Raw genomic sequence first — 144,179 nt, 5'->3', positions numbered from 1 at the left:
TTGTTGTAACACAGTACATTGAACCAAGTAAAACCTGTGTATTGCATATAAGTAAACAATCTCTTACTCAGGACTATGCACTGTAACCTGTGATGGCAAGAAGGCCTGAGGTTTGTTATGGGTCCATTGTGTGGGTTAGCATTACACTTGCTGAGCTTGGATTAATGTCCAGATCATGAGGAAATGTAACAGGAGAGACACTCATGCTGCCACGCCTGCTAGAGGGACAATGGGGATCTGGTCGCAGGAGCGGCTGAATAAGGCGCCGGCTCTTGGCTCTGGAGTCCTACACTGTTCAACCTAGTGCATTCCAGAGTCACGTGCAAGCATCTATTCTCAGCCTGACCATGTACCTGCCCTGGTGCTGGCAAAGAGAGATTGTAAATCATCAACCCAATAATCCTCTCCTAGGAACAAAGTAGCTCCAGGCAGAAGCCAGCATATAGTTCCCTCGTATATCCATTTTGCAACCAGTGCTACAGCTAAGATTTTCCCTCCTTCATCCAACCAAAGGGAACTGCTCCGATCAACATATTCTGATTCCGGGGATCAGATCACTGTTGCACTTTCATGGTTGCCTCACTAGCATATTTTCCTACTTTCCCCTTCCTGACTTCCACTTGGAAGTCCAAGTTATTCTAAAGAAGCTAACTTCATCCCTGCTTCGAGGAGTGAAACATAGCACTTTGCAATCAGCATCTTCCGCCACCCTGCCTACAGTGATTGGTTAGGGTTGGACACATGCCTCAAGCCATTTAAACCAATCTTTGAATGGAACATTTTCTGGAAATGCCAAATGCAAAACACTCTCTCTTTCCTCCTGAATCTCGAGAGTCACTAGAGGCCATCTTGCAACCATAACAGAGGAACTGGGTCTTTATTGACATCACTGAGCCACAGGGTCAAGCTTTACCTGAAAACTGTATCTGTATTTTCCAGTCATATGAGCAAATAACCTTTCTTTATTTCTCATGCCACCTAGAATTGGGGTTTCTGTTATTTACAATGAGAAGCATAACAACTTACAGAGTTGCTACCAGTTACTTGCCTGGCTTGCCACAGAAAGTCCTCATAGGTTTTCTTAGCAATCTTCTGCCCCAATGCCTGGATATGAGCAGTCTTCATGTTCTGATATGTCATTTTTTCCCCAGTTTTATTGAGATATGATTGACATATAACATTGTTTAGTTCTAGGCTACAACATGATGATTTGATATACATGTATATTGATAAATGACTTCCACAGTGTTTAGTTAACATCTGTCTCCTCGTGTGGTTATAAATTTGTCTTATGGTAAGAATTTTTAAGATCGTAGAGACTTTCAAATATGTGTTACAGTATTATTAACTACAATCATCATGCTGTATATTATACCCCCAAAATTTATTTGTCTTATAACTGAAAGTTTCTACATTTTGACCCTCTTCACCCATTTTACCCATAACCTTAGTTCTGGCCTCAGAAACTACCAATCTGTTCTCTGTATCTATGAGTTCAGTTTTTGTAGATTCCACATATAATTGAGATCATACAGTGTTTATCTTTCTCTGATTTATTTCAGTTTGCAGAATGCCTTCAAGGTCTGTCTATGTTGTCACAAGTGTCAAGGTTTCCTTCTTTTCTTAGGGCTAAGTAATATTCCACTGTGTGTATGTGTGTGTGTGCCACATCTTCTTTATCCATTCATCTGTTGATGAACACTTAGGTTGTTTCCATGTCTTGGCCATTGTAAATAATGTTATAATGAACATGGGGGTTCTGGTAACTTTTGGAGATAGTGATTTCATTTCCTTCTGATATATAAAACAAAAATGGGATTGCTAGATCATATGGTGGTTCTGTTTTTAATTTTTTGAAGAATCTCCATATTGTTTTCCACAGTGGCTGCACCAACTTACATTCCCACCAAAAGTGTATATGAATTCCTTTTTCTCCACATCCTCATCAATATTTATTATTGCTTGTCTTTTTACTGATGGTCATTGGAACAGATGCGAGATGGTATCTCATTATGGTTTTGATTTTCATTTCCTGATTAGTAATGTTGAATACCTTTCCATGTTCCTGTCATCTATTTGTGTATCTTCTTCAGGAAAATGTCTATTCAGTTCCTCTGTCCAGTTTTTAATTGTATTGTTTGTTTGTTTGTTTTTGTTATTGAATTGTATGAGTTCTTTATATATTTTGGATATTAACCTCTTATTAGATATATGATTTGCAAATATTTTCTTCATCCCATAAGTTGCCTGGTACATCATTTCTAAAGCTTACACATTGATTGTTCCTCCTGCTGATTTGAAGATAGTATCCCAGGGTCTAACTATAAGAAAGGCAGCCCCATCCCTGGGAAAAAGAAACCAAGAAAGTTTTCTTCATCCATGGGTTAGGGAGGGGAGAGTACACTCACCAAGTTCTGCTCTGCTCCTGTGGAGAAATCTGGTAGAAGGACCCAGAGGCAAGCCAGGAGGAATGTTACTCGAGGTTACTCAAGGTTACAGGCCAGGATGGAGAGGGCAGACACTTCCAGATACTACCAGGAAGACAACTGACTTATAAACCCAGACCACAAGAAAAAGACATACTGGAAAAGGCGTGCAGAAGAGCCGTGGGGCAGAGGCAGAATGAGATGGGGTGGGGGGATGTGTCCCCAATCAGAGCAAAGAGCATGCCCTGGGTCACTCCTGAACAAGGGGCCTATAATCTGCCTCAAAGTCAAGGCTTGAAGTAGCCATATTAGGCTGGACATTCATTCACCCTTCACTGTTCATTGCATGTTGAGATATAGAAGGCCAGAGCTGTCTCAGACACCAAGTTAAAGATACATACTCCCCCATATGGCCCTTGCCCTAATCCCTCTTGTTCTTGCAAGGCAAACCATTAAATAAGCAATTGCAATAAAACATGAAACTTGCCAGGCTAGAAGTATGACATGTGGTGGTGGGATACAAGGAGAGAAACCAACAAGTTCAGGCTCAGGGACAACTTCCTGCCGGAAATGACATTAGTGCTGAATCCTGAGGGATGAGGGGCCAATTTAGGGGCAAGCAGGAGGGGAAGGCTTCAAGCAGAAGCAAAAAGTATTGGTCAGGAAACCAGAGTGGGCAGACAGGTCTCTAGGAACTGGAAAGGGCTTGGTGGAGTTGGGAGCTGGGGTTGGGGGAGGGCGACCATGAGGGCGAGCCCAGCTGCAGAGGCAAGCAGGGGCCACCTTCCTGGGGCATCTCAGCTGCACAGGGAGCTTGTGTTTTATCCCAGGGCGAGTTTGTAGCAGGCAGAATGACCTAATTACATTTGCCTTTTAGCGGGCCATTGCCACATTTTGTTTTGAACACATCTCCAAACCTGTTTTCCAAGCTCATCTTTGGTGGCATGAAGGGCAGGGGGACCCTATCGATACAACCCCAACCATATTTTCCTATAAAACCCATGTGCCGCAGAAGTGACGATCAGCCTGCCAGGGTTCACATGCACTTGCGCTTCAACCATCAGGCCCCTCTTCACAGTTGTTTGATGTTCAGAAAGCTCTTGGAATACTTTCAATAAATCTTTTCAACTCTGTTTTTCCTCAAAGTAGGAAGTCTTGTCCCCAGCATGTGATTATGTTGCAAACCTGGCATGTTCCAGACATTATTCATCAGGCATGGATGGAGCTCCCAACCCCACCGAGTGCCCTGCTGCTCACATGAACGCATCAATACCCCCTTTTCCCTGGTACTATAGAGCTTAACAGGGACCCTAACCCAGGGTGATATCAGATTCAAAAAAGAAAGTTGTACCTTGAGTCTGATAACCAAAATTGTGCACTCAGCTGAGCTCCTATGGACCAAGACAGGTGACAAAGAAAGGTGAAAAATGGGTTTTTGTTTCCATGAGTTGGCCTCCTTGATATTTAATTTTTTTTAATGTGACTAATCACCACCTTCATTATCAGAGGAGGAGATTATTAATAAAAATAACGATCAGTAGCAGCATTGACAATAATGGCATCACTCACTGAGTTTACAGTGTACCAGGTCCAGAACTAAGCATCTTTAACAAATTATCTCATTTAATCCTCACAATGACCTTGTGAGACAGATAATATTATCATTCCTGTTTCATAGTTCAGAAAACTGAGGCCCAGAGAGGTGAACATCAGCTAGTTCTGTTGGGAGGGTTTGAACTCGGGCCGTCTGTCTCCAGGGCCCACACATACTTGCCAGAGGAGAAATTCATTCCTTATGAATTAGTAGGAAGTTGGTCCCAGGTCCCTGTAGCCCAATAGATTCTGTGCTGCCCAGTGTAGGGTAGAGCTCCGTCTGCTTCCCCAAGCATTTCTCCCTGCTGAACTTCCCAGTTAGAGCCACAGTACTGAGCCAAGAAAGGTCCAATCACCTGGGCCAAGTTTTCATTAAAATGTGTGCATGTTTAGGGGTGGGGGAGCTTAATGATTATTTTCAGTCCTGGTTCCTGCTTATTTGGTTTGGGTTTTGCACGATTAATTAGGAGACTAAATTAATGAGAAAGGAAACACGTGTCCAGCTGGTCCTCCCAGATGTTTCTGGAAACAAACTCTCCAATTTGCACAGCATGACAGTGTAAACATGACTTGGGGAAGTCACTCGGAGCTGGTTCAGTCCCCAGCACTCCTGGCTGTGGGAAATGGGCCCTGCCTGGAGTCTGTGCTTTCCCAGGTCTGAAATAACGTCTCCCATGTGATTGCCAAGTTGGTTCTCTTAGGTTCTACAAAAGTGTAGCCACAGTTACACTCCCTCACCTGAATCCTGAGAAGGGAGTCTAAACACAGAGCAAGAGATAGAAAAAGAAGGAAATGAGGAATGAAAAGAGGCATTCAAAGTTCTCCGATTATCAGTGGTGATGTAAATTTTACAGGCACCCATTGATAGTGCAGAGTCTAGTTTTCTTTCTCATCTTATCTGTGTGTCTTTTGCCTTTATAATGAGAACAGACTGATGCATTTGTCTCAGTTACATCTAGTTTGAGGTGGTGACTGAATGAAAATATATCAGGGTCCATCAGGGTCATGCGGTATATCCCTCCATGATGGAGTGAATTGCCCCCAGGGGACCCACCACATCTGTAGCCTCGACTTACATGGAACATGGGAGCATGTACCGATATCGAGGTGGACAATGTAGAAAGTCCACAAAAGGTCAGGGAGATTTACAGTGTCTCTCTTTCAATGTTTTCGGCCACAGCTCTATGCTGGTGCTGGACACTAGGGTTGTGCAATGACCAAGGTCAGCCTGATCTCCCTCCTCAAGGAGTTTGTGGTCTAGTTGCTCTTGCTTCACCAATCACAAACCTGACCAAGAATATTGACACAATCAAGACACTCCCTTGGAAATCCACATTGAATATCATTCAGCCTTAAAAAGTCATTTGGGAAATATAAATTAAAATCACAATGAAATACCACTATATACGTCTTAGAACAAATTGCCTAAAAAAAAAAAACCAGTAAATTTCTCTCACCTAAAAGGAATGAAACGAAAGAAGTCAAACACAAAAAGACAAATATTGTATGATTCCACTTGAATGAGTACCTGGAGAGGTCAAATTCATAGAGACAGAAAACAGAAGAGTAGCTACGAGGTCCTGGAGGGTGAGGGGAAGGAGGTTAGGGTTTAGTGGGTTCAGAGTTTCAGTTTGGGATGATGAAAAAGGTCTGGAGATAAACAGTGGCAATAGTTGCACAAAATGGTGAATGTTCTTAATGCCACTGAACTGTACACTTAAAAATAAAGAAAAAAAATGAAATAGAAGAATAAAAGAAACACTACAAAAAAAGAAAAAAAGAAAAAAAGGAAGCCGATCTCTTGGGTCTCACTGGATCCAAGATCCTGGATGAGGAACAAGTTGAGCTCACCCACTGTAAGCAATCACCCCACCCTACACCTATGCTGCAAGCACCTTATTCAGGCTGGATCGTCACTGGTCTACAGAACAGTCATTCAACAAATACTGATGATGTGCTCCCAACAGCACTTCAGGCACTGGGGTTATGGAGGTAGTCAAGGCAGAGGAGGTTCCTGGCCTCATGGGCTTAGATTCTAGCAGAGGTCAGGCAATGAGCAAGCAAATGGCAACTTCCCTTCCAACATGGTCTGTCATCACCCTGCTTTATTCTTATCCTTAGCACTTATCACAGTCTAACATAGTACTTATGTTACTAATATATTCTTTGTGCCTGTATCTCTCCACTAGATTATAAACTCTATTTTAGTGATTTTATTAATGTAACCTTGCCTAGGTGGAAATACTACCTGATACATAGTAATCATCAAGATACAGGTAACACAAATAAAGTAAATTAAAATCTTAAAAGGATGATTTTTGATTGTGAAAAAATATTTTTAGAAAGAAACAGGTTTCTGTGATGAAATGTAACTTATGGAGGAAAATATAATAAAATAAATTGGGGTACAAATTTTATTAATTAGATGATCAGGGAAGTGTTTTCTTTTTTAATAAGATAGCATTTGAACTGGCTCTGAAGGACAAGAAGATCTCCACGGACTCGTCTGAAGGTAGGTCATTACAGAAAGGTAAAACAGTAAATGCAAAGGTTTGGTGGCAGGAAACCTTTACGGTATTGAGGGTACAGAAAGAAAAATAATGTGGCTGAAGTGTAGTGAATAAAGTTCAGACTGATCACTGGATCCTAGACAACCTTGAAGGCCATGGAAGGAAATTGGATTTTATCCTCAATGTGATGGGAAGCCACTGAAGCATTTTTTTCTTTGTAAGATAGCTGTTTTTAAATTGTAGTAAAATGTATGTACCATAAAAATCACCATTTTACTCATTTTTAAGTGTGCAATTCAGTGGCTTTAGGCACTTTTACATTCTTGTGTAACCATCACCTCCATCCATCTCCAGAACTTTTTCATTATCCCAAATTGAAACTCTATCCATTAAGTGCTAATGCCCTATTTCCCTCTTCCTGCAGACCCTGATGACCACCATTCTACCTGTCTCTATGAATTTGAGTATTCTGGGATCCTTGGATAAACAGCATCATACAACATTTGTCCTATTGTGACTGGCTTATTTCACTTAACCTACTGTCTTCAAGATTCATCCATGTTATAGTATGTGTCAAAATTTCATTCCTTTTTAAGTCTGAATAATATTTTGCTATATGGATATACCACATTTTCTTTATCCATTCATCTGCTGATGGATATTTGGGTTGTTTCCACCTTTTAGCTATTGTGAATAATGCTGCTATGAATATGACTGTATAAATATCTCAGAACTTACTTTCAGTTCTTTCAGGTATATACCCAGAAGTAGAACTGCTGGATTATATGGTTAATCCTAAGCTTAATATTTTAAGGAACTGCTCTATTATTTTCCACAGTGGTTGTGCTATTTTACATTCCCAGTAGAAAGTTATGAAGATTCCAGTTTCTTTACATCCTCACCAATACTTGTTACTTTCTGTTTTTTTTTTTAATAGCCATCTTATTGGCTGTCAAGTAGGATCTCATTGTGATTCTGATTTGTATCTCCTAATGATTAATTATGTTGGTCATCTTTACTTGAGCTTGTTGGCCATTTGTATATCTTCTTTGAGAAGTTTCTATTCAAGTCATTCACTTATTTTTTAACTGGGTTTTGGTCTTTTGTTGTTGAGTTGTAGTTCTTTATATAGTCTAGATATTACTCCCTTATCAGATACATGATTTACAAACATTTTCTCTGATTCTGTGAATTACTTTTTCACTCAGAGATAGTGTCCTTTGATGAATTTAAATTTTGATGTTTTAAATTTTGATGAAGTCAAATTTATCTATCTTTTCTTTGCTTCCTGTGCTTTTGGAATCACTTGGAAAAAAACACTGCCAAATCCAGTGTCCTTAAGCTTTCCCCTATGCTTTCTTCTAAGAGTTTGAGACTTTAAGCTCTTATATGGAGGTCTTTGATTCACTTTTAATTAATTTTTGTATATAGTGCATTATGGGAATCCCAAGAAAAGATAGAAGGAAAGGGGAAGAGAGTTTATTGAATAAATAATGCTTGCAAACTCCCCAAATTTGAGGCTATAAGTAGACATACAAATTCAAAACCTCAATGACTCCAAAGAGGATAAACCCAAAGAGACCCAGATCTAGACACATAAACTGCTAAAAGAAAAAGACAGAGTGAATCTTGTAAGCAACAAGAGAGAAGTGATTCAGAGTCCCTTAGGCTCTGTTTACTCTCTTTATCCTTTTTTCTTTCTGCTCCTCATATTCAATAATTTCAAATGTCTTATCTGCAAGCTTGCTTATTCTTTCTGTTGCCTCCTCAAGTCTGCTGTTGAACCTGTTAGTGAATTTTTCAATTCAGTTATTATATTTTTCAGTTCCAGAATTTCTGTTTAGTTCCTTTCTATAATTTCTTCTCTTTGTTGGTATTCTCATTTTGTCCATATATCATTTTTCTATTTTCTTTAATATCTGCCCGTTTCCTTTAGCTATTTCAGAACATTTATGATGGTTCTTTTAAAGTCTTTGTCTAGTAAATCTGATGACTTTAGGAGTGACTTCTGACACTTTATTTTCTGTTTTTTAAATAGACCATGTTTTCCTTTTTCTTTGTACATCTTGTGATTTTATTGTTGTTGTTGAAAATTGACCATTTGGAAAAGTAGTTATTTCTCCCAGTCTTTGAAGTCCTTCACTAATTAGCTGGGCATTTTCTGAGCCTTGGGATAAGCCTGAGGAGAAAGGCTAAGAACTTAATAGATGTTTTCTGAGCATGAGTTTTGCCTGTGCCTGGGTGCCATTTTTGATACCTCATATTCAGAGCTGCCTTTAAATGTTTTAATTTCCTATAATGTCTCACCCAACTTCTTTTGGGGAGTCTTAGATGGTCTATTGCATGTCTCTATGCATAATCTCCTGTTCCATGTGTCTGGGATCTTATTTTCCCTGTAACTTTCCTAAATAGCACCCACTGTTTCTCCTCACCTGAGATTCTTGTTAGATAAACAAAGGTCAGTCCTTAAAGCAGTCCCCAAACAGGTTAGAATGTTGACAATAAGGACTTCTGTGCTCTCTCAAGTCTGAGGAAGGGAACTGAGAGGTGGGCTGTTGCCTCCTCCAGGCCATAACTACACTGCACTGGGGAATGGAGAGGGCAAGGGCAAGCAAAAATGCTGAAAATTTTCCTAACATTTTGTATTTGTTTTCTTTTCTTAACTGAGCATTTCTTTGATTGCTGTAGATCTTTGACTGTTAGGTCCTATAAGGTAACTTTAGCAAGTGTGTGGTTGTTTTTTGTTGTCTCCAATAGGGACAAGGGTTTGGAGCACTCTAGTCTTGCTTTTGCCTATGTCACCCTCACTGGAAAGTCCTTGTGAACCAGTTTTTGCTAGAAAAAAATAATTAACAGATGTCTCAGGAAAACACAGCACAGAAAGGCTGCTAGAGGTTATCTGACTTGGGCCTCAATAAAACATCTATTAAGATGAATGGTTAGCACCAATTAGAAATCAAAGAAGAGGGGTGGGGATAAGGCTCAGGAGGGATTGGTTTATCCCAGGGAACTGTTTTATGGAGGTATAATTGACCTACAATAAACTACACATTTAAAGTATATAATCTGATACCTTTTGACACCTATGAAAGCATCACCATAATCAAGATAATGAACATATCCTTTACATACAAAAATTTCCTACTGGTCCTTTGAAATTCCTTCTACCCTTTTTCCCACTCCCCACCCCCACCATCCTCAGACAATCATTGACCTGCTTTCTGTCATAATAGATTAACTTATATTTTCTAGAACATCAAAAAGTGGAATCATACACTATGCATTCCTTTTCTGTCCTCTTATGCTCAGCACAATTATTTTGAGATTCATGTAAATTGTAACATGGATCAATAAACCATTCCTTTTTCCTGCTGAGTAGTATTCCATTGCATAGAGATGCCACATTTTTTATCTATTCATCTATTCACAGACATTTGGGATGCATCTTCTGTTGACAAACTGCAATGAAATGAACATTTTGGTACATGTGTTTTTATGGACATAAGCTTTCATTTCTCTTGGATTAATAGGTAGGAGTTGGATTAGCTAAGTCATAATAGCAGGAATACATTTAACTTTCTCAGAAACTGACAAATTGCTTTCCAAAGTACTAATATCATTTTATATTCCCACCAACAATGAGAGTTCTAATTCCTCCACATTCTTACTAACATTTCAAATGTTCAATATTTTTAATTTTAGCCAGTCTAATTGGTGTGTAGTGATACCTCATTGTGATTTTCATTTTTATTTCCCAAATGACTAATGATGTTGAACATCTTTGCATGTGTTCATTTGCCTTCCACTTAATCTTCTTCATTTAAGTGTCTGTTCAAATCTTTGGCCCATTTTTTCATTGTATTGTTTGTTTTTATTTTCTCATATTGAGTTTTAAGGGTGTTTGTGTATGTATGTGTGTGCACATGTGTGAATGTGTGTTTCTGGGCATAAGTTCTTTATCAGACACGATTTCCAAATATTTTCTCCCACTGTGTGGCTTATTTTTCCATTGTCTTAGCAATGTCTTTCAAAGAGCAGAAGTCTTAAATTTTGATGAAATTCAATTTGTTATCTCATGGGTTATGTTTTTGGTGTCACATCTAAGGAATCTTTGACTATCCTAAGGTCAGAATATTTTTATCCTATTTATTTCTAAATGTTTTATAGTTTTACATTTTACATGTATGTCTAGAATTCATTTTTAGTTAAATTTTAATATGTTGTGGAATATTAATCAGAGGATTTGGGATCTTTTTGTTTTGTTTACTTGGGGGTTTTTTTGGCATATGGCTGTCCAATTGTTCCACTACCAGTTTAAAAAGACTGTACTTTCTCAACTGTCTTGCCTTTGCGTCTTTGTTAAAAATCAGTTGTACATGTATACGTGAGTCTATTTCTGAGCGCTGTAACTATTCCATTCACCTGTTTGTCTATCTTTACACAAAACTGCACTATCTTCATTACTGCAGCTTTGTAAGAAGCCTAAAATCAAGTAGTTAGTTCTCCACTTTATCTTTTTGCAAAGCTCTTTTGACTATTTGTGGTCTTTTGCATTTCCATAAGAATTTCAAAATCAGCTCATCAATTTCTACAAAACAAAAACTTGCTGGAGTTTTTATTGCAATTGCATTAAATCCACATCTATAGATACATAAATCAACTTGAAAAGAACAATATTGAGACTTCTGACCCATGATATGATCTATTCTCTCCATTTATTTAGATCTTTTTAATTTCTTTCAGCAAAGTTTTGTGGTTTTCCGTGTACAGCTCTTTTATCAGATTAAACACTGATGTACCTTAAGCAGAGGGTTGATGGTCTACTTTAATTTCTAATGTAAGAGTAAAAGACTGGAAGAAGATAAGAGTGGGAACATGGAGACCAAGTGGAGACGACAGCATAGTCCAGGTGAGCACTGATGGTGACTTGAATCAGGATGGTAGCAGTGGTAATGGAAAAAAGACCTGATTTGAAATTTAAGTTTTATCATATGCAAGTGTCATTTTGTGTAGCTCGAAGAAGCTATATTATTGCAACTTCATGCAGTTCAACCTAATATTCTGGAGATAAATCAGGACTCAGGACTCATTACTTGACTAGATGCAGGGAACCAATGAAAGGAGAGAATCAAGGATGACTCTTAGGAGCAAGCAAATGAATGGAGAATGATGCCATTTCCTCAAACAGCAGAGACTAGGGGAGGAACGAGGTAGCCCCATTCTCTCTGGCTATCTCTTTATTCCCAATTCTTTTCTCTTTCTCTCCATCATCTTTAGTTTTTCAGGGAACACAATTATCACAGGGCTACATGTTTACCTTTAAACATGCATTTTTCCCACCCAGCTCCCTGTCTGACATTTTAATGACTTTTGCTGGCTAAGCTTTTCATAGGCAGGGCATACAGAAAGAACATATTTTCTGGGCACAGTTTGAAGTTCATGCATACTCCCTTGATTTTAATGCCATAGCAACATGCCCTTAACTTTTTATTTCTCTGAGCCCAGCCCTCATCTGGAAGGGTTCTGGGCCACATTTTCAAGCAATTTGGTGCCGAACATCGTGAGGCTTCTGAGTTTATGGAGGGAAGGCTAGGAACGCATGCTTGAGTTTATACTCAAATTACTATCCTAAATGACTCCATGGGGGGTTTCTTTTAGGGGTCACTGAGAACCAGAGTGGAATGTTTTTCCTTCTTCACTTTATCCCAGGCCTTGGGGCATGAGGACCATAAATGCAGGTAATGTGTTTTATAGCCAGATTCTCTAGGTTCATTTTTCCACCTCTCCCCACCCCCAATGATAACCATGAAACTCAACAGAGCTGGCTGGAGACTTACTTCATAAAGCCTTGTTTCTACAAAGCCTAATAGATTTGGGTGGCTGAGCAACATAGCAGGGTGTCTTTGAGGAGCATTCACTCCCTGTCTGTGGCTTGGCCAGACATGTGTGATTACCCTCAAACCCAGTGGAGAAGTCTAAACTGAAGAAAGCCTGCCTGTAAGACAAGTGAGTTCTCCAACACCGGAGGTGTACAAGCAGTACACAGACAATTGCTTGACAAAGGTGTTGTAATGGGAGATTTATGCATCTGACAAGGAGTTGAACTATAAACTTTTAAGTGTCCTTATGGAACAGACTTTTTCTGAGATTAAGATATCCCTTCATTGTTTCAACAGATATTTATTGAACACCTTCTATGGGGCTGGCAATTGTACTCTGAGGACACAGCAGAGAACAAGAGGGATATGGCCCTGCCCTTGAGGAACTTTTAATCTAGTGAGGGTGACAAATAATAAATAAGTCATTTACAATGAGGCGCTGACAATAACTGTGGCTCTCAGGTACTGGGCCAGGGTCCCTGTTGTCATTTTGCATGGGTTATCACAAAGATGCTTCCCTACCCTAAGAGGCCAAACTCCACTTTACACATTATGAAATGCGGGTTCAAAAAGCTTCATGGGTTGTCTGCTTCCACAGCTGTTACCTGCTGATGCTGGAGCAGCAGCCAAGACCTCTCCATCTCCAGAGTCTCTCTACTCAACTAACCCTCTAGTAGCGATTCTTACAAGACCCAGTTAGCACTTGCGTCCTGAAGGCCCAGGTCTCCACATGCCCTTCCTCCACTCTCACCTCGAGAAAGGTAAACAGTACAGGTCCACTTACTCCCTCTCCCCTCGCTGAACATACTAGTCCTCAGAGGTTTTCAAATACAAACCATCTCTATGCCTGACGCAATTAACCTTGCCAGCTCCAAAAAAGTTTTTACAATAACACTTTTTACTTAAAACTCGAGACCTGATACTTGCCAGAACTCCCACTGTCATGGTGAAAGTTAATAGTAGAAGAAGCAAGGCAAGGTTTGTGAAGGTTTGTGGCCCTACTATGTGGCCAGCTGTAGGAGGGAATGAAAGTTGGGTGGCTGGAGTGTGGTACATAAATAAAATAAAAGATAGGCTAGTTGGCCTTGAAAAATCTTACATCTCATTCATTGCAGAGACAAAAAAAGAGATGAGCAGGGGGTGAGAAACAGGACCAAGGAGGGGATCATAACAGGCATTTTTCAAATCCTGGGTCTCTCTGTGTGTGTCTTCAAACAAATCCTTCTGCCTCTCTGAGTCCCAGACTGTCCGAAAGAACCTTATGTGATGATGGCAATGCTCTTTATCTCACTGTCCAAGAGGGTGGGTGTTAGCCACATGGGACTTTGAGCTCAGAAATATGGTGGGTATGACTGAAGACTAAATGTTTTATTTTATGTAAGTTTTCATTATTTTAAATATCAATAGCTATATGAGGTTAGTGGCTACCATATTGAGCAGCACAGATCTAAAAACTTAGGAATTAGGAGGCTTCATCTATTCCAAATAGTATATTGAGAACCTCAGAAATGGGCATTTTTGTCTCTGGAACTATCTTAAGAAAATAGTGGTGAAATGCTTGGCCTCTGGAGACAAGGTTCACATGTCAGCTTTAATATACCTTGCACTGACGTCTTGGACAGGTCCCTTAGCCTCTCCCAGTGCCTCAGTTTCATCATCTATAAAATGGGGATAACAGTAAAGCCTAATTCACAAGGTTGCTGTGGGAACAAATGAGATGATAAGTGGGACTCTCTCAGAACAGAGCCTGATATTTGGTAAATGTTCAAAAAAATGCAGCTGTTTTTAAAAAAATGTTGTATCATTTTAATTATTATGAATGGATCTCAGCGTTACTCAGCCTCCTAGAATCATACCATGTTCCCCTAGCGCTCACCCCTCTCGGGGACATCAGGAATGCCTAATGGTCATCTTCTCAGCTGCCAAAGTAGAAGGATGAGAAATGAGAGTCTGAAGTCCAGAGGCACCTCTGTATAAAAAGAATGTTTCACATTTTAATAAGCATTGAGAGTCTCTCCTTTCCAGCACCTTAGAAGACATGAAGAAAGTTTAATATCTTTATTACTACAGCACCCTGGACACTTTTTCCAAAACGATTAAGATTGTCCTCAGGTTTCTAGATTACATGGTAAGTATAGATCAACAAGATGAGATATTCTGATATTTTTATCTGGAAGAATTTTTCTGAGGTTGTTAACAAAATTCAGATGGGCCTAACAAAGAATACACAGTTTTCTTCTTTTCCTGTCTTTACTTATTTCCAATGCGCTTGAGAAGGGAAAAAATCCTTGTGTGGAAATCTCATCTTAAATTGCTTTAGAGTCAATTCAGTTTAATGTTTGCAATGGGAATTCTGTGTATGGGCAACTCCCTGTGGTGTCCCACTGCTGGCACCAATGCTGTGGGTGACCATGGGCAAGAATTCTCTTCTGTGGGTTTTGATTACCCCATGAATTCAACAGGGAGTGGGACTGGAGTGGAGAATGGTTCCTTAAAGACTTTTTTAGCTATGAGAGTCTAAGATTCAATGATACTCTTCCTTTTCAAATTAACAATATGACACATTCAAACAATATTTCCTCTCTCTATGGTCAGAAATGCACAGATCAGGAATCAAAAACTCAAATGTTCCTAGGTGCCACACATCACAGAAATGAGTGACCTGGGCTAAATGGGGACTAACGTGAACTAGAAAGTCCAAATCCTGTCCAAGAGAGGTGGCTGTTGTATGTCTCCAGCTGATGTCACCATGTGGAAATATGGGCATTTCTTGACAGACCTTCAACTTTTCCAAAAATTCCAGAAATCTGGTTTTTAAGTAAAGCAGCCTAATTTTAAATGTTGGCTCAAAAACAAAAAAGGAAGGAAGGAAGGAAGGGAGGAAGGGAGGAAGGGAGGAAGGGAAGAAGGGAGGGAGGGAGGGAGGGAGGGAGGGAGGGAGGGAGGGAGGGAGGGAAGGAGGACAATGAAGAAAAAAAAAACCTCTGTGAGCCAAACTAAGAATCCAGGTAGGATGAAATGGCCTTATCCTGGCCCCTCCAACATCAGGGATAGATGGCTGGAACCAAAAGGGCCTGAGTCCAGGACAGACCTTGGAAGATTATTTTTAAAAGAAATCTAGATAACAAGCCAGTTCTTTTCATCTGACTCCTTCTGCTAAAAATCAACACAATGACCTTTGGCCAAATCAGTAAAGTCCAATCTGGACTAAAAACCAACAGCAAACAAGATTCCTGCTGATTACAGGAAGTTGGCTCTCCTGTGTCAAGAGTGAACTTTCAGAGCCCTGTATTGCATTCCATCATATTTCCAGGTAACTGGACCCGAAATGTCCTGGACTATCTTCAATTCCTGGGCAGCAAAGCAATCACAAAGTTCCCATTGCTGAGTCATAGAATGACTTCCCCAGAACTGTGAGAAAACAGACATCCAAGGTGATGTCGAATGCAGATTTACACCAACCCGGAAATGGTGGTGGTGGGCTGCCTTTCATTCCCTACCATAGCAGGAATCATAATCTATGATTTTAAAACTATTTTGGTTTCCTTATTAATACTCTGCGTCCTTCACGCCACTAAAATGGAAGCACTGTGAGAGCAGGCCCCCTGCCCATCTTGTTCACAGCTGTTTCCCAGCTCCTATAACAGAGCCTGGAACAATATGGTTCCAAATAGATACTACAGAACACTAAATTAATGAATGATCATCAAGGTTGTAGTTTAGTGTCTCCAGGAGCAGAGAACTTATTACTTCCCAAAGCAGGCCATGATTCGTTGGACACTCTTGTCAAATAGAAAGCTTTTCTAAAACAGACTTGAATCCACATGACCTCCATTAGCTCCCATTTTTTGGGTCGCACAAGCTAAGCCTACATTCTCTTCCAACTCATAGGCTAAAGACTAACTCACATGTCCAAAGACAGGTGTCATATCTCTTCTAGTCTTGTTTTTAATCCAGGCAAAACTTACTCATTTCCTCACTCTGACCTCTTGAAAGGGGAGAACAATAGTGGGGGGTAGGAGAGAGGTGGGAAGAGGATAAGAGGAGGTCAGTAACCACAAGTCTTGAACAAAGTACATAGTTGATGATCTCACTGGCACTTGACTTCTTTTTTAATATTTCTTTATTTAAGTATAGTTAATATACAATATTGCATTGGTTTCAAGTATACAACATAGTGATTCAACAGTTATGTACATTATTAAATCCTTACTTTAACTAGGTAGTTACTATCTGCCAACGCAGAAAAATGTTACAGAGCTATCGACCACATTCTTTATGCTGTACTTTCTTCCTGTCACCAATCTATATTGTGATTGAGATTTTGTGCCTATTTATCCCCTTCATCTATTTCACCCACCTACCCCAACCCCCCCCCATAGTAACCAACAGTCATTTCTCAGCATCTGTGAGTCTATTGCTGTTTTGTTTATTTTGTTTTGTTTTGTTTTTAGATTCCACATATAAGTGAAGTCATATGGTATTTGTCTTTCTCTGTGTGGCTTACCTCACTTAGCATAATACCCTCTAAGCCCATTTATGTTATCATCAATGGCAGGATTTCTTTCTTTTGTGTGGCTGAATAATATTTCATTGTATATATTTACCAGTTTCTTTATCCATTCATCTGTTGATGGACACCTTGTTTGTTTCTATATCTTGGCTATTGTAAATAATGCAGTAATAAATATAGGGGTGCATTCATCTTTTCAGATCAAGGATTTTGTTTCCTTCAGGTAAATTCCAAGAAGTGGAATTCCTGGGTTGAATGGTATTTCTATTTTTAGTTTTTTGAGGAAACTCCCTACAGCTTTCCACAGTGACGGTACCAATTGACATTCCCACAAACAGTGTAGAACATTTCCCTTTCTCCACATCCTCACCAACACTTACTATTTCTTGTCTTTTGGGTAGTGGTCATTCAGACTGGTATGAGGTGATATCTCATGGTTTTGATTTGTATTTGCCTGATGATTAGTGATGTGGGGCATATTTTCAGTTTTTGCTGGCCCTCTGTATGTCTTCTTGGGAAAAATGTTATTCAGGTTCTCTGCCCATTTTTTAATTGTTTTTTCTTTTGATGTTGAGTCATAGGAGTCCTTTAGACATTTTGGCTGTTAATCCCTTATCAGATATATCATTTACAAATATATTCCCCACACTGTTGGTTGCCTTTTTGTTTTGCTGATGGTGTCCTTTGCTTTTTAGTTTAATGTATTACCACTTGTTTATTTTTGCTTTTGTTTCCTTCACCTGGGGAGATGGGTCAGAAAAAAAATTACTCAAGCTTATGTTCATAAGATTTTTACCTATGTTTTCCTCTAAGAGGTTTATGGTTTCAGGTCTTATTTTTAGGTCTTTAATCCATTTCAAGTTTACTTTTGTGTATGGAGTTAGGCAGTAATTCATTTCATTCTCTTGTATGTAGCTGTCCAGTTTTCCCAATACCATTTATTTAAGAGGCTGTATTTTCCCCTATCATAGATTCATGGATCCTTGCCATATATTAATTGACCAAATATTCACAGGTTTATAACTGGGTTCTGTATTTTGTTCCATTGATCCAGGAGTCTGTTCTTGTGCCAGTACAGTATTCTTTTGATTATTGTAACTTTGTACTATAGCTTAAGTCAGAGAGCATGATATCCTCAGCTTTGCTTTTCTTTCTCAAGATTGCTTTGGCTATTCAGGGTCTTTTGTGGCTCCAAATAAATGTTAGGATTATTTGCTCTAGTTCATTGAAAGATGCTGTTGGTATTTTTATAGGGATTGCTTTGAATATGTAAGTTGCTTTGGGCAAGATGGCCACTTTGACAATATTAATACTTCCTATCCATGAAAATGGGATCAATTTTCATTTATTTGTGTCTCCATCAGTTTCTTTCCTCCACATAATTTTCAGAGTACAGATCTTTAACCTCCTTGGTTAGGTTTATTCCTAGGTATTTTATTCTTTTTGGTGCAATTGTAAATGGCATTGTTTTCCTGACTTGTTTCTGCTATTGTGTTGTTAGTTTATAGAAATGCAACAGATTTCTGTATTGATTCTGTATCCTGCAACTTTGCTGAATCCAATTATTAGTTCTAATAGTTTTTTCAGTAGAGTCTTAAGGGTTTTCTCTATATGATATCATGTCATCTGCAGATAGTGACAGTTTTACTTCTTCCTTACCAACTTGGATGCCTCTTATCTCTTTGTGTTGTCTGATTGCTGTGGCTAGGACCTCCAGTACTATGCTGAATAAAAGTGGTGAGAATAGTCATCCTTGTCTTGTTCTCAATCTCAAAGGAAAAGCTTTCAGCTTTTCATTATTAAGTACAATGTTGGCCGTGGGTTTGTCATACATGGCTTTTATTATGTTGAGGTACATACCCTCCATACCCATTTTGTTGAGAGTTTTTGTCATGCATGGATATTGAATTCTATCAAATGCTTTTTCAGTATCTATTGAGATGATCATGTGTTTTTTTATCCTTCTTTTTGTAAATGTGGCATATGACATTAGTTGATTTACGAATATTGTGCCATCTTTGCATCTCTGGAATAAATCTCACTTGGTCATGAAGGATGATCTTTTTCATGTATTTTTGGATTTAGTTTGCTAATGTTTTGTTGAGGATTTTTGCATCTATATTCATCAAGGATATTGGCCTGTAGTTTTCTTTTTTTGTGCTGTCTTTGACTGGTTTTGTTATTAGAATGATGATGGCCTCATAGAATGAGTTTGGAAGTATTCCCTCCCCCTCTACCTTTTGGAATACTTTAAGGAGGATGGGTACTAGCTGTTCTTTAAGTGTTTGGTAGAATTCACATGTGAAGCCATCTGGTCCTGGATTGTTGTTTGTTGGGAGTTGTTTATTAAAAATTTAATTTCATTACCAGTAATTGGTCTGTTCAGATTTTCTGTTTCTGTTTCTGTTCATTGATCCATTGATTATTCAGAAGCGTGTTGTTTAGCTTCAATGTGTTTGTGGTTTTTTGGGTTTTTTTTCATGTATTGCTTTTTAGTTTCCTACAATGTTTTCTGAAAGTGATACAGTTTCAACTTTTTAAATATATTGAGGCTCTTTTTGTGTCCTAATATGTGATTTATTCTGGAGAATGTTCCATGTGCACTTGAGAAAAGTGTATATTCTGCTGCTTTTGGGTGGTTCAATACATATCTGTTAAGTCCATCTGGTCTAATGGACTTTTTGAATGCTGTGTTCTCAATGCACATGGAACATTCTCCTAGATAGACCATATATTACACTCTGATTTTTTATATGAATTTTAAAGCCATATGATCTTATTTTTCAAAATGTGTGTTTCTTAGTCACATTTGGATACACACATGGAAAAATATGCCTATATCTTTGGTCCCAATCATATTCTATGTGAATGCAATAGAAAGATCCTTTAGCAATGTTATGAAAGAATATTTTGGGTCCTGCCAGCCTTAAGATTCTAGGACTCTATGAAGAACACCAAACACTGGGTCCAGGAACGGTGCTGGCCTTCAACAGCCCATACCCCTTTGGTGTCCTGAAATAAATCAATTTTTATGGAAAACAGGGCTATGCTTCTCTTATATTCCAAGTCTCCTGATTAACTGACCAAGCCTTTTAGTTACCTGACAGACTCTGGATGGGAAGCAGATCAGGAGGCCCAGTCAAGGCCCTCTGGAGGGCAGGGCATCAAGCTGTGTGCCCAGCTGGAACCCACATTGCTACTCGCCAAGACTTTGCACTGATAAGGTCCAATGGCCTAGGAGGGGCAACTTTCAAAGCAGAAAGCCAGAGGAGAAAGAGTGGATATAGCATGAGTGTGAGCCTTTTTATGAAATAGAATGAAAACAATACTATATACAGCTGAAGACTATGTGTGCATGAATATTAGGCAAGCTTATTTTTCCCTAAAATTATTTATTGAATAAGAGGAAGTTGTATTATACTTAAATCTGCTTGAAGTCTCTCACATTGTAAAAGGCTCTCTCAAATACTTTATTTTGAACAAACAGTACTATTTCAGGAAAACAAGTTAGCCTGAAATAGCCTCAACCAGCTGGTTTGGGATGCTAAGAGAGGTCACCTGACAGAACCAAGAAAGAAAGAGGGCAAAGACATTTAAAACAGCTTTACTCACTCTCCCTGGGGGTACAACTTTACAAAAGCAAGTTGTGAATGTTTTTATACATAAGCTTTGGAATGATTGGTTCAAAAAGCAATGTAGTAAGTTATTAGTACTTGAAATCATGAATAATATTTGTGCATTGGCATAAAATTTCCAATGAAAGCATCATCCAAAGATTCAAAAAGTGCAGTATCCAGACACAAATAAAGACAGTTTGTAATGGTAAAGGGGTCATTCCAATAAGAAGATTTAATAACTATAAGCATATATATACCTAATAGCACAGTCCCAAAAGTTGTGAAGCAAAAACTGACAGAAATGAAATAAAAATAGACAACTCAACAATAATAGCTGAGGACTTAAATATTCTGCTCTACATAATGGATTAAACAGTTAGACAGACTATCAAGGAACTAGAAAACTTGAACAGCACTATAAACTACTAGACTTCACAGACATCTATAGAATACCCCATCCAAAATCAACAATGTGCATTCCTCTCAAATGCACATGGAACATTCTCCTAGGTATAGGCCATAAAACAAGTCTCAATAAACTTAAAAGTATTGAGATCATTCAAAGTATATTCTCCAACAGTGATCAAATGAAATAGAAATCACTAACCAAAATAAGTTTGAGTAAAACATAAATATGTGGAAATTAAACACTCATCTAACTAAACAATGGGTCAACAAATCACAAGGAGAACTGAAAATACTTAAGATGAATGAGAATGAAAACACAACATACCAAAATTTATAGGATGCAGCTAAAGCAGTGCTTAGAAGAAAACTTATAGCTATAAATGTCTACATTTAAATAGAAGAAAGATCTCAACTCAACAACCTAAACTTCCACTTTGAGAAACTAGAAAAAGAGAGCAGACTAAGAGCAAATCCAAAGCAAGCAGAAGAGAAAGAAAATAAAAATTACAGTGGAACTAAATTAAACAGAGAATAAAAAACAATAGAAAAAAATACAAAAAAAGGAAAGACTGATTCTTTGAAAAGGTCCATAAAATTGACAAATCTTTTGCTAGAATGACCAAGAAAAAAAGGAGAGAAGACTTGAGTTAATAAAACCAGTAATTAAAAAGGGGACATTACCACTTACTTCACAAAAGTATCCATACTTTTGTAGGTACTGACAAGCTGACTCAAAAATGTATATGAGAAGGCAAAGGAACTCAAATAGCCAAAATAATTTTGAAAAAGAACAAAGTTGGAGGACTTCTATTCCCTGTCCTCCAAGACTCAGCACAGATGTCAGATTTCCCGTGTAGCCATCTTGACCCCCTTCAGTCTGATTCCTCTGGGCTCCCATAGAAACTGCACAAACCTTCAGCAGGGTGCTCATTGCACTGTATTGTATGACCCACTTCTTTAGAACACAGATAGTATCTTTCCTTCTTGTAACCACAGGTCCCAGCACAATGCCCAAAACAGAAAATATGGTTAATAAATGTTACTTTAAAAGACTGGTTGATGCATGCATAGTTGTATGGATGATGATTTCAAAATCCTTACCTGGGTACAATGGATGATGCAGTGTAGCCCCTAGATCATTACTACAGAAAGAACACTAAAATGAGAAACCAAGAGACCTCCAATTCTGCCATGAAACCCCTATACAACTTTAATCAAGTCATGTCCTCTTTCTGATCTTCAGTCCCATCTGGAAAAATGTGTGAGTTTTACTAGCTAATCCCTAAAATATCATCCAGATTTAGGTTCTGCTATCCCAGGATTGAGCAGATTCTTCTAGCCATGTCTAGTACATTTACCATTTGATGGAATTGGTCTTTCAAAGGCCAAATTTAGTGAGCTTATTCATTATATCTTCCAAAGTGGTCAAACCAGCTAAGTACCTAGACACAAACTCTATCACTCTCAAAACCTTTTGCACAACCTGAACTCAGTAGCACCCTTTGAGCTCCTTTCATAGAAAATGTACATGGCACTCTATCAGCACTCACAACACGTTTTTGGCATAGGTTATTTGTCAACCACAACAATTTCACCCTATAAACTAGCTCTAAATTCTACTTTCTGTTACTGATAGGAAAGGCCATGTGATAGGAGTTTATGGGATGCCTCAGGTTTGATAGACAGTCATGTGTGTTAACAAAAAATAAAAGGGCAAAGAAGGCCTTCTTTAGTATTTAAAAGTATGGGTCCTTCCTAAGACCTGGGAGTTGTTTTGAAAGTGAAATAGCAAAGACATAGCACCATCCTTATCTTGCCTCTCAATTCAAATACATTTTAGTTAAACTGTATTATTTCTCAGAGATTTTCTTAACACAGAAAAAAATGGCTTGACAAAAAATCCTGACTAAGACACCTACTCAATTTCTCATTCTGACTCGAGCCACAAGAGACTTGACTGGACTTAATTTTCAACATCCTTGTATGGGCCAACATGGTGGTTTAAATCCAGCATTAGGACACAGACTCTTGAAAGTATTTAATCTTCCCATCTATGCAGCAATATCAGTTGATTTTGCATTAGCACATTTTCCAAGGGTGCTTAGGACCACAAAATTCCTTGTTTTGCTCCTAAAAAAGCATAGCCCTTGTAAGCAAAAGAAAAAAGCCATCCTTTAGAGTAAGAGAGTTGGCCAGTTTTCCATTGGTTCCCTAGAACTCATTGTTCTTATTCTAGAACTGTTATACTTAGAAACACCAAGAGCTAGAATCTGCTTTATATAAAGCACCATTTTATAGTAACTATGCAAAGTATTTCCTCTCACCCACTGTCAGAATTCTTAAACAGCACTAAATGAAACCTAAAATTTTTATGCAAAAATATGATTTTGGCTTACCATTTCCCTAATTTGGCTTCTTACAGAGAAAGATTGGACACTAAGCTAAAAAGGAAAAAAGAAAAAAAGATTTCTCTGCTTTTTAAGGCAAATCACCAAGAGGCTATTAGAAACTAATGGAAATGCATCTGGTGAAGGATACAGACCTATTAAAAAATGTCTCTGTATGTATTTGGTTAACGACCTTGGACATATTTTCAGAATTTCAACAGCAGCATACATCCAGGGCCAGAGGACTGAGATTTTAACTAGTGAGAACGCAGAGGTTCTCCAGTGCACTCACATACGAGCGCTCTCCCTGACCCACTGCATGCCTGTGTACAAATTAAACAAGGGGAATTTGAATGTCTGGCTTCCTGTGAAATAAAAGGTCAGAGGGTTTATTAGTGCCATCAAGCCCCTGATTGCCTAGATCCATGGAAAGGAGCAGCAGCTTTTACTCTAACCAGCACTGGCATTGCCATCCCAGCACCTCGAGGGATTTTCCTTGCCTCATTTTCGGTTCCATTACCATCCTACTTTGCCAGTCTCATCCCCTGGGAGAAAGTAGTTTGTGGACCTTAAGAACTGATCCAAGGAAGAATCTTTTTTGTTTTGAGGAATTATCTAAAAGCCATCTGTGGATGCATCTTAGTGTGTTATAGGCCCGGTCGAATGGTGAGATGAATGTATTTTTAAAAATAAAACAAGATGATTCTGGTCTCAGTGGAGGTTTGGGGAGCAGAGGGGAGAGGGGATGGGGCCTGGCCATAGGCCTGGTACGTCAGTCCTCAGCTGTCCTTACAGTTCCCCCCAGCAAGGCATCCTCAACACTTCTCAAGAAGACAAGGGAAATGGTAATGACATCCCTCACATTGAAGCTGTTGCTTCCCATACAAGAGTCAGTAATTCCTCACCATCAGGACCCAAGCACCATCCCACCCTGTGATATAAAAAGTAATCCCTGCACAGGTAGGCAGATTTTATACAAAAAAAATACTTAATAATATTAATATGCAGATGGATAGATAGTTGACAGACAATAGATGATTGATAGGTAATAGATGATAGATAGATAGATACATAGATAATAGGTGATAGATGGATAGATAGATGATTGATAGATAGATAGATAGATAGATAGATAGATAGATAGATAGATAGATAGATAGATGATAGATAGATAGATAGATAGATAGATAGATAGATAGATAGATAGATAGATAATGAAAAGAAGGAAGGAATACAGAAATACAAGGAGTTGAAGATGATGGTTTCCCGGCAAAGCCAGTCAGGATCACAAAACATAAACCTTCTCCTATCATGAAATCTGAAATCCTGTATTTCATCCATGGCCAATTGCAAAACATATCCCTTCAACAGACATTTAGGAGACACAGCTACTTGTAGCGTGAAATACCCTGTAGGCTGTAAGGCACAGATTCCCATGCCTGGCTTAATCATAGGGAGAGCTCTTCAAAAACACTCATTCCTAGGACCCATCCCAGACATCCTGAGTCTACAGATCCAGGGTGAGACTAAAGCATCTTCTCTTTCTTTCTCTCTCCCTCTCTCTTCCCTGTGGATTTTAGTGATCTTGGTCACTGAGACCTCTGCTCTAGGGTATACAAAAGAAAACCAAGAATAGGGACTTGTGTCCTAGAGAAATGTAAACGTGCTCAGATTCCCATTCTAATCCAAGCGCATCTGAGAAAATGCTGGGAGAAGGATGTTGGTACAAGCTAGAGCCAGAGCTACATTTGCTGCCTACTCACATGGTCTTCTTGGCTAAGCCATTTAAATTGAGTTTTCTCAAGTTTCAATTGAGGATACTAACAGCCTCAATCCCATGGGGTCATTGAATAGATGGAATAAAACACCACATATAAAGAAAGCACTTAGCACAAGGCCCAGGACAAATAAGGAGAGCTTTAAAAAGCTGGGATATGTTAATCTTTGCACAGCCAAATTAGACAAGTCAGGCCCTATTCAAGTGCTGTGAAAGACCACAGAGGAGAGATAGGTTTAGAAACTGATATAGTCAAAGAAAATACAATAGTAATAATAATAACAGTTGGGGCTACTTACTCTATACCAGGCTCTGAGCTCCTACGCTGAATTTTGCCTCCAGAAGCAGAACTAATCCTGCAGATTCCTGCCACAGATTCATTGTTCATCAGATTTCAAACTCTGCAGGGCCTTCGCCTTTGACAACACAGATTGGACTAGTTTCCTGTAACAGGGGCTTTCTGAAATTAACCTCTATTTAGCAATTAGAAATATGTTAAGGTCAATGACATATACAGCGGAAGTAAATTTAGTACATTGCAAGGGAAGTTGGGGTTGGGGAAGCAGGTAGTTTAAATGGAAAAGAGGAAAAATTTTAAAACAACATAGTCAACATTGGACAGCTGGAGCACATATTCTCCACAGAGCTGTTAGCATGTTCATCTACCTGGGTTGGGCACCTGGAGTATAGTACAGTTCTCATATTAGGGAGTAAACTTTGTAAACACACATACAACTGTTGCATCATACAAGAATTTGCTCAGAGCCAGCGTATCAAGCTTAGGAGAGATTTGAGAAGGAGAAAGAGAAAGATATATCCAAATAGGACAGGATGCCCCAGAAGTAGTGTGAGGTGGGGTTCATGAACCAGCTGGTCCCCCTGTCAGCCTCAGCTTCTCCATGCCTCTCATGTATGACTGTCTTGCTCTAGTGAGTATGACTTTCTATTTTCACACATGGTTCTAAACTACCTCATCTAAACCTCAGCTGACAGGGAGTCCCCAGAGGAAATTCTAATAGGTGAGTCTTACTGAGAAGATAGTATAAAGGAATTGAAATGTTTTGGTTTAAAGCCATTTGTGATTTTTTTTTTTGCATTTTACAGCCAGAATCAAAGCTAATTCTTATTCATTTGTTCTGGTGGAACAGCACAGTCAGTGTGTGCCCATGTCTTGTCACCGTTCAACTCTGCAAGCCGAGGTCTGCTTGAAAGGCATAATTCTCTGCCTAGGGCCTCTTTTGCTGGCCTTGGGAGTCGGGAGAGGTGGGCTGTGAGGCCCCCTGCAAGCAGTCCTCAACTAAGAGCAGACAGGCAGTTGGTGGGTAAATAAAGCTTCCTCCACTTCCAGAAAGTTTAGCTCTAAAATGAGTGTTCTGCTCTGCCTTTCGAGTTCTCAGTGGGACTGAGTCCCGTCTACCCACAATGACAACGCTCCCTTCCCTTGGTTGCTTTTCCTCCCCTGTCTCATTTATAATCCACTTCTTTCAAATTCTTACCTGGAGATCTACTTCTGGGGGAGCCCAGACCAAGACTCCTGGCACTTCTGACATCTACTGTCCTCACGTCGTTGTTCTGCTCCAAAACGGAAGCTTAGTGGTGTTTGTGGATCAAAATCTAGTATCGCCTACCAAGGCATCTTCTCAAATAGAAACCACAGATACATTTATAGCCTGTGTGTTTTTCAAGGACCTGTAAAATGTTTGAACCCCAAAACAAAGGGCCCTAGCTACAAAATAGCAAAAGAAATCTGCTAAACCAAATGTAATAACTGTTGATTAGATGTCTACAGAATGTCATGTGAGGGCGACTAGTCAGCCACAGCTGAAATACATTGGTGTGCAGGCACACGTGAATTATAATTAATGTGGGGCATGGGTATCTTCAGTTGCTTGACAGGAGGTAAGGCAGATTGTGGAAAGCATCCTGATAGACTACAAATGTTATAAAATAGTCCTGGGGGGTGAGAACTGGGAACTGTATGTCCAAAATTACACTTGGACTCTTCAAAACAGAGGAAAAAATGTCTTTCCTGCTCACCCTGCCTCCCCCAGCACTATAGATCACTATTTGCAGACAGAAATCTTTTCTGGGGAGATGTCACCCGCGTTTCGAATCCAATCTCTGCCCTGGCTTTGTTCTGCCTTCACAGGAATCCATACTCCACAGCAGTTCCGAGGAAGTCACAATCTTCCCAGCCCCGATTCTGACACCTCTGAGCCCCTCCCCCACATTAGCTTTCTATGTGACTCAGAGGCCGGCGAGGCTCAAGGTGATCAATGACAGCTCCAATCAAAGCCATCCAGATAGGCAAGTGCACTCACCACTCCTTGATATAAAAGGTGTTTTATTTGTCATCCCTTTATTTTTGTCACTGAAAGAATGCTTCCCATGTGTGGATTAATTAAAGTGTAAACATTAAATATTGATTGATGCATTATCAGCACGGAGCAGTGGCCTCCCGTCTGATTGATTTCTGCCGTGATTTATTGTCATATTTGGGGAGTCATTTCACTTGATAACCAAGAAGAATGGCCCTTCTCCTCCCGCCACACCGGCTCCACTCCCCTCTTTTTTCCTGGTACCTCCTCTTATTCTTCTAGGTGACATCTAAGTTCCAATAACTAAAACATCTTCATCTTAGTGTCGAGAGAAAACCATGTGGCCCGACATTTGGTTTGTGTATGTGTATGTGTGTGTGCCTCCCAGGCAATTATCAAATCAATTAACAACTTAACACAGAGAATAACAAATCTACTTCCTTCTATGGGATATTTCTGATTAACAGAGCAGAGATTAACCCCTACAGTAGAGCTCTGTGAAATATGATTATGGGCAAGGTTGGGGGAGAAGGGAGAAGACTATAAAATGAAACAAATAGAGAACAACCACCCATAAGTCCAGTGTTGTCATTTCTTTGAGGTGTGCTTTCCCCTGTGGAACTAGGACATGGAGAGAAAATAAAGTAACAATTTATATTTATAATCAGTTATAAGTCGCTATAGATATGAAATGATATACCATATACCATCAGATTGACACACATGAAATTACTGTTTGTATAGGTCAAAAATGACCGAATATTGACAATTTCATGTGGCTCAATATTGTATATTTAAACTCCCTTCCGAAGTAAGATATGATGGTTATTATTTGTTCTGTTTTTCAAATGAGAAAATTGGCACAAAATTGGGTAAGTCACATATCGTCACCATTTAGTTTGAGTTTTGGCATAAACCAGGCATTGATCTAAATCCTTTATATAATTTCCTCATGGAAAATTTAGCCCAGCCTTTGAGGTAGGACTATGGTCTGAACATTTGTGTCCTTCAAAATTCTTCTGTTGAAATCCTATCCCTAAGGTGATGGTGTTAGGAGGTGGAGATTTGGGGAGGTGATTAGGTCACAAGGGTGGAGCCCTGGTGAATGAGATTAGTGCCTTATAAAACAGGATGTAGAGAAATTCCTTCCACTGTCTCCCTTCTACCATGCGAGGACACAAGGAGAAGTCTGCAACACAAAAGGGGCCCCTCATCCTACTGTCTGGCACTCTAGTCTCAGACTTCAGCGTCCAGAACTAGGAAAAATAAATGTCTATTGTTTGTAAGCTACCCCATCTGTGATATTTTGTTATAGCAGCCTAAACAGACTAACACAGGAAGGCACCAACATTTTACCCATTTTACAGATCGAAAACACAAACAACAAAACAAGACAAGGCTTCAAGAGGCTTCGTGTAACAGTGAACACCTAGACACAGCAATCTAAAGATGCTCACACCCCAGCAGGGTGTGTAGTTCAAGGCATTCACCAGTCAGGGGGAGACCCCCAACACCCCAGGGACCCTAACTCCAGTCAGTGGTGTGCAGGGTCCAGCGACCCCATGAATGGGTTGAGGACTTTGGCTCAGAAAGCTTCCCGTCTCCTGGTTCTGCTTGGCAGGAGAGAAAGTGCAGGCACCGCCACTGCACCACAAGACCAATGTAGAGAAAACATGGAAAGGAGGGTGTTTGAGCCCATTCTCTAAGTTGCTGCTCCCTCCTCAAGGACCCTGCACATCACACTCAGGTCTCCAGGTCCTTGGTAATGCCACTACCATATTGTACCAATTGCATCGCCCAGCAAGATGATCTTCACGTGGCCAGGGGTCTGAATGAGCTCCCTGCTCTTTCCAGGACCATCCTCTCCATCTTCTTGTGTTGACACTTTTTCAAAGATGACCTAGATAAAATAAAACATGATAGACTATTATAGAATAGCGATATCCTATATTTAGGATAGCTAGATCTGCACAGGTGAGTATAGAATTACCAATTATTGAGTAGAGAAAAATGTATCAATTGGTACCACCTTAAGAAAGTCTCCCAGTACAAGCGTAGCCCACTATTGTGAGACTTTTCCATGAAAATATTCAGTTGAAAAATTTTCTTCCTTTGTGTGTGTGTGCATCTGTGTTGGTATTGGTGGTGGTGTGTTTTCTAGCCTCTTGAGTTGAAAGTTTAGTTTGTATGTTTTCAATCTTACATTTTGATAAATTTATTTAAGGCTATAAATTGTTCTCTCAATTCTACTTGAGTTCTATCTCATAGGTTCTGGTTCATGGTGCCATTAATTTCTAAATAGTTCAGTTACTTCAGCTGTGACTTCTTAACCCAAGAGTTTATTTGGAAAAGTGTTTTTAAATTTCTAAGAGAGAATATATGCAGCCTATCTTCTAGAAATACTATTTACTCTAAATTCTGGGGCTAGCTAAATTTCTTTAAGTTGCTGTTGACAAATCAACTTCACAGCTCTTGAAATTCAAAGGTCCAGTAAGATTTGATTGGCATCATCCCAACCCTGTAGATAAAGCTAGTATCATTGACATACTAAACGGATTAAGTCCATAGGGGTCAGGTGGTTTTTCCAAAGCTACAAAGCAGAGGAAGGACACACTTTAAGGCCTCGTGGCACCTAGCGAAGTGCTTGTTCTTGCCACCCTCAGAACTAGCTCTTGATAAGGTCTGTCTCAACAATATTTGTTGAATGCCTAGTGTATACTAGGTACCAGTCTAGGCACTGGGAATGCAACAATGAGTAATACTAAAATAGAGTACGACTAAAATATCTGCCCTCTCATGCACTTGCTGGGAAGCTTACTTTAAGGAAAATAAGGTCAAATGTGTGAAAATAGGACCTGAAAATAGCAGAGGAACCTGGGGTGCAGAGGGACTGCTACCGCAAAGTGAGAGACACAGCCTGTCCCTGTCTGTGGGGTTCCCAGCAATCCTTGCCACTTATCTTCACCCACCCCGTGGGGGCACTTACGTTAGTGGTGGAGCTGCCATGCACTGCTTCTCTCCAGAGTCACTCAAAGTCCTCCCCCAAGACATGGCCCTCTAATCACAGACATCTGCTGGGCACCCACCATGCCAGGTACAGTGCCAAGTACTTGTACCCAGGATCTCTTTTCATTTCATCTTGACATTTCTGCTGCTTACACAGATGAGCACACCAAGGCCTCCACAAGTGAATTCACCCTAAGTCAATATCTGACTCTGAGGTGGAAGCCTGACTCTAAGACCAGAGTTTTATTCCAGGACCCCAAGATTTTGGCTTTGGGTTTTTTGTTTGTTTTTCTTTAATCAGGAAAAGACTGGGGAAGAATTTGTGGAACTTCAGCTGGTCTCTTGCCCTGTTGTCAGTAAGTGTGAATCTTGTCCTCCCGACCTTTTGCCATCATCATCATCACCACCATCTCTTCAGCAGGATAATCGTCCCCCACCGTTTCATGTGCAGCCAGGGACTGTGCTCAGCACAGGATGGTGGCTGAAAGCAGGGACCCTGGCATGAAGCTCCTGGGTTCCAACACTGGCTCTGCATCTGACCAGCTGTGGGAGGGGCCACTGGGCTCAGTGTCCCACCTGGTACTGCAAGGAAGTAAATGGCAGTCTGGACTAAACCCAGGTCTGTCAGTCCACAAAACTCATGTTATCCTGCCTCCCAGAGGCTGGTCGTGGCCTTCAACAGAGTCCTTGAGGAAAGAATTCTAACACCCTCAGGGGAGCACAGGTCTCTGTGACTCCACAGACCCACAGATGACTTTGAATGTACCTGAAGATTCCAATTTAGTTTTGGGAACACATCTTCTATCTATAGGTAAAGAGGAAGAAATTAGACATATGGACACTTTGGGAACATAGGTGGACCTGAGGAAATAGAGGCCAAGTTTTCTCACCATGCACAGCATTCCTGCCTGAAAGTCTAATGGCTCAGGAGGGTTCCTTAGAAGTACAGCCTGAGACAGGAATGTGAGGGCATGGGGTTTGTTGAGAGAGTGCTCGGAGGAGGGAAGAAAGTGGAGGGAGAGAGGAAAGGGACTGAGTAAGACTGCGGTCTGGAGCAAGGTCTAACATAGCCCACGGAAGTGAGGGCTCTGAATGGTGAACTGTCCCTTAGGGCTATCTCCTGACAGGACTGGCCATCCACTGGCTGTGGGAGGCTCACAAAAGAATGGGTATAACTCTCTAGGGAAGGTGGCAGCTCTGAGCCATTGACAGCCAACACACCCAGTAGTTGGGGAGTGGGTGTCCTGACCCAGAAATTGGCATCAGGACCAGGCCCCAGCATTTAGCCACACACAGACTGATGTATGTGTGCATTCCTAAAGTACCCTCTGCCACAGCACACTGACACTTTATCACTGGTGTTGGAATTGCTGGCTTAGGGTGATAATAAAAACAAGACCACTTTTAGTTGGTGTTGTTTTTAAATCCTCTGCAGTCAGTTGCACTCCTGATTGCATGCACACCAGCAGTGGTACACCGTGCACATGGCTCCTGAGTGAAGGGGAAGCCAGGGGCCCTTCACAGAAATGACCAGGAAATGTCCCCTGGTACCTCATGCTGCTCAGGACTGTTTCTCCTACCATCCAAAATCAGCTACCTGGGAACCCAGCAGGATGGTCTGAGGTCTTGTCCTCAAAGATTTCCACCATCCTCACCTCCACCCTCTCTTCCAATAAGAGAACAGATTTTCTATCCACAGGAAGAATAATTCAAGTCCCACCCGGCCTGACCGTGCTTCACTCTTACTTATAAAAGCCATAAAACCAAATACCCCTGTTCTGACCTCTGAGGAAAGGGGTTCATTTCTGATCTCAACAGTCAACAAGTTCAAAAATACTTTCCAAATGCCTCAAGGATGATCTTCATCAGAAGACACAGAAATGTGAAAGGTACATTCTTACAGACATCACCCTACAGTGGGAGACCCTTTCATCTCAGGAAAGAAATCTCTGATGTCCCAGGAGTGTCGCTTCCCCCATGGACACATTTCAGACTAACTTACTCCAAGTCAAACTGTGGCAGCACTTACTGAAGAGGGTTCCTAAGAGGCCAGAAGACTGAGGGCGCCTCCTCTCTCCGCACCTAGCAGCCCTCCACAGACATTAATACAAAGGGATGTCCGGAAGTCCCTCCTGCGGGCCTGAGGGAGCCCAGAGTTGTGACAGAGCAGCAGTCAGGTAAAGGAATGTAGAAACAGTGTTTGAAAGGCAAGAGGAGATTTATGGAAACATACTTTATAAAAAGGCATGAGAATTTCCTTTTATACAGAAGCAGTATCTGTATATAAACTGCTGGTCCCTTTTTCACTGTCCAGGAGAAATCATTATCTGAAAGGAAAAGCATTCAATATTTTACTTTATCTGCACCCCACTGCTCTGTGCCGCCCCAACATGATACAAAAGACATTCTCATCACACAAGCTCCATGATTCTACTTGGACTTGGACCTTCTCATACAAGTTTACCTAGTGTTTCAAAAATGAGGATCTGGAAAAGAAAATGGCATCATTTCTTCTTATAAAACTGACTTTCCCATTTATTAGTCAACAAGCACAAGTCATCATCTATTGTTAGTATGTTACTTCCTGAAACTGTATACAAAAGGTTTAGGTGAGTGTGAAAAAAAAGTTCTGAAGTTTGCTAAATGCCCACCATCTCCATAACCACTCAAATCAGGCTTTTTTTTTTTTTTGTAATTCCTTTAAATTAAATATCTTTGATAATAAATGCAAATCTGGGAACAATAAATTCTAACTTCTAGGCTGACCAGTGACTAATTCTATATATTATAATTAACTCCAGTTTCCAACACAAGGTATTTATCTTAATAATCGGCCCATATACATTAGCACATCTTACAGGGATTCGTAAAACAGGCTTTCCCATTTGAAGGGACAGCTGAGCTTCCTCCCATGGACTACGAAAGGGCACAGAATCAGGAGACATGGAATTACTTTAAAAAGATGTTTGGGCTAAATATAAGCTGAGAAACTCAGATTATAGGCATAAAACCCTGACTTTAAAATATTTATCTTAAATATACCCTGTGACTATCACTAAAGAGCCTGCAGGTCTAAAAATCTACAATTTCCATTAATCTGTTCAAAATATCTTCAACTCTGCTGGGCTCTTGTGAATGCATGTGTTGAAATTTAGGGGTAAGATCTGAACTTTACCAAAGGAGACAGATATTTCAGGAAGCCTCTAACCATTTTCTATGAAAATCAACAAGGAAGGAGAACCTACTTTTGGCGGTGGCGGGACCAAGACCACTGATCTCGTTCCTATCCCTGCCCTTCCTTTCCCTTCATTTTCAGAAACTTACATCTCTGACGCACAGTCAGCTGAACTCTTATCATTATAAATAAGGCAAAGAGAGCCTGCATGGGCTTTCTGAGGCCCTATTATCCACTGACTTTTTGTAAGATGTGAAGTTGCTTTCTAGATTTGCTGCAGAGTTGCTACCAGGGTGCAGTCCAAGAGCACAGGACAATAGTCCCAAGGCACCCCCTGCTCTCTGCTTGCAGCCTGTGGTTCTTTGAGACCATGCTAGCCTCCTCCCAGGGCTTTTTCTCTGGCGCTTGGGAGTCTCTGGGGTAAGCGGTTAAGCCTTTTGATACAGCTGGTAATCCCAGCTCCAGCCATTATCGCTGCATTTTCCAACTGTCCCTGGGTAATTGTCCAAAGGTCTTAGACAAGTCAGACCGGCCAAAGACACCACGAAGGTCAAACCACAATAGAGCATGCCCTGATTTTATCCAGGAGATTGATGCGCAAATCACCTTGATTTCGATTTGGCACCAGGGTTATAAAATGCACTTGCAATCACTGATAACATGTGAGATCAGACCCAAGCACGGGACACTGTATTTTACACCCTCTGTGGAGTTTTCCCTAATGCATCCATAAATCAGCCTGCAAAGCAGGGCATCTGGCCCATGCTCACAGAGAAGACAGAGATGGAGACAGGGCATGTGGAGATGGAGATGAGGCAAACTTAGGGAGAGCCTGAAATCTTTAGCTTGTATCAGGGCCACTGGATGGAAACTTAAAGGGGGACAGAGCACAGCAGAGTCTTTAGGAGGAGCCACAGAAGAAATCAGGGTCACCCAGGGAGAAGAGAACTGCACGCACATGTCCATGTGCGCATAAGGTATGTTTCTGAGCGCTTGAGTAGTGATTTGAAATTTTGAGGTAGGAGAAAAAAATACAAAATAGCAAGCAATGTTTCTCTAATACAAACATTTAAGTGTGAAAAAGAGGGTAAATGTAGCAAGAAGAGAGGGAAACATTGACAGGGAAAAATCAGAAAAACCATTCAGTTTTCAACAACTTTGAACAGTAGCTACAATACCCTTCCTAGAGCTTCTTTCCTGCATGAAAGGCAGTCTGCATGAAAGGCTGAGGTCAAATTAATATTTCTGAAAAGAAAACATAGACTTTAAGTACTTTTTAAAGACTCACTAGCGCCAGTCATCATAGTTTATATAATTATTTCATACAGTATCCTGAGTAGGCGATTTCACTGGTCTTGGGATGTTGAACTCAGTATCAAAGAAAGAAAGCAGCAGTGCTACCTCTAGGCCCATCTTCACCTTGGCATGATGGTCTCTGGCTTAAATTCAGCTCCCAGTTCTGCTTACGGACACCACTCTGCTCCCCTGATCTTCCTTCCCTCCCTAATCCACTCCCATTCACCTGTGGGAGTCCAGCCAGCAGGCATCCGGCCTTGCTCCATGGGGTGCACAAGGAGTGTGGGGACAAGGTCCAGCACACCTGGTGGGTAGTCACAGAGGAAGAATGAAACATCAAGGTTGGAAAAAATACAGAAGTAATTACTTGCATTGTTTTCTCCTACATTTTTATTCTTCTAGAGCTTCAAGATTTCTGCCTTCATCTAAAGAAAGTAAAGAAACCTATAATGAAAATGATTCCTCTGCTTGGGAGGTACACAGATAGCCCTCTCTCCCCAGTGGGCTGAATTGACAGGAAAAAATTTACTCCACTTAACACAACTAAAATTTCCTTCGATTTAAGGAAACACTGCTTCAAATCCTAGGCATGTTTAAGTCTTTCGCAAAGTCTCATGTTTGTATTTCTGAGTGCCATTTAAAAGCAAGCATGATTTGGATTGAAATTGCAGACCTTAGAGAAACCCAGCCATGGTACTTGCCAATAACCCCTAGGGTAATAATTTGCCAAGCAGGAAGCCTGCTTCTTAGCAGACTATATTCCCCGTTCTACTTTTTCTTTCAACTAAACTGGAACGCACAAATGCACCCCTTCTTTTTCTAACCACCCTTTTTCTAGTGATAGCCTATCAAGGTAGGAAAAGAAGTAACTAAATGAAGAATCTGCATGGAGTTTGGAAAGGGGAAGAATCCTACAAATTCTGAAGCTCAGAGTCTTGAAGGTAATTTATGTTTCTGATCTCTGGCTTCACTGTATCCAAATTAAACTCTCCAACAGTTTTACACAGCTTAAACCTACACAAAACTAAACAAAACAAAACAAAAAAAATAAGAGTAAAAGGAAGCGCCCTACTGCACTTTGCCTGAGGTCATGATGTCAAGTTGAAATAACAACAACAACAAAAAGAAACCAAGTAGAAATCACATTCCTCTTCTGAAAGGCAGAGGCTGTGCTTAGAAAGAGAAAAAACGAAACCTTTGCTGCACACAGTCCTTCCCTGTCACAGCCCACACAAGGCCTCTGCCCACCTGTGTACAGAGTGCATCACCCCAAACCCAGGGGCAACCTTCTCGCCAAGGGCCCCTTGCTGACCCCTCCAAGTGTGTGTGCAAAGTTTTTCCTTCTGCTCCAGGGGAGAGGGATTTTTTTCCAGATTGTGCTGCCCGGAGAGAAGAGATAGATATTGGAGGAGCAAGCACAGATGGAGAAGGTTGGGCTGGCCCCACACCAGCACCAGCCCTGTGCTTCTGCTTTCGGCCCCCTGGGAACCTCGGCAGCCACGTGATTCCCCAGCCAAACGGCAGGAGGCTGACCTGCTTGTAACATGTATCCCACCTACAGCTGGAGAAGGGAGGTGAACATTCTTCAAGGTAGTGGGTGTGTGCGAGAGGCAGGGGGAATATGTGGCATTGATGCAGGATGGGTTTTACTGTACATCCTTCATCTTCTTCTTGTCAGCTGCTCCTCAGCAGGCCAGGGGGCCTGTTCTAACCTGGTCTGCTCAGTGCCCTGGTGAGCTGCCAGGCCTTGGGAGTGACCTTCTCAGGGCCTCGGTTTCCTCACTGGGAAAAGGGGTGATGATCTTGTGTCTCACAGTGCAATACTGGTGGCTTGCCTCGGCCTCCCCGAGGACCGGCCGCATCTGAGCTCCGTGGCAGGGCAACAGGGCCCCATGCAGCCCCTCTACCCACAAATGAGGGATGAAACAGTGTCTGTTGGTACCACTGGCTAAGTGACATAATGCATATAGAATACTTAGCCCAGTGCCCGGCACACAGTAAAGCCCAAAGTAAAATAAGTTTATCTGCATGTGTGTTTCTTTCAAAAACTAGTATCCTTACAAAGGATCTCAACCTATTTGTGTCACAAAAACATTCCTCCTATGAGAGTCTTTCTAATATATGCAGGACACATGTCAATCCCAAATGACCTCAACGGATGGGAGATGTGTGCTTGTAAAGGTTACAAGATCAAAATGGGGGCCGTAGAGGGAGGATGGAGAGATCCGAGAAAATACACACAGATTTAGTCATCCTTCTTGGTCGTTAGACCTCAAAATGTAATTGTTGGGGATCAGGGAAAAGAAAACTTTTAAAGTGGACTTCAGAAAGTATCAGGTAAGTGGCAACGTGGCAGAGCTCACAAATAGCCCAAATTGAGGCTTGCCTTTAAGTAGGAAAATCATCTAAGTATAATAACATAAACATCTATGCATGATAAACATTATATACATATTCCAGAAGAGCCAAATCAAAATCCTCATTGCATGGTGGGCTCATGAAGTAGTAATAAATTCAGGGACGATGAAGACCCTGGTGGTGTCAAAGTAGTATTTCTAACCTAACATATTACAATCTATATTATTTTAATACCTCAGCCTAACTAAATAAGTAAATCAGATATTGTAAGTGGACATTAGAAAGCTTCATTTTTGCATCAGAGAGTTAATACAGTATTTTTCATAGATTTTATATTTAGGCTTTTCTATTCTATTAGTAATTCAAAGGACAGATGTGGGCGAGGACCTGGGGAATATAAAGAACTGCCTCGCATGGATGGCACATGGGTGTCAGCGCTGTATAAAATAGGGGAGACGCTCCCACTCGTGCTCCTTCTGTCCTGCCCACAGAGGCAGGCCTGCCCACAAGGACAGGAGGGCCCCGGCATGTCCCACACTCCCAGTTCTGTCTTCTAGCATCTGCCTCTGCCAGTGCACACTTCCTCTGCATTTATCAGAACGTGCACGTGCCTTGCTCTCACTGTCCCTTCTCTCGGGCATCTTCCCACCCCTCCTCTGTCTCTCTCTCTCTCTCTCTCTCTCTGCAGGACTCCACACCTCCCACAAATACCATCCTTGATAATTATAGTTTATTGATTCTCCTGGTGTTTGCTGCCCCAGGCGCCGTGTTCTTCATCTTAGACGGGCACCTTCTCGTCCATCACAGCCTGCATTTCTTAGGAGGCAAAGTGCTGGGGGTTTCAATCCCGAGAGAGGCCCTCTGGTCCAAGCCCAGGGAATCCCTCAGAGGTGGACCTGACCCCCTCCCGCACACCCCTGCTAAGGCCCTGGGGGCTCAGGCAAGGGGGCAGTTGAAATAAGAATCCTAGCAGGGAACATGTATTGACACTTACACATGCCAAACAAGCTGCAAGTGCTGTTCACAGACACAGTCTTCACATCCTCCCAAATCCCCCTTATTCATCACTGCAAATGAGGCTCAGAAAGGTGCAGGGCTCCCCAAAGTCACACAGCTGCTAACTGTCACAGCTGGGGTCTGCACCCCAAGCCTGAGTGCATAGATCCCCAGCTGTCCCCCAGAAAGGAGTTAGGACCAATGATGTGGGTAGCGCAGATGGTGTGAGGTGAGGGAAACACGCCCCAAGATGCTGGTTAAAAAATATTAAAAAATGCCCCCTGAGACTAGCGTGACTGGCAGATTCCCCGCCCATTGCCACCCAGAAAGAGAGGGTCCCCAGCCAGCTTGAGCCAGTGCCCCAGCTGCTGTTGGAGACAACCTGGCTCCCAAGCTGTTTACTTCTCAGCCATAAACAGGAAGGCCATAAAAGGGGCCCCTTTTGGTCAACCACTCAGGGGCTTCTGTCTCCTCCTCCTCTTCCTTTTCCCTCCCAGCCTCCTCCCCGCCCCAACCAGTCCATGTCCCCAGGCAGAGGGACTGTTTCTTTTAGAATGCTGCAACCTCCCAAGCGCCTTTGTCCCTTTGCCTTACAGAGCCTCTCCTGGGCTTGAAAGCCACTCCTGAGTGGAGAACAGGGTTCCACCAGGCCAGTGTCCTCCCAGAGAGCCCAAGGGCATGCCACACCATGACACATATGCAGTGATCTCCCCCAGTCTCCACTGGAGCACCTAGTTTTTTTAACTAACAGATGAGTAGAAATGACCCATTCCCTGAAAAGAGAAAACTGCAACTCTAAAAGAAATCTGGAAAGAAAGAGGCTAGGAAACTGAGAGGTGAGGAGAGAAGACACAAATAAAAAATTTGACAGCATGTCTTGAAGGATGTTCTTTATCACATTCACTCCTAAGAGATTCTGGGGGGAAAAAAAAGGACAGAGAAAAAGAAGAAGAGTTTCCTCAGTCAAGCAGGGTGCCTTGCTGTCCTCTTAGAGGTGCACAATGCTGGTGGCCTATTAAAGGCTCTGAGAAGTCCTGCAGTACTTCTGGGGCTTGTTCCATTGTACGACTCAATTTTCCAAATGTCTTTGCCTGCAAGAGCCCATTTCCGCAGATGGCCCATTTATTCTTACAGCATTTTATGTTCCCTTCTATGCTTTGGGAAACTGGGTTAATGCACATGGTCAGATGTTCTGGATGAGCACTAGTCTCATCTGACCGTAACTTCTCTTGTCAGAGCCTTAGTATTAAGAGTCACATGGACAGACCTTCTTGACTGCTCATTGTCCTACTCCCCAGGAATGAGCAGAGCCCCACAGACAAAAGGCTGAAGAAGAACCAAGGAAGATGGGAATGCCTTGGCCTCATCAGGGATTCATCAAGGACTGGCCTCCTTGGGATCCAAGAAAATCTCCAGTTTTCAGAAGACTTGCTCCATGACAGCCCCTCTCTCTGGCTACGTGACGTTCAGCTACATGCTGCTCAATCCCATGTGCTCATGGTGATCACCAAGCTTCCAAATCTGCAGCCTGTGGAACAATTAGTATTTCTTCAAGGAGAGTTTGTATGTGAGGATGGTAGCCTCATGTAAAAATTTGAATAAGCCTAACAAGTCATTTTCTGTTGACTGAGTCCTTGAAAATGTATGTGACTCTCTCTACCTCCAGGCGCCTCCCTCCCCACCCCACCCGCAATCCTGGTCCTCTTCACGCATGAGACCTCTCCTCTCTGGGCACAGGACATCTGACACCCTCCCCTGACTGTGTGTGTCTTGGTTACGGTTATACCCTGACCACGTCACTTAGCCCATACCTGTTACTGGCCTGAATTTTCAGGGTTTTGTGTTTTGTTTTTTTAACGAGAAGTTGGATATGGCACAGACTCAAGCTCACTAATATCTTGGCCTCACAGTGTTCGGAAAAAAGAAAATGGCTTCAATCAGTTGCCTATGTATTATAATCAGGATTTCACATTGAAACTCTGGATTTATAGTTGTCTTTTAAAAAGTCAGAAGATCTGGCAACAATCGGACCACATTCCTCTTTTACAACCATCAGCTGGAGCTGAGAAGATGGGATGAGTATCTTCAGTCTACTAACACCCACACCATTTCCTGATGTCACTGGGAAACTAGGACACTGAGCCATTTATCCCAGGCCCACCACTAACTAGTTGTGTGACCTTGAGCAAGTTACTAAACCTCTCTGTGCCTCAACTTATCATCTGGGACATTGAAACAATAATAGTACCCTACCTAGATGAGTTAAGTTTGCCGTGGTTGAAAAACATAATCACCAAAATCATAGTGAATTAGTATAATAAAAGCTTATTTCTCACTTATGCTCTACGTTTACTGCAAGTTGACATGAGAGGGTGAGGAGAGGGGATGCTCTGACCATTGTCATGACTCACAGTCCAGGGCAAAGGAAAGTCCATCTTAATACATGCTCCTTTCATCAGTCTAGTCATCTCAAATGTCAGGGTTGTGGAGAGAAACAGGGAATCATACACTGACTCTTAAAATTCCTCTTGGAAGGGACACACCGTAAAGTTTTTTCACATCCCAGTGGCCAATGCATGTCACATGACCTTGCTGACATCACAGGGGGCAGGAGCATGCAACCCTAACATGTGCCGAGGAGAGAGAGGAAAACCAAGACAGATTTACTATAATGCTTCAGAGCGCTTCTCTTCCTTGGGTGCCTTCCAGGGCCCTGTACCTAATTTTACATTTGTAACTTTCTGTTCCTTTCCTTTGAGAAATCCCCCAAAATCTTACAAATTTTAGACCCTATAAAAACCTGGCCCCATCTCTGGCCAGGAACATTTGTTCAGGGTCCCAATGACTCCTCCATGACCTCATGATACTACAATCAAGTGAGTTAGCTCGTGGCACTTTCAGGACAGTGTCCCGCACCAGGTCTGCAGTCCGTCAGCACTGGATTCTATTCTTATTAGGACAATAGTAAACACTTACACAATTCTGACTCATGCCAGACATAAAACAAATGCACACACACTAAATTTGCTTGGTGGGGAACTCTGATCCATCGGGAAGTGATCATTAACCAACATGGAGAATTGCCATAATACAGCTCAATAGCATGTGTGTGTGTGTGTGTGTTGTGTCGTTGGGGGATCCTTGAACAGAAAGTCAGGGCACTTATGACCTTGAAGACATCTTGTCCCTTTTGCAGACCTGAGTCTCCACCTGTGTCCACAGGCGGTGGTCCTAGATGACTTGTATGCTCCTTGATGCTAAGTCAAGGGGTGCAGACAGCCCTGGTAGGAATGCTAGCTGTGGCAAAGAAAGCAGAATAATTAGGCAGGCAGTCCCACCTCTGCAAAGCACCCATCTGGGAGGTCAGCCTGCAGACAGGGTTCTTCTTAATATTATAGGACTGTGTATCATTGCCCTTAGTCATCCAAATAAAGCATCCCAGCAGTCCACTTCCGGTGGCCTCCCCACACCCTGCCCCCACACATTGTCACAGGCTCACAGCTGTGAATCCTTTTTCTAACAAGCTGTTCTGGTCAAAGACCAGAGATGAAAGAAAGGGCCTCTCAGATGAAATAGTCAGACCCTTTGCCTGATGTGTCCTCTGCATTTTGTCATCTCCCTTTGCAAGCTCCCAATTGCAATGTCTCCAAATGCTCATGCTTTTCTTATTTGAAAGCAAAAGAGAGTGAAGGACCTCTTCAAACCCTATGTCACAAAAGACCCCCATTCAAGTCTCCTTGCCTCCATTTCCTGGCTGAGCGTCTTGAGCAAAGTGCTGAATCTCCCCACCCGTATTTCCTCACTGTCAAGATGGAAACACCTGCCCTGCCGTGCCTGAGCATTGCTCATAGGACCAATTGGAGGGACGTGTTTTGTTACATGTAAAACACCTTATAAATACAATGGGGTAAGGAAGAGTGTACCACAGTTAACTGTTTGGATTTCTCTGAATCAGCATATATCTGTCTTTTATCCCTATATAATGAATTACCACAAACTCAGTGGCTTCACACAACACCTATGTATCATCTCACAGTTCTGTGGGTCAGATATTGGGGTGGGCTCACCTGGGTTCTCTATGCAGAATCTCACAAGTCCAAAATCAAGGTGTCAACCAAACTGGGCTCTTATGTGGGGGTTCTGGAAGATTCTGCTTCTAGGTTCATTTCAGTTATTAGCACAACCCCATTCTTTGTGGTTGCAGGTCTAATATCCCCAGTTTTTCGCTGGCTGTCAGCCGGGTGTTGCTCTCTGCTCCCCTAGGCCATCCACATTCCTGCCCATATGCTTCCCTCACCGCCAAAGCCAGCCAAGGGACTTCAAATCCTTCTCACTCTTTCCATCAAGGGCTCAACTGGTTGGCTTAGACCCACCCAGACTCTCTCCCATAAGGTCAATGTCTTGGGGACTTTACTTCCATCTTCAAGATCCCAGCAGAGCAGTACCTGTGTTCAGGTTTGATCGGAGAATCAGAAGAATCTTGGAAAGGCGGGAGCATTTTTAGAACCCTGCCTACCATGTGACGATTCTTAAATTGCCTTTCACAATGGTAAGATGATGACAGATATTCTTGGAAGACAGGAATTCATAGCCAAATAAGTGTGGGAAACACTGGGTTAAACTGGGTGAAACCATTTTTATTTGCTAGCTTTTCACTCCAGGAAATTTCAAAGCTATTGATAAGCCACTGGGACTCTTTAAGATGTACATTGCCCAAATATATTGAGCTAAACCTGCCAAAATACCTGCTACTCCTTATAACCCAGTTTGGGATACAATTATTAAATTTTTCAAAGGAATTTTAGCTACTTGTATAGCCAAGGAGCCAGGATGAAATGTACTGTGCCAAGCAGGGTATGCCAAATGAGGTACAATTTCCAGACTCTCAGGGTGCTCACCGCCTCAGAGGCAGGCCCCCACCCCAGAGCTCACTTTGCCTTTGGTTAAGTCTGTGAGATGGCAGTAAAGTCCACACCCACAAAGGCTCGAGGGAAGGGACATTGAGTATAGCAGTCCGCTGAAACTGAGCCTCTGTTCATTGCCCTTATAGGCTAGCCTCCTCTCACCATGCTCTGAAGCAGACATGAATGCCCCTTCTTGGAAGGTATTATGTCCCTAGCTGCTCTGTCCTCTACTGCCCCCTCTCTCCTCCCTGGTACAGGCCTGGCACCACTTTCAGCAACAGTCCCATAGGCTGGACCAATGGCCACTCGATGACTTAATCTTGTGCATCCAGGATAAGAAACTGGTGAAATTTTACTTTATTTCCCCTGACATCAGCTTCAAGAAATAATTTTTATTTTAAATCCATTCATCTGTGACTCAATACCTGCTTTTAAATTGTGGTTGGTTTTCACTGTAACTTTAGATGGAAGGTTGCCCTGGATGGGGGCAGATGATTAAATATTTCAATGGCATAGCAAACTTATCAAAAAAAAAAAAAGGCAGGTAGGGGAAGCGATTTTATTCTCCCAGCCTGTGTTTCAGAGGATTCTACCATGGAGGTCAAATGTCTGTCAAAGAATTTTGAAGCCCAAATTTGACTTCAAACAACCTCAGAAGGTCTCTGTAATGCACACTGCTTCATGCCCTATAAGCAGCCAAGGATTTTGCCAGCACATGTCTAACTATCCAGTTCAATATCTCCATGGCACCTAAAAGGTATTTAATATAGATATTACATATATCCATATCATCGCTTCGGTGAGAGCATGAGCAGGGCTTTTTCCTCTGGGGTCTTCCAAGCTATTTGCTGCTGACAGACACTATTAAAAATAAACCTACCCTGAGGAACTAGTCATTTTACATGGTATTAGGACTAATGTTATCATTTAAGTAGCGGCAGAGATTTGCCAAATACAGAGGTCCAGATAACGATGGAAACACGATCATGTGAGATAATCTTCCGTGCAGAAATGACTTTCATCATTTGTAATATGTCATTTAGATGCTTATTTAAGACTTATACTATTGAACAAATATTGATGCCCTTCAACAGAATAAAAACTATCAATGGCATGGTTCAACAAAGGATAGGATTCACTTCTGAGGCTGGGGACCAGACTGAGCATGAAATATTCCAGAACCTGCGTAGTGAGTAGGAGAAATCAGGTGGAGGAGAAGGAAGAAGGGGATCCATTTGAAATCCATTACCTTCCTTGTAGAAACATGCCAGGTACATGTACAAGTTTAAGGAATCTGCACAGTAATCCTATAAAGGTGTGAATATTCTTAGCTCCATTTTGAGGACGAGGCAAACTGAAATTAGGCACGTTTCCTTAAAGTTCAAACAAGATCACTGAGATCTGAAGGTGGGTCTGCCTCTAAAAGTCCATCTGCTCTATACAAATAGTGTCCTCTTCATTTTTAGAGGAACCAGGACTCTGACAGCTTTCTCTAATCTGTCCATAGGGCAGAGAAATACATTTATGATGCAATTCAGCATCTATTCACCCATTGATTCAGGCAACCAATAAATATTTCTTGAGCGTCTACAATGCACTAGGCACTGTGTTAGGCACAGAACATACAGAAAGGGCACAAGCCTAGGCTCCAACCCCAACACAAAAGTCAGATGTCCACACACAGACCTTCATAGTTTGGTAGAAGTTGTACACACCCACACTGAATAGCTGCACATCCTGGTAAAAGTCAGTGCCCACGTTGTATGCCTGCACAGCTTTGTAGCACTTTTCATAGACTGGATGGGGGCAACCCATGTCAAGCCCAGGGCTTCACAAATGAGACACCCCATCCCATTAGACTGGGAGCTCCCCAAAGATACAGATACAATATTCCATATACATCACTGTCATTTACTGTTGTATCACACCATGACATCCATCCACTGTCTATTTGAGCCTCCTAACAACCCAGGAAAGCAGGCCATATTATCCCATTTTACATATGTGGAAATTGAGGCTCAGAGGAGTAAAAAGATTTATCCAAGGGAACGCAGATGGAGTGATATAGCAGAGTGAGGGCACTAGGCCTGATCCTTGACTCTACCCTCCCATGAAAACATCACAAAGAATAACATTACCTGAGAGCTTATGAGAGCCTACAACTTTCAGGCCCTCTGAGGTAGGTGCTGTTAAGATGCCCACTTAGGTAACCAGAGGCCCCAAGAGTAAGTCCCTTGCCCAAGCTCACACCCCCAGGAAGAGGCAGACATGCAACTTACACCTGCGCCTTCTGACGCCTGACACCAAACTTGCAGGTGCTCCAGTTTGGTCCTCATAATGCTCCTCTCTAGTCATGATGTTACCACCTGGAGTGGAACCCTTATTAAAGGCAAAACATGGAAGAGAATTTCTCTTCCTGTCCCTCTTTCCCTCCCTTGCCTCTAAAATGTAGGGATCCCTGCAGCCTCCTAAGATCTGGGACTATAGAAAGAGCCTTTTCAGAAAATTATGGGGCTCTATTTTTTATATTAAAAAGAAAAATAATTTGCATGAGGGATCCAGGGTAGGGGGGAAAAGGGAATGAAGAGAGGGCTCCAGAGAGGGTTCTGGGGAAAGTGTGTAGGGATGGTGTCAGCCTCTGGTAAAGCTGCACAGCTGGTCTGATGGGATTTGGCAAAGCCAAGCCCTGTCTCGCTGCTAGTCATTTTTACCTGCTGCATTTGCATATACATATGATATCTGTTATCCTAATTATATCTATTTTCCCAGGTACAGACAGACATACCCCAGAGTTGGGGTGCCCATTAGCAGATCACACGGGCCTCTGCAGCTGTGTTTTGATTAGCAGAAAGGTTCTTTGGCATCAGAGAACTGAAATCACCTTTTAGGGTATGACAAGCGCAACCAAGCGTCTCACAAGTGAAAATCAGAGGTTTCTCTAAGGAAGAAGTGAGAAGGACCACAAAGAATTAATAGGAGAATAACCTTTAATGGTTTCAACTGTGAAAGCTCAGTCACGCTTAAGGCCTGCCATCCATCAGACAGCATGGCACTGGAGCTCTCCTCATGCCTGGATTTGCCCCCATACATGCTTCTGGAAGGAGGGGATGGCAATGGGAACCCCCCTCCCACCCCCTGCAGGGAGCCAACCCACCATTTTTCCAGGATGGGTTCCAGCAGGGAGGATGTGAAGGTAAAGAGGCCAGGGATGGTTGTAGAAGGGAAAGCAAGAGCTTTATGCATTATGATGCATTCCCACCTGCCTCAAATAACTTGCAAAGAATATACAAATCATTATGCAAATCACCAAAGCCCCGCTTTAGACCCTGAGGCTTAGGGACTCCTTTTAGAAGACATTGTGGGTTTTTTCACATTTGCACCCTCCCCCCATGGACTTGTATGCCCATGCTCTGGCAGCTTTGGTGGAAGAGCTATGCTTCTATGTCACAAATGTGGCTTACTGGTCAATACTTTAGAGGTTAAGTTTGTGAATCCTTTGCAATACATAGCATGTTCATGAGTTCTATCCTACTTGACACTTGACAGCTCTATAAAGTCTTGAGCAGGTTTTACGACCTTGATTGCACTGAGCCAGAAAGCATTCAATGACCTACCTAAAGTCAAACAGCCAGGCCATGGTTGGACTCTGCCTTGAACCCAGGTGCCCTCACTTTGAGTCTGGCACTATTTCCTCTACATTTTCTGATTAAAATATTACACACAAAAAACAGTTGGGGATTGGAGAAGCAAAGGACATCAGGAGAGAGGATGCTCAATCTTTATCACCCCTCCTTCCAAAATAGTGACAGTTTCTCACTGTGAAAGGCCATTTCTGAGAGGGTGCCAGGCTTTGTGGATTGAAAATCCTCCTTAGGGTGATTACGATATGTGCTGCGCCCAGGTACATCTGGTTGGGAGTGGTCATTAATTTATTCTTTCCTTCAGCAAATACACTGAGGACCTACTATATGCTAGGCATCATCCTGTGCAGCTTACATTCACAGACAAGTATCAATCGTGCTAAGGGCTATGATGAAAAGGAAATAGACTAGCTGTGAACAATTTGCACAGGGCAGTCTCTCTGAGGAGGGCCATCTGAGCCAACATCCCTATGGAGTATGAGCGAGTCTTACAAGAGCTGGCGGAGAGCCTTCAGGCAGGGGCACAACATACTTGGGAAGCAGAAAAGGCTGAGTTTGAGAACCAGACAGGAGGTGGGCCTGGCTGAAGCTGACTTGAGCAAGGTGGCCACGGGCAGATGGTACAAGATGAGTTTAGAAAGGGAAGCAGACGGAGCCAACACAGGGCTTCGGAGGTTTCTTTAGGCAGCCTTTAAGCTACCCCAAACTTGTGGCTTACTATCAGAATTACTTGGAAAGCTCAGACAGCTCCAGAGACTTCCAATACCATGTATCTGGGGTGGGGCCTGAGAATTTGCATCTCCAACATGTTCCCAAGGGATACTGATGCTATAGTTCAGGTAAGAACCACTATGTTTAAGAAAGCACCAATATATTATGGGAAAGTTCTGTTTTTTGAAACTCTTGTTTCAGCAATACATGTTCCTGTTTACTAGATCCTGGTGTAAAATGTATTTTCAAGACTGGGTCGGGTTCAGAAAAGTTGGGAAGTCCCTGAATTAAAGATTTATGACCTTTCTCTGAAGAAAAATCATCCCCTTCAATGCTCTAATCAACACTGCTGGAAATCTTGTGACTTTCCTAAAAATAAAGAAGCCAACAAACATGCAAATAAAAAATAAAGATAATCTAGCTGGAAGAAGAAATAAGATTCTCCTGTTTATAGCCTCACCTTGACCTTAATTTGCCCCCTGATCCTTCTAAAATATTGTGTCCCACTTGAGCATAGAGCCCAGGGTTATCCTGTCCCTGATCTCCCTGGCTCCTGGCCTCAGTGCTCCAAGGCCCTCTGGCTGTTGTGACCATGCAGCCCTGCTCTGGTGCATCTCTGCAGTGCTGTCATTCTCTAGAAGGCCCACAGCACTCAGTGCTGAAGGCAGAGAACCACTCACCTTGCTCAGCCTTGGCCCAGATGGTTTTCCACACACACCCGTTGAAGTGTGCAGTTTAGCCCTGCTTCTCCTGTCAATATACACTGGTTCCAGATCCCTTAGGAAACTGGGGGGAGGTCCCAACTTTTGGCTTTTGGCCTGTTCTGACATCAGTTATAAAAGGGTTGTCTAATCCCCATTCAGGAACAGACAGACCATCCTGGAGGGAAGTTGAAGACTTCTCTCTGAAAGCCCAATAGAAAGGCAGAAGCCTCTGGAATCTACTCTCTCTTAAACTGGTTCAGCCTGCTGTAACAAAGTGTCATCGACAGGGTTGTTTATAAACTACAGAAACGTATTTCTCTGAGCTCTGGAGGCTGCAAGTCCAAGATCAGAGTGCAAGCACGGTCAGGTCCTGGCGGCAGCCCTACTCAGACTTGGAAATGCTGTCTGCTTGTTGTATCCTCACATGGTGGAAATAGGACCAAAGAGCTCTCTGAGGTCCTTTTTACAAGGGTGCTAATCCCATTTATGGGCACTCCCACATACATATGACCTAATTGCCTCCCAAAGGTCCCATCTCTAATACCATCACATGAGGAGTTAGAATTTCAACATCAGAATTTTAAGGGGACACATTCAGTTCATTGCATACGTTAACTCAGGAGTCCAGAAACTGCACTGAGTCCTTCAACAAGGCTTTACTGAGCACCTATCGTGCCCTCGGCGCTATGGCTGTCTCAGTGGTCCCTGGCAATGCCGGCCTCGTCCTCCTGCTGCTCACAGTAGGTTCACTTGCTGGCAACTTCCTCACCTTGCTGGGTGATTTAGGCCAACTGCTGCCCTTCTTGGAAACTTGGCACTTCCCACAGCGCACAAGAGGGAGTAGGAAATGTTAGAGCTGGAAGGACCACAAGGGTAACTGAACCCGGTTCCTCTTCTTATGCACAGGAACTTGGATCACAGTGAAGGAAGGGGATGTGCCTGGGGCCACATGGTGCGCTATTGGCAGAACTGGCTGGGAGGCTGGCTGAAGCCTCAGGGGCCCCATGGCTTCCTTATACTCCTGCACTTGGCCCCTTGCAGCCCCACCCTTCCCACCTGACCCCACCGGGCTATGGTGAAGATGAATAAGGCTACCTAACCAGCAGTCACTGAACACCTGCGAGGCCTGGTGGACACCAGGCAGTTGCACTTCTCAGGACAACTCAGGTTTAATCACTAAATCTGTTCTAGGTAGTACATTGTGTGGTCAGAGTCCAGGCCAGGGACAGAAGCACCAAGGAACCTGCACAGCTGTCAATGGGGTGCTGACCCCCTTCTTTCCCCTTCTATCTGCATTTCTTCCCACTTACTGGTGGGTAACTGTACTGTAATGGGTTCAGTGGGTACCGCATATGTAATGCCTTCCCCACTCCTCCAGTGTCAAAGAGCCAAGCTCTCCCTCTTGGGGAGCCAGCATGCCCCTCTCATTAGCATGTCTCTCATTCAGCCTGGGATGAGGGAGAATTTACTCTTTCCATGACTTGCCTTCCACACCTATGCAGTGCCAGGAGAAGAATTAGAGGCTAGAGCACAGCAGAGACTTAGACACAGCCTACGTGATTTAAGAAGCCCACCCAAAAAACTGATATGGGGGACAGTGAGTGTTACAGCCAAGGCCCCAGCAGCACCCCAGCGAAGCCTCCTGCACTTGTTCATGTCTGTCTCCCCACCCAGCCTGTAGTCTTCTTGAGGACAGAGACCGTGCTGTACCCATTTGACCAGTTCTATAAACCACCATCTCCTGCTTAACCCAGAAGCTTCCAGAGAACCCTCAGGAGGAACAGGTGAAATCAGAGACCTCCAGGCAGAAATCCCCTAGCAGAGCTAAGTTCATGGAATCACAAGGGAAGCTCCCTTCCCTCTCTGCTGCCACCCCGCCCCTCAGTGGCCCTAGGTGACTGTGATGGAGTCTATGGGACTGTCCTCCCAGAACTCCCTTTCCAGGAACTGCCTCACTCCCCCTCCACCACCTTTTATAGGGTCATCAAGGGCATTACTCTGTAAATCCAGTAGGACCCCTGAGCACAGGAGATGGGCCCGGGGTATGGCACTGAAGCCATCTGAAGCAATGGAAGGCCTTGCCGGGATCCTTGAAATGAAAACTGAAAAAGAAGACCCCGTATCTTGGAGTTGGTGTGGACTATGCTAGGCAGCAGCTGGATTAATGAACTTATGAGAGTGGGAGCTGATAAATGTCCTTACTATTACTCAGTCTGAGTAGAGTATCATGTCAGCTGAGCTCATTCTAACAGATACATCCCTAATGACAGGAAGAGCCACTTAGTGGATCTCAGGGTCTGGAGTGCAAGGATTCTGTGTGCAAATCTCAGCTCTGCCATTCGATGCCTGTGTGAAACTGGGCAATTTACCCAACCCTCTTTGCATCACTTTATTAATCTGTACAGTGGAGTTGTTAACATTACAGTGGTAGTTATTTCCCAATTTGGACTATCTGGAATCCAAGCCCCCCCAAACATTCCAACCTCCTGCTGGGGATCCCTTGGGGATATATCATGGTGGAAGATAGACCCTACCTGGCATTTTTGCTGCTTAACAGATAAGATCTTTCTTTTTCTGCCCTGGTCCACCCAAATGGCAGATCTTGATGTAAACTCAGCAAATCCAGATTAAGTGACTCAAGGGCTTGGAGGGGATCAGAAGTTACACTGATAGGAGCAGCAGAGCTGGTACGCGGAGCCATCCTCCCCTGCACCCAGCCCCGGTTCACTGAGTCCCTGCCTTTCTTTACAACCTTGTGTTCCAGCCGTCTGACGACTCTGAAAGCCCTGTGGATCCTTCCCATAAACTCCTTCCTTCTGGAATAGCAAGTCAGCTTTGGTTGCTTCCAGCCAAGAACACTGCCACATAAAAGGGCCTTCTTTGTAAGGCTGTTGTGAAGCTTAACTGAAATCACACTTGTAAAGCATTTCGCTGAATGCCTGGCTCAGTACATGTCAGCTATTGAGATTATTACGGACTCAGATGGCTCCATAAAGGGATGAGCTGAGTCAAACACAAGGTTTTAATTGACCAAAAAGGGTACACAGACTCCAAGTTGCCGAACTGGCAAGTTTCCTGCCACGTTCAGCCTCTGGCTGCCTGGGGTCTTCCGTTTGCCATATTCACCATGAATTGGCAACACTCGATGAACACAGTGGAGAGAAGGCACAGACCATCCACACGCCAACACCAAACAAGAAAGTTGAATGACGATTCTGGCAACAAATTTTCCTTCTTAACCAGGGTTGGGTAGCTGTAATGTGTAGATCACTTTCCGGTCTCGGGACACACTGCCAGTGGATGGCACGAGGAAATCAGGTGGTAAAAGGACAAGAGCTCAAGGGACAAGGGCTCAAGGGCAGAGGTCAAGACTAGCCCTGGAGTTCAAACAACTATCCAGCAACATGCTCTGTAACGACTTTGACTTGTACCACCAAGCACACTTCAAAGTGGTTGAACCTATACCTTGCCTGACAGTGGTCCAAGTAGGATGAGGAAGCCACATGGCTGTACTTTGTAATTTGGTACAATCCAGACACCAAGTGATAGTGACCATCAACAGCATCACCATCTGCAGCATCTTTTTCTTCTCCCTAACATTTATTGAGCTGTTATTAAATCCTGGGGACAGGCTGCACATTTTATACATGTAAGTCCCTTTAATCCTCATAACAACCACATAAGGCCAGGTACTGCTATTGTCATTAATAAACTGGAGTTTAGAGGACTTGAGTGACTTGCCCAAGGTCATTTGCTAGTAAGTGATAGAGGCACAATTCACCACCAGGTTTGGCTAAGCCCTCAACCACTCAGCTCCACCATGGCCACATGGCCCCAGGAATGTCCTTCGTCCCACACACACTCACACATTCTGGCTCCAATTTCAGCTTGCCTTATTCTCAACAGATCTTTCTCTGCAGCCTTAACAGGCTCAGAAAGAACTTTTGCTAAAGTGCCTTAGTGTTTTTATTTGGAAGATGGATTTTATGCCCTGGTTGGGGGCTGATGGTGGATCCTGTCTCTTCTACATTATAAACTCTAATGTACATGCCATAAAAATGTCCCCTCAGTGCTTATGGCAATATATTGATCATGGCCATTTAATCTCATGTGCAAAGAGGGTTGGGACACACTCTTTTCTGCAAGTTTGGTCTGCAAGTCTTGGGCTTGTAAATCTCCCCTCACACACTGGTGCAGTAGTGGTGAGGGGGGGCTGTGCTAAAAAAAAAGGATTATTTATGAATGGAATTCTCAGGCATTCCACCTCAGATTAATTGCTTTCAGTCCTATTTAACAGAGTGTCAGTGGTGAAAAAATGAATCAGTCACACTACTTCCATGAGGGAAAACAATCAGAGGAGGCATGCATCTTTCTGAGAGGTCATTGTGCAAGCAGGCCTGGGTCATCTCTGCGGAGGCACAATATGCAGGTCTGGTGGGAGCAGCCATGAGGACTATCATGTAGCCATGTGGCCATGACAGGGGTGGTTGCAGCCCCCCAGTCCCACACTGCTGCTTTACCCTAACTTTTTTACTCCTCCTGCATCACTCCAGGGAGGTGAGACCACAGCCGATCAATGAGATGCATTGATGGAAATGCCTGCAGCCCAACCATTTCTCAGGCCAGACACTGATGACACCTATCACTAGCAATAAAAGGCTGCTGGAGACAGAATCAAGGCTCATCCCATTGCGGGCCTGTCTACCCATCTCTTATAAACATCCCTTGCCCAAGCTCACAGCAAAGAAACCATTTCTAGGATGCACTTTCCCAACTGACATGCCCTTGTGTCATTCAGCAGCTTTCTTCAGGCTCGCTAGTGCTGGCCAGACTGTTGCCAAAGATCCCCCATTTCATTCCTGCATGCTGTGTTGAGAGAGCAGATCTCACAGGGAATGCTGCTGGAGGGTTTGGGGTGGCTCCTCACCCCAGAGGAGGTGTTGCAGAGACCCAAGTGCTGTCAAGAGGCATTCCAAATTAAATTGCACTAGGGAGGCCACACCTCGCCAGGCCTTCCTCATTTTTTGGAGAGATAAAAGGATTATTCTGCCAAACGAGTTACCTAACATGTTTCCTCTACCTCCTGTCTTTTTCTGTCTTTGAAAAAACAAAAACACAAACAGAAAATGAGTCTGGATACTGCAGCCAAGGTGGATCTAAGCATTCTGCCTCCATACCCCAGGCAGCAGTCAGCATCCCTTGCAGACCTGTCAGAGCAGGGAGGGCAGCAAAGAGCTCTATGGTCTGGTTCTGAAATAGATCACACACACACACACACACACACACACACACACTGAGCCCCTTTCCCCCTTCCTCCCTATGCATATTAAATGGGAAGACAAAATCACCACACCCACAAAACTTTTACTGTAAAAGGCAGAAGGGTAGAGTGTGGGGATGGCAGGGAAGCTCCTGCTCGCCTCAGTTTAAATACATAGAACTGAGAGGCTACCAGCCTTAGAAGTGAGAAAAATAATGCAATGAGATTTTTCCACTTCCAAGCCAGCTTAGAGACTTGCAGAATAGTCACAGGTGGATCTTGGGAAAGCGCTTTCTAGAGAAGGAACCATCAAAGCCAGGGGTTCTTAACTTGAGCACTCTGACCCCTTGGGCCCCGCAGCTGTTTATCATGGGGGCCGTCCTACACATTACAAGGTGTTTCACAGCATCTGTGTCTTCACCTACTGGCGCACCCACCAGTCATGATGACCAAAAATGTCCCCAGACATTGTCAAGTATCCCTGCAGGTGGAAATTGTCCCCAAGAGGAAATCACTTCTCCAAGCAAAGGTTCAGAGGTGGGAATAAACCCAGTATGTCCAGGATCTGGCGATAAGCATTCCAGAGCCTGAGCAATTAATACCCAAGAGAATGAGAAGAGATGTGAATGGACTTCCTAAAACAATCAGCAGCAGCAGCAGCAGCTATCTTTTCTGGAGTACCTGTCACATGCTGAGCTTGTACCAGCTGCTCAACACCCTCTATGTCTAACAAGTATTGGTAGTTATTAATGCCAGTGCCATGCTCTGATGGCTCAGAGTAACAGGCACCCAGAGCCATTATCTTCACCAGATATGGCAAGCATGAGATACCATGGCCAAGCCACAGTCACTGCTGCATGAGGAGAAAGAATATGTGCTTTTTGCTCCTTCACAGATGTGATGTTGTTAGGACATATTTCTGGATACAGGATGAGCCAGAAAACAAAGCCATGTGTCTTTTGGAAGATCACTAGCCTAGGTGACACCTTTGCCCCACCACACTCCCACACTGCATGACTTGTACACTTGCTGGCCACTTATTTACACCATTTGTCCACAGAGTGGTCTTGACCAGCAGCAGCATCTCCATCACCAGGGAGCTTGTTAGAAAGTATTTGGAATGTCAGGCCGCATCCCTGACCTTCTAATTCAGAATCCGCATTCAAACAAGATCCCCAGGTTATTTCAGGGCATTAAAGTTTGAGACACTGCTCTATCATGACAGTACGTGGCTGTTAGCCTCTGACAGCATTTTAGACTGTGCACACATGCACGCAACAGCCCTTTTCTTCATAGATTCATTTATTCAACAAATACTTAATGAATGCCCGAGTGTGTCCTGCCCTGTGGAGCCCAAAGGCTTGTGGCCCCTCTCCGCCCCCCAGACATGTGATTACAGGGATGAGGTCACTCGGTTTACACATAGAAGGAAAGTGAAGCTCCATCAGCTTCAGAGACCTGGGAAAATCCTGCTAATTATCAGAACAACAGTTTTAACTCAGACATCCTTTGCCCAAGTCCCAACTCTTTTTACTGCACCCATGCTATTTTTCAGTTACAATCATCAGGCCAAAAAAAAGAAACAGAAGTTTCTGTCTGTCTGCACTACATCATTGTGCCGAAGGCAGGGTTGGGGTCTGGGGCTGGCTCTGGGCACGAGCTCATCTGGAATTAGAGACAGCTTAATTCATGGGGTGGTGGGTTAGCTGTGCTCAAAGCTCTCCATCACTTTCATCAGTTCCAAATCAAAGGCATTTGAAGACCCCCCCATATATAATCTACAAAGCAACCACAACTCCCCAGATTTTAACGAATCTGCATCCTCAAACTATATCTTCCTATCACTTTAAATCAAAATGGAGGTTCAGGTTTTGTCCGTGCTGGGAATTCCAAAGCTTCACCCTGAGTCTCTTCTTCACCTGGGCTCCCTAAAACTTGAAACATTTCTGTTGTCATTTAGTTCCATTTCTTCATAAAGATGTCATGAGACCTGGTTTTAGGCATCCAGCAGCTCCAAAGTTTTGTGATTCCAGGGAAAGTACTCAAGAGCCTCAGTTTTCTCATCTGTAAAATGGGGAAAACAGAAACTGTGTCACAGAGCTCTGGGGGGATTTGTTGAGCAGGGTATGTACTGTGCTCAGCCCCAAACGTGAATCCTGGCAAGTATGCAACACATGGCAGCTACCTTCTCCTCTCTTCCTTCTGAGAATATTCCAGGGGACTGCTGAGGGCTGATGGTGCCTGATGAGTCTTCAGAATGCTCCAACAGCTGGAGTTAAACTGCTCGGAGTAAGAAAGTGGCAGAGTCCCTTTCAAAGGCAGAGGAAGGAGCTCAACAGGGTTGGTCTGCCCCGAATGCCTGAGAGCGAGCTGGCTGCCATCTTTGACATGTGTTCTGTGGGTCTTCTGTGATTCCCAGGAAATTAAGAAGACAGCCGTGAGCATCTCAGATGAGGGATACGGCCATGAGAGTCTGTACGGACACCTGACATTCTTCTGGTTCACCAGCTCGAGGAGCTCTCCACTATGTGAGCCTTAGATCACCCCTGAGACAGAAGCTGAAAACACCAGACATCTCTTTTCCCAGCTTGTCTTGAAGCTATGAAGCAAATGCCCCTGCCAAGACTCTAACCCAGGAGCCAGGGCCTGTAAAGAATCCAGTCAGCAGAGAATGTCACAGGAGCACGACAAGAGGCAATGCCCAGACGCTGGGGTGTCCAGCCTCTGTGAGGTCAGCAGTGGGCCTGTCGCCAACAGCAATAATAATGCCTCCTCAGAAGCTCTTCTGGAGGCCAATTCTAGACAGGCTAAGCCTGCTTCTCCTGCCTTCCTAAAGACTCTGAGAGTGCCCCAGGTCCCTTCATAGGGGATTTCTCTGTTGAAACTCAAGTGTCTCCTGCTGAAGCTAAGAACCCTGATGGAAAGCATCTCTTGGTTTCATTTCTGATCTTAGATTTACCTTGTAGAGAGAAGAGAGTACAAACTGACTTGACAGAGAAATTCCCACTGCTGGCCTACTTCCACTGTGTCTGCATGAGTGCTTCTCAGAATGAGGTCCTTGGAACACACGCCTGGGAGTCAACTCTGATGTATTGGCAAAATGCAGGTTCCTGGCCCTCATGCCACAGATACTGAAATAAATTCTTCGGAGCTGTGGTTCAGAAATGTGCACTTTTAGCAAGCCCTTCCCCAACTCCCCAGGTTGTTTTGCTCACTAAACTGTGAGAACCACTGGTCTATGGTGCTTCCTCACCTTTTTCATATAAACAATTGTCACGTCTGGGTGGCTCAGTGTAATAAAAGAAAGAGGCTGCTTGTGACCAGAGGCAACGGGTCCTGAGGGACCTTGCAGCCATTTTCCATCCAGCTTCCCTAAACCAGTCTCTCACTACCCACCTTGTGACCCCACTGGCTGCCGGTTTCGAAACTACTCCACGGCTACTCAAACTGGTCTGCAGACCAGAGCTCGGTCCAACCTTTTGTTAGCCTGCAACATCCCAACTAGAGAAACTGAGAACAAGCACTTAGAAGCTATGCTGGCAGTCTCCCAGAATAATTTTATGCTTTCTGAATCTGTCATACAATGTTGGGTTTGTATTTTCAGTGACTCTAGTAATATATTTTCTAGAAAATAATTTTCTAGTAATATATTTTTATTGTATTCTACAAAAGTATTGGTCTATGACATTTTGGGGGAAAAAAAACTGGTCTTCCAACAAAGATGACAACTGGCCTATGGCATTCCAAAATAATCATCCCTCCAGTAACCCACAGGTCAGTATGAATAGTGTCAGTTCAGCCTTAGACCTGCCACTGGATGGGCCTGCCCCTGGGGGCTGTGCTCTTCTGTCTTGCTACCCACAGGCCTCTAACTCCAAGATTAGTTGAGTATCTGGCACTCAAATGACTTTTTATTTCTGAATAAAATAATAGAAAGGGTCACTACTACTCAAAATCACAAGGAAAACTACTTTTTCCAGGGTCACTATAGGTGGGCCAGCCCCAGTCCCATCCCCACCCAAGCCAATAATTGTCCCCAGACCATGTGTGACCAAGCCCCAAAGAACTTTAAGGAGTCAATATGTTTAAATACGACAATGGAAATTTTCATTTTCTCTTAAAATTTCTTATCTATAACATCCATTTCCAACATTTTTCAAAATGAAAAGCCTAATTTTTCAACTTTATTGAGATATGATTAAATACTGAACCACACATATGTAAAGTATACAAATTGATCAACTTTGAAATATGTATATCAATGTGGAACCACTGCTACAATCAAGATAACAAACATTTCTGTTAGCCCCCAAAGTTTCTCTGTGCCCCATAACAATCTCTTCTTGCCTCCACTTCTGTCCCCAGGTAGTCATTAGACTACTAATTTGCTTTCTGTCACTATAAGTTGGTTTGCATTTTATAGAACTTTACATAAACAGGATGATACTTATGTACCCTTTTGGTTCTGGCTTTTCATTCAGCAGAATACTTTTGAGATTCATCCTCATCACTGCAAGTATCAGTAGTTAATTCCTTTTTTCTGGCTGAGTAGTATTTCACTGCATAGCTATTCCACCATCTGTTTATCCATTCAACTGGAAAAAACAATTAAAAAACAGTATTTAATTTCTCAAATCCTCCTGAAAGTACAATAACAAGGAGGAGGAGAAGGAAAAGGTAGAAGAAGAAAGCAAACTTCTCCAAACCCATTCCCTCCTCAGGACCTTTGCAACTGCTCTTTCCTTGACTCAGAATGCTCATGTCACCAAATCTTGGTATAGCTGCCACTTTCTTACCTTTCACATCTCAATGCTAAGTTCACTTCCTCAGAGGCATCCCTGGTCCCCCTCCTTTTCCTCCCTGTGCCTCTACCCAGGTCCCTGTTCATCATGTCATGTAGTGTTACATTCTCTAAAGTACTTAAAATTCTCTAAATTTATTGTATCTTTTTTTTTTAAATGTGGGCTCTAGAAGACCTCAAACCTTATCTGCTTTCACCATTATATCCTTCATGCCTAAAATACTGACTAGCATATAATAGATGCTCAATAATGAATGAATGAAAAGATAATGGATCATTACAGACTGAACTATAATTTTTAAAGTTATAAAGTCTTTTGACAGATCTCAGAACTCCCTGATATAGTAAAGACATTTGGGAGGCCACCCACCGAAACCGGGGGCTACTCATAGATCAACTCAGAGGCCAGAAGGAGAATGGACAGAGCAGCTGAGACATGGAAACCTATTTAATTCACTGGTGAGAAAACCAGCCTGGGCTATGGCCACCGTACTAGCTGGCTCCAAAGCTTCTACAAATCATCTGAAATGCTAAATCATGTTCAAATCCCTCTGATTGTGACCACCGGGAACTATGAAGGACACTCACGCATAATTTACATACTGCCAAGCTCCTAAGAGCCTGTAAATAAAGCCCCTGAGGGCCCCTAGGCACTATTTTTGAGGAGAAGGACATCAAGTGACAGATTAAATCAAGTCTGAGCCCTCAACACTCGGGAAAAGAGAAACCTCACCTTCCACTCGCTGACATCTGCGAATGTCTTAAACTACGTTTGCTGTCAGATGCTTCCCAAGGAAGCCGTTATTACACTGAAAACGGCGCACATGTGCTATTGTATCTCCCATTTTACACAACTCACGGCTAACAGGTATTTTTTGTTCAGACTTTCATTCTTTTTCCAGATTCTAACCATAAAAAGTGTTTTAATCTCAAAGCAAGACTAGGGGAGGTTCACAAGGGCACTTTGCATTCTGCCAGTAATTGTTAAATTACATTTTGTCACAACATGGTTATAATACCAATAATGAGTTGAGTTAGGTGCAGCAGCCATTAAGGGGCTGCATCCAGACCCAGTTGACACACACCCGCGAGGGCAGGACAGGTTGATAGGAGAATTCACATCCCCAACCATTAGATCAGGCTGCATTGCAATGACCATGATTAACTTTTATAATCTGACAAAAATGGAAAGCAAAAAGGCAGAAACATGAGGTCTAGGGGCCCAGAGAAAAACAGCACCTGTTCTATTGTTTTGTTTTGTTTTCTGTACAACTCAGAGGAGTCTACACAATCAAAAAACAAAACAAATACATAAGCCAAACAAAACAACAGGGTGAATACAGACAGGCTAGCACCTAAGCACAGGCCACTTGTATATCCACCAGTGCTCAGGAACCTTCCAGAAGCATGAAGATGATCTGTCCCTAGCACAAATGACCACATGCACACTTGGGCTTAGATTCTTGAACAACCTGCCCTAACTTCAATTTTCTGTATTAGTTGGGATTTCTTATTAGAATGTTAGAAATTCCCTGAGATCAAGCACTGTTTTTACTCTGGCGCCTATACTGTTCCACTCTTAACCCAACACAGAGCCAAGCAATAACACACTCCCAGGATATAATCTAATTAATTGCCTGTATGCAAGGAAAGGACTAACAGCATTTGTTTTGCAGTTGTATCCCCTATGCCTAGCATGTTACTCCGTAAAGAGAATGGATGGATGGATGGATGAATGGAAGATGATATTTTAAACATATTATATCATCTGATCCTTATAACAACCCTGTGAGATAATAATAGTTAACACTTATGTTGTGCTAATTATATGCCAGCCACTATGCTAAATTCTTCATATATATTAACTCTTTCAACCCTCAAGAGCTCTATGACATAAGGATCATTATTATCTCTATTTAACAGAAGAAGAAAGTATTGGTGGTATATGGAGGTCACACTGGTGGGAGGAGGCAGAGCTGACTCCTTGCTGGATTTTCTCCATTAGCTACATTTTATGAAGCAGGAAACAGAGGGTAGCAATATTAATTTGATGTAGCTATCCCCTAATGCTCATTGCAATGACCATGATTAACTTTTATAATCTGGCAAAAATGGAAAGCAAAAAGGGTGTACACCTAGGACTGTGTTCCCAGAACACTGTTAAATGAACCCCAACAGCCTCTGACAGCCAAGTAGGACATGTGAATAAGGCTGACCCATAGTAAATATCTGCAATCAATAGAAGACAGATTGTTGAGGGGGGGCTGAGATAAGAGGTCAGTTTTCTCAGCATTATTCTCTCAAAGGTGAGGTGCTACAGGGTCCAGGAAAGAAAGAGAAAATCAAAACAAACCTGGAAAATGGGGACTCCACCCCAATCCTCTTGGAGTTATTTTGTTTGGGTTGGAAAAAAGAGAAATTCACTGACACCTTCCTATTTTCAGCCTCCAGGAAAAGGCCACAGCAAGTCCTGAGCCAAGTTCTAAGCAAGGGAATACCCATTTCTGCATGAGCAAGGCTTCTCAGGCATTGGGTTTTACAACAAAATATGTCAAAGAGACTGGACAGGTGGGGACAGGGGACCCAGGATGAAAGAGTGGAGGGCAAAACAGAATGAGAATCATAAATGGGAAGAGGAAGAAAAAGTTGGAGATAGTTCCTGACATTAGTGTGTAAGTGTTGACAGTTTCAGGATTATGACTTAAGAGATAATTGATTCTACTTGGAGAAGGCACCAGAAAGCACAGAGATACAGGTATGGAACTGGGAATGTTAGTATCTTAAGTTTAAAACTTCACATTAAACTGGATATTAAGTTACAACCAAGTTGTTACTATGGCTGGAGAGATGAGGTTGAAAATTGAGAATAAGAAATTATAATGGGAAAATCAAGAACATTTTGTTGGGCTGGAATAGGGGAAAGGAGAAAAGATAGATGGGTTACCCACGACTCCCCCATCTTTTTTTTTCTTTTTATTAACTCATCACACATATGGAGCTGCGAAGGGCACTGGTTCAAACTGCACAGGATTAATGAACTCAAGTTTGCTGTGGGGACAGGAGAAAGCTACAGCTCTAACTCAAACTGCAGCCCTGTGAAGAAATGCCTCTCTCCCTCAGAGAAAGATTTCTCAGTAGAGAAACCCAGAGAAATATTCCCTATGAAAGTCATAGTTCAGCTGAGACTTGTGTGATTTGTAAATTACTGATTGTGCGAATGACAGGTGGGCCTTGCTCACAGGCAAACAAGAGCCAGGCCCCGAGGATGGTTCTGAAACCAGACTGGGCCATTTGATTTCTACCAAACAGAAACGAAAAAGGTGCTTTCCTCCATGAACACTGACCAGAGAGAAGCCATTGCTGGGCAAGTTCTCACTGCACACAAGCTTTTCATAAAACCAAGATGTACATCTCTGAAAAATGTTGCAAGGTTATTTAAAAAGGGATGTTTTGCTGGAGAGAATAGCAGAGTATAATTTTTTAAGTATGTTAGAAGAGATTTGCTAAATTAGTTTATCTAGGAGTACTATCGGGAGGTCATTTGAGAGGATCTCCTATATGAATGAAAAGTAGTTTTCACCCATCACACCCTGAAATGCACACATAGTCCAAGGTTCCACGGATCACATACCTTTTCCCAAGATGACATATAAGAACTAATCGCTACTCATTGGATTCAAAAGTCCTACTTCCTGAGCTTGAAGACAGGAATCTAGGAGCTCTTCTGGGCTTTCTGAACATCCTTCTCCTAGTTTCCAGAAATTAGCCACCCCCCATGGAGTGGTGATAATTTTTTTTCTCGCTCAGAAAACCGCAAAGGTATTTAACGGAAAGGAAGCAAAGGTTTTCTTTTTATAAATTCGATTAGTCTTTTCTACTTTCTCTACCTCGATACATTTCCTTTAGGAGGAATTTTATACCCAGAGACCCCTTAGCAAGGCACTGTTGTATGTGAGGCACAATGAATTTAAGTACAAGACGCTTAGTGTGGAGGGCAAGTAAATATCGCAGGCACTTGCAGTCGCTAGCGAAGTCAATTTCTAAATGCTGGCGCGGGATGGCCCTGCAAGAGAAGAAAGACGAAGTTCGCCACAGGCTGCCGGTGGGGAACCTTTGGCTGGGAGGCGTGCGGGTGGTTACCAAGCCCGCCCTCCGTTAGCCACGGCAGAATTTCCCGCCGGAGCCGGCGCCGGGGAGCCTGGTCCCAGCACTGCACCCGGCGCCGGTCTGGAGATAGCCTTGGCTGTGAGCGGCGGGAGTCCCCTAAAAAGTGCACCTTTTCGCCGCCGGGACTTAGCTAATGGGAGCGAGCGGCTGAGAGATCATAGCGTCAACTCCTCCGGGACTGGGGGTACTACCACAGCCTGATGCCCCGGGTCTCAGGTTCGAAGCCTCTGCAGTGACCGAGGAGAGGTTAGGACTTCCGCGACAGCAGTTCGGTTAAGAAAGGAGTTTCTGTAACTCCCGGGAAGCAAAGTCCCGGGGCTTGGAAAGTAACCGAGCCTACAGTGGGGCTTTCCAAATTTGGTCTTTGCTTTCTGTCATTTTTGCTGCCCCCTCTCCCATCACTCTAGCGTCAAGTCTAGAAAAGAGTACTAAGGGCTAGGGTACTAGCCATGTCAATCCTTCCTCCCCATCCCGCCCCCCAAACTTTCAGGCAAGAAAAATACCAATAAACCTCAGGAGTGGTTTCAGGCGCCCCCATCCCAACACCTACACCACCACCACCACCACTACCACCATACCGTCCCTCCCACCTCCGGGTAGGGGAGGGACTGGGAACCTGATCTCCGGGATCCTGCCCGAACGTTTACCCATCAATAATTTTGATACCATCTATGTGCCTCCACCCCCGCCCCCCGGGCGCCGCTGCAGCCTTTTCGCAGCTTTTTACTTGGCATAAGAAAACGAAACCTCCTCTACTGCCCTTCTAGCCTCGGCCAGGGGCCAGCGCGGCCGGGGGTCGCGGGCTGTGGAAGCAAGGGCGTGGGCAGGGCGCGTGGGCTGTCCTTCACTTCCAGTGTGCCCAAGCGCCGGCGGTAAGAGGAGGGTCCCGGGCCCAGGCCAGGCCTCATTTCAGGCTCCATCCGAAACCCGGGCTCAGGCTGGGCCAGAGTAAGATATTTGTGTGAATAGAAGAACCAGGCCTCGCAAAAAGGAAGTTTAACATCTCTCCCCATTCCCAGGATCGGGGATGCAGCGAAGAAGCTCGGACACACCCCCTCCCGCCCCCTTCGCTGGGAACTCTGTTGTGGCCCGCGGCCTTGGGGCACAGCCTTTTGGCCACGCCAACCCATCGAGGACGCTCTAGGTCTTGAGAAAAGTAGGAAACATGTTGGTAGAAACACAGGCATCAAGCTTCCAAAATGTGAGTTTGCCCAACTCGATAGAAGTCTTCCCCGGGTGCTTTTGTCTGCCCACGAGGTCACGACCCTGGCGCAGCCGCTGCCTCACTTCAGGCCACCCCCATTTTCTAGCGTGGATCATCCCCTAAGTGTCAGGCCCGTTGGTGGGAACCGCAAGTCCGAGTCCGGTCAGCCCCATTCCCCCGGCAGCTGCCCCACCAAAGGCTGGGTCGGCGCGACCCCCTGTAGAGCACGCAGGTCTCTTCGAGCGAAGCGTGGGGATATACTCGCTTTTGCGCGAGTGAGGACTCGCGCTCGCTGCCTTCTCTCAACCCGCTCAAAAGTAAAAATCAATCTCCACTGTGTCTTGAGTTTTATTAATTTATTTCTTTGCCTCGCGGCACGCGAAGCCTCACCCGCGCCCTGACATTGCTACGCCCGCGCCAGCGAACCACGGAACTTGGGCCCTAGACAATGGCCCGTAATTGATGTATTACCATCAACAATAAAAACCAATTCTCCCCTCCCCGCCATTCCGATCATCCCCCTCCTCCCCTCCCCCTCCCCAACCTCCCCTCTCCTCTCTCCCGGCCAAAGAGGGAAAGAAAACAAACAAGAAATTAGCGGGGGACGCTGCGCACAGAGCGAGACGCCCACCTCTACTCCGTCGAGGAAGCAAAGGAACGGAAAAAGTTATTAAAGTTTGGATCCCCCCAATTAATTCGTCTCTGCTCGCCCATTTTTAATTAAACATCGCGAAGCTGTTTTTGCGTGTGCTTTTCGTTTGGTTGTTTTGGTGTTTCGAGGGGAGGGAAAGCTATTTTTTTTCCTCCCTTAATTTTAATAACACATAGAACAAGTAACGAACACGTGTAAAGCTATTCCCGGGAGCTTCCCGCGGCGCGATCGGCGCGTCCGGGATAAGGTTTGCGGGGTAACTAGCTCGGCTCGGTTACTGGCAGCATGCCGCGCCCCGGAGGCCCGGACTTGCAAGAAGCCAGGATTGTTAGAGACGGATGCTGGCAGCTCCAAACGCGGGCATATTCGGAAAAACCAGTGTGCAAGTGCATACGGACGCGTTCGTGTACCCGGGAGAGTGCGGGGTGGTGTTTGCGAGGACCACAGTTGGCGGGGCCGGGGTCGAGTGCGGAATTCACACGTGTTCCCGGTACACTTTCCCGGGGGTCTGAGGGAAGTGAGCAGCTCACACCCCAGGAGCACGCAGATCCATCTTTGCCCAGGAATCTCTTTAAATATTCAGTGAGAAATAATGGCATTTGAAGCACTACCTATAGAAACATTATTATCTTCATTCTTCAACATCAGCCCCACTGAAAGCTTCGTTTGTCTTTTTATCAAAATCTACAGTAACCAACGGGACCTGGGGAAAAAGAGGCGGAGAAGAGGGTATGCGTGCGTGCGTGCGTGCGTGCGTGTGTGTGTTTTAGGGACCTAGCGAGGGCAGAGGAGAGACGGTGAGAAGAAAAGGTGAAAAAAGGGCGAACAAGGAGAAAGAAGTTATACCAAGAAAGAAAGAAAAAAAGACGGCAGGAGAAAAACATTTACCGCATACAAAAGATTTAGATTAAAAAATAAAAATAAAAAAGACCAAAGAAGCTAAAAGAAAAAGATTCATTTGGGGAGCGCAGTGTACCCGAAACTCTACTCGGAATATTGGTGCCCACTTCGCGCGAATCGATGGTGGTGCGATCCAGACCCAGGGCGCTCCCGAATTGGGGCGTCCTTACGAGACCTCTCCTTTCCCGATGGCGAGATAAGGCAGGGATTGTGTATCTACCCTCCCCACCCCCATTATTCAACCGAAGTTCAGTTTGTTCTTCGGGCGTAGGACTTCGGGAACCTTGGAGAGAAGAGACCCCGAGGCTCGAGTGGGAAGACCTAGGCTGGGCCGAGGACTGAGCCTCAGGTTCGCGGGCGCCCTAGCTCAGTGGAGGGAGTGCGAGACCCGGGTTCACGATTCCGGGTTCTTGGGCGCGGGTAGGGAAGCTGTATCCCAGCCTGGGGGGATGGAGCTACTGTTCAAAGTTTGGGTGCCGCGCTCGCCAAGTGCCCGAGAGGTGACGGCGAGCTTCTGCCGGGTCAGACAGCTGTGCACAGAGACACCCCCGCCCAACCCACCACCCAACCCCGCCTCACTCACTCCCGGCTCTGCGCGGCCACCTTGTTGCCAGGAGCCTGGGGTGCGACCCCCTCCCCCAGGGCGGGGAGCCCAAGGGTCCTGGGCATTGGCCTTGCGCTGGGCCCGGCCAGGCTGGGCCGCGCTTCCCGAGGCCAGAGGCGGGTTGCAGCGCGCAGGGTAAGCAGCGGCCCCTCCCCTCCCCCCGGCTGGAGCTGAACTCGGAACCCAGGCCGGTCCTCGCTCTCCGCCCGCCCTGGGCTCTGCGGCGCCACCGCCGCCGCCGCCTCCCCGCGGAGTGACGCTCCCTGCAGCCAACCCGGGCAGCCGGGGGGGAGGTCCGGGAGGGGTCCTGGGCGGAGCCGGGCCGCCCCTTATCCCACGGGCTCGGGGCTGCTTCTCCCGAAAACTTCAGCCCTAATTGTCCTGGGAATGTCCAAGGTAGAGAAAGGGAGCAGGGAGCAAGCGAGAGGCTGGAGGAACTGGGCCCTCTGAGGAGGAACCGGGTGGCGGAAGAGTTGCTCCTCCCCCCTCCAAAGCCCCAAACTTATCATGTTCCCAAACCTTTCCTCGATCCTCTTCTCCGCGCCCCCGCGAGCCCGGGATCCAGGGGATGGAGAACTCGGGGCGAAGGACAGCCGAGCCAGGCGGCGAGCGGGAGGGAGGCAGGGCCGCAGGCGGGAGGCGGACCGGCGTGGGGCTGGCTCTTCCCCACTCGCTTACTTTTTTTTTATGGGGGTGGGGGTGGGCTGCTTTCTGGTAGCTTTTAAAGAAACGAAGAAACACTCACGAATCGGGACTTCCTCCCCCTAGATTCCGCCACGGGACTCCCTCCCCCCGCGGGCCGGCGCGCCTAGTGCCGGAGTTGGGAAGTTCGCCGCGCGCCGGCGGCCCGGGTCTCCAGCCCCCGGCGGCCGGCCCCACCCCCCCACCCGGGGAGGCTTCATTCCGGGGAGGGCATGCTAATTTGGGTCAGCCCAGCCCGAAATGGGGGGGCGGCGGCGAACAGGGGTGCGCAGACCGGGCCGAAGAGGCAGGCCCCCGGCAGCCGGGCCGCGGAGTCCCGGGCGGTCGCGAAGAGGGTTAACCCAGTGTCGGGCGGCGCGGCGCGCAGAGCCAGCCCCGCGGCCGGCTTATTGGGCCAGCGCGCGGAGAGACAGGGGTCTGCAGCAAATCACGAACTAATTGATTAAGGCGAGCGGGTTTGAATAGCGCTGGCCCGGTGCCAATCGCCTTTCAAAGAGCCCCTCTATGATTAATCGCAATGCATTATTGATAATCATAATTATAGCAGGACACATGCGCGCTGCGCCCGGGGCCGGGGAGCCGGGGAGGGGGCGGGCGGGCCGGCGGGCGGGGGGAGCCGCCGCCGCCGCCGCTCGATTTCCGTAATTTTGAGAAGATTTTTTTTTAGTAATTTTTTATTCTGCCCCAGCTGATGTTTGAGCCAGCATGTCGCGGAGGAAGCAAGCGAAGCCTCAACATTTCCAGTCCGACCCCGAAGTGGCCTCGCTCCCCCGGCGAGATGGTGAGTGCTCCGGCCCGCGCCGCGGACACACACACGCACTCGCACTCACACTCACGCACACCCGGACCCACGCACACGCGGCTGGCCCCCGCGCCCACCTCCCCTCCGCCGCCGCCGCCGCCGCCGCGTCCCTGCTCGCCTTTTTGGCTCGGCGTGTTTTTCCTTTTTCTTTTTCTTTTTAAATTTCAATTTGCCTTTGCTGGGCTTCCCCCTGCCCCGAGGAAAGCAAACACTTCTCCCGGCAGGATCTTTCCGGAGTCGTTGGGACCTCCAGGGGGAGGAAAGAGGGCATGCCGGCCTTGCTCCTGCGCCCTGGTTTTCCGGGGAGCGGAGCCCGGGACCCGCCGAGTCGGGGCAGGGGCCCGGGTGTGCGGCGGGGTGCGAGTGTGGGCAAAGGCCGTCCGCGCCCGCCGGAACGGGGTTCCTCGCTTTCCACACCCGGGGCCCCGGGCCGGCCTCTGCCGCCCAGGCCCTGCTGCTGGCTGCGGGAAGGAAGTTTACTTGGCGCTCCGGGCTGAACTCCGAGCGTGGGGGAGCTGCCTATGCCGCTCCGTCCCCATGATTACACTCCACCTGGGCCAGCGCCGCGGGATGGTGTGCCTTTGGGGGTTCAGAGCTGCAAGAAGGTGGGGACCTGTGTCGGGACGCCGGCGCCTGACACGCTGTGGTCGTGGCCGGGGTGGGGACTACTCTTGGCGGCTGGTTGCCCCCGAGACAGTGCGGGCGGGCCGGGTCTGGCTACCCAAGTTTATCCCCGCACCTTTTCTCCCAACACAGGCAGTCACTCCCTGCCCCCAGAAACCTCTAGATTCGGTATGCGCCACCGAGAATCGCGGTACCCCGTACGAGTCATAAGGGTCGTTTAACAGGGAGACTATCAGCCAGAGGAGAATACCCCTGAAGCAGAGGGACTCGCGTTCTCCGATGGAGGCGACAACTGCGGGGTCGCGAAGGGAATGAGCAAGTCCAGAACAAAGTTTGTGTGAGGGAGCAAAGGCCGAGAGCGCGAAAGATCCTGGCAGGGAATTTGGGCTACGGAGAAGAGGACACCTCGAATCCCTCCCTATCCTTGAAGGTGTTTAACTTTAGGGGCCTCCGAGCTCCCTGGCCGGTCGCCGGAGGCGATGGAGCGGCGCCCGGGCTAGGGTCCCCGACACGATGCTCGTTTCTCGGCTGCGGGAGGGTGAGGGGCAACTCTGGCGGGGGTTCCGGACGCCTTTGGGGATGCTCAGGTCCCGGGCAGCATTTTGGGATGTGGGGGAAGGAGCTGGATCCCGACAGCGCTCAGTAGCCTGCCCTTAGATCGGCACCTCTGTCCACTCAACTCTGTGGCCGCCCGGGCCCCATGGTCCCCGGCTCCTTCCCCCGAGGCCTGCTTCTCGGTAGGACTGGGGCGCGGGGACGCGCAGAACTCCAGCAGAGAAGCGAAGGCACTCCCACTGCCTTCACCCGGCTGTTGGGAAAGGGGACGCCTGACGAAGGAGGATGGGGGAGTCCTGTTAAGAACTGGGGAGAACTGAGACCGATGAAGAAAATTGTTTACAAAATGCGTCCCCACCCCGTACTTTATCAAGCTTGAAGCCTTACCCAGAGCCTCTGCGATTTCTCAGTCCGCTGAGAAGAGCCCCTGAACCCCGATTTCCGTCTACAAGCGAAACCGGGGACGCTAGGTAAACCGAGGTGAAATTACTAAGGCCGCTGCAACAACGCCGAATATTTTTCCGGGTTTTCTCAGCTGGTTTCTTCTGCTTCTCGCCCCCACACCCATCTTTGCTAAAGTTTCTGATGAGACCTTATGCACCGTAATACTGTTAAAGTGAATAGTTTGCATAGAAAGAAGCAAACGGGAGAAGAATGTTTTTTATTTTTTATTTTTTGTAAATTTGTACTGATTTTATACATTTTCAAAAAAAAAAGAAAAAGGCCTTGGACTTCGCAGAGAAATGATCCTTTGCTAGATCTTGGCCTTTCTCCTGTCCTACTGAATCTGGAATTTTTAATAGTTAAAGCTTCTCATAAAGCTATAGCATAAAAGGCTTTCACTACCTCTTATCATTATTATTTATTAGTACTTTTTAAAAAAAGTTTATTTGTGCTTTGAGGTAAGTTAATTAAGTAACTGAATCAAGTTTCCTTTCTCTTTTCTCTTCCTTCCTTCCTTCCTTCCTTCTTTCTTTTTTATCCCCCAAAGCTGGTTCATTGTCCTAAGAAGCAGTAAACTGTTAGGGGCACCATAGGAAACAGCCCTCCCAGCCTCCTTTCTCACCTCTCCCCACCCCCTCTTTTCTTTGGTAATAGTAGTAATGGTTTTAGGTTATGACTGTTTTTACATGGTTGAACAATAAGTTTGGGAGAAGCTGCCCAGAGGGTAGATTTTGTAAGGTTACAGGATTTAGAATGTTGTAATAATATTAGTACACAAGTAATCCTCCTCAACGCCAGACTTACAGGAGGGCCTTATATACTCCAGTTGCTTTTATTTGGGAATAGTTGGAGGTAATGGCACCGAGTACATGATATATCTGTAAGTTACCTTTAAAAAGTCACTACTTTTCTCTGCAGTGAATTCAGCAACTCCCTCTTCTTTCCATTTCAAGGAGTTGTTGGGTTTGGAGGGGGGTTGTTTTTTGTTTTTTAACACCTATTAATATTAAAGGTTGTTAATTTTTTAGAAGACAAACCCTTACTCAAACAATGTGGTTACTTTTAAAGTAACCATCTTGAAATGGTCTTAAAATATGAAAATGAAATACTGAACATACTGAATTAAATCTAGTTGTGCTCTCATCTGCTAGAAATTTTATGACTTCTGCCTAGAGTGGGACCTAGAAAAGTTTGTAGAGCCCAGTTCCAGGAGCCCAGAAGGACAACTCTCAAGGCTGAAAGCAGCCAGGGCTGCTGTGCTGTGTGTCATGCATGTGTGTGAGTGTATGTGTACGTGTGTGTGTGTGCATACAAAGAAACCCGGAGCCATACTCAACAGCCACACCAATAACTTCATTGGAACAAGTTCAAGGAAACGATCTTGGTCCATCTTACAATATTCATATTTCAATTTTACTTTGGTACAGCTGTAATACCAGAAACACCCTAGAAAAAACTTGGGGATTTTTCTGTTTCTCATGAAACCACATTTATGGCACATATTACTTGTCTCTTAAATGCTATTTAATAAGTCTTGAGTTATTTGTAGGAAGGTGATTGCCATTGGAGAAATTACCAAGATAAATAATTCTGAGGAAAGGAAATACTAGAATCTAATGATTTTATGTGTAGGTTCTTACAAATTGGATTTGAGGGATGTGTGTGTATGTGTTAGGTTTTTCTTTGGATGGTGTTTTTAAGATTACTCTAACTATATGGATGGCCCTTCAGACTCCATTTGCTAAGAAAGTATTTTGGCACTCACCTTTGTCGAGGAAAAGATAATATTGGAAGAAAGATAAAAATATCTTGAACTGCAGATAAAACATTGACTGTCATATAAAGTACCATAAAATTTCCTGTTGTTTATATTAATAATGAAATTCTATTAGTTACCAAAGTAATTTACTCATTGTGAGCAGCTTAATGGCAACACATTGATTTCTGGGCCCAAAAGGTTAGAGAGAACTATAATTAATTGCTTTTTTTGAAAAACCGACACCTGCAAGATAAGGCATTTGGAAAGAATTCATGTTTAATCAGGCCTGTTTTAAGTTTGCGGCGTAGTGGAAGATTCTGGATGAGAAAATGCAAACTCTTTTTTGGGATTCGCTTTGGGCTGCATATACTTCTTCCTAAAATGTTAAAAACAAACACATATACACAAGCAAAGTGTAACTAGGCATGAGAGAGCGTGTGTGAAAGTGAATTTGAAATACTGAGTGTTTCGTGGTTTATTTTCCATTCAGTTTATCTTAAGAGCTGCTAGGTACCAGTGCCAATGTATAGGTTATTCTCTGAGGACTTTATTTCCTTTTTTTATACATGTGCAGATAGCAAGTTGTCTTTGCCAACACTCAGCCCTTTGGAAGGCAGAAAGCCATGTGTGAAATGTGGAGATCTTACTGTGAACCCGAGGATAAAATAGGTAGACTAGTAGTTCCTTAAGTTTTTTTGAAATTGTTGAAAACCAAGTTCTATGTAGTAACCAGAACAGATTCCTTCTGCAGTCCTGGTTTGGCTTTTCTAAGACATATTCTGGTGCAGCAGCTAGCCATATCTTCCAAAATATTCTTAGATTACCAAAACAAGCAATTCAGCAGTTTAGCGGAGATGGTAAATTATCCTAAGAACCAACACCCCTCCCCCCGAAAGGAAAAAGCATGTGCCAGGCTTTAGAAAAGCTAGATGTGCCGAGCTGTTTTAACCTTTGCTAGCCTCCTCCCCTGCAAAGGTGACAAGGTCCAGATCATAATATGTCCTTCAGTATCTTCCCAGTGACCCCAAAATTAAGTCTTGCTAGTCACTTAGCAGGAAGTTAGTAGTTTATTTTAGTTTCACCTTATCAGCCTGGCTTCTTTTCCTAACCTTATTCCCCTGTCACCCTCAGATGCCAGACCCCCAAAGGGGAAGATTGACAGGTAGTTCCCATAGCTCAGTTTTACCCTCAAACAACAGGGATTTAGTTTCTTGTGCCTTTGCCAATGTTTATGTAGTCAAAGTTTAGATCTCGCCTTAAGGAGTCTCTCTTTTACGCGTCACTGGAATAGGAAAGCCACAAAGAAGTTTTTGAAACCCTTGCAACTGGAACCCCATCTAGTGTTCAGTTTGATTCATCCAAGGGGAAGACATTTTCCCCCTTTCATTTACTATGTGCATTAGGTGGGCTTGGGTCACTATTTTAAAGGAGTGTCTTGTCTGTGGTAGGTTCCCCCCCCCCAGAGATTTTACTTGTGTTCTGTTCAAGAGTATGCTAATCCTGGTCTAAACACTGAGGAAACTTGAAGGGTGCCAGTAAATTTGTCATTTGGTTGCATATCATACAGAGGAAACTTAAGACATTACAGAAAATATGCACAGCATATGTTGTAGTGTTTAAGATTTCCTAGGAATCTTAAGCTGGACGTTCAGATTCAGGCTTTTCCCAGGTCTGTGCAAAATAAAGATAAAAGACCAATCGATCAAAAATATTTGTGATAGCCTTCAAAATTGGTCTACAAAAAGGAACAGCCTGTTAAAATGATAGGCTCCAAAATCGCAATCATGAGAGGTTCTACTAAAAATGTTAATGCGATCTTAAGGTAATGGGTAGTGAAGTGAGGCTCCTTCTCAGGAGCTCCAAAAAAGGGAAACTAAATGTGGTAGAGTAGGGTTGTTGTTTTGTTTTGTTTTGTTTTTTTTCTTGGCTGGCTAAACCTTTCTGTGTGGGGCATAGTGTTATTTTTGTTTTCTCAGTAGACAGATACAGTGGAACACTTCAATTTTCTGCCTCCTATTCTGCAATGTTTGGTTCAGAGGATGAAAAACTGACAAACTTGAATTGGGCTTCAAGTACCTAAGTAGTACAAGAACTAAAACATCTGGAATTTTAGCATAAATTGGATAGAGCTGTAAAATGACCCCTCCCTCTCCAAAAAAATAAAAATAAAACACCCAAAAAACAAAAAAACAGAAATTTCCGAATATCTTTTTGGGTGTACATACTTAGAAAGCCACTACTTACATTTTCCTGTGTGACCAGGATTACAAAATTACTTTAATTTCTATATAAAATCTGTAGAAAAGGAACTAGAATATTATTTTCACAAGAGTGCAGGGAATAAGGCAACTGTATTTACTACAGTGAGGTCACCAGTTGCAGTGCAATACTGTGTAACAGATTATTGAGAGAGATACAGGGTAGCAGACAGTCAGAAAATGAATTTGAACAAGTTAGTTTGTATGTGTGTATCTTATTACAACTTAAAAGATTCCCATGGGGTATAGTTAGGGAGTCAAACTAGTCCTCATGTTTTGTCTTTTTTTTTTTTAAGCGGCTTCATTGAAATTCTGTTCAGAATGCAGATAGAGTTAAAGTTAAGAACTATTACAGTGTAGCGGCACCTGTTTTTGAAATAAATCAACATAGGTACCAGGAATTTTTTTTTCTGGTGTTCATAAACATCAGAAAATTAAATTAGTGAAATCAAATGTCAGTTTATGAAAATGTTATGAAAATCTAAGCTAAAATATGGGCAGCTTTTTAACACAGTGTCTTTCTTAGAAGCAAGGAGGCGTTTATTTTTAAGCATCTATATTTTCCTACCAGTTAGCACAAGCCTAAATATAAAAAGGTTCAGGTTGAAAAGCTTGAAAATTCTCAAGTGAGTCTTGAAGCAGCACAAATGTAGAATTCTAGAACAGAAAAGCAATAATCAGCTAAAATCCTGTAAAGTAACCTTCTTTTTATTTTCTCTATATATTATGAGAATATCAGATGTTTGCAAGTTATAAAGAATTAAAATGCCCTTTTAATCGTGATCACAGATGTGCTAAATATTTGAAGCAACTACATTGTAATGTGTACAATTGATGAAGTCAGTTTTCTGATTTCCCTTGCTAGTTATTTAGTTCTGAATCTGTCATTATTTGTCTAAGCCCAGCTGACCAAGCAAAACTGTGTTTTAAAGTGGCTTTATGTTTTGATAAATGTGAGCTGGTTGAAAAGTATTTTCCACTGAATGCAGAGCTTAATAGAACATGCTGACATAATAGTTTTAATGCATTTTGTTGAAAATGTGTGAACAAACAGAATAGCTTTTGTTCCTTCATAATTGGCTGTAAAAGTAGATGGAAACATAACCATTACATATGGAAATGTGCAAAGAGAAAGAAATAACATTTCTGTTGAATATATTAGGAATTGCATTTCCTAGTTTAAAATAAGCATCTGAAATGGATGCATCATTTAAAATTGGTTGTCAAAATAAGAAGCTTTAAACAGAATTTTTGTCACATTATTTTTGTCCCAAGTTAAGCAACGTAACTTTAGTGAATTTCATTTAATATTTTGTTTATATCATTTTAAGGCAGGGAGAAAGACAGAAAGTGCTTAAAACAGCACCTTGAATGTGCATAGGAATCCGGTGCCAATTAGGGTGATTAAACATTAAAACAGAATCATTATGGGTATTTTCTACGACAAATACTTGTTTAGTACTGTTAATGCATTTTTGTGGAGATACTGTATGCTTGTGGAGATTAAAAGATGGGTATTAGGAAAGCTAGCTTGTTAAGTGTAACTTAAGTACTCAAATTTTAACACTTCCAGTGAATAAAGTGTGCACACATTTGGCATACTTTACCAGGGCTTCTCAACTTCGGCATCACTCCAGGTAGATAGAGTTAAAGAATTCTCAGAAGTTAGTGTTTACATATTAATTATATTTTCTGGAATGCAAAACTACTCAGGCTTTATTTGATGTTTACTCCAAAAAGGCAAAGGGCTGGCTTTTTTGAGTTGACTTAAAGTTTACGAAAAGCAGCATTTTAAGTTTGCATTTATTCATATTTGCAATTACTTTTTTTCCCCTGCAAGTTTTCTGGGAGATTCAATTTGGAAGTCATGGAAACTAACTATTATCTGATTCAGTTCTGCAGAAAAGCATGCAGGGAGGTAATCCTTGAATTAAACAGTTTTTTTTTTTTTTTCACAGCCTTCGGAGATGACCACACACCATTTGTACAACAGAAGTTGGTGTTCCCCATGCTGGGCAAACAATGGGACGCCATCCTGTCTTTGAATAGGATGTTAGCTTGGAGTTGGAGATTTTTATGTTTAATTTACAAATGGATCTTAGTGAGAAGAAATCTGAGCAACCAGTGGAAACAAACATGAAATAAAAGGATTTTTATAATGAAAGGTTCAGGACAATCTGTTAAACAATTGATAACAGTTAAGAGCAAACTGTTTTTAAAGGCATTCGAACCAGGAGAATTGCACAACATTTCCAAACTGTAAACCAAGAATTATTTCTTCACTACCCTTTAACTGTACATCCTTCTTTAAGTTGATGTTTAATCAGAAATGTGAATCTTGTGCCTGTTTTTATAGATATGAAGAACACTTTTGATGAGATATTTAGAGGCATAATGTTGTCATTTGGAGCATTGTGGCATATATTCTGTGAGTAGTGGGTGGGTAGCCAGGGCTGCATTCTTTAATTTGAAAAATAAATATGCCATGGGGTGATAAACAGGTGCCAGGCAGGCCTTGTAACGGACTGTGATCATTGTGTTTCTGTCCTTTGTGTGTATGTGTTGTTTTCTCTTTTGTATTCAACTGAGTCCTGAGGAACCCTCTGGAGGCTTTGTTACTATGTGACTAAAGTGTGTATGTCAGGGATCAGACTTAGCTCAGGTTCTAGGTAGGGACGGGAGGTGATTTTCAAGTTGTCAGTTTTCAGCTTGGTGATATGCATTTTTTTTCCTCCTTTGTCAACAACTGATTGGAACCTGAATAACTACAAATTAGTTTAGTGACAGAAGAAACTGTCACAGATATCTTTGAATCAGTTGAAAATGAATAAGGTTGACAGGAACTCAAGAGCCTAATAAGTCTCAGAATGGTTGCTGGGCCCTCTCTGGATGAGTAGACAATAAGATGCATAAAATATTGGAAATCAATATTTTGCTATGAAATTTCATTATGCACTGATGTCTTCAGTTCATAGTATTTTATATTTTGATGGATTATCTGAAGGCCATGGCTCCTGGAGATACCAGATTGATAGGAATTCCTCCACTTCCTTAAAATTTAATAATGAGCATTCCTAGGTGATATTGACTGGTTTTCTGGGGGGATAGTTTTGAGTTTTGCAGGTAGAAAACAATTGATCGAACTCTTTATGTTTTTCTTCTGAAGTCCTAGGTGACTCTGTGTGGCCTGGCTCCTGTCTAACCCTGCGTCTTTTGATGTTTGCAGGAGACACAGAGAAGGGTCAGCCGACTCGCACCACTAAGAGCAAGGATGCCCATATCTGTGGCCGGTGCTGTGCAGAGTTCTTTGAGTTGTCAGATCTTCTGCTCCACAAGAAGAGCTGTACTAAAAACCAATTAGTTTTAATCGTCAATGAGAGTCCTGCCTCCCCACCTGCAACCTTCTCTCCCAGCCCCACTCCCGATCATCCTGAAGAACAAATGAATGACACCATTAACAAAACAGATCAAGGAGAAGGCAGCGACCTTCCAGAATGCCACGTGCTTGACGGGGAGGAGTCCATGGAGGTGGAGGCCCCGGGGGCTAACAGAGGCAGCAGGGCCACCCCGAGCTGCAGCACCAGCTGCTCCACAGGTACCTCAACCATCACAACCTCTCTACCTCAACTCGGGGACCTGACGACGCTGGGCAACTTCTCCGTGATCAACAGCAACGTGATCATCGAGAACCTGCAGAGCACCAAGGTGGCGGTGGCCCAGTTCTCCCAGGAAGCGAGGTGCAGTGGGGCCCCCGGGGGCAAGCTGGCCGTCCCCGCCCTGATGGAGCAGCTCTTGGCCCTCCAGCAGCAGCAGATCCACCAGCTGCAGCTGATTGAGCAGATTCGCCACCAAATACTGCTGTTGGCCTCTCAGAACGCAGACTTGCCAACACCTTCTAGTCCTTCTCAAGGGACTTTGCGGACATCTGCCAACCCCTTGTCCACACTAAGCTCCCATTTGTCTCAGCAGCTGGCAGCAGCAGCTGGATTAGCACAGAGCCTCGCTAGCCAGTCTGCCAGCATCAGCGGTGTGAAACAGCTACCCCCAATCCAGCTACCTCAGAGCAGCTCTGGCAATGCCATCGTTCCATCCGACAGTGGCTCTTCTCCCAACATTAACATTTTGGCGGCAGCCATGACCACCCCGTCCTCGGAAAAAGTGGCTTCGAGCGCTGGTGCCTCCCATGCCAGCAACCCAGCAGTCTCGGCATCATCCTCACCAGCTTTTGCAATAAGCAATTTATTAAGTCCTGCATCTAATCCACTTCTACCTCAGCCAGCCCCTGCTAACTCGGTTTTCCCCAGCCCTTTGCCCAACATCGGAACAACTGCAGAGGATTTAAATTCCTTGTCTGCCTTGGCCCAGCAAAGAAAAAGCAAGCCACCAAATGTCACCGCCTTCGAAGCAAAAGGCACTTCGGATGAGGCGTTCTTCAAACACAAGTGCAGGTTCTGTGCGAAGGTCTTTGGGAGCGACAGTGCCTTGCAGATCCACCTGCGCTCCCATACCGGAGAGAGGCCGTTCAAGTGCAACATCTGTGGAAACAGGTTCTCCACCAAGGGGAACCTCAAAGTCCACTTTCAGCGCCACAAAGAGAAATACCCTCATATCCAGATGAACCCCTATCCCGTGCCTGAGCATTTGGACAATATCCCCACTAGTACCGGCATCCCATATGGCATGTCCATTCCTCCAGAAAAGCCAGTTACCAGCTGGCTGGACACCAAACCAGTCCTGCCCACTCTGACCACTTCAGTGGGCCTGCCGTTGCCCCCCACCCTCCCGAGCCTCACACCCTTCATCAAGACAGAAGAGCCAGCCCCAATCCCTATCAGCCATTCTGCCACCAGCCCCCCAGGCTCAGTCAAAAGTGATTCCGGGGTCCCTGAGCCAGCCACAAGAAGCCTGGGTGGGCTCCAAGAGGAAGCTGAAGGGTCCACTGTGCCACCCTCCAGTGGCAAAAATGAAGAGAGCAGCATGGTCACCACCTCGGCCCCAGCAGTGAGCAGTAGCGCTCTGAGCTCCCCAGCGGCGGACTGTGGCCCGGGCGGTGCCACCACCTTCACCAACCCTTTGTTGCCACTCATGTCCGAGCAGTTCAAGGCAAAGTTTCCCTTTGGGGGACTTTTAGACTCAGCCCAGGCATCGGAGACATCCAAGCTTCAGCAGCTGGTAGAAAACATTGACAAAAAGGCCACTGACCCCAACGAGTGCATCATCTGCCACCGGGTGCTCAGCTGCCAGAGCGCCTTGAAGATGCACTACCGGACACACACCGGGGAGAGGCCCTTCAAGTGCAAGATCTGTGGCCGTGCTTTTACCACGAAAGGGAACCTTAAGACCCATTACAGTGTCCATCGTGCTATGCCCCCCCTCAGAGTCCAGCATTCCTGCCCCATCTGCCAGAAGAAGTTCACGAATGCTGTCGTCCTACAGCAGCACATTCGAATGCATATGGGAGGCCAGATCCCCAACACCCCAGTCCCCGACAGCTACCCTGAGTCCATGGAGTCTGACACAGGCTCCTTTGATGAGAAAAATTTTGACGACCTGGACAACTTCTCTGATGAAAACATGGAAGACTGTCCTGAGGGCAGCGTCCCCCATACGCCCAAGTCCGCGGATGCATCCCAAGACAGCTTATCTTCTTCGCCTTTGCCCCTCGAGATGTCAAGCATTGCTGCTTTGGAAAATCAGATGAAGATGATCAATGCCGGCCTGGCAGAGCAGCTGCAGGCCAGCCTGAAGTCGGTGGAGAACGGGTCAGTCGAGGGGGATGTCCTGACCAATGACTCATCCTCAGTGGGTGGTGACATGGAAAGCCAGAGTGCTGGCAGCCCGGCCATCTCAGAGTCTACCTCTTCCATGCAGGCTCTGTCCCCAGCCAACAGCACCCAGGAATTCCACAAGTCACCCAGCATGGAGGAGAAGCCACAGAGAGCAATACCGAGTGAGTTTGCCAATGGTTTGTCCCCCACCCCAGTGAATGGTGGGGCTTTGGATTTGACATCTAGTCATGCAGAGAAAATCATCAAAGAAGATTCTCTGGGGATTCTCTTCCCTTTCAGAGACCGGGGTAAATTTAAAAATACTGCTTGCGACATTTGTGGCAAAACATTTGCTTGTCAGAGTGCCTTGGACATTCACTATAGAAGTCATACCAAAGAGAGACCATTTATTTGCACAGTTTGCAATCGTGGCTTTTCCACAAAGGGTAATTTGAAGCAGCACATGTTGACACATCAGATGCGAGATCTACCATCACAGCTCTTTGAGCCCAGTTCCAACCTCGGCCCCAATCAGAACTCGGTGGTGATTCCCACCAACTCGTTGTCATCTCTCATCAAAACAGAGGTCAACGGCTTTGTGCATGTCACTCCTCAGGACAGTAAGGACTCCTCCACCGGCCACGTCCCTTCTGGGCCACTGTCATCTTCCGCCACATCCCCAGCTCTGCTCCCAGCTCTGCCCAGGAGAACTCCCAAACAGCACTACTGTAACACATGTGGCAAAACCTTCTCCTCATCAAGCGCCCTGCAGATTCACGAGAGAACTCACACTGGAGAGAAACCCTTTGCTTGCACTATCTGTGGGAGAGCTTTCACAACAAAAGGCAATCTGAAGGTACCTCTCTCCATCTGTCCCTCCCCCACCTCCCCATCAGCCCTCCTCTGGGTGCCACTGATGACTTGTAAGGCATGCTCCCAGAGTTCTCAGCCCAGCTAGTCAGGGAGAGTGCTCACAAGGGTACCTGCTGCACGTGGCTGACTGGAGAAATGGGGGTATCTAGGAGGGTCAGAATTATGGCAAGGGCCAGGACAGGCTGCCGCTTGCCGGATGTCAGAGTGCATTGAATAATTTGGTACCTAAGCGAAGCAGCGGCCTATCTCTGTTGTCTCGCTAAGTGCACCAAATGAATTGCTTTACCTACCAAGTAAGACAGCCCGTCGTTGCCATGGGGTATTGATTAAAGACCTCCATGTGGCCTGTGTACTGCCCGTATCACTTAATAATTACAGTTCTCCTCGGCGTGTGCATCTATTTTTCATAACTATGCAGTCCAGCGTGGTTTGTTTTTCTAAAAACAGTAATGTCACTGCTCTGCTAATGGGTATTATGATAATTGATTATACAACATTTCCTACGGATATGTGTTGGAAATAAAGCAAATATGCTTAAGTTCTAAAGCAACAGTTGAGTGCTCTTACTGTGTACATTTTTCTGTTGACAGAGTATTTCTCTAGAGATTGCTGCCAGTAATGTGAGATGAATAATTACTTTCTGGCTTTTCCTTCCATGCACGGGCCCTCCAATGGGCAATCAGCAAGGGTACTCTCTTCCCATCTAAAAAGGACATATATAGGGTAGAGTGTCAGATACAATACTTACCATTGCAATGAGAGTGGACATAACAATTCAAACCCTGGAAGGAGCTATCTGCAACTGACTGGCTTGCTTGAGGCCATTGTAAGCTAAATACGGGTAATAAAAAAAAAAAGTAAGTAAAGCATCTTAGCCCAGGAAGAGGCCAGGCGGCCCAAGGCTGCAGGGAGTGAACACCTTATTACCAGTCAGCGGGACTGGATGGTTCCCGTTACCTTTCCACTGTCTGGCACATAATAAGAATAGACAGTCAGGCCACTTGCTTTGTAGGGTGTTGGGATATGAGTTGAGACAGATTCAACTATTAAGCTTCTCCCTTCCTCTCTCTCCCATCATTCCCCTCCCCCCGCCCCCATATCTCTCTCTCTCTCTCTCTCTGTCTCTCCCCTAATCTCAGGTACACATGGGCACTCACATGTGGAATAGCACCCCAGCACGACGGGGCCGGCGGCTCTCTGTGGATGGCCCCATGACATTTCTAGGTGGCAATCCCATCAAGTTCCCAGAAATGTTCCAGAAGGATTTGGCGGCAAGGTCAGGAAGTGGGGATCCTTCCAGTTTCTGGAATCAGTATGCAGCAGCACTCTCCAATGGGCTGGCGATGAAGGCCAATGAGATCTCCGTCATTCAGAATGGTGGCATCCCTCCAATTCCTGGAAGCCTCGGCAGTGGGAGCAGCTCACCTATTAGTGGGCTGACGGGAAATCTGGAGAAGCTCCAGAACTCAGAGCCCAATGCTCCTCTGGCGGGCCTGGAGAAAATGGCCAGCAGCGAGAACGGAACTAACTTCCGTTTCACCCGCTTCGTGGAGGACAGCAAAGAGATTGTCACTAGTTAAAGCAGCTCTGGCTGGAGGAATGGCATTCCTGTTCAGAATGACACCCATGGTTGCCTCCTAGTCCTTGCCCCGTCCATCCCCCCGACCTTCTGGTTCCCCCAGATCTATGAACTACAACATTATGAAGACATTCTTTTGTACCTTGTTCAACTTCTAGAGTTATAAGAAAGCTTATTTATTAGTGATATAACCTTGCTTTGCAAACAGAATGCAAGCATTAACTTTGGTCTTCTGTATTTTGGACTAAATACTAATTGACTAGAGTGCTGTAAACTTGCTGTAACATTTATGGCAATTTCAAGTTGCCCTGCTAGGCGGTCTTAATCTGGCATTAACTTATTTTCTATTTCCAGTTTAATATGAATCTGGTGTTGATGCAATGCCTCAGTGATGCATTAGGTCCCTAATAAAGTCTGTATATAAATGTACACTTTGATCCTGCTGGAAAATTTTATCAGCAAACACATTGTCTAATCTTTTGAAACAAATTTAAGGAAAGGACTGAAAGTACAGACTGAACAGTGGTTCTTTGAAAGGTTTGGGTTTTTTTAATTTTTATTCTAAACTTCAACCTGCTTTTTTTTTTGTTTTTGTAGGTTTTAACCATTTCCGTTTTGAACTGCTATTTGTATTGTGCTTTTTACTTGTTGTACTCAATGTTAATAAGTTTCTGTACAGTAATAAGCACGCAGAATTCTTTAGAGAAAATACAAGTGTTGTTTTGGTAGTTGAAACTGAGACGTAACATTTTGCCTTGTAGGTATATTCACAATAGAAAATGTGTGCTGGAATTTCACAATGCTGCTAAATATAGCATCTTGAACAACCTTCAGTGGAGAAAATGTAGATGCTCTTGTGTATACAATAAGAAATATCACTTTGATTAAGATGTACATATGTTCCTTACAAGAGCAAATGCTTCTTCTTGATCGAGAGAGCAGGCATAGTGGTTGTTTATTTTGTATTAGGTATGGAAGAAAAAAATTGGACTGTTACATGCACTTTCTCAGAAAGTTGAAAGGAAAGGGGGGGGTCCAAGTTCTTTAACATTTAATACTTACTAACAACAGAGATACTGTAATTTTACTCAAGTAATCAAATACATTTTTTTTTGCAACAGATAACACAAAATACCGTGTCTGTGTTTTTAGAGTGCATTTCTATTTAATCAGGCCCCAAAATGTATTTTAACATTTCCCCAGGCACCAGTAAATTATGTATGTGAGTGTGTGTGTCTCTCTCACTAAGTAAGGAATTGTAAAAGGCATAACAGAAGCAGGTTTGCATGGGCCTGTGTTTTTTTTTTTTTTAATTTGGACAATCTAGATGTTTTCCCAATATCTGTTATTTGGCCACTCTTCACACACCCACCACCACCACAAAGAAAAAATGAAATAAAAAGTTGTTATGAGAGGTTTCTTCCGTACAGGTAAATTTCCTTAAAGCAGGACATTTGTGCCCATTTAGGCTTTATTTTAACTGCTCCTGTTTCACTCCTTTGACTCAGTCGTTTTTGTCTCAGGCCGCAGAAAGCAGCATTGCTGAAGAATTGGCGGTAGAGCGGGGTTATATAATCTGACTCTGAAACTGGGCCCGGGCCCAGAGAGGTCAACATGTTCTTTATTTAATCAGTCTTTTAGGCATTTAAACACACATGCGTATTTGTAAGAAAAAGTCCATCACAAAGACTATGTAGAGTCGACTTAAATATCTCATCAAAATCCAATCTGATTCTCCTCTCCCTTTTGTTCTTTTTCCTCCTGAGCACTCTTTTGGGGTGAGCAAACGCTCAGGGTGGAAGTTGGTGTCTGGAAGGGTAGATGAAAATTTTCTTTCAGGGAGGCGGTGAACCGCCGGCAGCCCGTGGCCCTGCACCCAGGGAGGGGAGAAGCGTCGGGGCTACCTTCCAGGAGAAGTTTCCACCCGGGCTCGGGCCACTCAGAGACCACTCGGGGCGCGCCTGCCCAGGCTGGGTGGTCCGGGCGCCGAGGGGGCCCCCACAGCGCCGGTTTAGCCCCGGGGGCCCAGGGTCGGCGTTCCGGAAAGGGACAATGCGGGGCTGGGCGGGCGCGGCGGCACGAGGCAGACGATCCTCCCGAGGTTTGGGCACGCGAACACTAACAGGACGCTATTTCTCCATTGCGCTCCCGATCCGCGCCACGCCGCCCCAAGAGAGACCCCTCTGCTCAGGAGTGGGGACATGGAGAGAAGGCCGAACACTGGCCAGGAGTTCGGTTCTACGCGCTCTCAGGGGGCATGGTTTCGTGGGGCAGGAGGCGTCCATCCCCCTCCTACGGCCAGGCGCGGCGAGCAGGGGGGTGCCCTGGGCCTGCGCGCTGTTAGGAGCGGGGCGCCTCTGCGCGTACGGCCTCTGCGTCCCGGGACGCAGCCTGGGGACCTGCCGGGGGCTCAGAGCTGCCGGCCACCGAGGGGGGCTCCCTGCCACGCACACCGCCCCCGTGCCCCTGCGCCTCGCGCACCTCTCCAAGGGGGTGAGTGGGCTGAGCCCCGATGCCCTTTCGAGCGCCCGCCGGCAGCTGGCCCCGCTCCCCGCCCTCCTCCGAGCGCCGCCGCGCGGTCCCCGCCCCCGCTGGGGTCGCGGGGCTCCCACACGCCTGCCGGAGGGGTCACGGCCCCGGCCATCCCGGGCTGCACCTCCGTTTCCTCGAGGCGGCGGTCCAGGGCGGGGAGCCTGCCGATTTCTTCTGTTCCCTCCCACCACCAACCTCCTGGACCCTTCTGGCGCGTTCTGAAAGTGAGTTCAGGAGAGCAAAAGCAGCTTTTCGTTTGGGCAGACTTTCCGAGGCGACCGAGGTCCTTAGGAAGAGGTCGGCCCCTCGGGGTCCCGGGGTCTCTCCCTCCACTCCCTCCCGCTGTCCCTGCTTATCCATCTGTCGATCGACTTTCCAATCTATTGATCGTTACCTGCCCAAGCCCCTTTCCGTTCATTCTGAAACTAGAGATCGTCCTGAGCCCCGTTTTGCCTCCCTGTGTGATAAATACCCTCAGCCTTCCGGCTCAGCCCAGCAGAGGAGAAATGGATTTATATTTATAAAGCGACCGGGTTTATTTTGAAGCCGAATATGTTAACGCACCACCTCTGCCCTCTCCCGCGCAACCTGGCCCTGCTTTCTATCCTTTCCTCTCGCCTCTGAAGCTTGAGGTGCGTCGAGGTAGTTTTAGAATCAATGGGAACGGAATTTCCTTGGGCTGTCGCTGCCTAGAATGATGATAGCTAAGTTCACTACAGTTTGAACTAAAAATACTCATCTTGGTGTCATTTTCCTACCATTTCCGTCTTTTAAAATGTGAAGAGCTGTTACAAAGAAAATACAGAAAAATACAGCAAATAATGTCACAAGCCCCCTTGTGCCCATCACCCAAAATTTACAAATGTGAGCAACTTGAGGTTTTTCCATCTCTTTTTTTTTTTTTTAAGTAACTTTGTGCTTATTTTTTTCTCTTCTGTCTCACTGTGTCATTCTCATTCTCTAGCCTTTTCCTCTGGTCCCTTCTCTCCCTGTGTCTTTTTTTTTTTGTATTCCTTTGTGTTTTTTCCTTTTTTTTTTCTTCCATCTCTGCTGGCTTCCTTCTTTCTGGAAAATGTACTTGGAAGAGCAGTTTGGTGATTGACAAGCACCTGGGGAAGGAAGAAGAAGAGAGGCCAATGACTAAGCAAGCCGCCGAAGACCCTCCCTCGCCCCCCCAGTAGCTACAGGGAGGTCGTCGGGGGTGGAGTAGGGAAGGGACAGGTTCTAGCAGACCAGGTGGAGATACCTGAAGCTAACTCCTCATAGGCCAAGGTTATTCACCTGACGTTTCTAGGACTGGGGGAAAATGTCTTTTTTAATTAGGAAAAAAAGAATCCCTACAGAAAATTCAAGATGATTTGCAGTTGACATAAATTTCTAGCAGTAGATTATTTGCTTATTGTTTTTGGTGTTTGTGAACATCAAGAATGAGAGAACCCCTAGAGAAAAGAAGAGGGGGAATAAAGAAGGAGAAGAAAAGGATGAAAAGAAAAGAAAAAAGCTTCCGCTCTGTTAAAATTTCGCAGTCCTGTTAGAAAAATAAAACATTGGAATCTTTACTAGGAGTTACACGCTCCACCCCAAATGAAACAAATGTCAGAGGGGGTAACAAAGTGGGAAAAAATGTAAAGTGAATTTCAAAGGGTTCCACAAAGCGCAATCTGAGATTCACAGAAAGTGGAGACGGATAAGACAGGAATTAGGTCATCTCGTCCAGACCCCAGGAAATATGTTTAGATCAAAGACAGCTCCGTTAGAATAAACAAAACTGGGCCCACTGGGCCCTACCAATATTTTCATCTCCATGCTAAGAGCTGCTAATCTAACAGGCTCTATTCGATGAAAGGGGGTAAAAATTACAACTGTAAAAATGACTAAGTAAAAAAATGTCCTCTCAACTATAATAGGAAGATAAAAATTTAGATATGAGCTAAAAGTAACAAGATCCAGGCCCAGATCAACACAAACTTCCTGGAATTTTAGCACTAAGTAAATTATCTAATCCCAGGCCATTGTTCCCTCCCTGTGCCCCCTCCCCACCCATGCAATTGATTATACCAGATGATTTACTTTAAAAAATTGTTAAATTTTAACTGCAGCCTTAAAACTTCGCAGGAGACAGACTTTTGGGTTCACTTACAGCACATTCCTTAAGGACCTCCCCCCACCAGCCCCACTGTCACCAGCCCCCAGGCAGTTGTTGGGGTAGTGCTGCCCTTTATTGTCATGGATGGTTCTTTAAACCCAGGCTTCACATTTGGTCTCTCTTTCCACTAAGGGCAGATGGACAGAGGCTGGAGCTTGTGTCATGTAAGCCTGACTTTGGTTCCACACCATTCAGCAACTGCTGATATTTTAACAGCTAAGCCCAAGTACTACGTAAGGTTTTCTTTCAGCACAGAGTTGATGTGATGGCCTTAAACCAGCTGCCAGGGAACATTTGATAGACAGAAACATCCAGAAAAGGGACAGGAAATCCCAGAGAAGGAAAATTCACCCAGGCTAAATCCAGAGTTATAGTTCCTTGCTGAGGCTGGTTTCCTCTTAACTGTTTAAACATATGATTTGGCTCCTTATGTTTCTACATCCATCTGAACTCAAATTTTAAAAAGACTCAGGGACTACCTGTCAGCTTGACTCCAGCCCTCTCTTTAAAGCCAGCGCAACAGGGATGCAGGACATGAGGGCCTTTATAAACACCAACAGGAATAGACCATCTTCTGTATGGGGTCCTTGTCTGTTTACCTTGCAGAGGGCAATTACAGGATCGGCTGTTGACTTACATTCCATGGAGGGCTTTGAAGACAAGTGGCACTCTGTTGGGGACACACAAGTGGATCCTTCCTTGTTGGACCCAGGTGGACCTCATCCAGCTTGCTAGGTGCAGCTGAATCTTGACACAGCAATGTCTATTAGGACATGGATGCAGAGAGGCCAGGGGTCACATCATCTTGTAATCACAGTTGCATCTTGTATGAACCCAGTCAACTGTAATTGTGTGCATGTCACGTGTAACACATGGCAGGCCCCATTCCTGATGTAAGGGACAGAAGGGGGAACACTCAGCCAGCAGAGTTGCTTCAATATTCAGAATTTGGGGTTCTTCCACATGTCTCCACTCAAAATGATCCTATGAGACAGACAGGGCCACTGTCATTTACCAGATAACAAGACTGAGGCCCAGAATCAGAGGACCACATGCATACCAAAATAATTTCACATTATCAGAGTGCTACCTACACTGTTACTTATTTGATAATTTCATTTAAGTTACTCCCTTCTTAAAAGTTAAGTATATTTACTTTAGAAGGAATAGGAAACACAGGATTCAATTCTCTCCCATAGTCTTTTCAGTCCTGTGCAGGAGAAATCCGTACACTTCACATCTATTCAGTGATGTGCACTAAATCAAAATAATACCAACACATCCTGCTGCTTCAGTGAGCCTTTCTTAGTTTTCTTCTAACCACTGTATCTTGGTTTAGACAAGTGTGAGGTCTTTGGGTCTGAAAGAGTTTAATGTCCTGATCCCCATCTCCAACTTTCTACTTGTTGACACACCTTGGCACTGGTCAGGGGTTTTTCAGTGTGTGGGTTGGGACCCATTAGTGCATCAGGAAACCAGTCTAGTAGGTCATCACCAGCGTTGCTTTTCAAGTGGAATAGAATAGAAAATATCAGTCTACTGCACTGTGCTCTAAGTATAAGGAACGTCTTACGAACTTCTGCTTGGTTGTGCGTGCGTATGCACGCACCTGTGTGCGCTAGACCACAGTAATAAATATACTTGTTAGCGTGGGTCGCCATTGAAAAAGTTTGAAAGCCAATGACAAAGGCTCTGAAAAATATGATTCTCCCCTCTATTTCACAGCTGAAATTGCAGAGTTATAGAGTCTAGAGCAGGGGCTCTAGAGAAGGGGCTGCCAGTCCGGTTTGGGGGTGGAAAGAGCTGGGCTGAAGGCCCGGGTACATAACACAGCTCCCCAGGTCTCTTTGCAAGCATTCATCTATTATGCAGTTTCTAGCTGCCGCTTTGGCAAAGGCAAGAGAGGCTAGCGGGACTATTGGTGCTGGCTTCTGGCTCTCCTCTCCAGGGTGCTTCCTCGTGGAGGGTTTTAACAGCATTTTGCCACAGAGGGGATTTCTCCTTAAAGGCACACATAAGTGCAAAACAAAAACAGCGATCGCTGAAGCTTAATTACAGCAACAAGCTGTGCTGTCCCTTTAAGATCCCTCCTCCACTGGTAGCTGGGCCCCAGCTCTTGGGTAACTAAGATAACATCCCTCCCAAATCCTGCCATTTCTAAGCATCCTTAGTCGCTATGCTAACTCTGGGCTTGCCGCAGCCTAAGAGTATGTAGCCCTGAGTGATCATTCCTAGAAGGGTCCTTTTTAAGAAACACTGCAAGTAGGGTGGTGGTCTGAGGACTTTATCAAAGATCAGTTTCTAACACATGTACACACACAGACACACATGCACACACACACACTTACCTAAATCTCCAGAGCTGGGAGAAGTCAGGAAATAACTCCTTTGGATGCAAAGAAGTTTGTCTGAGAGCTTGTCCTGAGTTATTTATATTTTCCTTCTCAGTCACAGGCCAATACTTCTTGTGTAAATTACAATAAAAGGGTTACTATAGTAGTTCACATTATTGGCATGTGTTCTCTAGCTTTCTTTTATCCATAGCATTTGACATGTAACTTGCAGTGCCCTCCCCTGGGAGCAGGGTGTGCTTCCCTGCATCTTTGGGCTTGACCATGGCCACAGGGCTTACTTCGGCCAGTAGAATAAGGCAGAAGCAATGGTATGTCAATTCCACTCCTGGGCCTCAAGGGGCCCGCAAGTTTCTGCTTATGCCCTTATGCCTCTCTCATTACCATGGGAAAGGCATGCCTACTAGTCTCAGGAAAAGAGTAAGTCAAGTCTAAGCCAGCCTCAGGCCCCTGAGTGAATGTCTAACTGAGCAGAGCCTCCCCACAGATCTATGGGAATTCATGGGTATCGTTCTACACCATTGAGCTTATGGGTGGTTTCTTACTGAGCGTCACTGGGGCCACGATTAACTGTCTCAGTAAGATGTATCTAGACATTGTTCCAGATCCTTTCCTTGCATTAACACATTTAATCCCTGTAACAACCATATGAAGTGGGTACTATCATGGTACCCCTTTTACAGAAAAGAAAACTAAGGCACAGAGAGGTTAAGTGACATGTTAAGGGCATGCACTTGGCAAGCAGAATTTAAACCTAGACAACTCAGCTCTTAACCACTATGCTATGCTTTGACCCTGCCACAAATCTTCTCAAGAAACCTACTGCCAGTCTTTCCCTAACTAAAATTGAATCACTGCACCTCCCCCTTTTCCTACTCTGTTCATAGGTCTCTGAAGAAGTAGAATCCTCCAGGATTCACAGGCTAGTGATCTGCTGTCTGAACAATCCCCTTCTACCAGATGAACCCTCTGAGTAGGATCTTCCATATTTAGCATATAGTATAGACAGAAATAACAGGGATCCACACTAATTGTGAATCCACACACTAATTCCAGGACCTTCCTTCAGCTGGGTGCTTTATGAATGTGATCATCATTATGTACCCTATAAGGACCTTGTTAATGCTTAGAGATCAAAATATTTTTGTATCTTTTCTATAGAGGAAATGATCCATCCACTTAGTTGTGTGTGGAGTTTTATTTCCCTCCTTCTTTCCCTCTTTCATGGGAAAACAAATCAACTGTTTTTCCTTTTGAATTTTCAGACTACAATTCATACAGTCTTTCACAGGGTGGGGGGTAAATTTCATCTGAATTATGGCAGTGAAGAAATAATTTGCAGGCATGAGCAAGTGGTATATTTTTGTCTCCCTGTGAAGAGAGGATCAATGAGATTCACATTTTCTTATGTGCACAAAGCTACATTTGCAAATTCCTGGAAAATTAAGGAAATGTTTCAGGAAATAGTTAAAATTGAGGAGATTTAAGAAATCTGGGAGGAGGGTCAGGTTTTCAGGGTCTGGATCTGCTGCAGGAGGCAAGAGGATTGTGGAAAGATGAGGGTTGCTTCCTTTTTCTCTTGGTATTCCCCCACCCCTGATTGGCCATATTCATTTCCTAGGGCTGCAGTAAGCAATAAAGTGAGAGAAGTTTATTTCCTCACAGTTTTAGAGGCTAGATGTAAGTCAAGGTGTTGGCAAAGCCATGTTCCCTCTGAAGGCTCTAGGAGAAATCTGTTCCCAGGCCTTTCTCTTAGAGTGTAGCTGGCAATCTTTGGCATTCCTTGGCTTAGAGACATCACTCCAACCTCTGATTCCATTTTTACATGGTGTTCTTGTGTGTATTTACACCATCTTTCCTCTGTGTGTGTCTGTCTCTGAGTCCCTTCTCTTCTTATAAGGACACTGGCCATACTGAATTAGGGTCTATCCTAATGACTTCATATTAGTCTGATTAGATCTGCCAACACTTTATTTCCATATAAGGTCACATATGCAGATACCAAGGGTTGAAGGAGGCTGTCACAGTGGCTCAGATGAGACACAAACCCGGGGACCCGAGAGGACAAGGAAGGGTAGAAGGAATTTTGGGTGTTTTTGAGCAGATTTCACAGCCAGAAAAGCCACAGCTCTCTGAGCTAAAAGGATGCCCAGAGGGCTCAGGTCACAAAATGGAGGCTCACAGACTGAGTTCGGTCTGCATATGTGTTTTATTTGGCTCACAGGCATATTTAACAAATTTGAAAGTGTTGCCAACATTTGAAAGTCAGGAGATCTCACATAAGAGTTCAAATTTCCAGATTTTTTTTTGAATGTCAGATGATCTAGTGTTCTCACCTTCCCGCATTTCAACAAATGGCCGGCACAAAGGCCTGACTGTCCCCTTTGGATGGAGCAAACAAACCCGTTCTCCACTTTTCTTCAGTTTCCACCCAAACCATCTCATTCATCTACCAGCCTGCTGGTCTCTGTACACATTTGAGTCTTCTCCCTAGATGTGGTCCAGTCAGCTCGTTTTGCAAGTGAGGAAAAGAAAGGCAAAAGACAGAAACACCTTGCTTTAGTGGTGAATGCAACACAAATTAAATCAGCCCAGAGGCATGGAGGGGATGCATGCAGATACCTTCAAAATAAACAAAGTTATCAAAGAAGGTGATCAACAGCAGGAGGGCATTTCAGAAGAAGGGCTCTATCAGGAAACAAATCTCTTGGTTCAGAAAGGACCCTGGATTTCCTACAGACATCTTTCCTAGAGATGCTAGATAGAGAAGGAGTGAGAGAAAACACATTACTTTAAGGTAGGCTTGAGGTGAGGGAAAGGAAGTTTCTATGACCACCCTTTGCATGGAGGAGGCTTTATGCTTTACAAGCCACTTTCATACCCACTGTGTCCATCAGCCCTACAGGGAAGAGCAGATGGTAACACCATTCCCTTTAAACAGATGAGGAAACCGAGGTCTAGGGAATTTTATGAGACCTTTCCAGGTTTATATATATGTGGCAGAGAACTGTTTAAATCCTGCATTTCTCTCTACTGGCCCAGCACTGTTTCTCATGGAGCTCTCACAGTGTTAGGAGCTGTAATTGCCCTCTGGAAAAAAAGGCACCTTCCACCTTTGAGTTGGGAAAGTTTAACTCAGACCCAGCCACAACGAAGGCTAAAGAAGGTTAGCTCCCCCCAGGTCTAGATGGAGTTGCCTAGACAACGTAATCTCTAACGAAGCTCTTACCCAGAACCTTCTTCGTTTCCCTCCCTTCTACTTCTCTCTGTCCTCCCTTTTCCTCCCTTCATCAAATGGTTCTTAAAGCCCATTAAACTATGAAGTACCTCCGAAGTGCCAGGCAGTTTGGTGAGCCCCAGGGCTGCCCTCTGGTGCTCACAGAATGGTGGACACTACCTCTGTGAGGCCCACAGAGTTCAGTGAGATGCTCCAGAGGTCCACACACAAGACAGTAAGACAGAGCCACAGAAGGCACAGAGGCTCAGAGAAGCCTTCCCAGGCCCTGCGAGTATGCCTGCTTGCTGAGTGGGGTTCATTCATTATTCGGCAAATATTCAGTGAGCACCTGCTCTGTGCTGGGCGCCGTGCTTGATTCTGGGACACATCAGTGACTAAAGAAAAATAAATCTCTGCCTTCAGATTGCCCCTCTGAGAGCCGTCACCTACCCAAGCAGAATATTAGTAGGTACTGACAACGACATCCACTGCTCTAGAGATGTTCACATTCTGCGTCATGAGGGCAGAGGAACCCAGCAGCCAACAGCCACAGAGAGGAGGAGGAGACCCAGTCACCACTGGCCACGCCACGAGTGAGTGACTGCGCTTTCCAGGGCTTCAGCTTCTGGCAGTCTGGGGGACAGGAAAGCCCTCCTGCTACAGGAGTCCTAGATGCAGGAACAATCCTTTTCACAAGAACTTAACCAGCAGAGAGAGTCCTAGACAGCACCAGAAACCTGAGTAGAACAGCCTCCATCGCTGCTCCAGGCCAGGGCACTCTCCTTAGGCGAGGTGTCCTCATCTCTTACAGGTCAGATTACCTCCAACCAGATTACCAACTAACCTTACCTTATAGGGTAAGGGCAAAGGCCCGATCTTTTCTACAAGAAACATCTTTATGACTGATGCAGACAGAAAAACAACAGCACCAGCTGCTGCTCCCGAAGAAAGAAAGAAAAAATGAAAAGGCAGTATTCCGTATTGAGGCATCCTCATTCATAGTTCAGGGTAAATCTGCAAGTACCTGTGGGTAGGTGGGCTTGACCATGAGCACAGCAGGAGAAGGGGCTGGTCGGCGAACATGGAGAAGGCACACTTTCTGTTCTCCAGTCTTGTTGCATCCTAGTTTACTAACCTTTTATAAAATAGAGTGCTGATAAAAATTGGGCCTTTCCTAATTCTAGTTCCCTTTAACAGAATACAGCACTTGGGGAGAAAACCAAGTGTTTATTCTTGAATTAATGATGGTTGCTAGAAATAATAGCTTTCAGCTTCAAAGGGCAAGGAGATAAAGTTAGGAGCGTGGTCAGCTGAAACACTTCTTGATTAGAGAGAGAGCCACAGTAAACACAGGGCTCATATCAACGTGGTCTCCTGACCACCGGAGGAAAAGAAGCAGGACTAGTTTTCAAATTGGTGAAAGTTGGTGCATTAAACAAAAACAAAAATAAAACAAAACAAAAACTTTCCATGTTTATTAGAAAAGAGAGAGACAAAGACAGATTTTACAGAGTGAAGGGAGGAGACATAAATGCTAACATAGGGTGCAATGAGATGTATCATGTATTACAGACTATCCTGGGTAAGAGGAAGGGGAAGCATGAATAAGATTCATGGTTCTTCAGGATTAATGATTTAAGTCTCTACTGATATGATAGTGTTTATATTTCTTTAAGCTTTGCATACTTTTTAAAAAATATAAAGTACTAATATAACATGGTAAATATGCTTAGCTGCTTTAATAAAGAACTTGCCCTCCCTTAAAAGAAAATCTAAATGGTAAAATAATTTCAGGGTCTATTGGTCAGTTAAGTGAACCTTTATGAAGCCAACCAGTTCAGATTTCAAGGTTTCCATTCAGACGCTACAGTTTACTCCAAGGAGGTTTAACATAAGAGTAACTGGGAAAAGATTTTTACTGGGCTTTTTTACTGGGAGCCCCTCATACCAGAAAAAAACGATAGTATAATCAGGTATTTTGTTGCTATCTGGTCTTTTATTACTAAGTCATATAGTTTCCATTTTCTTATTTATTAGGATATAGAGTATACTGGTTTAACTGTGCTTCTCGAACTTTCCCATGTATTCAGATCACTCAGAACATTGTTGGAATGCAGATACTGATTTAGTAGATCTGGGGAGGGACCTGAGAATTTGCATTTCTACTGAACTCTCAGGTGATGCTGGAGATGCTGGTTCATGGACCACACTCTGACTCAGAAAGCTCTGAATTAAAGTTTCCTCACCACTTCTGTATGAATCACTCCAACAATTTTTGGGTAACGTGAATACTCTAGAACCATGGTTCCCCAAATTTCCAGTGCATCAAAGGCATCTTGAAAACTTGTTTTAAATAGCAGGCTCCTGAGCTCTGGCTGCAGAGATTCTGATTCACTGCTGCCATGCCCCACTGTGCATAGACCCAAGCCAGACTGTACCAAGCCTGTATGATCAGGGCCCTGCTAACTGTCCAACCCAGGCCCCACCTGCTCTCTCCCTTGCTTGCAAATCTCCAACCTCAGTGGTCTTTATTCTGTTCTTTGAATTTTCCTTGCTTCTTCTGCATGTGTAAACATAAAAATTCATATCTGGAAAACTTCCCTTAGATCTTCCCATTTTCCCATGACTCTCTCCTCTTGTTCTTTAGTACTCTCAAATGTCACCTCCTCCAAGAGGCCTTCTGTGACCACCCATGTTATGTCTTTAACACATCACCAGGTTTTACTGCCATCACAGCCCCTATTACTCTCTGGAATGGTCTTGTCCAGGTAGATGTTTATTGTTTTACTGTCCATCTTCCATGAAAGCAGGGACTCTATCTGCCTTGTTCCCTAATGAATTCCTAGTACCTAGCACAGTGCCATGGTATTGAATGAATGAATGGATGAAAGGATTAGTAAATAAATGAACAAGCAGACCCAGGTTGAGAAGCAAGGTATAAAACAAAATAAACAATGTCATGAATTCTGGCCTTAGACACTTAAGACTGCAAAGTGAAGCAGATGTGAGGGTTTAATGAGGAAAAGAATCAGATGAGTAGGAAAGGAATCACTATGCTTCCTTCAGGGTGTGGAAGAAAATTAAATTAGGACTAGAGGATGGCAGTATATTTGCAGCTTTTTGCTCATGTGCTGTATGTTACAAGATTCTTTGTTCTTTTTCTGTCTGCTTTAAAATGATAAAAATACATGTTCATGGTAGATGATTTGGAAAACAGAAATTTTTACATGAGAAAATATATACTGCCTTATCTTACCACTCACAGATAGCAATGGTTTTCATTTTTGTGTTATTCCTTTTAGAATATGTTCAATATTTTCAAATACATGAATGCTACAGGATACACATATAGCAGTATGCTCTCATGTTCTGCTCTTTTATTTAACATTATGAGACAAGCATTTTCTCATAACTATAAGTATCTTTAAAAACGTATTTTTAGTGGTTGCTTAATATCCATCAAGTGAATGGAAATACATGATTTATTTTCTTTCTTTTTTTTACTCTGTTGTCCAGAAAAGCACTCTAACTTTGTGCTATCTTTTAAATGGAATAGAAATGTCTAATAAATGAGTTTTTCCCTTGACAAAAGCAATGATTTTCAACTGGGGGAGATTTTGCCCCTGGAGACATTTGGCTGTGTTGAGAGATATTTCTGTCATGCCGGAGGAAGAGGGCTTGCTACGGGTATCTCGTGAGTAGAGGCCAGGGTTGCTGCTAAACATCTTACAGGACATAGGACACCCCCCACAGGAAAGATTCACCCACCAGAATATCAATACTGCTGAGGTTGGGAAACTTGCTATCCAGGACAGCGTCTGGGTTAATGTTCAACATCCACTTAAAATTCAAATTACCATTCTACCATTGAAGTACAGGACTTTGCCCTGGAATTCTGCTTCAAAATAATTAGAACTCCAGTTACTAGAATCTGGAATAACTGATCGTTTTACTTTCAAATTTTTGATTTTATTAGAATTTTTTAAATGACAATAAAAGAAAGTGAAGCTAGAGATCATATTTTAAAAATTAAGTTCCAAGGATGAACTTCATGGTCCTGGCGTTCATTCACACTTGGGTCCATAGTTTCATGTAGACACTGAGCCCCCAGAGAGTGGATGGTCCCAGGCTGTTATCTGGGCTCAATAGGAAACACCTTCTAAGGGAGGGAAGTCGGCTGATAGAAATAGGGTTTCTAAGTTTGAAAAGGCATTTTGATGAGCTCTTTGTTGAATTTGGATCTTAAGAATCCTCTTCTCCGAGCCTTTCCTTGAATGGAGTTTTTGCAATACATGGACTTGTTGGGGAAGTCCACATTTAGTAAGCAAGGTCATCAGAACCAACCCCCCTTCCCTTCTGTTGAGACATGTGCACATCCCTTTCATCCCAGATTTCAATCTTTGGGACTTTACCCGACCTTCGTGGAGACAATTGGTGTGGAGATCATTTGTTATGATACATCTCCAGGGATGAGCCAAATACCATTGGTTCAGCACAGAACAAAGGGAATGTTTGCTGCTCCTTTACTTCTACTCACATTTATTGTGAATGGAAGAGGAATTTAACTTGGAAACATTTAGAATTGTGTTTTGGATATTTAAAAGATTAAACAGAAAGCCTTCCCAAGTAGGTGCTGGGTAAGAGATATAATACAACAGAATCAGGAATCACCTTCTGAGCTGTAACAATGGAAATGCGATCTTTAGTTAACACGGACTCAGAATTTAGAGCCAGTGAGCGTGGGCTAAGGTCAGTGATTCACGCCTTGAGATCGATTTGTGCCTCTGACCTAGATCATTCCTGTGGCTGCATTTGTTAGCAACTCTGCCTTCTGCTGTATGTTACATGGCTCCTCTGCAAGTCTCAGACCTGGAGTGAGGGATTAGCAGAGTTTTGCTTGCCATCAGATCATCTTCCAGTGGAAGACATCTTCCCTTCTCCTCATCTTCTCTCCCCAGGGTTGGCTGAAGACCAGAAGCATCTCTGGGATCTAATTGGCTGATGGCACAGGCTGTTTCATTTGGGAGGTCTGAAAAAAGGGGTGTGGGACAGGGAAGACAGTGCGTCTGGGCTGGAAGACAATTTAAAATAGGTAACCATCGGCTGAAAGAGAACATGCTGGCTATAAAATAAGTGCAGGAATAAAAGAGATGGATGGGAAGTCAATTCTCAGGCCTCTGTCTTCGAGGTAATGTGCAGACTTTTATTTTTGTGCTCTTGGTTGGCAACCTTTGGTTTCCAAATACTCCTTTGCTTTGTAATTTTCCATTAAAATATTGATTCAACAGCTGAAAATGGTACAGCCAATGCTTTCAAGATTTGCAGGCTATAGAAAAGCAAGCCCACTCTCACTGGAAGCAACACACATCTGCAGATATACGTGCACCCAAACATGCAAGTGGCAGCACAGAACACACACTCGTACACACACACACAACTGCTGTTAACTTAGGCAGTGTAGCAAATGTGATTTGTTCATATTCAACTGATCCAAGATTCAAATTGTTTGGACTGGAATGGGTACAGATGGTAAGAATGGAAATCTGAAAGAAGGAAACTTCAGAATAGGGACAAACATACTTCCTATTTCAGAATTCCTCAAAGCAGTGACTAGCTCAAGTTAAAGCCCCAGAGTTAGATCTTGATTTATTGTCTCAGTCAATTTCATCTTTGACTGAACAAATACTTAGGCAGATACCACAGTGACACCCGATGAATATGACATCAAAGTTGTTCTCAAGAATTAGAATCTAAGTGGGATAAGACAATTTCACATGTAGTCCTAGAACAAGTTATCATGTCCTGGTTCAAGCTGAGTTTTCAATTCCAAGTAAGAAAATCCTAGGTAATTGGAATTGGCATCTAAGATTTCTTTCAAGTAGTTCAGTCAATGCAACAGGGCCTCCCAGTGGACCAGATGGACCAGGTTGTGGCTGACACTTTTTACTCTCCTATGAACAATGGGATCTGTGAGTCAGATTTTTTCATTAAAAACAAAGGGAGCTTCCTTATCAACAGAAGTGATAGTACTACAATTCTAGCAATTTTTAGCCCTTGAATTATTTTGCCTGACAGTAAAGGAAACTGAGGCTTACAAAGGATAAGTGCTGTACCCAAGGTTACACAGCTCCTTATTTGAAAGAGTTGGGAGTAGAACATGGAGTTGTACGTTTTTTTTCCATTTTACCAGGGTTCCTCCTGCTACAGCATGCTTCATTCATGCCTAGGGACCGAGTACAATAAGGATCTTCACTGTATTAGGCTTATGTGCCTGATCCAGGCAAGAGAGATGAAAGTTGATTCTATCGAGGTAAACCATATAAAATAACATAGCAAAATGCCTGCTACTTAACAGCTCAAGGGACACAAATGACCAGCCTCATCTCCATCATTGCCGTGTTTTTATCATCATTTTGTGTCTTGCTTTTTAAGGAAATCCAGTTTATGCAGATCTCTGTTTCAAAAACTGGCAAATGTGTTTCTCTGAAAGAGTCTTCCCATCACAAAGTCATCTTCGATAGTACTCATCCAGTTTTGATCTGCCTTCCAAAGTATTTTTACACAGATGGGATACATTATTGTGTGGAGGAAGTTATATTTACTCTCAACTTGAGCACATATTTGTATCACATAAAAATGTTAAATAGATGTTCACTGGTGCCGTCTCCATGACGGTGATAAGAAAAGATGTCCATAAAGTCTGGAAATATAGATATTATTAGTTGTTTTTAAGATTGAAGATGTTCTTGACCACATTATTTATATTTGCCAGTGTTTCCAGACTTTATTGACATCCTGGCAGTCTTGAATGTAGTAAACAGGAATAAATTGCTTGCCATTTTGAAGGAATTCCTAATGTTTTGTGTACTTGGTTTAAGAAAAACATATATTTTATGATGGAATCTCTGTGTTTATAAACAAAACCCCAAAAATTTACAGAGAAATAAATCATTTTGACTTTCTTACTCAGTTTGAGTTCCATAAACCATGACGGAATTGTGGCAAATCCTAACCTGAAGGATGATTGAGCTATTTTGTTTGAGGTAGTTTAGTAAGTTCAGAACGAGGCTTTTTTTCTTTCATTTTTTTCCCCTAAATTTGTACTTCTCTGAAGTTTTAAAATTCAGTAGTCAGAGTGAAATTTTCTAAGGCATTTCTGAGCTGTACAATATGGGAAATTTTATTCTGCAAGATTTTTCTTTTAGTATCATTCCTCAGGTACATGCAGGAAGTGAAAACAGTTTAATTTTTAAAAAAACAAATGTTTAAACCTAAAAACTACAGAACAAGTTGCTTTTTAATTTGGCTCTTAAAATGATCAGGGGCTTATTGACAGGTATCAGCCCAAGTAGAAATACAAAACTGTTTCTTAATTTCCTGAGCTCAAATTAAATGGGTTTCCAGGTTCTGCAATGACAGATCCTAGCCTTGGTGACCATCTGCCTGGTCAATAAGTGGCCAGCGCTAGCCTGAGTCAACTAATTGTTCGTAATTGGGATTAGGAGGCAGAGATGACACTCCCCTCTCCAACAAAGAAAATCACAGTTGTGCTGTTTCATGTGACCACTGATCTTTCCTGGCCAGTGAAAGCAGAAACTTGGGGCATCACAGAGTCTGTGTCCACAATGGTCAAGATGGTAGGAATGATCAACCTGGGACAAGCAGGAGTCAACAGGCAGTGGGAGGGGAAGAAGAACAAGATCAGGGGGAAAAGTCTAGTGCTGGAAAATTATTGTCACCCAGCTTTAGGATTCTGAAATATAGGCACATTCAGTGTCTAGTGCTTGTATTTATACCACAGTCTGAAGTGTTCATCCAAGTAGCTTCAGAGGGCAAGTGCACCATGGGGCATAGTGGGGGCTGCAAGAGGGGTCTGTGTGTGCAGTAGATGTGAGGAGTGTTAGGAGTGGATGTGAGGAAGGCACTATGTGTGCATGGGGAGGGGGTTGTGAAGAGCAGAGGTAGTGCCACTGATTTCCAGATTGATGATTTATTTATTTGTACAAGCCCTTCTCGTAAGTCAGGTACCTCCAAGGCCAGGCAGGAACTGGAACCGCCAACCCTCAGCAAGTGGGTGGCTAGCTAGTGTGTTGGAAGGGGTCAAAAGGAAGGCTTGTCCTCAAGTGGCCCTGGAGCAAAGGCCCAGAGCTGTAGCAGCAGTTGCTCACTGGGGACGATGGCCGTCAGTGGCTATGAAGTGCAGATCTGGAACGAGCCCCTGTTACCCAGCCATGATATCAAGAGAGGGGCATGGGCTCTCACATTCCCCATCCCTCTTCTCCTGGAGAGAGCGTCAAAAACACTATGGTTGAAATGGTTCCAGCAGCGCTGTTAGTTCTGGCAAGAAAAAAGCCTAGGTGCAGACCTCTTTGCCCAGGATTTCTCAGTGTCCGCACCACTATCATTTGGAGCTGCACAATTCTTTGTTGTAGGGGCTCCCTTGTGTATTATGTGATATTTAGCAGCATGTTAGCCTCTACCTACTAAATACCAGTAGCACCATTTCGACCTCTTCAACTTCTCCTTTCAACCCCTCCTACCCCCAGGTTGTCTCAGGATATTGCCAAATATCCCCTAGGGGGCAAATACCCCTGGTTGAGACGCCATTTGTGGCCCTCATATCCTGCTTTGCTGGGCTCTACTGAGTCCGACAGAGTCTTTCCCCAAACTGAGAATGTCTAGGAAGACATGCTTCCATTGACCCGGCTTTGTGTGTGCATCCGTTCAGGTGTGAAGGTTTGCCTGTGTGTGTGTGTGTAGTATACACATTTACACGTGGCTGTTCATGTTTTACTGATCACCTGAGAAGGTTCCAGGAGTTGACTGGCTATTCTTGTTTTAACAGTCAGTCCAAATTCCAAATGCACAGTGCAAAGGCCACCGGGTGAGTTAGAGGATAGACAAAGAGGCCACCCTAGTCAAGGCCTCGGAGAAACCTCTGCACCTGAGACACAAGCCGGTGGCCCCCCAGCAGACCATGCAGAGCGGACCACCCCAGATCCTTCTATTCATTGTATACCTACTACATGACAGGCTCTGTGCTCTGGGGACACGGAGCCCAGAAAGCCAGACAAGGCCCAAGCCCGCAGAGGGCTTCCATCCTGGAAGGTGGGGGCAGCAATGGAAATGCCGGATCAGATGATTTCAGGGGGTGGGGCCTCTCTCTGGGTCAGACTCTCCCAGAAGCCCTGAGGATCCAGTTTGGGATGTGGGATGGGTATCTCTCAAGCCCCCTCCAAGGCTGGGACGGGCTTTGGCAGTGTATTCGTATAATTTTATGAAATTTGCAGAAGGAAAATAACTTTTCTTTAGGAGGGTCCCTGAATTACATAACCTTCGAGCCTCCCTACCCCCAAACCTGGATCTAACCCCAGTTTTTGGCTTTCCATACATTACAGAATCAGGCCCTCTTACAAAATTTATCAGGAAGGTGAAGGAGAAAAATGTATTCAGTTTTAATTCACTGACAGTGTAGGAGAAAATCACCCATTAAAACGCAAAGTAATAAGAAAACAGTAGGTCATCCATCCGGTGGCTATTTGGGTGCTGGCTCAGATACCGGGGTCCTCATATTCACACAGACCAGAGTAGAGGAAGCAATAGAAGCTGGAATCTCCTGGCCATTAGGCTGGGAGGCTGAGGAGGGAAGCTGCAATCTCTGGTTAGGAGGGGTTGAGCAGCTGGCCCAAGCTGGCCAGTTCGGTCTGGACGGGAGGCTCCGCTCGGGGCGGCAGGCCGGCCTGCCCGCGGCGCTCTCCCGGCCATTGTGCGCCGTATTGATCAGAACGGGAAGCAATAGGGCTGCGGCAGCTGAAGCTCTGGGGTGGGTTGCATTGATCGGGCCCCCTCCCCGGGTTATTTATAGGATGCGCCGGCCTGGCAAGTAACCGGGGAGAGCTTGTTTAACGAGGGTTCTGGGCGCCCTTCGCTAGCTGGTTAACTTTAAGTATTGGAAATGGAATTGATGCGCACATAATAATATTATGATTCATACAAACCACTTCTCAGGCAACTCAATATATTTCATTACCTCCTTTCTAGCAAATGTATTGATTTCTGTTTTGCGGTTTTATAACACAATTTCAAGGCTGTTGTGGGCTTAATGAGCCGTGTTCTTATGATGTTTAAAAAGATTTGAAGCTATTGTTGAAATAAATATTATGGATCAACCCCTCCCGAGGCCCCTCTCCTTCCTGCCGCCCCCACCTTCCTCCTGCAGCCCCCGCCCCGTCCCCGCCCGGGCGGTGCCGCCAGCGGAGAGTGGGGGGCTGCAGCTCTGCGGCCCTTTGTGGCCCAGATCAAAGGACCTGAGCGTCACAAAGGCGGCCCCACTCGGGCCGCACGGCCACACACAGCCGCACCTGCAGCGCGGCCAAATGTCATTGTCGCTTCTGCGGGGCGAGCGCGGGGGACGCACCTCCGCGGCGGCAGATGACTCTAATAACGCTTGATGGGAATTGATGGGGAAGGAGGCGCGCAGTGCCCAGGGCTTTTTATTAGCTGCCCCGACTTCTCGAGACTGAGCCCGAGCGCCTGCACCTGTGGACCCCCTTCCTCTCAGCCTTTATGGAAGTTGACAGATTTTATTAACTTTAAGGAAGAACTTTCCAGCGTGCGGAGGGCCGCAGTTTATTTTGTATTCATGCGAAACGGAAACCGAAAAAGCCATGTTTACATATTTACCGGCCCCAGTGACTTCCCTCTGGGGCTCCATAAGTCACGCTCCAGATTAATTTTGTCATAAAATTGACTAGTGTGCTCAGGGATCTTGGGAGTTTGAGGGCTGTCGTTGGATGTGTGGGGTTTTTTTTCAATGGGAGAAAGCTATATTCAATTATCTAATATCTCAGAGGAACCTCCGAAGACTCTCCAAATCGTACAGAAATTGCAATTTTTTAAAAAGCGTTTACTCTGGGGAGAGAGCCTTCTCAGGCAACCCAAGGAGCCTTAGCTCACAGAAAGATTTCTCAAGTATTTTTGATAAACTAGAAACAAAAGCGAGGACCAGAAGCATCTTTAAACTTTGTAAGAGTGATTCTCTCGAGTTTTTGGGGTAGGGGAACTTTGTGTATGTGTTGTGCTCAGAAATTGGAAGCTAAGCCCCAACACATGTGAAAGAACACATCTGTGTTTTAGTAAAATGAAATGCTTGGTAGGGAAAATATTGCTACATAATCCAACACAGTTTTATATAACTCCTACACTCTATCAGAAAGCCCTAATTGAGGAGAAAGAAATAGAATTTTGCTTATATTCCTAGCTATCCATGGATCTCAGGATATTTTCAGGTTTTATGTCTCATGACAAATGGAAGTCCAGAACTATGAAAATTCATGTTATATTAATGGCCAAGTGTTGAAAATTCAGCCGCAGAGTCAGCTGGGTATATTGCTTATTAGCTTAAAAGCATAAAGCTTTTTGGAGCTTCCTTTTGTGTGCCAAATAAACTTCAAATGAACCGAGGATCATTTTGCAGGAAACTCTAAAGTTGAGCGATAATAGAAGGTAGTTAGTAGAATATTACACTTTTCATTTGGGCAAACAGATGGGATGCCTGCTTTAAGATTTAATCAGGGGCTGACAGACAGGTAGGACGCCGGCATATTTTAGTTGGAGTCTCTTTCTTTTCTTGAAAGAATGAAACTACTTAATATTCAGTATATCCGCCCCTCACCATCAATTCCACCATGCCCTGTGATGTGATCTCTAGTAACTAACTTTTCCTCATTTTTGATGACATTACAAAGTACAAAGGGCAACTAACTGCAAATGAATTCGTTTATTAACATCTTTTACTCTATTCTTCCCTTGCAAAAAAACTATGAATGTGTGTCGGTGTGTATGTATATGTATGGTTAAAAAAATGAAACAAAGACTGTTTAAATCATCGAGAACACACCCAAATCTCCATTTACATAGACACAGACGTAAATAAATGATTTAACAATTTGAGAGTCATGAGTCTCTGACCTCATGCTTTCTCAACTAACCTTTTTAAAAGATTTTGATATCAATTGTTTCTCTTTTTTCCCCAGAAGCATAATACGTGGTAACCTTAGCACACACAATCTGTTTTAACAGAGGCATACAGACAAGGGCAGCCGATGGTGGATTTTAATATCATGGCAGAGCTTATATTACCTTGCTCGAAACAAAATCCCCCCCTTCAAATGCAAGTCCCTTGACACCCCCATCGGAGATCATTTGTTATGCAGTTTTGTGAGGCAATCAAAATTAATTCACAGTGATCTTTTCACCCAGAACCTCCAGCTTCTAATAATGGTCTTTCTCAACAGGTGTTCATTGTGGCAGTCTGACTTCAAATTGCCAGACTAAAGGTTTTATTCTTTCATCATTTCTTTTTTAATCTCAAACTTGTAATTTACTAATCTGCAGCAGCTGCCAAGAAGGGCCCAGCTGCTTACCAAGAGGGGACGTGTACCTCTGAGGAGGCGATCGAGGCCAGAGAATTTCACCTCTGGACGTTCAGGAGGGAGGAATTGAAATTCCAGGCCTGGAGAGAGGGTGCAAGGAGGCTAGGGCCCTGATGCTGTCTCAGCGATGCCTTCTCCTGAGGCTGCCCTAAAATTGGTGATATCTGATTGGTGGTAAAAGACCCCCTTGGGAAGACAGAAATATGCTGGGTTTAGCACAAGTAAGTGGGAAAGGGATTTTAACCACAGCAACCCCAACAGAAAAATGCAGAAGGACAGGATTGAAAACACTGGCACTTTTTGGTTTGGCCAGTTTAACTAGCCTGGGCTAACGTGCTGTCTTTGTCAGCCTTCAAATCTGCCTCCTTTGAAGGTGACTCTCGAGTGAGATGGGAGGAGTTAAGCTCTACTGCAGACTCTCGGACTTCATGGCCCATCGAAATCAAGCTGGGTGAGTGTGTCTGAGAAAGCATGAGACCACTCATGCTTTCCGATTCCTAGTAGGTGCCATGGTTCTGATGTAGTAGGTTGTTATGAGGCCTGGGAATATGCATTTTAATATAGTATCATATTAACGGGAAGGGTGGAGAGTGATGCTCAGTTTCCTGTATGCCCCCAGATTTATAGAAAAAAGATTTGGGTTCCTTTGGTTATGTGCTGAAAGGAGAAGACATACACCCAGGCGGCGTCAGGGAGGCAAACCCAAAGTCTCACAGGAATCCAAAACGAAGATAGAGTCTGGAAACACTAGAATATCAGGGCTTTACTGGAGATCTCATTGTCTTGTTGGCCACCTTGTCCCTGAGGCCACACGTCCATGGAATAATCCCCACTCGGAGGCAGGATACCACAGTTCAGGAGACAACCACTCCTTCGCCTTTTAGCTTGCTTGTTGCCTTGTGAAGATCCCCCTGAATCCATCCAAAACTTAATATGGCTGTAAAAACTGTGCCAGGTTCCCCTCAACTCTCCTCCCCCGGTTAAACCAATGACCAAAGACCTTTCTTATGCTGGAAGCAAAAAACAAAAAAAAACTGTGCCAGGAATGAGGCCTGTTGATGTATACATTGCACAGGGTCTCCTCTGGCACATCTGTCCGCACGTGGGGCAGCGTAGCAGCTCTGAGCACTGATGGGCATTGATTCTGTAATACATGAGCGACTTGGACTGTTCTGCTTTTGTGAGCCCTTTCACTTTGTGAGGGGGGTAGAAAGATTTCTTAGGCCCCAAACACCAGAGCCCCCTCTCTCACCAATAGCCTATGGATGAGAAATCATATTTACCAGCCTCATTTCTGCATTGTCCAAAGCAGCCCCCATGTATTTCAAGTGAGAGCAGATGCCCACCAGTGTCTTTAAGAAAATGTTTTTTTTTTCTTGGTCTCAGTGAAGGCCTTTCCGTGGTAGACATTGCTGAGAGGCATCCCAAAGAGGTTTCTAAGTGGGAGCTGTCATACTGGGGGAATTAGGCAGCTTGCAGGGTTCAGTGACTGACACATCTGGACATGCTGGCTGCTGTCTCCCTGGAGAAATATAACTGGGGATGGTATTATTCTCTAATTGCCTGCTCAGCATAATGTATCTAATATGTAAAATACGTAAGTGTATTCCATATCCACCTGTGGAAGATCCCAGAAAAGATTACTTTTATTTGACAGATGAGAAAGCCAAGGCAAGGCCCAGAGAGGGGGAGACTTGTGCAAGGTCACACAGCAAACTCAAGACAGGGCATATTGCTCAGAGAGTAGGAGCCCTTGACTGGCCGTTCAGAGATTTTAATCTGTTGAACTATTAAACTCTTGCTGGGGAGAGGATCATACTTTTTTTTTTGGTCTAATGTTTCCCACATACTGGTATTTATGTTACCATTCATTCATCTTAAGTCAATCATTCTTTTGTTTACTCATTCAACAAACATTATTGGGCATCTAACATGAGCCAAGCACATAGAAGCTGGGGATGCAATGGTGAGCAAGGCAGACATGGTAGGTACCCTCTTGGAATTTTTGGTCTAATGAAGGAAACACACATTAAACAAATAATTACATGTACCTAAGTAATTGTAATCATGTTAAGGGATCTGAAAGGAGAGTTTCTGGTGTTAAATAGAGACCTGGCCAAGTGTGGAAGTGAGGCCAGGTGTATCAGCCAGGTCAGGTCAGGTCATGTTTTGCTGTGTAACAAATAGCCCCCAAACCTCAGAGGTTAATAGGATATGTGTGTTTCTCTTTCAAGCAGATCTATTCTTGTGTTCACTCAGGACCTGAGATAGGCTCCATCTCATATGAGCTTCCACAATTACAAGAGAAGGAAATGCACTGCAGTGTTTTTTCCTAGAGGCAACACAGGTCACTTCTGCTCACACTTCATCAGCCAAATGCAGTCACCTGGCCACACCTAACTTGAAAGGGTTAGGAAGGGCATCTTCCATGTGCCCAATGGAGGAGGTCCAGAATGCCTACCATGCAGGGTTAGGGATTGCTTCTCTGGCTTTAGCAGGGATCTGAATTATGCACAAGAGTTAACCAGGGAGAAGTTAACATACGGAAGGGTGGGGGAGCAGCAAGGAAGTGGCTGCTGCATGTGTAAAGGCCCTGAGGTAGGAAGAATCATAGTCTGAGCAGTAGAAAGAAGGCCAGAGTGGCTACAACCCAAGGGGAAAGTGGCTCCCATGTCAACAGGACATATGGGGACTTCGACACCAGTGGAAGACTGTTAGTTTATGCCCCAGAGGGAGGAGAGTGGCTGGGTCATGTCCACTTTGGCTTCAATATGAGGGACAAGTGGGCGGGGAAGGAGGCTTTGTGGAGAGGAGCTTACGCATCACCATGTACCTCTGAGGTGGGCAGAATGCCCATCACATTGGGAGGACACTGTAGGCCAGAAAGACTGAGTTGCGTGACTTGAGGGTTGCAGCCAGTAAATTCTGAAACCAAGATTCAAAGCCTCTCCTTCAGACTCAGACTGTGCCTGGTCCCATGTCTACAGGGGCCTCCCCCTGATATTGGAAGAGTCTTCAACAACCTACATCCTCCCTGAGCACCTCACTCGGCCATGCTCACCTTTGCAAGGCTCACTTACATTTTACTGAACAGAATTTCTGGTTGAAGCGAGCTCTGGTGTTCAGATTTCAATTGCTAAGGATCTCCTCTGTGTCACAATTTGAGAAAATTTCCAAAAGATGCTATTAGTGTACCAAAAAAGATGAAGTGTGAGCGATATCAAAGAGAAGTTTCAGAAATGGCTGCTGGAGAAAGCAGAGAAGCCTTTTCTATGCTGAGCGCCCATCTCCCAATTAGCATACAAAAACATTTTTAAAGGAATAACCTTTACTAATAAAATGCTATAATCTCAATAAGACATTTCAGCAGGGGAATTATCAGATATTAATTCATGCCTAGTTGCACTGACAGCTCTCGGCCATCAACGCTGGCCTAATAGCACACTAGGTGGGAATTAATATGCCATAATTCATGCTCTGTCATGCATTATTGCTTAAATAAGATACATGAAGAATAACCTATTCTGGCGAGATAACTGGGATTCTCAGAGTTCTCCTGGCCAAGTTATAAATAGTTATGTTAGGATCCAGAATTTTTTTGTATTACTAAATTTGAAATAAATTGCATATATGTATCCTCATCTGTAATTACTGTGAACATTTTTCTTAAGTACTAACATTAAGTTCAGTCATATTCCATGTTTTAAAATTGAACTTAAGCAAAATTGCATAATTTTCTTGAGACCAAAATAGAAATTTCTTTCCTCCATATATAATTGTATCTGTTGCTATGGCACGACATAGCATATACGGACAATGGCTCAGCAGAGGTGAAATGGGCCTGACTTAGAGAGGTACAAAATAGAAAGAGGGGCATAAGGGGGCCCAGAGAATAGTCTATTTATGTTTATGAAGAGTTTATATCTCTCTGGGCATTTATAGTTACTCATGAATGCCTGTTGTCCTAGAAGTAAGTGAAGTCAGAGAGAATCCCTCTCCTCTCCTATAGAAGCTTAGAGTTGCCTGAAAGAGACAGTGTTGATGTAGGTAGTAAATGAACGTTGCCTCAAAAAATAATACCTTAGAAATGCCAAGGTGTAAGGAGGAAGACCGTGGAGTTGATTCAAAGAGCTTGTAGGCAGAGTTATGAGAGACATCATTAATAAATCATTCATATGTTTATCATCTCTTTATGGGTATCTTCCTCTATGCCAAACTCTCTAACAGGCTCTGAGCACACAAAGAAGCTAGAGGTCTAGTGAGACAAGCCCTTGTGTGTAGGGTAACCATGGTGCCACATGGCAAAAGCAAAAACCAGGATAGCACCAGAGCCCAGAAGGATGATCCATGTCTCAGACTGGCGACGGGGAAGTTGGTAAGGAAAGTTGATCAAGGAAATCTTCATGGAAGAGGTGATACCTGAGATGAGTCTTAAAAGACAGAGAATTTCCCAGATAAAATTTTGGGAGTAAGGTCAAGGGTGAGTGAAAAGGAAATGGTGGTTGATGTAAGTCCAGGAGAGGCAAATAGAGGCCAGACGGTGCAAGATGTTGCAGAGCACAGTCAGGGGCTTGTATGTTGCCTTCATGTGGCCAGAGTTTTGAGATTCAGCCATCAGAGTGATCTGGAAGTTTGTATCTATAAAGTCAAGTCAGGAAGCAGGGAGACCAGGTGGGCAGCTGTTGTGTCAGTCTGGAGAGGGGATGAACCAGGGTAACAGCAGAGAGAGTAGCAGTCAGGGGGCAGAGCAGAAGCATGGTGAGACAAGGAAGAGGATGAGTTTGATTGGGGACATGCTGCGTTTGCAGCTCAATGCCTTGAGCTCACTGGGGGAGACATTTGAGCTGAAGGTCAGGCCTTGAGGGTCATCTCCATTTGTAAACTTGGAACATCAGAGCTGAAAGGGTAATTAGAGGTCGTCTTACCCATTCTACCAACCATTTTGAAGATGGGGAACTAAGTTCCAGAGAGGGGAAAGCCCTTGTCAAGATCACAAGAGATCTCTGAATCCTCTTCCAGATTGATGACTTCCTTTGCCATGTTAATCACCAAAGAAGAGAACTGATTCTGAAAGCAGGGGAGAGAGATCACAAGTGGGGTGATGGTCCACCACAATGTTTCCCAAATTTCAGTCATTCTCAAACAGTGTGCATAAATTTCACCATGACCAGGTGCTTAATATTTTAATGAATATTTTTGTTTTAATAAATTTATTTAAAAGAACACACATCATTTCCATATGTGGAAGTTGATCTTCCTTTTTCTATTAAAAAAAGTAGCAAACCTGAAAATAACTCCATGAAAATAGAGCAATCATAAAATTCTAGCCAGATACTGTTATCTGCCTGAGACCCAGTCTCTCTTTTTTGGAAAGATACTTAAACTATATTAGCACCAAAATGAGCCTCTCTGCTTGTCTTTATAGAACAGAAGAGAATTGGAATGGAAAAATTTTTTTCACTATGTGATTCAAGGTTATTAAGTAGTATGGTCCTATATTTCCTAAAACATGCCACAGTTGGAGAGGTACGGGGTTAGAAAAAGACAGAATAAAATGGATGGTTTCCACATGCCCCAAAGATGGGTTGTTTTATTGCTTTACCAAAGTAAAAAAATAAGAAGATGCCAAGCTGACATTCTTTTGTTGAATGACTTTATTAAGATGCAATCAAAATTATTTCAAAGAATTTGTGAGAATGCTTTCGGTTTTGCCATTCAATCAACTGAGGATTCCTTGTCCTGCCCTGCCTGTGGGATGGAAGTCATGGGCTCGAATGAGAATGTTGTACAATCAAGAACTATACTTGTGCCAGTGAGCTATCTCCAGAGAGGTCTAGATCATTCCTGTAGGCCACCCTGCTGCAGGAAGGGAACAGCGGCACAGCTCCAGATGAACACTTCTGGGAGTCATTTCTGCTGTGTGGGGCATAGCAAGGGCACAGCACACATCCTCACTTGCTTTGGAGCAAGCCAGGAATCCGTTGGCCCTCAAATGTTTGCCTCTGGAAGGTCCCCTGATCTTTTGTGTCTCACAAGGCTTAAGTTTGGATTCACCCAAAAGCAGAGCCAAAGCAAAGGACTTAGGTGGAAAAAATTTACTTGACAAATGTCCCAGGAGACAGGAGTTGAAGGAGCAGAAGAGTAAGAGAAGAAAGGAAGGTAAGTCACACAAAGTTATTGAGCTGGTTACTGCTATGGGCGGAAGGGGATCCATTGCACAGGGCACGTCTCAGAACTGTGCTGGGTGAATCAGCATTGTCCCCCTGCGGAATGAGGCTGGAGTTATCTACTCCCACCCTGCTGGTGAAGGGTCAGCCCTGGGTGTGTGAAGACACCTCTGGACTCGGGCTGTGCCTGACCAGCTGCTTCCGCTTCCCAGACCCCCAGGGCTCTGCTGTCTGTTTCAAATTAACCTTGATTTCTCGTTTCCTTTGCTCCTGTACTTGGCTAGAGGGGGCTTTTCAGGGCCACTGGCTGTCAGGGCTCAGTGGCCTCTTCATCGGTGTCATTTGTGATTTCAGCAAGTTGGTCCTGTGGGAGGAGGGAGAGGAGATAGATGGAGAATTAGGACTCAAGGAGGAACTGCTTGTGCCCTTGACCCTCCCCTAGACCATGGCCGGGTGACCTCTCCATATTCTTAAATCAATGCACAGGTGGACCCTGCAGGAAGTGAGGGGTAGAGGATGGATTCCCTTTGCAAGTCGCCCTGCCCCCTCCTTTCCCCAGCTTGTCTGAAAGGGATGCAGAAATGTCAATTGTCTCCTAGCTCAGTTACTTTGCTAACCCAATCAATCCATATGAAAAGAACAGATTAAATTGACTGATCCTCATATATTTAATGATTGCTGCTATTTGACCAGGATGCATTTCTCAGGAAGCGCTTGTCACAAGCTATTGATAGTCTTTTAATCCCGTGAAACTGAATGTTGGGCTTTCTTGCTCCCCAAGATGGCTGGTCTCAGGTGATCTTGCACTGCAAGAAAATGAGATGCCAAATGGCTCTTCTTCACTAGTGGATGATTGGGTTTAACTCTTGGTTTATGGATTTTTTAGCAGATGCAGCTTTTTGTACAAATGATTCCATGACTTCCCACCCTATCTTTATAATTTCTAGGGAGGTCTCAGCTAATCAGCAAGGGTGCCAGGAAATTCTTAGGCCAAGAAAAATTCTCTAGTTAAATTTGTCACTATTTGCAATACACTATGTGTCATGATAATATTAGCTACCATTTTTGGAGTCTTTGTTTTACACGTTTTATTTAATTTTATAGTCACAGAAACCAAAAAAGAATGCTATTTTCACTTCCCTATTTTGTGATGAGGACACTGAGGTACAGAGAGGGTCAGGAATGCATCTGAGATCACACAGCAAGCCCTTGGCAGAGCTGGGATGCCAACCCATGCTGTTAGCATGCATATACTGAGTGATTCATCACTCCATGATGATTATAAAATCATGTGTGCTACTGAGTATTGTGTGTAATGGGTATATGCCCTGGGATATTTGACTAAGATGCCAGGCTTAAAAATATGGCAACTACAGTCTCCTTTATTGTACACTGCAACTACAGCCTTGAGGGTATAGAGTCTCTAAGATTGCCTGATTCCAGATGAATGCCTCATTGTGCAGCAATATAGTGGGAACATATATATTTCCCCCTTCTTTGTCTATCTCTGTCTCTGTCTCTTTCTCTCTGAAGCTGAGCATCTGGAACTTTCAATTTAACATACATTCTAACTATTAATATTTTGAAGACCTGCTTCATATATTCATCCAATAATCATTTACAAGTACCTACCATATGCCAGCCACTGAGCTAGGACAACACTGAATGACATAGTTCCCGTTCTCAGCAAACCCACAGTCTACTTTCTGCAAATGCATAGACAACTGCAGTATAGCATGAGACTTGTGACAGATACTAGGGGTGCTGTTGTGGCACACCTTAACCTGGGCTATGTGAGGAAGGCTTCATGGAGGAAGTGGTGTTTGCACTAAGCTTTGAAGAGATTGCGACAAAAGCCAGTGGATAAAGGAATGCCTTCAAGAATGACCTATTTATTTGAAAGCATGGTTGATTACTTTTGGCAGTTCACATTGTTTGGCTCATGGTGGGAAGATACGGTGGGAAGGTGGATGAAGATGGAGGGGGTGGGGAGCACTAGGAAATGAGACTGGAAGGTTAAACAAGTTTGACTTCTATCTAGAAGGCTCTGGGCTCCACAGAAGAATTTTAAGCAAGCTAGTGAAAAGAATCTTATAGCTGGCAGCTAAGAGTATGACCTCAGGCATTGGGTGCCTGTGTCCAGCTCAACATTCTCATTTAGGAGCTGTGTATTTTGGGGCTAATGTGTGTCTTACCTCTCTAAGCCCCCAAGACCTTGTCAAGTCATACCATCTCAGAGGGTAGCTGCAAGGCCTGCAGGAGACAAGGTTGATGACATGCTTAATGCTGGAGCCAGGCATATAGTAAGTGTTAACTAAACACGAGTTGCTTTTATGATCAGATTTGCATTTTAGAAAGCTCCTTCAAAGAGGGATTTAGATGAAGAAATGCAGGCTGGAGATAAATTAAAATAGAATAATTGGGCAAAAGAGGACAGGAGCCTGAGCTAACACTGTAATGGGAAATGGAAATATTAACAAAGAGATCTTAAGGAGGTCTAATTAGCAGTCAGCACTTAGAAGGGGATAAGGGAGATGGAGGGGTCCAGGATGACCTCCCAATTTCTGCTGCGGTGACTGAGTAGTCCACGGTGTCATTCCCTGGGACAGTTAATATAGGAAAAGCCACAGGCTTGGGGGATGGGGAGTTCTTCCTGGGAGGTGTTGGATTTGAGGTGCTTATGGGCCCTTCAGTGATGCTGTTTAGAAGGTACTTAGATAGAAGGGTCTGGACTCCTGAAGACTTTCTCCTCCCCAAAGGACTGAGAGGTCCTCATAGCCTAGGGCATGATGTGTTCTTTTGTATTTTTCAGAGAACCACCCTCAGAGCAGGGTTCAGAGAATCCTGTCAGTCTCTTAAAGAGACCGCAGAACAGAGGACCACCAACTCCAAGAAGCTTCTCTGACAGCTGCCCAGCCCAGAGCTCTGTCTTCCCTGAACTCTTACAGCATGACCTCTTCTTTGGGGGTCACCTAGTGATTGCTGCCATATAATGAACATATATGCACCTTGCCTCAACTAGGTTACAGACTTCTGGATGGTGGCAGCAGCGGGCGATTCGTTTTCTGTTACTTCCCTCCATGCCGAGCTCAGGGCTGGGATCTCTTGCCAACTCACAAATAAATGAGAGGATTCTGCCCCCAGAGAAAGCTCTGGGGCTCACTGCTTTGTCCTCTCTGTCTACCAAAATGGGGACCTTGCTTGACCCACATGGAAGGGGACACCTGGTCAGGCAGGTGAGCCACCAGGGACCCTGAGATGTCTGTTCTGAGCTCACAGGACCGGCCTTGACAATGTGGAGGCTGGGGCTCTGGGAGGCAGATGCATTTTTAGCTCAGCCCCAACTCCTGGTTTATGAACACACAACATCACAGTCCCAGGCTCCGAGAAGGCGGAGCCCACGGCGGAGCTGACTCTTTTTATGGCTTTACCCTCCCACCCTACCCCGACCTTCCATACATCATTCTTGACTCTCCCGCCCTACCACATTCCTGAGCATTTGATCTATGTTCTATAAGTAGATGTAATGAAATGCCAAGTTTCTTTAAAAAGAAACCCTCCCCCCACCGAAGATTTAACCTGGGGATCATCCAATAACAGACAACAATGTTCTGCTCACTGGTGGTGGGCTGGGGCATTTTGCCTGTCTGGTCTTAAGTCCCAGAGTCCTGCTCATTTTGCCAATCATTAACTCTAAACCTGTATTTATTTTCATTTTGCTTATAGGAAGCCACAAATAACTTGTTTAAGAGTAACATGGAAAGCATAAGCGAAATGGCTCTCTGCTCTTCCCTAGCAACCTCTGCTTCAGCAAAGAGGCGAGACTGGAATGAGAGGGAATGTTGGAGTCGGTCCTTGCTGGCTTGTGAGTGTGACCCATCTAGGTACCATGGGACAACACTGTTCCTTTACTTCAGGGGAAAGTGAGAAGGGAGATGCCCCAGACTCCCCATCAACCTAGACTGATAAGTCTATTCCCTTATCAGATCTCAACCTTTCTTTTGCTAAATGATGGATTCCATTAGGGATCTCCTATCAGAAGAGTTGGTATATCTAACCCGACTAGTGAGAGAGGGTTAGTGGCCTTGCAGAACTCTTCTGGCTTCATTTAGAGGGGACTCCAGGAGTTAAGGGCATGCCTGTGCTATGCCCCTGCCTGCCTCTTCTGCAAGGCTTGCCCAGACCATTAGGTAAGGGCCTCCCCTTCACCCCACCTTTGCCTCCATAATGAATTCTATATACTATTCTTTGTCTATAACAGTTTCTCAACCTTGGTACCATTGACATTTTGAGCCAGAGAATTCTGAATTCCTTGTGCATCGTATAGGATGTGTAGTATCCCTTACCTTGACCCACTAGATAGTAACGCCTCCCCCCAGTTGTGACAAACAAAAGGACATTGCCCAATGTCCCCTGGATGAGGTGGGGTATGCAAAATCACCCCTGGCTGAGAACCACGGTCTACACTGTGATTACATTGGACTGTATTTATTATTTGTCTTTTGCACTAACTCTGAGCTCCCTCCAGTCAGAGGCATGTTTATTCATTTCTGCAGCACATAGTAGGCATGTGGAATTAATGACATTGGTTAAGATATACAGCAGGTCTCTGGGTCAGATGGACTTTTGTATTTCTTATACCATAAGCAACCTCTTACAATAAATATTCTTTAATCACTAGTAGGTGCCAGGCACCTCTGTTCTTGGAGTACAATGGAAAATGTGGCAGTCAAGGGCAGAGCCTTTAGGAAATTTAGATTATAGTGGCAGCAGGCTGGAAAGAGACATGTGCAATAAATAAATGGGTGAGTCAGAAAATAATTCCCAGCAATAATCAGCCCTATGGGGAACATACTTAAAGGGCCAAGGACAGACTGAGTAGACAGGAGTGTCTTAGACTGGGTGGTAGGGAGGCCTCTCTTAGAAGGTGACCTGGGAGCTGTCACTAAAACTTAGTAGGCAGAGTGAAGTTTTTACATTCACTTTTGTCACCCAACTCCTGGGGCCTGGCATTTTGTAGGTACTCGATAAGTATTTGTTGGTAGAATTAATGTAAGGAGAGTTGGTGCTGCGAACACTCATTGTCCTTTGAATTTCAGTGTAGGTTCTAGAATTAACAGCCAGGGGTGTGTGAGAGTACAACGTTTGTGGGCAAAGCCTGGATCAGCCCCTGAACCATCTTGTTTCCACTCGGTTCTGTTTTGACAAAGAGTTTCTTTAAAAATAGACGGGACAATAATCTCCTCTTCTAATCAATCATTTAATCACACATCAGTCATCGTTGTCATTTAAAACCTGAACCGGCATCAATACACTCTGACCATTTCCAGGCCCAGGTGTGAACCCCACGACCAACTGGGGGAAATATGCAAGCTTCCTACCCAGTGATCTACCTCGCCATCAAATGCACTCCGAGGACGGGGTAGCATTACCGTTGTGCTTGGATAAGAAGGTCTCCATTCCGGCCCCCAACCCACAAGAGCTGGAAAGGAAAAAGAGCTTAATCATTAATAACACTAACTTGCATTTCTAGAGCCTTGAAAATGAGAATTTTGCCCTTTTTTCCCTGGGAGTAAATTGGGTCAGAGTGTTCCCAGAATTTACATTTCAATTAAAAATACAATAATAACACATTGTGCTAATAGTGAATGATTCCGACTCAGGGGAAGATGACACCGCGGCTACTTTGTTAATGAAAAGCCCCCTTCATTCGGATGGGCCACACATCAGCGGTCACAAATCTCCCATCTTGCTCTGGGTCTAGCTGTGGAATGGGCGGGGAGGGGTGCGGCTGGGGAGGCTGTGGCAGGAGCTGGGGGCAATCCTTGCTCCCCCAGCCTGCCGTTCAAGCCGAACCTGACTTTGCCTTTAAATGAAGCTTTAAAAAATTTAATAAGGTGGGGTACTTTGTTTCCTTTTTGGGTAGTGGTAGTGGTGGTGGTGGTGGTTTGGTTTTGCCTATTTTTCGCTTTTCTAGGCAATAGCTGATGGCATCAGAGGGCTTGCCGTAGACAACCCCCACCCCCAAGGCCTTTGTGAGTGGATTTAACTGTAAAAGCATCCCCCACCGGCCTCTCCAGCTGGAATCTGATAGAAACTTCAGCCCAGGGCTGCGTGGAAACCTAAGTGCTTGGTGGTGCTGCTGCTTTGAGAAAAAGCCATTTGCAGGCCAAGGGGATGGCAGCTGTGAAATGACCGCTGAGGCTCTCCTTGAGAATGTCCCCTGCCTTGCCAATTTTTAGAGTTGGTCCAAAAATCCTGCAGACATATCCCTTTATCTAGATGCAGGAAATACGGGAAGGGGAAGGGAGAAGTTGCCTGGTGGCAGGTGGGGGGGCCTTGGAGGCCAGCTGTCAGCACCTGCCCAGAAAGGCTGGTCTCACTGACACAGGTTGATGATGTTTGCTCACAGATTGGTTCTGAAAATAAGTAATCTGGCTCAGTACTGTTTAAGTCAGAAAGTGAAATTTATATGTGGGGAAAGAATATCACTCAGCACCCCCTCTCCAGGAGGGAGGAACTTCAAAAGCAGGAATGCAACCAGTGGTGGGGGGGGCAGGCAGCATTTGGGAAACCATGGCTGTCTGGACTCAGACCCCCAATCAGGTGTCTTCATGGACCCTGTTCTGGTGGGCCCTCTTACTATGCTCTGTGCTGGGCCCTAAAGTAAGAGGGAAGCACCCTAGAACATATTAACTACAGATGGCAAATGTGGGCCATTGCCTTCCATTGTGTATTATTCAAAATCTTTTAGTGGATAAAAAAAATTTTGCATATATATATATATATGTGTGTGTGTGTACCTTTTTTTTTTTTTCCAGGCACATACTGAAATGAAATGGCTCAAATACTCAAATACCTAGAACCCTGGAAAATTAAAATAGGCACAGAACAAGTGTCCTGGACATCATATCTGCAGCCAGAGGGAGTTGGGATGGGACCTGGCCTCAGGCTGCCTCCTTCCACATAGGTGAGGTCACCACTGTGCCCTTCTTGGCCCAGAAGCTGGGCCTCTTTCTCTCTTTCTTTCAGTTTCTTAATCATTTAGGGAAGAAAAGATCATTAAAGTTCAGTTCCCCAAGTTTTGAATAATTATCAGAAGTATAATTATCATTCCTGATAATAACACTCTGTTTACTATGATATTTGTTTTATTACAAAATGTGGGCCAAGGTACCCTAGGCATAGACAATTCACAAAGGTAGCCTTCACTAATATTGGTCAATTATTCCTTTTCCATTGTCTTTAGGAGCCCAAACTATCCTCCCCTAGGATCTGCCTGGATGCTGAGCACAAAGCCACACCTCACTGTCCCCATAAACGTGATTTTGCTATTCCACTAGCTTGATTAGCCTGACTTTACTTTTCCAAGACTGCTCTGCTCAAGCAGATGGTTTGACTGTTCACACAGAAATCTTCCGAAAGACCCATCAAATTCCACTAGAGTATCAACAGACAGTTTGCACCCTGAGATTCCTTTATCTGCCTACTCAAGATCCTTGCCTGTTTCTACCAACCCTGAGCTGTTGTTTCCTGCTTCTTACCCAATCCTAATCAAGTCCCTGCATTAAGAGACCTCCTGACACCAAATTTCCAATTCTCAGCAAATTCTGATCTAACTTTCCTTACTCTGAAACTCCACCAGAACTCTTCCAAGATAGTGATCCCCCCTTGCTGTAGTAACAATAAACTCAGCCTTAGCTAAGCAACAGGCTGTGTTGGTACTATTTTGGGAGCCAGCATTTGACATCTTTCTATCTTTCTGATTATGTGCCTGGGAGAAGTCTCTATTGAGTGCTAGCTTGTCTTTGCCATTTCTCTAATTTTTCCTAATTGCTGTTTTAAAATGGAGAGTAGGTTTCCAGTGCAGAACTCTGAACTGGCAATAATATCTAGCAAAAATTTAATCATATTGCTTTGCTTTCATTGTATTCATTTTTGATTCATTTAAAAAGTTCTATCAGAATGATACATAAATGTTACCTAATACATAGGTGAATAGTGTAAGGCTTATAATGAACAGCAGGCCCCTTGGTTCACCCCTCCCTCCCAACCCCCAAATGTGAATTCCCTGAAGCAACTGTTGTCAATTCTTACAGCTGTTTCTTCTGGGTGTTTTTGCTCTGTGCTTTGAAATGACATGTGTATGCTGCTATCTCCTGATTTTTCTCACATATCAGGTGATATTATTTATTTCCAAATATGAACAATGAGTAGTCTCTTAGACAACTTCTTACTCGCATATTGTTCCTCCTCCTTCCAACTTTCTGTCACAGGTTTGTTGTATTTTTTATTAAATCCAGAATTAGTGTTTTCATTATGACAAATGAGCAAATATTATCCAGAGCTTAGTTAGGTGGTGTTTTAGGATGTCATTCTTTCCTGGCCTTTGCCTTCTTTGGCTTGACTTTCTTTGAATTTCTGAGTGACTCTTCCCCCTCTTCAGTGGCTATGCACAAAGGCCCTCAATCCAATTTTACACCTGGCCACACCTGTCAGTTAATCTGTCAGTTCCATTTTTTCTCGGAGACACCCCTCCTGGAGCCGCCTATCCTTCTGCCCTATCGGATCTCGTTGCTCTCCAGGCCAACAACACAGCTGGACTTCCCTTGCTGTTGTTCTGTGTGTGGGCCCCTGTGCCCTGGATCTCGTGTCTTCATCTTTCTTGATTTACTCCCTTGTTTTGGTGGAGCACATCCTCTAATATGTTCCTGAGTAAGGGTACAAATTTTTGATACCTTACATACCTTTAAAAAAGTGTTGATTATTCCCTTTTACTGGATTGATAATTTGGCTATATATAAAATTCAAACACTGAAGCAATTTTTCTTTATGGAATGTAGTGTTCCATTGGCTTCCAGTATTTGCTGAGGAAAGTCCATGGCTTCCCTCATTCTCAATTCCTTATATATGTGACCTGTTTTTTTGTTATTGTTGTTTTGTTTCTTACTTTCTCTCTGGGAGATTTTAGGCTCTTCTTTCCATTCCTGGTGCTCTGATTGGTGTGACTGATTATTCATTCATTCTGTTGGGCACTCAGCAGACCCATGTAATAAAAAAAACAAAATCTCTAGTTTCTGGGAAATTTTCTTGTATTATTTCTTTGCTGATTTCCTCCCCTCTGTATCCTCTTCTTTGTGTATCTCTGGAGTGTTTACTATCTAAATGGCAGACTTAAAACAATTCACTTATTTTCTTAGTGTTGATCTGCTCTCCTCCATCTTCTTGACCTTTTTCTTGTTCTCCTGGTATTCCCTTTATAGCTTTGTGTTTCTAGTTCATGGATGTAATATCTTTTCTTATCTGAGTATAGCAGAAGCTGCAGTGCCCACAGTTTCCCCCTGGGCCTTGCCATTTTAGTGCATGCAAGCCCATTGCCTGAGGACAATGTGCCATCTAGGTAGTAAAACACTAAGGATTTGTTTTTGTGGTTAGTTGCATTTTCAACTTTTAGAATGTGGATCATAAAGTTCTTTTAATGGTGGATTCCATTATCAACCTCCGCTCCCTAGTAGGGTGCTGGTGGGGAGGAAACCTAGGGGTGTGACAGATTCTAATTCGGGCTTCCCATTAATCCTACTGGCCTGTACCTTACCTGAGCTACCACCTTTCCAGCAGCCTTTCCAGGCACTCCTGCTCAGAACAGCTGATCTCCTTGCTTCCTTTTCTCTCAGACCTAGATGTCAATTACTCTTAATTTGTTTTCTCACTAGTCTCTAAAACTTGGTTGACATCTGTCATTTGCTACTGCTCCTCTTCTGTTCTTTTTTCATTCTGTAGGTTTATGCCTTTTTGTTTTTATCCCTTAACTATTACTTCATTAGGGTTTTAGCAACGATCAGAGTAAAACATTTGTGTTTAATCCACCATGAACTCCCATTATGCTTATATTTGTAGTCAGAGTCTATTTATGGTATGCAATATTGGTTTTCCAGTGTGTGCAGTGATAAAAAGCTTTCCTTAAAAATAAATACATTCTTTTAATTTTTCTACAAAAATGAGTCCGTTTTTAAAGAGTAAATGAAATGTGGGTTATGGCCAAATCATGCTGGTGATATGATGATGACAGAAATTTGAGATTTACTAGATCAGAACATCATATTCTCTTGTTGTGGCAGATAAGACAAAATTATCTGTGGGGCATTCTTGGACATCCCAGGGTTGGACACTAACACTGATGCTGAGGTGCTCACTGAATTCATAATCAAGGATGACACCAATGTCCCATACTTCAAGGTTGAAGTGGATCTTGGGATGTGTGACTCCTAAAATTTTCCCCACATGAACTTCAGGATGGGCCTGTGAGGCAGGAATTTAGGATCACAGCCAAAGTGGGAGAAGGCAGTTTCTGACCACTCTTAGTGAGTCAAGTGCCCTGGTATTCTAGCCCAAGGGCCAGCATAGTTCCTGTCCCACTGGTATCCATCCACTGGGAAAAGGAGACCTGTGTCCAGGGCCCGGCTAGCAATAGTCTCTGGACATAGTCACATAGTCAGGGATCACAGAGTGAACTCTAGAGACTGGTGTAGGGGCTGCTCCTGAGAAGACCTGATACTTCGTCATGTATCTCCCTGTTGGCTCCAGGCAGCTGGCCAATGGTAATGGAAGATTCTCCCTATGAGGAGCTAACTCCCAAGAGCCTTTTCAGCCTTCATTTTTCCCTCCATCTCAGGCACACAGTCTACTACTTTTACTAGCAGAGAACCCCAGGCATGTGGGATAGGGCTTGTAGACTTTATCTGTTATTGCCCTTCAGTACTTCAAGAGGGTGGAAATGGGGATCACAGCCCCACCCTGTGTGGGAGTAGGTGCCCAGGAGTGTAGAGCTGTCTAGGGATGTGTGCATGCTGTTTGAGCACGTGGCGGTGCGATTAAGGGGCATTGATTAGTCTTTGCATCTAGTGAAAGGAAATCATTCCTGTAGCTGCTGAGGTTCTGGCTGCTGATTGCCTGGGGGTTATCTGTTTATTTAAGTGAACAAAGTAATGGGTAGTGTAGATGTCTGAAAATTGCCTGGGTTTGTTCCCTTTTTGCTTACCTGTCCCTCCTGGGTACCATTATTCTCAAGCACCTATTGCTAGGGTGATTTCACCAATCTATCTCTGTTGGGTTAAATCAGTCAGCTCACAGGCTGGGTAATGGAGTGGTGGCAGAAGGAGGGTAATTTGATCTTTAGGCACAAGCTGGGGAGCCAGGGAAGAAGCTCAATCCTTCCCCTGACTTGGGATCAACCTTGAGGATATGCAATTGTCAAAGCAGAGAAGGTTCCAGCTGGAAGGGAGCATAGAGCCTTAGTGTACAAAGAGGAAGCTAAATGATGGGAGTTTGTGTCATCTTTATCTAAGGTAACAGCTTCATTGTTACATGCTTTATATTTTGAGTTTCAGAAAAAAGATTTGTTAGATCAAAGTAATTATAAATAAATTTTAAAAACACTCTCCTGACCCAACTGGTTTATCGTACAGACAAGGCAACCAATACCCTGAGAGATGAATGTTGGTGTACCTTCAGCCTGGTTTCTGGTTTAGGCAGATAAAAGCTGTGGCTGATTGCATTTTCAAAAATGGCCACAGTAATATTTCAGGTTCTTTTTGTTCATCACCATCATGCTGGGTGTATTTTCCCTGCCGTTGAACCTGGGCATGCCTTTGCCTTGATGAACAGAATGTAGTGAAGTGACACCACATAACTTCTGAGGCTGGTTCACAAAAGGTGAGCTGGCTTCATCCTGGCCCTCTTTCCCTTTTTCCCTACCTCTTCAGACACATGCCTTTGGAGCACTGAGATGTCATGTAAGAAGTTTGGTAATCCTTAGGTCACCATACTGAAGAGACTTCAAGGAGAGATCACCTCAAGAGATGCTCCAGGGGCCCCAGCTTTTCCAGACCCCAGTTGGTCAAGCCTGCACAGCACAAGAAGCTTTCAGTATGATTCCAGCCTGACTGCAACGTGTGTCCACCCACCCAGGTCCACCCAGCAGCTGCACAAAAACTGCCCTGTTGAGTCCAGCCAACCCCAGAACTGGGAGAGAAAAAAATAAATTGCTTTAAGCACTATTTTGTGGTGGTTTTTATGCAACAATAGGTAATGAGAACACAGAAGGGGCACCACTGTGAAATGGGATGATCAGACATCTTCACCCCTTGGAGGAAAGATCTAGTGTCTTCCCCATTCCCCACTTTCTCTTCTCACATCTCTCTGTCCTATAGATACCAGTGCAGTCTGGAGCCCTGAATTTGCTGAATGAATTCCTGCTATGCCTTCGCCTGCTCCCAAGGGAAAAATTCTAGCTGGGCTTCCTATTGGAGTTCTCTATAGTTGTTAGCATATTTCAATAGGACATATGAATGCTGGCTGGAGACTTTTCAGGCTGTATACATTTTTTAAAGACCTTTTTAATTGGTTTGACAGGCACCGATTGATTATCTGCTTGTCACTGTGCTGCTCACCCCAGGAATGGTAAGGTGAGTAGAGTTTAAACCCTACCTTCCAGGGGCTTTTAATCTTATAGAAGAGGGAGATCACGAGGATCAACTACAAGAGATGATGCAATGCAATGAGTGCTAAATAGACCTGCAAACAAGGTGATGTGCAAACTTGTACTAAAAGACAAGAATCTGTAGGATTGTGCTAGGTAGGAATGTGCCTGGCAGAGTGCATGAGAAGAGGACATGCCAGACAGAAAGCAAGCCTAAAAAGGTGCAGGTATGGAGCTGTGTTGTTTTGGAAAATTAGGGAAAAAATTATGGAGAGGAGTTAAAAGTGACAAGTGAGATTAGTGGGAAAGAGCAAAGGTCAGCAAAACAAGAAGGAATGTATTTACATCAATTACACATTTTGGTTTGCAGAAGGTCACTAAAGATAGTCAACGGGGGTGACAAACTAAGAAAAAAATGACTAGGTAATTCACAATGGCTACTCTGCCCATGGAGAGAAGCTTAACCTTCTAACCTAATCAACCAAATAAAAGTTGAATAAGTAGGTAGCATTCTATCCCCATCAGATTGGTTTTTAAAGAAAAGGTTGAATACTGCCAAGTACTGGTGATGATGTAGGCACATAGGTTACTTATGGACTGCTGGTGGCATATAAACTAACCTAGTCACTCTGGTAGCAGAATACAAACTTGAGTATGCATAGACCTTGAGAAATTGTAACCTCAGCCCTGGTGTCACCCCCAGAGAAACTGTTCCTCAGGCAGAAGGTATACAAAGATATTCTTTGCAACCCAGTTTTTGAGGCATGGAGCTGGAGGTGACCTGGTTGTCCATCCCTAGAACAATTTGATAGATGAAATATAAATATGGATGGAATACAAGACCGCATTTAGGAGCAAGATAGGTTAAAAGACATGGAGGTCAGTGGGAAAAGGAGGTCACAGAAAGAGTTCTGTAGCACCATACCACTTATATTAATACATAACACAACACTCAAAACAGCACTAGGCATTTTATTAACACACATATATGAAAAATATTTATTAAATGTATGAGTAGTGATGCCTAAGGGGTGGAGGTGAGGGATGGTCATGGGAATCAGAGATTTAAAAAGTTAAATAAATGATGAAATAGTAGGCTACTTACCTAGGAGCTAGCTGTCTCAACTCTGTACCTGAACTTAGGAAAAACAACAATCAGAGAATATAAACAGCATCTGGCTTAAATAAGGTGCTTAGTACATGTGTTTTGAATGAGAAAAGGCAACCATATGGTGGAATGGTAACTTCAAGACCATTGTCATTTTAGGGACCTGCACAGTAACTAGCAGTAATGAGAACTTGTACTCATCAGGTGAAGGTGAAGCCACCTGCCGCGTGCTCATTTCCAGACTTATGGAGGTTTGCGATACATTTGGGAAAGATTTCTGTCCGGTCTGGTTAAATGGCTTGGCGCCTCTAGAGGGAAGCAACCATTATCTGAAAAATTCACTTCTATGAAACTGCTCCTCTTCTGACAGTGGGGATAGATGAAGTATTCCTGTAATAGTATGTAAATCATGCTTCTAAAGTGCTTGAAAAGTTTGGTGTCTTGAGCAGGCTAAATGTCACCCCGTGCAAGTTTCTTCACCCTCTTAATTTGCTTAGTAAATTCCTTTTTTTCAGAATGTGAATTACAGTAAAAGCGGTTTATCTCTTTGGCATTCTGTCAACCAGCCCTCGGGTATGGGACCAGCGAAATGATAATGGACGCTGCCGGGGGTGACCCACCTCCCACATGCTGCAGGCTTCTGAGTCATCTGAGAAAGTTGAAATTAATTTCTGCAGAATTTTAGCATTAAATAGATGTGATATAAACCAAGCCTTTAAACACAGGCCATTTTGCATGTCGTGGTGTACTTTGGAAACCTATGCAGTCAAGGATTTGATTGGCCAGAATGCCCATCCCTGCTCCTATGGGGTCACAGGGGGTTCCACTGTGCGGAGCCTGAAATCATGATGTTTTGGTTCATGTAGCTTTCCTAGATTATGTTTTCTTATAACCAATGATTAGGAATGAAAATTGAGTGACTTTCTGTCACTGTTCCATCATCCTGTGGTAGACTTAAGATGGGCACAGATTCTTGTCCCTCTCCCCTTTGAGAAGTGGAGTCTATTTTCCTGCCTCTGGAAAGATGGCTGCCTCTCACTGCTTAAAAACTAGACTATGACAGAAGTGACAGGTGTCACCAGAACTAGATTTAAGAGTGTGGCAACTTCTGCTTCGGCTCCTTTCAGCACTCATTCTTGAATCCTACGACCACGTGATGCAGTCCAACTGGCCCCATGGAGAGACCGTGTGGAGAGAGAGAGAAGTCCCAGTCTGCCAACTGTCTTTGCTCAGGTACCAGGCATGGGAGGGACACTGTCTTTGACGATGCACTCTAGTCACCAGCTGACTGCTGCTGTGTGAGAGATCCCAAGCCAGAGCAGCAGAATAATAATAATAACAGGCTGTGGTGTTATTTTAAGCCACTCAGTTTTGGTACAACTTGTTAGACAATAGGTAACTGAAAACAATCTCTTTTTTTTAACTGAGAAACTATGGAAATGTTTCATCCTTTAAAAACAATAATTTCATTACCAAGGTAATATTTTTTGTAAATATTTTTTAGTAATTAAAAAATTTTGTCATGGTAAAATTATATAACACAAAATGTATCATTGTAACCATTTGATGTATATAATTTAGTATCCTTAAGAATATTCACATTGTTATACAACCGTCACCACCATCCTTCTCCAGAACTTTTCTATCATCCCAAAGTGAAATTCTACCCATTAAACAATAGCTCCCCATTGCTCCTCCCCCAGCTCCTGGCAACAACCATTCTACTTTCTGTCTCTGTGAATTTGATTAGTCTAGGTACCTTACACAGGTGGAATAATCCTTATGGTTTTAACCTTTATGTTTTGTAAAACCTCTAATCTACTATGATGGTTAATTTTATGTCTCAACTTGATTGACCCAGGTATTTGGTCAAATATTATTCTAGATGTTTCTGTGAGGGTGTTTTGGATGAGATTAACATTTAAATCAGTTGACTGAGTAAAGCAGATTGCCCTCCATAATGTGGGTGGGCCTCATCCAATCAGCTGAAGATCTGTATAGAACAAAAGGCTAACCCTCTTCCCAGTACCCTTCTTCATCAGTCTCCTGTCTGATGACCTTTGAACTGGAATGCTGGCTTTTCTTGTCTGATGGTTTTCAAATTGGGACATCATATCTTCCTAGTTTTATAACAATTTTCAGCCTTTGGACCTGAAGTGAGACATGGGCTTTGCAAATATGGACTTGTCAATCTCCATAACTGTGTGAACCAATTCCTTGTAATAAATCTCTTTGTATGGGTGTGTGTGTGTGTGTGTGTGTGTGATCTTATTAGCTCTGTTTCCCTGGAGAAGCCTGACATATACCCACTATGGCCTGGATTGAGATTTTTGCTGCAATATGGACAGTTTGGATACCAAGTTGAGTCTAAGGTCTAGTTAATACTTGCTACTGTAATTCTCTTATGTCATATTCAGACATAGATTTCTCTCAGGGACTTCCTTTGTGAGAAAAGAAAAATGTGTTTTTTAGGAGGTGCTTTGGGAAAGACTATGGATATCGTCTATGTCTTTGCAGAAGTTCCAGCCAAAATGTGCACCTACCAATAATGCCTTGAAAATCCTCCTTGTTTGGCTTATTGTTGGTTAAACAAGATCAGACATATAAAGAAAAGTAGAGCAGAGGCAGGTGGCCAAAAATCAGGTATGGACTCACGAGATTCAGATTTAATACCGCTATGTTTGTCTGATAGTGGTCGACAGATTAGTGCCAGGTCTTGGTACATTTTTCAGGCAACTAAAGAAGCCACATATAGTGAGCAGAGTCCATGGGGCCTCTTATCCACCATTCTTACCCATCAGGGAACTGGAAAATGCTATTTGCTGAAATACACTGAAATATTTTATCTTCATATCTGCCTACACAGGTAGTATTTTTCCCTGCTTGCATTCATTCTTGGTAAAGACCTGTTTTCCAGTATGAGAAATAAGGTCAACCAATGTAACCAACTCCGTACAGTTTTAATTGAGATTGCTTTTGTGTTTTTCTCAAATGGTCTCATGTGTACCCATCTCTAGATTGGTCAAGTTCAGGCCAGAAAGGCAGAGTTTAGCCTAAGTATTATGAATGGAAGGAATTTAATATAGGGAATTGGTTACACAGGTGATAGAAGAGCTGAGAAGATAAAAGAGACCGTGGGCCAACCAGAGATCAGAAATTGCAGGAATCTACCACCCCTGCAGGGGTAGGCAGCTGCTGGAGTGCGAGGCAGGAGCTGTCAGCTGGGATCCGGAATAGAGGGGGAGCAGCCCTTCCCCAGTCACCTCCATGGCTGAGCCCAACGGGAAGCCCAAGGAGGCGGCCGTCCGGGACGCCCAGCAAGGGCCAGTCCTCCTGACGTCCAGAGCGGAGCACAGGAAGGAAGCTGAATGAAGGCACATGGCTTTCTAAATTAAGATAGAACCCCAGTCACCCTAGTCACACATGACCCAAACCAAACAACAACAAAGACAATAAAACCTTTTTTAAAATCAGTATCTCATAGAAAATTCTAAGAAAAGGATCAGACTTGAGTGTAAACACTGGCTTCTGCATTTGCTAACTTTGTGACATTGGGTGGATTTTTTAATGTCTCTGAATTCCAGTTGTAAAAAAGGATAATTACAGTACATTTCCCAAAAGATGTCATGAAATATTGTGGGAAAGAGACCAGACATGAAATATGGCTTTTCGCACTTACTCAAAATCTGCAGGCAGGAAGAAATAAGGGCCCACCAAGTTGAGCTGGGGACTTCCCCACCTCAGTTCTAAATGCATGTCTCATCAGTTCTCTTTTATCTATAAATGCTTGCATTTATACATAACCTTGTACATAATACTTAATCCATAATACAGGTATTTATACATAAATAAAAATAATTTTACACAAAAATACAATACGTAAACACAATATCCTCTACCCCTACCCCACCCAGGGCTTCCAGAAAATGCTTTGGAATCCAGAGGAAAAGAAGGTCCTTGCCTCACTTGTAAACAAACTTCAAAAGGCTATTATACTGGAAAAGACATTCACATATACATTTTGAAAATAAGGGGAGTCACAGTCAATGAGGTCAAATATTGCACGTGAAATGAAACTCAAATGTTCCTTAAAAAGTAAGAGTCACTGGCTCAATTCAGAAGAACAAAGGGAAACAAGACCCTGAAGGTTGGAAGGGGTCCTGAGAGTTAGTCAAAGAGTAAAACTAAGAATACCTTTTGTTGGTGAAGTGTTTCCATTTTTATTATGTGTGGCATGAAGCTCTGTTGATTGTGAAGGGACTGATTTTAATATCAAAGGATTAAATAAGATAACATAAAAAACACATTTAGGGTCTGGAGTGGGAAAAGTGCTTAAAAATATTTAGCAACGTCATCCTCATTTTGTGTGTTCATGTGTGTGTGTGTGTGCGCACCTGCATTAGTGCATGCATAACTTGAAGGAGTGTACACTGGTGGCTTTTCCCTACTGGAGCCTTTCTTTCCTGGAAGTGTCTAAAGTGATAGGAGAATTGGAAACGTAGGAGCGGAGGGAAGAAATGGGTGGATAAAAAAAATTCTGGCAGCCCAGACATATTTTATGTGGTCATCAGTTGGAGGTGTGAGACAAGTGAGCTTTGTTTGTTTTTAAACTTTAATGGTTAAAATGCCAGCGTTTGCTAATAATCCTCACACATTAGAGCTATTCAAGTCTATGCACACACAGATGGCACTGATTTGCATGCTGGGCACTTCATTGGGCAGGTGTGGAAAGGAGAGGTGGCCACACCTCATGGGGAATGTCACATCTACCTGGTTCACCTAAGGTCATGTGTTGCTTATGGACAATTATCCACCTGTTCATGGATGTTGTTTGCCATGTGTGTTTCAGGCACGAGGCTGTTCGCCTAAGTGTCAATGTTAGAAAAATAGCTTTGGAACAGGTCTATGGTGCCTTTTTCTCATTGCATTCTCTTTCCCAAGAGGACTCTCAGCTTAGAGTGGTCTAGATTTCCTTGGCAAAGGTCTAGCAAAATATTCCTGGATGCTAGTTCACTCTTTTTGCTGAGGGAGGATGAGGTGGAAAGGGACTAGAGATATTTAAGCCTTCTTGTGATCAGCAGTAATTCTTCCTTGTGAGTTTTCTCCCCTTTGGGTAGCCTAGCAAACCAAGCCCACCCTCAAACTCCAATCAGGACAACTACTGTCTAGAGGTGCAAGTCACAAGGTCTAGTTCTTCATCATGGATGAGGACTAGAACATACGTGCTTGGAGCTCAGATGTCTTTGGTTTTCATCAATTCTTGACAGGCCCTGCTGTGGGAATCCCAAACAAACAGCCACCATAGTAGTGAGCCTGTTATTTTCATTTATTCATGCAATGCTTTTTAAGCAGCAAAATCTTTTCTCTGAGAATGTTACTCTTTGGCACACAACATCCAGTGTGACTTGAGAGACCAAGGGCTCACTGCTTAAGTAGGAAGGTGGAAAGACTGGTTGAGAGAAAAAAGAGGAAGTGGGAAGTCCCAAGATTTTGGCCAAAGATAGGTAATCTCAGGTGATATGGAGAAAGAATCTTGGAATTAGAGGACTGGCTGTAAATCCCAGTCTGGGTCACACCATTCATACCCCTGGCTGGCTTGTGTCATCTTGGACAAATCATTTGATCTTTTCCATCTCAGCTTCTTAATCTGTCACATGTGCATAATCATAGCCCTGGTCCTGCCAAACTCTCTGGGGTACAGTGAGGATTTGAACATGCTTTGTAAACTTGCAAGTATGGCTACATCAAAAGGATTGTCATTTTGTAATCAGTATTATTAGGCATTGTTCCTGTTCAAGTTGTGTTCATTGTTGGGGAGATAAGACAATCCATGAAACAATTAGGGAACTGCCCAGGATGGTATTTGATTAATTGTGGGGTTTTTTGGTGCCCACTGTATGGAGGAATAAGACCCAGAGGAATGTTCAGAGGAAGCTTCAAGAAAGTGGTAGTTCTTGAGGTTGCCTGGGACATGAGAGAACTGGTTGGGATAAAAAGTTTGAAATGATGGAAAATTATTGTTGTTAAGTGACTTTCTCCAAGAGTAATGGTCAAGGGGATCCTTGGGGCCCCTACCATGATGGTCAGCCTTACAAACACACCTACCTCTACCTGATTTTGCATGGCCCAGGGGATTCTGAGGGAGTTTCCAAAAGAACCTATTTCCTCTGGTTTATGCTGTGGTTTCACAAGGGGTGGCCAAGCCTAGTGAAGTTATCTTGTGGCCATCAAAGACCTGGATTCAGGTTTGAGTTTCATCTTTTTCAAGATATGTATCTTCCAGCAAGTTATTCCTTTATTTTAAGCCAGTTTAGTTCTTTTGTAAATGTGCTTGGGCTTTGTAAGCTTTCTGTGGCATATTGAAAGAGGTAATGGATGTACATGACCTTTAACACCTGAAAAACGTTCATCACTCTGTGGAAAACTGATTTCATCAAAGTGAGTATAATTCTCTCTAGAGATGAGATAGTGATTGAAATTTTTCAGTCACCAGTCACCCAGCCCTGGGCTTTGCACTCAGCAGCCATGCAAAATAGTTTGTGGATGGATATTTAGCACATGTAAATTATTTTTAAAAAAGATCTTTCCGTTTGGTCTGTAGGTAGGAAAGCTTGAGGTAGTGAAGGAAGTTAAGAGGGGTTGCAAGAGAGGGTCCATCTTGTGTTCAGTTATGATGTGTTCAGCCAGGGGAAAGGTAAGCCCCTAGGACCCCTTCCAGATTCAGTCTAAATTAAATCCCAACATGTTGATCCTTTGGATTCACCTGGCCACTAAAAATTGAGGTAAATCTGACAACAGAAATGTATTGGTCACCTTTGATATAGAAGGCATGATTCTGGAGAGTCACAAATGAAGAAGCCCACCAAATGCTAGATCTGATTTGAAAATAAGACAACATCCTTTCTCTTCCATATCTTTTGCCAGGTAATTCCTAAAGTTTCAGCTTCAAGAACCCCCAAGTCATTTATTCATTCTTTTTTTTGTCTTTATTCAACAAATATTACTGAGTCCTTGCTCTGTGCCAGGCTCTGGGCTAGGTGCAGTAGATTTCATGATAATTAAGATTGACCATATCCTTGCCTGCCTACAATTTATATTCTAGGGAGTGACAGAGAAAACACCTCACTGAGCCAATACTTAATATTTCAGGTGTCTTAAAGGGTTTTAAAAGAAATAAACTGGTAATATCTCAGACTTACAGGTTATTTGAGATAGTATAGTTAAGGAGACTTCCATGAGGAAATGGCATTTGAGCTGAGAGCTAAAGAATAAGGAGGAGAGAGTTAATTGAAGAGTTTGGGAAAGAGAGGCATAGAGAATAGCAAATGCAAAGGCACTGGGGCAGCAAAGAGTTTAGAATGTTTAAAGAACTCAGATAAGCCAGTGTGGCTAATAAGGAAAAAGAATGTGCAGATATGAAGGTGGGAGGAGGAGGCAGGGCCAGATCATCATGGAGCCGTGGAAGTCTTGTTAGAGGTATGGATTCTGTTCCACATCTAACGGGAAACCATTCAAGGGTTTTAGGCAAAGAAGTGACATGAAGTTCAGGCTGGGACTTTCTCCCTTGGGGTTCCACCGGCCCCTGTAAGTATGGTGTTACAGCACTCACGGGCTCTTAGTGTAACAACCTGGTGCCTTGTCTGCCTCCACAGCCCCAGAATGTGTTTCCTGAGGACAAGATCTGTGACCCTTTTCATTACTGAATCTCTGACACTTATTCCAGGGCCTGATATTTGGTAGATATTCAAGAAATATTTATTGAGTTGAATCAAATTTGAAGAGATAATTAAAATGTTGGGATGGTCAGGGAAGGCTGCCTGGGAGAAGGAGCCTTGAGTCAGACACTGAAGGCTGAGTAGGATGTAGATGGGAACAGCATAGGGGGACCTAAGCAGATGAAGCCATATGTCCAAAGACTGCCAGCCTCTTAAAGAATTAAAACTGATGAGTCTTAATTTCACTGAGCTTCTAAATCTAAGTGGATTGGAAACACACACAACAGATAATTCTGGGAGAACTAGACAAGCGTGAGTTCTCTCCAGCGTGTAGATCCACCCTTTGGGTTTATGTAGTTGATTGTGTATTCTCTAGGGGGTTCATAAAAGAGTCTTCCATTCCATCAACTGGTAAATCTCATCTTCAGCCATGACAGCCAAACCATGCACCAGTCCCATCCCTCAAAACATCCCAATATTTCTTGATAGACACTTTTGTTGTCTTATGTGCAATAGAATTGTAATCACCTGTATTTAAAACTAATGGATTTGAAATAACCTGCAGGCTTCCACTTTAATGAGAGTTAGATTAATGAAAAAGGACCTTTTGCCTCAGATTGCATGACAACATTTTCAAATTACATTCCTGGAACAGAGAATTCACTTATTCAGAGTAATTGGATGCTGACTTGGGTTAATACGTACAATGTCCTTAAATGAAAATGTTCTATTGTAAGTGGAACTGTATGATACCTGAGGCTTTCTCAATAGATTTGGTTGGACTCTGAGTTAATTATACTGCATGCTATTTTTTGAATGAATTCAAGCATGAATTCTACACGGTCGAGATTGGGATAATTATATTCAATTCTGCTTGGTGCCCTGCTGAAAGAATTGACCTTTTAGATAAAACGAGTCTCCCGAGCAAGAAACCTGAAGAAAGTCTACACAAAGCCGGCAGATGCAAGAGCAGAGAAAGTCTTAAGTAAGAGGGGAAATGGGGGCGGGGTGGGGGGAGGCAAGCTCGAGGAACAGTAGCATCAGCAAGATTGATTTTTTGTCATGGAAAAGTATTTCTGTTTTGTAGCTTGTTTTGTATCCTTGGTACATAAAGGTATAATTTAAAACCATTGATTTTACTAAGCTGTTTTCTCATCAGTAACACGGCTAAAAAGTAACAGCATGAAGAATGAGAAGCCGACGAAAAGCAATCGCTGGAAGATTTCAGGGTGTGAGGCCCCCAGGAATGAGCAGAGGGGGCTGAGTGGGACCGGCACAATCCTGACCGCGAGGCTACCCTGCCTTGTAGCATGACCTGGTTCTCAGAGTGAGGGCCTGGAGGTCAGATTGCCTGGTTTGAAGCATGGTTTTGCTGCATACTAGCTGCGTGGCTTTAGATTAGGTGCTTGTCCCCTCTGTGCCTCAGTTTCTTCATCTGCTAAGTGGGGTAAACCCCAGAGGGTTGCTGGGAGGATTAAACAGCTGTAAAGCACTTTGCTTGTGAGTGTCCAGTAGCCATCAGCTGCCTTTATCACTGCTGTTCTTCCCAGCCATGAAATCTCTCTCTCTCCCCAGGATGATGAAAGAAAGGTAACCCATTAAGAGGATTAAATCCATAGGAGGATTAAAAATACTTCTCCGCTTCGGGAGAGGAGGAAACTGTAAGGAGCAGGACCTTCTGGACACTGTTTGTCCTCACTCACACTGCAGGGATAGAGCTACCTTCCTCTTCACAGGGAGATGCTTCCCCCAAAGAAATCCAGGCTTCTGCTATTCCCAGCCACAGGTGTTACCAGTGGAGGTAAGGAAGAATGGGGGACTTCTTGTTTTCTTAGTAAAATCAAGGCTTAGTAAAATCAGGCTGCAACGGGGACAGACTGAGATAACCAAGCCCTTGTTTCCTGCCCAGCCTCAGGCCAGCCGGCAATGCTAGTGGACCTGGCCAAAGGGATGCTTCCCGCTCCAGCAGCTTTCTTGAAAGCAGAGGACTACCATTGTCTCCTTGGCCCTTTCAAATGAGAGGCCTTATTATTCCAAATGTATGAACTGGCAGCATACCACATACAGTATGTGTCTTTAAACAAGTCCTAGGCTTGGACCCCCACTGGGGATAAAGATGACTCAATCCTTCCATGCAGCTCTGGAAGCGTTGAGGAGATTCTCTTTACTGACAGTGCTGCACGCCCATTGGTCTTGCTGTTTCCACAGGTCCCGTCTCCTGGTGAAGTGCTAATTCTCCCTTCTATACCAACCTAAAGCTCCCTGCTGTACAATTGTAAGTCTGGGGAGAGGAAATCCCAGGGCAAAATACCTCTAAAAACCGAAATCAGACAAAGGGAGAAATAAAGTTTAAAACCCATTTATTGCTTACAAACTGCAGTCCAGGGCCGTCTCTCTCCTCTGCTCCTGAAGAAGCAAGCAAGCCAGCCAGCCAGCCCCTTCCTTTAAACTCTCAGGTTCAGACACACCCTTGTTTGCCCAGGTAATAATTACCCATTGATATGGAGATGAACTTCTCTCCACCCCTGAGGATATGCAAATGCACAAAAGCCAGGAGAGATATTCTGGAAATGTTAACAATTTTACCCACAACAATACAATTCTCTCATATGGTTTGTATTCGTTTCCTATAGCTGCTATAACAAATCATGCCAAACCTGGTGCCTTAAAACAAAAGAAATGTAATCGCTCACAGTTTTGGAGGCCACAAGTCTGAAATCAGTGTCACTAGTCAAAATCAGGGTGCTGACCACACCACCTCCCAAGACTCTAGGAACGGAAGTGTTGGTCACCTCTTCAGGCTTCTGGGGGCAGGCACTCTGTGGCTTTTGGCCACATCAGTCAGACCTCTGCCTCCACAGTCACACTGCCTCCTGTGTCAAATCTCCTTTTGCCTCTCCTTATAAGGACATGTGTGATGTCATTTAGGGCCCACCTAGATAACCAGGGATAAACTCATCTCAAGATCCTTAATTTAGTCACATATGCAAAAAAAAAAAATGTTATCATGTAAGGTGACATGCACAGGTTCCAGGAATTAGGACCAGGTGCCACCATTCAGCCCACTCACCAGCTCCCAGTTTCACTGCTGCCCCTCTCCCCTCCATTTACCAGGAGGCCTTCACCTGGTCAGCACGCGGCTTTTGCTTCACTCTCTAGGTAAGAACTCACTGACCACTGCCTTCGTGTGGGTTTCACGGGCTCCCACCCCTGCCGCACCTTCTTCCCGACTATCAGTCTTCTAGCCACCTCTGAGGAGCTCCTCAGGAAGTCCCCCATTCTTCCTTACCTCCACTGGTAACACCTGTGGCTGGGAATAGCAGAAGCCTGGATTTCTTTGGGGGAAGCATCTCCCTGTGAAGAGGAAGGTAGCTCTATCCCTGCAGTGTGAGTGAGGCTGAACGACCCCTCTCCCAGAGTGGGTGCTTTGAATATACCTTACTGAAAACTTGCTGGAGACTTAGTAAGTCTTGGTAAGAATATATGGTGGCTGGTGGGGGGTCCAGTACAGCCAGAGCACTTCAATCCCCCTATCCAAGGCAACTGCTTCCAGGGTGGGCATGTGACTTACGTCACAGTGAGACTCAGACCTGGACTTTTGCTAAGGGTCTCTCTTTCTCTTGGGTGGACTTGGAGTTGGGAGGATAAAAGCCCACAAGCCGCTAGGCGCTACTGCGTGGGGGACCTTCCTGACAAGGGAGCCAACAAGAGGAAAGAAGAACCAAGACACGGAGAAGAAATCTAAGATCCCATGACCAGCTCCGAACTCCTGGATCCAGCCACGTCTGAAATTACGTCTACCCTTGACATTTCAGTTTCATGAACCACCCTTTCTGCTTAAGCCAGTCTGAATTGGGTTTCTGTCACAATTAGGAGAGTTCTCATTAACAAATTTACCACGCAGCTGCCTCATAGGAGACTCACTCATACCATGCAGTGTCTAAAAGCCTACCTGCTCTTTGCTCAGGACTATGTTTGGGCCTGACACACAAAGAGTAAGGCCCCTGCCCTCCTCTCACAGGTTCTTTCCTTGAACTGGGGGGCCAAGGACTCAAGAAATAAGTGAAGTCAAGCTTCTAGCTTATGTAATTTATGATGGTTTTCCTCGTATCCTTATCAGCTTGTTTACTCTGACCTTCAGATCATCTTCTATTGTCCCTGAAAGAGCCAGTCCCACCTTAGCTCTTCTAACACAGTTGGGTTTCTCCTTTGTGTGCCTGGACTTTCAGTGGTGAACAATCTCTCTGACTGAAATCAGTGCAGTTTCACTTATGCCCTAAAGAAGTCTGGCTGTGGCCTGCATCCTTGAGGATATACTTCTCTGCTAGTGTCATACTGGACAGAATTATGCTGTTCTCTTTGTCTTCCAGGATGGTCAGGATTGCCTTAGGATATACAGGAAACTCTGAGAGGTGCTTTGTGGGAAGAGAACTCAGGTTCTTATATTATATTCTCAGTTCTGATCACTAACCACCTTATGACTCTGGACAAACCCCTCACCTTTTGGGGTTTGAATCCACATTGCTTAAATGAGGGTAAGTTTGGCATCCACGTCCTACTGCTCCCATGTCCATACCACACATTTCTAGTTGATCACTAGATCTTTTGTTGAACCTACACACAGCCTCAGAAGCCTTCTTAACACTGTACTACTACACAGTCTTTGTTTCTTCCAAACCTTAACATTATATGATGTGAAGGATTCTGGGCCAAGAAATTGACACTTTCACTAAATGTGGTTTTTGAACCTTAATTTGGAAAGTTTCTCCCTTTTCAACAACAGCTGTGGTTCCTTTGTCCAGAGATGCGGGGCAGGGATAGACCTGTGTCATCTCTCCAGGTACTAGGGTGCCCACCTAAACAGCAGAAAGACCCTATCCCCATAGCTCTGTGGAGATTTGGAGGCAAAAAGACTCCAGCTATGAATTTCGTTATGCAGCTAATATAATTAGTCAGACTTATATGCAAGGACCAACATTTGTGACTCAAATTTTTTTGTTGTTCTTCTCTCCTTCCAAAGGTTCCAGTCCCTTAAATTTGTACATTATCTGGGACTGATCTATCATATATCCAGAGAATACAATTGTCATTCACTTCATTTAATTAACTTATGGATTCTAAATTATCTGCTACCATAAAATTTGATTTTATACTGCAGATTACAAAGGATTTCAGAAATTTAATATGCCACTTTTAATTGGTGAAAAGTACCCTAAAGGATTCATAATATTTTTTACTGCACTTGCATTTAGGCTCAGGAGAGAGAGATGGAAGATGTTTAGTAAGAAATGGGATTTGGGTCAGTGAGATTGGTGATGATTTATTTGGAATAAGGCAAATCTGGAGGGAAGGAGTCGTAAATACAGTCATCAGAGAATTGTGTTTGAGCAGTGAGACCAGTGAATTGAAAATTGAATATCTTCTGGTTTTCATACCACAGTTAGTCATTTTGATGGGCATGTGATTCCAAGTTCATGGAATGACTGAGAATAGTCCATTTTCCACTCTGGTTTTCCCACAATCAAATCCATGATCTTCTGTGTATATGTTAGTATCACACCTTCCCCAAATACATTTTAGGTTGTACAGCTAGGTGGCTGTTTGCTCAGCAAAAGAAAATGGCTCTTTTATGATCCCGGGACTGTAGAAATGCCATTTGCAACAAAGTTACGGTGATAAGAAAGAGGGTTTCTGAGAGCAACTTCAAGGATTTCCACGCTCAACCTGTCTTAATATGCTGTGAGTAAAAGTTTATAAAATATGGCAATGGATGTAAAAAGTCTAGAGCCTTAAATAGAAGGTTTGGAAAGAGTCAACGGTCAGGAAACATGGGTAAGTGCTGTGAGGTCTTCAGTCCCCTCTGGGACCCTCCCTCTCTCAGGAATCAGGGCCTGATCACTGGTAAAATCAGCATACTCACATGATTGCCTGTTATTTTGGGGTTACAGCATTGAAGGTGATGTGAAGCTCTGATGACCTCTTAGTACTTTCATAGTAATTAATTTCATTGGTTGAGTTTGGCTATGAGAGACTGATTCTGGTCTGGAAGGTTTCCTCCAGGGAAAAGGCAAAAGACAAGACTTGGATGTTGGCGTGAAGGAAGGACCAGGCCTTGGGAAGGCCAAGCTAGAGTGGGAGCCTACACAAAATAAAGGGAAGTGCACAAAATGATAATCATATCATTATGATGAATAGATCATCACATCATAATCATAGTGATAAGCAAACATAATAATGCAAACACCTACATTTTATTGAGTACCTACTATGTGCCAGGCCCTGTGCTGGGCTCTTAGTGATATCAGTTCCCAAATCCTATGAGGTAGCTTATACTGTAGTGCACATCTTATGGAAAGGCAGACAGGGGTTTAGAGACAGGAAGTGATCCTACCTGCAGTCTCATTGCTGATAGAATTGATTTGCACACGTGTCTGTCTACTTCCAAAGCCTCTTGGGCTTCTGAGAATCCCAGAGTGCTGAGGAGACACTGCGGGAAGAGAGGCACCCTTGACAGGCTTCTCACTCAGGCCAGCCACTTCCAGAAGGCAACCAGGGCTCTGCCAGATCAGTCCACCCTGACGGAGCACCTGCTCCTGGAAGCAGGATCACATGAGACTAAGAAACATAGACTCCACCTCCGTTGAACTGGCAGGGAATCCCTTTCAAGGACTTATTATTCTAGCCAGTTTTGATTCTCCCTCTCTAGAATAGACCCACCCATTGTTGCCAGTAGGTACACATAGAGTACGGATTCTCAGGGGTAAACTTCCTTTTCCAATCTTAAAATGCTTTTGCCTTCCCTAGTAAAAAGTCAAGTGTACAGTCTTATTTTGGAAAAAAAGAGAAATACAGATGAGCAAAAGAAAGAAAAAGCAAGATGATTTATAATCCCCCACAAAAAGAAGAAAAAACTATGTGTATATTTGTGTGTATATGCATGTATACGTACCATTGAGTTATATTTGCTTTCACATTTCGTAGAAGGAAATATAACATTCAGTGGTTTCAGTCTCAAGCTCCCTCAACCTCAGAGTTCTTACCTATAAAAGGGACAAATGGTGTCTTCCTAACATAATTTTTGTGATGATTGAATGAGGGAAGCTGGTTAAGAGTTTAGAAGAGTGGCTAAATGTAATAGTGCTCCATAAATATTATTCGCATCATTGACACTATTATTAAAACTGTAACAAACACCCATCAATGCTATGTATCTTAGCCTAGCAGCACTTTGAAACAATTTTACTGTTTTTCATTCTGCAAGTAAATATGCTTATTTATAAAGCTAGAGATAAACAAAATGGTAAACAAACCATCCACAAGCCCACTGATGAAGAAATGACTACTGTTAAATTTTAATATTCATATTTCCAACTTCATTTAATATATATACATGTCTAAGTCCATTTAGTACTTGTTATTATATAACCTGCTTTTTCCCCCTTAAAAAAGTGTTGTGAATATTCTTATGCAATTACGGGATTTGCTACACACAAAAATCCCAATAGCTAAATAAAAGTCTGTAGACTAGTTTTAACATAATCTACTGAGCCAATTCTATATTGCAGACATTCCGTTTGTTCCCGAAGTTTTGCTTTTGTAAACAGTGTTGCAATGAACAGCTTTATCCCCAAATCTTTGGGTCTCATTAGAATAAACTCCTGGGATTGGGGTTTCTGGGTCAAAGAGTTTGCAGATTTTTAAGGCTCTTGATAAATGGTGCCCATTGAACTCTTGGGAGCTGTCATACAGTACCCGTAAGGCAATCCTGTTAGTGCCTGAGGGTTTTGTTCTGCTTCACAACAAATTTTGAATCCCATCCTGGTGACTGTATTTTATGCATTGTGCTTCTGGGCTACTCCTCATGGCCAGTTGAAAAGTAATCTCAAATGCTTACTCCCTTTTGTGTGTGTGTTAGTCTAAGGATAGCAGAGGGCATACTTAAAAGAAATAAATGTTTGGGATCAACAATGGAAAGGTAAACACAATCATAATTCCTGAGATTTCCCATTGTTCTTTCCTGACTTCAATTCTATAATCATAAAGCGGCTATAATCATCTATTCAATTCAGCAAACCCTTATTCAACACCTACTTTGTACAAGGCTGAAAGATAGGTGAGAAAAAAATACTGAGTATTTTATGGCATTCACACTTGATAAAGTACTTTCATATGCTTTAGAAAAAAATCCTTGGGCCAGGACTCAGGAGACGGGACTTCTGGAGTCATCTCTGCCATTTAATTGAAGTATGACCTCAGGCTGAATTCCTCTGCTCCCTATGTAAATACGAGGCTAAGAATCCATGCCTTTTCTGTCCTAGAGGGTTTGTGTGATGCTCATGTAAGGTGCTATCGGTGTTCCATATGTCTACAACTTTCAGAAAATTACAAAAATGGAATGTGGCATTAAAATATTTTGAATTTGATCTACATTGAAAAAGACCTGGATGATGGATCAGGTAGTGACTTTTCCAGCTGTGTTCTGGGGAGCTCAAAGGTGCTGGGGGGCCCTGTGGGGATGATGGGTGTGGGGGTGAGCAGACAGCTTGGTTCCCCACTCCTCACACCCTCACTAACTTGAGGCTCTGGAAGCAGATGGTTCACATGTGACTCTGGGCAAGTTACTTAAACTCCTTTAGAACCTGATCAGTTTCCTCATCTGTAAAAGCACATACATGGTTGTGTGAAGCTAAGGTAAGTTACTGAATTTGCCGCGTTCATCACCATAGTAGGTACACATCTAATATTGCTGTTATTTCATGATCCACCTTAGGATTCCTGCAAGGGTCAGACTGAAAATAATGTGTGAAAAAAATCCCTAGCTTCTCTTCTTTATTTTGCAGATGGAAAATTTACAGCCCAGAGAAGCCAGTGTTCATATACACACTGAGAACCTGGCACACACACATATCACCAACATCACCATCCTCCCTGTCCTCTGTGATCGGAAGCAATGTCCCCAGCCTTGGTGACTGCCCAGCTGCTGGTGTATGAGAGGCCATGGTGAAAACTGGCTGCACACGACATCCGGGGCTTGGGTGCTTTGTCAGAAGACCTTGCTGTCCACATACTGCACAGTGATGTTCTTCTAATTGAGAAACTGCTATCCTCTGTGACAGCACTACTGTTTCCAAATTTCCAATAAATACGACTCTTTGGCATCTGGAAATGAGAAATTGGAATTCCCCAAATCATAAATTATTTTAAAAATGTGTTTGACGTTCTTCATGGATATCTAAAAATGTTGTTTGAAAAGTAGGAAACAGTAAGTTTCATAGTATTTATAGAGTGTGCAAAGAATTTATAAAGAATATTTGCCTATGACAAATATTCGCATCCTGGAAAGCTCCAGGGAACATGGTTGGGTAATATGTGAATAATCTAACATCCAGATCTCCTAGCAAGGGTGAAAGCACCACACAGCATCAAGAAGGCTGCAAAGGACTATTTTGCTTCCAAGCTTGCTATTTCTTGGAACTCACCCACAGGATTTTAATGAAGTATGCTATGCATATAAACATTAATATTTATTTTATTGCAAGAATGACGCACCATTAGCAGCATTAGGGCCACAAACAGACAACTGCCAACAAGATGAACCAAGTAGATTACGACCAATTCTCCCACGTGCTCTGGTCCTTAACCTTCAAGTCCACATGACAGTTTCCTGCCCTGGCTTTCCACTTAACGTCCGAGGATTCCTTCAAGTGAGTCATGTCTGCTTATTGCTTGCTAAGCTTTAATTCTTACATAAGAGTTATAATACTTTTTCTCATTTTCCCAATTTCTTGTCTGATCTTTTCCTGGGAGTTGGGTCAACATGAATTTCCTGGAAAAAAAATGCTAGAAAACAAAATGCAAACATGAGAGACATGAAAATAGAGAAAATTGAGATTCCAGGTCTCATGGTTGGTGCTGACCACAGATGCTATTAGTGTTTGGAGAAGAAGGGAGTGGATGGAACCAGTGATGCTTCTAAAGGAGGCAGTAACTGAGCTCAGGTTTGCAGATTATGCAGTACTTAAAAAGGCAGCATCTTAGAGAGAGGCATCCCAGGGAAAGAAGTAGCCTGGCAAAGGAGGGGAGGAGGGTAAGCCTCAGGGAAGGAGACCTCAGGGAGGAAGAGAAGCAGGTCAGGGAGGACCCAAGAAGCCAGGTGTTAATATCCCAAGGATAGTAATGGATTGGCTTGTTGATTTTTTAGTTAGGATTTTTAAATTATAAAACACATGGGAGAAAATTCAGAAGGGTAAGAAATAAAGGACCCCCTACTTATCTCTCAAACCCTCAATCCTGACCAGTGTTCTCTCTGAATCATATACATGCACATGTAATAAATGAATACCCTTTTTCTTTCAAACAAATCAAGTCACAACGAACATTTGTTGCTATGTGCCATTCAAAAAGATGTAACTATTCAAATTTTTTTGAATGTAGACCTTTTTCTGTTTTAATACAGGCAGTTCCTTGCCCTTATATTTAACTGTTCCATGGTATTTCATTGATGGACATACCGTCATTGTATGACCACCCTTTCTCAACAACCAGTTACATTGTTTCATTGTTTCTGGGTTTTGTGCGGGGGTGGGGGGGTGGGGGGGTTGTATTATTAAAAACACTGCAATTCTTATTCCCCTACAACTCCCTTTTGCAAGAACGTCTCTGGGATAAATTCCTAAAAGTGAAGTGGTCAGGTCACATGATACGTGCATTTAAAAATTTGACAGTTACTGCCAAATGGCCCTCCAAAGAGATTGTACCAGATTTACATTTCCATCCATGGTGTGTGAGAATGTTTCTTTCCATCCATGGGAAGTACACTGGAAGGAGACACGGCTCTGAAATGAATCATTGCTCTGCCACCTCATTGCTGCAGGACCTTGGGAAAGTTATTTCACCAAGCCTTTTGTGTCTCTGCTCATTTGAAAATGGGGTTAAAAGCAGTACCTATGGCATAAGGTGGTTTATGGTCTTATATGATGATACAAATAAATGCATAAATCAGTGCCTTGAACATGATAAGAATTGAACATGTGTGACCTTCTGTAGCAAACCTTGTGGATACCTTGATCTTAGATGCTTTTACCCTTATCATTTTAGTGCATGCTACCCAACTTCTACTGTTAACTTCTGCATTTCTTGGCCTCAGGCTTTGCTGGCTGCCAGGGACTGCTTTGCTCTCACTGGTGGGCCAGCAGGCCTGGGGTATTAATGACCTCCATCCCAGCATCCTTCAATCCATGTCCACTGGGAGTGGGTGTGTGAGGACCCGAGTTCCTCACCTCTCAGATGGGGTAAATGTGGGCTCCCCTCTCCTTCCACATGCCCCCGACTTCCTGGGTGGCATTAATCTCCAGTCACGAGGGGAACCTGCTTTGTTTCCTCTCTCCAGGTCCCTCCCTCAGGGACTCTGCTTCCAAGGATCCCTCCCAAATCAACTACCTGTATTCAAACAGTTGTCCCAGGGGCTGCTTCTGGGGGTGCCAAATTAGGACAAATTTTAAACCTTGCCAATCTGTTGCTTAAAAGATAATATTTACATTTTCTTTCTTCAATTATGAGTGAGACTAGACTTCTTTTCATATGTTACTGAACAAATGCATCACTTTCCTTTGCCATCTACCCGTTTCTGCACTTCTGCTCATATATCTATTGGGCCGTTTCTTCCTTTTTGATTTGTAAGACCTCTTTGTAAATAATAAAAATTCATCCTTTGTTTATCATGCACTGATGTTTCCCACATTACAGCTTAGCTTCTGACTTTGTCTAGGTTTCTTTTTCGTTTCTTTTTTTGGCCACACAGAAGTTTAAACTTTTAATGTAATCAATGCACAGATCAGATTCAAGATCAGTTTCTTCCCACTCATTTACTGCTTGGGTTTTAGTTTTTTCCATAAAAGGGGCAAGTGTAAGGGTTGGCACACTGAGGCACTGCCAAAGCGCTCTTGTTTCCACAGATAGCAGATATATACAGTGTAAATTATAGATTTATAGATACCAATATTAACATGCACAGAGTAAAGCTGTAGCCTTATTTTCTAATCTCTCCTCTCTAGAAATATCCATGTGTGACTGCAGAAATTCCCTGTTCTATGTGGATTTCCCTGTTGTTTTATAAACCAAGTGTTGTAGCAACAACATGCTTCTCTGTGATTCAGGGCAGCCACGGTGAAAGAAACCACTTCCTGTATTTAATACCCATTGCAGGGAATCCTCAGTTCCTCCATGTGCAATGTGTCAGAATTAACTATTGAGGATGATCATTGGCATGTCTAATGTTTCATCAGTCTCTCCTCTTTATATTTTAAGGTTTAAGGTGTGTTTTGCTGTTTGCCCTCCACCTCTTTTGCATCCTGCAGGAGGCCTGCAGCCCGGGGTTGGGCCATTTGCTTGGTGCTATGGCATCCAGGCTGGCCTTAGCTGTGGCTAGGAGTTTGGCTAAACTACAGGGAGAGGGCTTTGCCCCACTCAGGTGGCACGTGCATGTGATGTGCAGTGTCAGGTGGACTCTGTGGGGGTTCAGGCAAGGTTTCTCTGACTGTCCTCCTGCTCTGTTATCAGAGGCCCCCTTGGCTGCAGGCACTTGATGTGTGTGCAAGCTGGGAGCCACTCTCTGGCCATTGCATGTCCACTGTAGTGTCAGAAACACAAACGTATCAGTGGTGCAAGTGGAGACTCCAGACATTCCCCCCCCACCTCCCACTTATCTAGATCACCAAATGACACCAAGAAATATGAAAGCATTTCTTTCTGTTCCTTTATGACACCCAGCTCATTCCCACCTCATTGCATATCTATTTGCTCTTATGGTTTTACATCATTTAAGTCTCTGCTCAAATGTTCCTCCAAGTGGCTGTCCTGCC

At 43.8% G+C, this 144,179-nt stretch overlaps 1 protein-coding gene and 1 long non-coding RNA gene across 2 annotated transcripts; both read left to right on the top strand.

Annotated features, from left to right (window-relative positions):
- The first annotated feature begins 66,621 nt into the window (after positions 1–66,621).
- On the top strand, positions 66,622–82,078 carry SALL1 (spalt like transcription factor 1). Its single transcript, XM_057492730.1, has 3 exons — positions 66,622–67,290; positions 76,178–79,575; positions 80,732–82,078. The coding sequence occupies exons 1-3, from the start codon at positions 67,215–67,217 to the stop codon at positions 81,170–81,172; spliced, it is 3,915 nt and encodes a 1,304-aa protein (XP_057348713.1). The 5' UTR covers positions 66,622–67,214; the 3' UTR covers positions 81,173–82,078.
- A 1,447-nt stretch (positions 82,079–83,525) lies between these two features.
- LOC118910131 (uncharacterized) lies at positions 83,526–122,048 on the top strand. Its single transcript, XR_008994102.1, has 4 exons — positions 83,526–83,927; positions 113,745–113,883; positions 116,840–116,988; positions 121,781–122,048. It is a non-coding gene; the product is annotated as an uncharacterized LOC118910131 (long non-coding RNA).
- Positions 122,049–144,179: the final 22,131 nt, after the last annotated feature.

Source organism: Manis pentadactyla, chromosome 15 (assembly GCF_030020395.1).
Source record: "Manis pentadactyla isolate mManPen7 chromosome 15, mManPen7.hap1, whole genome shotgun sequence".
NCBI classification, from domain to species: Eukaryota; Metazoa; Chordata; class Mammalia; order Pholidota; family Manidae; genus Manis; species Manis pentadactyla.
The sequence above is the reverse complement of the archived record's forward strand: the minus strand, read 5'-3'. Positions and strand labels throughout refer to the sequence as shown.

Coding starts and splice junctions, on each gene's coding strand:
- SALL1 (XM_057492730.1), top strand. CDS start 67,215: ATGTCGCGGAGGAAGCAAGCGAAGCCTCAACATTTCCAGTCCGACCCC. Junction 67,291..76,177: donor CTCGCTCCCCCGGCGAGATG/GTGAGTGCTCCG, acceptor TGATGTTTGCAG/GAGACACAGAGAAGGGTCAG. Junction 79,576..80,731: donor CAACAAAAGGCAATCTGAAG/GTACCTCTCTCC, acceptor CCCTAATCTCAG/GTACACATGGGCACTCACAT.